Source organism: Megascapheus bottae, chromosome 25 (assembly GCF_031878675.1).
Source record: "Megascapheus bottae isolate mThoBot1 chromosome 25, mThoBot2.hap1, whole genome shotgun sequence".
Taxonomy (NCBI): Eukaryota; Metazoa; Chordata; class Mammalia; order Rodentia; family Geomyidae; genus Megascapheus; species Megascapheus bottae.
In genome coordinates this window covers 7,710,679-7,836,615 of record NC_143533.1, presented here as the reverse complement: position 1 = coordinate 7,836,615, position 125,937 = coordinate 7,710,679, and the positions used below count along the sequence as shown (strand labels likewise).

General features: G+C 47.5%; 1 protein-coding gene across 2 annotated transcripts; it reads left to right on the top strand.

Moving 5' to 3' along the window:
* Window positions 1–15,641: 15,641 nt before the first annotated feature.
* On the top strand, window positions 15,642–122,914 carry Smad3 (SMAD family member 3). 2 transcript variants are annotated; one of them, XM_090358142.1, is made up of 9 exons: window positions 15,642–16,363; window positions 99,750–99,943; window positions 100,105–100,236; window positions 101,253–101,327; window positions 104,884–104,934; window positions 114,412–114,624; window positions 116,731–116,868; window positions 118,995–119,139; window positions 121,899–122,914. In XM_090358142.1, exons 1-9 carry the CDS (start codon window positions 16,158–16,160, stop codon window positions 122,020–122,022), a joined length of 1,278 nt encoding a protein of 425 aa, XP_090214268.1. In that variant the 5' UTR covers window positions 15,642–16,157; the 3' UTR covers window positions 122,023–122,914. The 2 variants fall into 2 exon arrangements, with proteins under 2 accessions (XP_090214268.1, XP_090214267.1); XM_090358141.1 differs by lacking the exon at window positions 104,884–104,934 and having other exon boundaries at window positions 16,068–16,363.
* Window positions 122,915–125,937: the final 3,023 nt, after the last annotated feature.

Genomic DNA, 125,937 nt, shown 5'->3' with positions numbered 1-125,937 from the left:
GGAACAACACTTCCGCATCCAGCTTTTTGTTGGTTAACTGGAGATAAATAAAAGTCTCTTGGAATTCTCTGCCTGGGCTGGCTTGTAACCAATGGTCCTCAGATCTTAGCCTTCTGAGTAGGGGTTTTCTGAGCTCTTGAATATCCAATATCTCACTTCAGTAACTAGGAAATCCAGTCTGGTGTTCATCTCAAAATTTCTAGCTCCTATCTAACTTAAAAGTGTTGCCACCTGGGGCCGGGAGTTTGGCCTAGTGGTTAAAGTGCTTGCCTAGCATGCATGAAGACCCGGGTTCGATTCCTCGGTACCACATATATAGAAAAAAGCTGGAAGTGGTGCTGAGGCTCAAGTGGTAGAGCTCTAGCCTTGAGAAAGTCCAAGGACAGTGCTCAGGCCCTGAGCTCAAGGCCCGGGACTGGCAAAAAAAAAAAAAAAGTGTTCCCACCCGTTGCTCAAGCTTTCTCCAGGCTGAACTATGGCCTTGGAAACTACAGCTATGGCCTGGTCTGCTTCATTTTACTTTTCTGCCCCTGGTGGGGGCTGGAGGAGTGAGGGCAGGGGTGGTCTCTGACTATGGGCATACCTTATCCCTTCTCTGCATACAATGTCCTGAACCCTGGGTTCAATCACCCATTATTTGGGACTTGGTTTGGGAATTCTTCTCCCTACTTTCAGGGGGTCTTTGGCAATGGAACCTATTTAGGAGAGCCAGCCAGAATGGTAACGTGATATTTCCTCCCCGAGCAGCTTTGTCTCCCTCTTCTCCAGCCTCTGTACAGCTTCTCAGACATGTGTCAGACACGTATCCTTATGCCCTGCCACCACCCCCCAGCAAACTCTGAGGTCACGTGACAAGCTCTATGCGTAACCACTTCAAGTGTTCATTATGACTCACTGGATTTATTTCTCACGGCTACCTTCTTTACAGCCATTTCTTTGGGAAAATGTTCCATAGTCTCTTAGTTTGTCCATCCTTGATCTCATCCTTGCTTTATAATGGGTGTGGGGGGGAGGGGCTCTTCACATCTGTTATGTGATTCTAGGTTTTGAGGTTTCCAGCTGGATGGAAACAGCACTCACCCTATTGTGGGTACCATATATGAAGAGTCCTCTAATGTAACTTAGAAGGCTGAGATGTTAAGGATCACGGTTCAAAGCCAAACTGGACAGGAATAGTCTGTTAGACTCTTAGCCTCCAATTTACCACCACAAAGACTAAGTTGGGGCAGTGTCGGGACCCTGAGTTCAAGCCTCAATCATGGTATTTAAAAAAAAGGGTGTAGGAGAGAGCTAATATAAAGGAAGTTGAATGATTATTCCCAAGATCATCAGGCTGATGAGTGACAGAGTTAGAACTGGAACCTAGTCTTCTAGACCTAAGTCTAGTGTTTTCATCAGGCGAGCATTGGTCTTGTGACCCTGTGCTCTCACCCCTTTCTCACTGTGTTCTGAGCATGTGTGTGCCTCTCTCCACATTTCTTCTGCCCCTAGAATGACCTCTCCTCTCCCAGCCTGTGCTCCTAAGGTTCAGTTGAAAATCCACTTGCAGACAGCAGAGCCTGCAGGACCTTATTCAAGGCTGGCCAGGGTAAAATTTGGAGAGTCTTTCTAAAAAAAAAAAAAAAAAATCTAGGGCTGGAAGTTTGGCTGAGTGGTAGCGTGCTTGCCTAGCATGCATGAAAACCCAGGTTCAATTCCTCCATACCATATACATAGAAAAAAAAAATGCCAGAAGTGGCACTGTGGCTCAAGTGGTAGAGCTCTAGCCTTGAGAAAGGTCCAAGGACAGTGCTTAAGCCCTGAGTTCAAGCCCCAGGACTGGCCAAAAAAATATATCTGAAAGCAAAAAGTTACTGCTTCTCATGACTCACACCTGTATTCCTAACAACACAGGAGGCTGTGATCCAAGGAATTGCAGTTTGAAGCCAGCCTGGGCAGGAAAAATCCATGAAGCTCTTTCTAGCCAGCAAAGAGTCCTAGTGGAGCTGTGACAAGTGATAGAGCACTAGCCTTGAGTGAAAAAGCCAAGCAGGAAGGATTAGCTTTGAGTTCCAGCCCAAGTATTAGCACACCTGAGTACACACATACATACACACAAACACACACACCATCCAAGTTATAAAGATATTCTAGGATTCATTCTAGAAGCTTGATTATTTCCCATTCACATGTATTCCCTGTGTATTACCATGCGATCATGCGATACTGGGTCTTGTAGAGTGGTAGATTTTGCACAAGTGATAGAGTACATATTCGATTCCAGCTTACTTTTTGTACCTACCTAAATGGTTCAGCTTCCTGGACTTGTTGACATCTCACTGCCACAAAGCAGATGTTGCATACACTGAACCCACATGTTGCAGGGAACTCTGCCCTGGCTCCTGCTGCACATCTGGGTCACGTCCAGGATCTATCACAGCCGATGCTTCTCAGAACAGGCATGCGTGCTTCTCCTTCTAAGAGCATTATGTGTGTGTGGGGTTTTAAAGCACTGGTGTGTGACCTAAGAACATAGCCTCCACCCAGATTGTAATGAATAACCAACCCATGCTTTGTCCACTGCAGCTTACTGAGTGCTTTTCCTTACATGCCCTCTTCCAGTCTCTGTAAACGTTCTGCCTGAGCATGTTCCTGTGACCCCAGCCCAACCCCGGTCAAGGAAGTAAAGTTGGTACTCAGAGGGTCACCCTGCTCAAGAATGGCAGGACTGTACTCCATGCCCACTTCCAGCTTCCCTGGCCTTTGCCCCTTGCTCCTTTGGAGAAGTTTCCTCATGTGGTAGGACTCAGAGGTGTCTGGGGTCAGGTAGGCTGGCTTTTCCAGAAGCTTCCATGACTGCCTTCCCGGGACAGGCCCAGAAACCAGAGCTGGCTCTTCAGTGCTCAGCAGCCCCTCCCATGAGGCCAAGGTTATTTGCCTTATCTAAATAAACTGCACAAACATGGCTGCATTACTCATGGGTAAGTAATTTGTAGCAAGCACCACCCCGTGATGGGGCTATCGGTGCATCCTGAAATCATGTTTCAACTTGTAAAGAAATGAACACAGCACCGGAGGGGTTCCCCTCCCCCCACCATTTTAGGTATGTATTATTTTGTGGCGCTCAGATTCGAACTCAGGGCCTCGTGCATACGTGTTTCAGCCTAGGAAATGAAGTTTGAGACTCATACTGGTAAAGAATCAAATCAAATCAAATCAAAAGCCAAGCTGTTTAGGGACAGAGAGCTCCTTGGATGATATCACTCTTCCTGTGACACAAAGACAGGGAGAACACAACTCTGCCAGGAGCCCCAGAGCTGCCATGTAAATGAGGCGCTCACATTGGTAGTCTGGACGCCATGGTACTGCAGTAGAGGAAGACAGTGATTGAGGTAGTGGGGGGAAGAGAGGTAAGACTAAAAGCATTTGGTTTTCATGGCTCTCTTAGATTGCCTCCCTTGGACTCTGTGTAGAGCCCTTCTCCCTCCCTCTCCCTCCTCTTCCCTCCTTTTGTCTCCCCTCCACCCTCCCATCTTCTTTTCCCTTCCCTCTTCTTCTCTCCCCATCTTTCCTTTTTTCTCCCTTTCCTTCTTGTCTCTCCTCCCTCTTCCCCACCCCCTTTTTTGGTCAGTTGTGGGGCTTGAACCCTGGGCCTGGGCACTGTCCCTGAGTTCTTCAGCTCAAGGTTAGTGCTCTGCCACTTTGAGCCACAGAGCCACTTCTGGTTTTCTGGTGGCTCATTGGAGATAAGAATCTCACCAACTTTTGTGCCCAGGATAGCTTTGAACCAGGATCCTCAGCTCTCAGCCTCCTGAGTAGCTAAGATTACAGGCAGGAGCCACCGGTGCCTGGTTCTTTTCTTTTCTTCTTCTTTTTTTAACCTCATGTGGAAATAAGGAGCTAGCTCTTACAAAGGCTCTGTGATGCACCCCCAAAACCAGAAGGAGGTCAATCACCACCCATTGGAAAATGGGGTGTATTTGAAAGAACTCAAACTTCAGGCCTCAACAGAATTCCTGAAGTCCTCTTAGTCCCTGACTCCCTAGATCAGCACATTCTGACCCAAACAAAACAGTCACAGGATGTCCCACAGACTACGGATTCCCCGGGAACGTGGCGTTACACACGGTGCCTGCCCACGACTCTGAAACTAGATCAGGATATGTGCCACAGGCCCCCTTTTCCATTTCTCCCCCTCTTGACCCAGGGACTGGAGTGTGGAGAGGCCTTGCTTCCGGTATCTGTGGACTCATCTTTGGGCTCCATCAGACAGGCCATAGATAGCTCAGGAAGCCAGGCCTCTCTTACACAAAGATTACAGCAGGAACAATAGTAACCCTGAAATGCACCACCTACCCACGTGGACTGAACTCAAAATTGCTTCCTTGTAGAGATTCTGATCGCAAAGCCCAGGGTTCCTGCAAACAAAGCTCAGTTCCCCCCACCGCTTCAGCTAGGAGGTGATCAGGTGAGTGTGTGTGTGTGAGTGTGTGTGTGTGTGTGTGTGTGTGTGTGTGTGTGTGTGGAGGGGGGCTTTGCCTTTGGCCTAAATGCTCTCTCTCCTAGTTACCCAGCCTATCTGGGGGGGCCTGCACTTGATGGGTACCCAGCCCATACCTTCTAACACTCAGAAGGGAATTAGATCCAAGTAGTACTATGTTGGATTATGGGTCCAGTCTGAGTCATCGGAGCCAATATGAGCGAGAGAGAGAGAGAGCAAGAGAGGAGAATGAGAGAACACATGTGGGTTCAGCAAACTCTCTTAGTCCTAGTTTGAAATAAAAATGAAAACATGCTGTTCCCGTTCATAATTAATATATGTACTTAGACTTTCCACATCTGTCTACCCCGCCCCTCCCAGCTGCTAACCAACTTTTTATGAAAAAAAAAAAAAAAGTTCCTGCAGAAGGATCAGAAATCGACCCCAAAGCAAATAGCTGGAGTACGTTCCCTGAACCCCTAACTTCACAGAAGCAGCTCCATGAAGATGAATGTCTTCCTACCAAAATCTGTCTTAGATCTGCTTCAAAAATATACTTAAGCCAACTGCTGGTAGTAGCTCATGCCTGTAATCCTAGTTACTTAGAAGGCTTGAGAACTGAGGATCACAGTTTGAATCCAGCCCAGGGACAGGAAAGTCCATGAAATACTTCTCTTTAACTAATCACTAAAGAAGCCCCAAATAGAGTTGTGGCTTTTGTAATAGAGCACTAGCCGTGAGTAGAAGCTCAGAGATAGCACACAGGCCCTGAGTTCAAGCCCTAGCACACACACCCATTGGTGGTGGCTCCTAACTGTAATCCTAGCTACTCGGGAGGCTGAGATCTGAGGATCAAGGTTTGGAGCCAGCCCAAGAAGAAAATTCTATGAGATTCTTCTCTTCAGTGAACAGCAAAAGGCCGGAAGTGGAGATGTGGCTCAAGTGGTAAAGCATCACCCTTGAGCAAAAACACCAAGAAAAATGGGAGGCCTTGGACTCAAACCCAAATGCATATCACAAACTTATAGAAAATGGGGTCTGAGTTTGGGGTGAGGGAGAGCACATAATTGTGTGCTTTGAACATTGTTAGGGTAACAGGGCCTCACCTGGGAAAATCTGAGGCGGGGTTGGGGGAGTGGGGCACAGAGGATCCCCTATGGGAACAGAAGTTGCACGCTGTCTGGGAGCTCAATTCTACCAGCTGGCTTGAAGGGGAGGACGTGTTCCTTTGTGAGTGAGTGTACATTTGGGTTTTTTTCACTCATTCATTCAAATCTTCTGAGAGGCTGTTTTGTGCCAGGTGCTGGGTTGGACAGTGGCAGCAGAGCCATTAGTTAGATAAATGAGCTCCTGCCCTGTTTCCTGGAGTAAGTGGAAAGAGAACAGCTGGGTTCTGGTTCCTGAATGAAAGTGGTGATGCCACCGGAGGGCACGGAAGCCCTGCTGGTCGCTGATGGTATTTCTTCCACGAAGCACCCTGCGCGGATTCACAGTAGCTGCTCAGGTAATGGTCCAATGTGCGTCTCAGGATCCTTAGATTTCCTTTCCTCCTGTCATCTGGGCCTCCTGGGTGGTCTTGGTCTTTCTGGGATTCTGTTCAACTGTTGATTAAAACTGACAAGGAGTCCAGGTCTTTTTTTTTTTTTTTTCTCCCACAGTCATTTGTATCTAGTTTAGGGGATTCCCAAAGACCAGAATGGAATTAGGTCAGAGCTAGAAGAATCTGCAAGGCAAACGATTTTCAACCAGAAGCAGGGCAGCTCCAGGATAAAGGTTAAAAAAGGAATTTCAGGAGCCAGGCACAGAGGGCACGTACGGCTCACATCTGTCATTCCAGCTACTCAGGAGGCTGAGATGTGAAGCTAGCCTGGGTAGAAACTATGATCTCTAATCAGTCACCCAGAGAAGCCAAAAAGTGGAGGTGTGGCTCAAGTGGTAGAGCTCCAGCCCTGAGTGGCTAAGGGACAGTGCCCAGGCCCTGAGTTTAAGCCCCAGTTCTAGCATGTGTGCGCGCACACACACACACACACACACACACACACACACACACACACTTTATTATAGAGTTAAAAAAACCTTAAATTGTTTTGTTTTGGGTGCTGAGCCAGTGGCTTGAATTTAGGCCCTGGACATTGTTCCTGAGTTTTTGTGTAAGGCCATTGCTCTGCTACTTTGAGCTGCACATCCATTTCTGTGTTTTTCTTCCTTCCTTCCTTCTTTTTTTTTTTTTTAAAGTAGTTAATTGGAAATATGAGTCTCACAGACTTTCCTTCCCGGAGCTGGCTTTGAACCATGATCCTCAGATCCCAGTCCCTTGACTAGCTAGAACCCACCATTGCCTGCCAAATACATATATTCTTCTTCTTCTTTTTTTTTTTTTGCCAGTCCTGGGCTTGGGCTCAGGGCCTGAGCACTGTTCTTGGATTTTCTCAAGGCTAGAGCTCTATCACTTGAACCTCAGCACCACTTCTTGGCTTTTTGCTACATATGTAGTACCGAGGAATCAAACCCGGGTCTTCGTGCATGCTAGGCAAGCACTTTAACCATTAGGCCAAACTCCCGGCCCAAATACATACATTCTTAAAATGTATGTCACCTGTTCTTTTCTTCCTATAGCTAACATGGCCTGAAGAAAAACTTAAAAATCACATGTATCACTCTCATGTTTCTGTTGGACAGCATTACTGGTGATAGTTTCAAATCACTGAAAGCATTTTTTTTTAAATAAAGGAGAAATGTAAATTAGATTTGTGTTTTCAAATGCTAACTCTGGCAGTGAGCAGAGAATGGAGACAATTAAAAAATTGTTGTACTCATTGATGGTTGGGGGCCTGGATTATGTGGGGGCTGGATGTTGGGGTACATTGTATAGGGCTGTGGGGTGGAGAGGGAGCCTGCAGGCTGTTGGGGATGCCTCTGGATCAATGCTGTCTCTGAGATGACCGAGGGACCCTGGGTGGAGAAGTCTGGGGGACTGGTGAATAACTGAGATCAGAGCTTTGGCAAGAAGTTTGGGCTGAAAACACCATTTTGAGGTCAGTTTATGGGGTTAGGCAATCCTTAGGGGTGCATAAAATCACTCAGGGAAAGGAAGTCAAAGAAAAGAGATATCAGTGTCTTTGAGAGGGTGGGGAAGGGGCTGAGGAGGTCGTGACAGCCATTTGATGAAGCTTCAGAAGAGACTTGCTCTTTTCCAGTGTTGATAGCAGTGTGACACATTAAGCCACAGTCAGGCATCTGTGGCTCATGCCTGTCTCCTAGCTATTCAGAAGGCTGAGCTCTGAGGATCAGGGTTCCAAGCCAGCTCAGATGTTAGAAAAGTCCATGCAAATCTTATTTCCAATTAACTGCCAAAAAAAAGCCAGAAGTGGAGCAGAGGCTCAAGTGGTAGTGCACTAGGCCTTGAGTGAAAAAGCCAGGGAGGAGCGAGAAGACCTGAGTTCAAGCCCTAGGACCAACACACATAACAGACCAAGTACAATTCAGTTATGTTTAATGTATTTACAGAATTTGTGTGATCACCACTGCCAATTTCCATCACCTCAGGAAGAAACTCAGAAGTCACTTACCTTCCTCAAACTGCCAACCCTTGGCAACCATCCATTTATTTCGGCAAAGGTTGGCTTCTTCAGGACATTTCATAGACATGAATCCTGCAGTATGTGGTCTCCTGTTATTGGTTCATTCACTTAGCATAGTTTCCAAGGTATGTCAGTCCTGTGTGTGTGTGTTTTTTCTATTCTATTCCAGTTACCTTTTATTATATTAAAAAAAAACCCATTGAAGTTTTTGAACATTTTTCTACAATGAAGACATTTTATTTTTACAATAACATCAACCAAAAATATTCACCTTAAAGTTAATGTCTCCTTTTGGCTAGTTTGTATGCACTTTGGGAATGTCATAAGGTACAGAGATTACTAGATGTACATGTGATTCGGGGAATTCAGGGTGTCACTCTTCCCCACCCCTACCTTTGTCTGTTTTTCTTTCTTGTTCTGGTATTGGTACTTGAACTCAGGGCCCCACCCTGTGGCTTTTAAACTCAGGTTGGCTTTCTATCACTTGAGTCACAGCTCCACTTCCAGCTTTTTTTTTTTTTCAGTTAAGTGGAGAAGAGTCTTAACAGATTTTCCTGCCTAGACTAGTTTCAAACTCTGATCCTCAAATCTCAGCCTCCTGAGTAGCTAGAATTATAGGTGTGAGACACCAGAGCCCACGTACCACTTGAATCATTTAAGTGTGCAGCTCTGTGGTGCCACACACTTTCACAAGTTTTCCCTCTTCCCACCTGAAACTCTGTACCATGAAATAGTAATTCCCATTGTCCCTCATTGTAGACCTTAGTGACTGTCACCTGCCTTCTGTCACTGAAGAATGTGACTGCTCTGGGTAGCTCTGTAAGTGGAATTATACAATACCAGCCTTTCTGTGGCTGGCTTACTTTACTTGGCATTGTGTTCTTCAGGCTTAGCAATGTAATTGCGTGAGTCAAAATTTCATTTATTTTTTTTTAGGTTACATAATATTCTATATTACACTCGGTCTATCCACTTTTCTTTTGGTATACATTTGAGCGACTTCCACCTTTGGCATGAATAATGTTACTATAAACATGGCATGGCAAGTATTTGGGCCCTTGCTTTTATTTCTTTTTTTTTTTTTTGCCAGTCCTGGGCTTCGGCTCAGGGTCTGAGCACTGTCCTTGGACTTTCTCAAGGCTAGAGCTCTACCACTTGAGCCTCAGCACCACTTCCGGCTTTTTTCTATGTATGCGGTACCGAGGAATCGAACCCGGGTCTTCATGCATGCTAGGCAAGCACTTTAACCACTAGGCCAAACTCCCGGCCCCCTTTTATTTCTTTTGTGCAGATAACTCAGAGGTAGAATTGGCCAGTCCTACAGTAACAAATTCTATGTTTAATTTTTAATTTCTACAGAGGTAGAAAGCTACTGCTTTCATCTCAGCAGTTGAGGAACAATGGCTCAGTTTCTTGACATCCTTTTTTTTTTGCCAGTCTTGGGCTTGAGCTCAGGGCCTGAGCACTGTCCTTGAACTTTCTCAAGGCTAGAGCTCTACCACTTGAGCCTTAGCACCACTTCTGGCTTTTTTCTATGTATGTGGTACCGAGGAATCGAACCCGGGTCTTCGTGCATGCTAGGCAAGCACTCTACCACTAGGCCAAACTCCCAGTCCTACATCCTTTCTAACACTTATTTGTTTGTTTGTTTGTTTGTTTTTTTAAAAAACAACAATAAAATCAAGCCAGGTTTGGTGGCTCATACCTGTAATCTTAGCTATTCTGGAGGCTGAAATCTTGAGGATTGCGGCGCAAAGCCAGCCCGGGCACTAAAGACCCTAAAGACCGGGAGACTCTTATCTCCAATTAATCACTAGAAGACCATAAGTAGCCAGTGTCTCAAGGGGTACAGCTGTAGCCTTGAGCTAAATTGCTCAGACACAGCGCCTAGGCCCCTAGTCCAAGCCCCATGTCTGACAACAAATAAAATAGAATAAAAATCAACCCTTTGGATGGCTGACTATGAAATAATTCAGTGTGTGTTATTTTTTTTTGCCAGTCCTGGAACTTGAACTCAGGGCCCGAGCACTGTCCTTGAGCAGCTTTCTCAAGCCTAGCTCTCTACTACTTGAGCCATAGCACCACTTCGGGCTTTTTTCAGTGTATATAGTACTGAGGAATCAAATCCAGAGCTTGCTATATGCTAGGCAAGCACTCTATCACTAGGCCACATTCCTGGCCCCTGTATTATTTTTATTTGCATGACTTCTTTCAAAATGGATACAATTGTTTTATTCACCTATAAAGTTTTATATAGTAGCTCTTTTCACTGAAAACTTTTTCTGTGTGTGTGTGTGTTTTTTTTAATCTCTATACTAGCTGGACATAAGGTCTAGTAATTTTGCTCAGTTTTCTTGCTCATGGCTGATGCTTTACCAGTTGAGCCTTGCCTCCAATCTGACATTTTGCTGGTTAACTGGAGAAACCTTGATTCTTCATGTCTCAGCCTACTGAGTGACTGGCATTACAGTAGTTAGCCACCAGTGTCTCACTCCCTTATAACTATTTTTTTGTTTTGTTTTGTTTTGGTGCCAGTACTGGGACTTGAACTCAGGACTTTTAGCTCCCTTTAGCTATTTTGCTCAAAGCTAGAGCTCTACCACTTGAGCTACAGTTCTACTGGCAGATTTTTGCTGGTTAATTAAGGATAAGAGTTTCAGAATTTCTGCCCTGGTTGGCTTTGAAGTGGGGTTCTTAGTGGGTCATGGGGCTTGAACCCATGGCCTGTGTGTTAATGCTCTAGTGGGATGCCCTTAGCAAATGTGACATAATTTAATCTCAGCCAGCAATGCTAAGAAGCAGGCTTGTCATTTTCATTTGTTGGTTGAGAACACTGACTCATGGATTATTTTCCCAATGACTCACCTAGAAAGAATGAACTCTATGGGTAAGCCCAATCTACCTATATAGCTATGTGCAGTGCTGTGGACAGAGTTCTGGCTTTAGTGTAGATGGAGGCCATCTCCCAGCCAGTAAATAATTGCTTTCTGCAGTTACCCCATGTTGATTTTTAGCTAGTGGGAAAATAACCCTCACAGCAGTCCCCCTCTTGGCTTCCATGACAATATTCCCGAAGGCTCCTCCTTTCTTCTTGATGAGAAGGCCTACAGGGAAATAGAACGCTCTCCTCCACCCTGTCCTACCTCTCTTGAACTTTGTACTTAACCATGATGAAAAATTAACTGGGCTAGTGTTTTCCTACCAAGGACAAATCTCACCTCTCAGAACGGGTCTGGCTGGGGTCCACAAGCCCAGGTACCAACATGGAGCTGTAAGTATCTGAAAGTTACAGTCCAACCACACCACCCTCCAGCCTTTCTCAGGGCTAGAGGAGACTGGACTATGACAACCAACCCCTCCCCCCCAACACACACACACACACACACTCACCCCAGCTCTTCCAGCCCTTAACTCTTCTCGTGGAGAGGCCAGAGGAGAAATAGCACCCAGAAACAGCACTTTTAGACTTGCACTTTATTTTTACATGCCCATGTGATCCCTGTCACACTGAGCGTACTAGCATGGGAAGGGAGAAGAGGAAAATGTGGTCTAATCACTCTAACAAGATGACTGGCAAGTCATCTTGAAGGTGGGGTGCCGGGAATGGAATCCTCCATTTTCTCTGGCTAGTCCCTCTAAGGTGTAAATCGCTTTCCTTATGTCTGTGTGAAAGAAAAGCCTTGCGCTGGAGAAGGATCATAATGACTTTTCCTTCTTCCCTTCCTTCCTCTCTTTTTAAAAATTCTTTTCTTCTTCCTCTTCCATCTCTTCTTCCTTCTCCCTCCTCTTTTTTTTTTTTTTTTTTGGCTGGTTGTGGGGCTTGAACTCTCAGCCTAGGCATTGTTCCTGAGCTCTTCAGCTCAAGGCTAGCGCTCTACCTCTTGAGCCACAACACCACTTCTGGTTTTCTGGTTTAACTGGACTTTTTGTGCCCAGGCTGGCTTTGAATCAAGATCCTCAGATCTCAGCCTCCTGAGTAGCTAGGATTGTAGGTGTGAGCCATAAGAATCCAGCCTGTCCTCTTCTTTTGCTGCTGGCATTGGAGCTTGAACTCAGGGCATGGGCACTCACTTTCCTTTCATTTTTTGGTCAAGGCTAACACTCTAATACTTGAGCCATTTCTTCCTTCCTTCCTTTCTTGCTGGTCAATAGGAAATAACAGACTCTGTTTTGTGTGCCTAGACTGGCTTCAAACTTTGATCCTCAAATCTCAGCCTCCCAAGTAGCTAGAATGACAGCTATGAGCCACAGATGCTTCTAATGCTGTTTCTGGATTTGCCAATCTGAACAAAAAGAATGATTTCCTCCAGAGAGAGCAAGATAGAGGCAGAAAGAGGCAGATTCCAAACAAGGGATGGAGCCAGAGCCCTTTGCGCTTGGTCTGGCTGTCTTAAGAGTTAGATTTGCAGCCAGGCAGGTGGCTCTCACCTGCAGTCTTAACTACTCAAAAGGCCAAGTTCTGAAGATTGTAGCTTGAAGCCAACTGAAGCAGCAAAGTCTATTGGAGACTTTTATCTCCAATAAACGACTCAGGGAATGTCAGAAGCGGTGCTGTGGCTCAAGTGGTAGAACAAAAAGAAGCTCATAGACAGAGCAGAGGCCCAGAGTTCAACTTCAGGGGGGGGGGGAATAAGAGTTAATTTGCATGCTGGTTGCCAATGACTCATGCTTGTAATCCCAGCTACTGGGGAGGCCAAGATGTGAGGGTCAAAGGCAACCTGAGCAGGAAATCAAATCTGTGGAGACTCTTACTGCCCATTCACCGTCAAAATTAATGGAAGTTGAGCTGTGTCTTTGGTGGCACTCTTCCAGCCTTGAATAAAAATAAAAAACAAAAACAAAAGGACAGTGCCCAGGCCCTGAGTTCAAGCTTCAGTACAGGTATACATACACACAAAAAAGCAAGGGATGCTGCCAGAGCCTCTTGTACTTGATTTGCCTCCCACTTGAAAGATGGATTTTTTTTTTTGACTTGATATTCTGGATAAAATTCACCTTTTGTGGGCCAGGAGTTTGGCCTAGCAGTAGAGTGCTTGCCTAGCATGCATGAAGACCGGGTTTGATTCATCGGTACCATATACCTAGAAAAAAGCCCAAAGTGGTGCTGAGGTTCAAGTGGTAGAGCTCTAGCCTTGAGAAAATCCAGGGACAGTGCTCAGGCCCTGAGCTCAAGCCCAGGACTGGCAAAAAAAAAAAAAACAAAAAACCATAAATAAATAAAAAAATAAAAAATTCACCTTTTCCTGGAAGGTCATCACTGCAGGGGCTCTTTCGGTCTTTCCCTGCCCTCCTAGGCTCATTCCAACTCTTTGAATTTGGGCTCCTTGGGTTAGGGACCTTTATCTTTTTCACTTTGGAGTTCCCAGAAATGAGGAGGGCTGCATCATAGAGGTTCTGGTAGATAAGTGGGTGGAGCTAAGTGGGTGGAGCTCCTTGGCCACACCCCTCTACAGGGCCTTAGCTGGGGACCCACATATGGTTGGACTCCTGTCCAGCACTGGGCTATCTGCCAAGCTTTGTATAGTCCTCCAGCTATCCACCCTAGGAGGCTTCGAGGAAAAGCCATTTGTAGCTCCAAGTCACAAGTGAGCAAACATTTGTGCAATGTCACAACAGTACACCTGTGTAAAGAACATATACATATATATATATATATATATATATTTACAAAGAGCTCCCTCATTTAGGTCATCCTGCTTTTCAGAACTCTGTAAGGTAGCTGTGTAGAAGGTACAAGATCACCTAAATGCCCTGGTTTAAGTCCCAGCTCTACTCTTAGAATTCCTGAGACATTTTTGTGCCAGTGTAAGCCTGAAGACTAAGGACATTTACGTCTGTGATATCTACCACCGTGAAGACTGCCTCAGAGGAAGTCTGACATGATAATTAGGACGTGTTTCCCCGTCCCTCTTGTCTGTCTTGAACTCAGGGCCTAGGTGCTGTGCCTTAGCTTTTTCACTCAAGGCTAGTTAGTGTTCAACCACTTGAGCCACAGCTGTACTTCCTGCTTTTGGGCTGGTTAACTGGAGATAAGTATCGTGGCCAACCATGATCTTCTGATCTCAGCTTCCTGAGTAGCTAGGATTACAGGTCTGAGCACCAGGCATCTCTTCTTTCTCTTAAGGGTTGGGAAGCGGGCTTACCTGGAGGAGTCGCTCAGAAATTCTCCTTTCAGGGAAGGCCCTGCTCAGCTCTGCAACAAGGCCATCTAGGGCCAGCAACCCCCCCCCCTCCCACTTCACCTCCCCCGCTGCTTGGGCCTGGCTTTGTGGATTCGCAGCCACTCACAAGTCGTTAACTCTGCACCAGGCCTTGGTTTGCAGATAACTTCTTTCTCACCATGGGGTTTTTCCTGGTGTTAAAAACAAACAAAGCCTTAGCTACTGAGTTAGCTGATAGTGGAGGGGTGGGGGTGGCAGGTCAGGGAAAAGGTTCTGGGGAGAACTGCTGTAACTCCCCAAAGCCACTGAGGGGGGCCTGTGGGCAGGCACCCCGAATTCTGCTGGCGGGATGTGAGAGCCCCAAAGCGTCTCTGAGTACCAGTGTTTCCCCAACTCTCCACCCGGGCTAACTCTGAATGTTCCCAACCCTCTGCTCTCCTTCTAGCTTCCACGAAGGCACTGCTTGGAAAACAAAAGGTCTGGTTCCTTCTAGAATTCCAAAGCCCCCCATCCATTCCTACACGGACTCCACAGATGTGTTTGAGGTCTTATTTTCTGCCAAGCGCTCGAGTTCACAAGGCCCAGGAGATCCCAGGGCTCCAGCTTATTGTTTGGGGGGTGTCACTGGGTCCCCCCTCCTAATTCTTTTAAGAGCTTACTTCCCCCTCCCGCTCCCCCCTTTCCAGCTCCTCCTCCGCACGCAGTCCAAGGGCAATGGCCGGTGTGACCTCACCGAGGAGAAGTTACAAACAGTTCCCGAGTCTCTGGCTCACAGCCAAGGCCCCGACAGGGGATCAGTGCGCGCCCCGACTTCCTGGGCTTCGAACCTTCCCCTGGACCCCTCTGGTCTTGGGTCCAGAACCGTTCAGGGGGTGCCCGGCCAGTCCCCCCCCACACACTCCCACCCCTCTTCCGCCCCCAGCTCCAACCGAACTTTCCCAAACCGTGCGCTCCCTGGGGGCGTGGAGTTGGGGGACCCCCCGGCTGCCCCCCACCCCGTGGCTCCAGGCCACGCAAAGTCCCCCCCGCGCGCTGCAGCCAGGCCGGCCTCCCCGGCCCGGGTCGCCCCACGTGGGCGTGCGCGGCGCGGGGCGGGGACGGGGAGGCGGGCCGGGCGCCCGGGGAGAGCGGTGGAGGAGGGACTGGAAGGCGGCGGGGCGCAGGGGAGGAGCGGGGAGCCCCGGCGTCGAGGGGGCGGTGACAGCGATGGAAAAGAGGCTGCACGCGGATTTGCATGAAACATAGACTTCGGAGCGGGCGGGAGCGGAGCGGGAGCGCGGCGCACGCCCCGGGGCCCGGCCAGCGAGCGAGCGAGCGAGCGCAGAGGAGGAGGCGGAGGAGGAGAAGGGCCGGGGAGGGAGGCCAGGTCGCCGAGGCCGGACGAATCTGCTCCTCATGGCGATCGGGACGGGCAGAGTTTGGTGTGGTTGAAGTGTTTGTGGGGTGGGGGGGGAGGACGGGGTGTTGGACTTTTCCTTCCCGAAGGCGGCACCCCAAACTGCAGCCATCCCGTGCGGAAACCCCAAACTTTCTGTGCCACTCACTCGGAGTCTCCGCGGCCACCGCCTCCGCCCCGCGCGCGCTCGGGGCCTGGCCCGCCCCGCCACCGCCGCCCGCTCTCCGGTCCTCCCGGCCCCGCAGGCCACTCGCCCTTCTCCCGCGTTGGGGAGCCGCTGGGGCGCAGGGCCGCGCGCGCGCCGTGTCCCCGCCAGGCTTAGCAGCGCCGCGGCCCGGCCGGGCGCCTCGACAAGTTCGCCAAGAGTTGTTGAAGAAGTTGAGGGGGGGGACGACGCGTGGGGGTTCCCCCCCCCACACCTCCCACGCCGAGATCCGCTCTGCGTGCGCCTCTCTCCTCCCCGGGAGTCCAGCCGCGCGTCCAGCCTCACCCCCTCCCCTCTCTCCTTCTCCCCTCCTCCGAGGAGGGGGGGGAGGCGCGGACGCCCCGCGCGGCCAGCCATGTCGTCCATCCTGCCCTTCACCCCGCCGATCGTGAAGCGCCTGCTGGGCTGGAAGAAGGGCGAACAGAACGGCCAGGAGGAGAAATGGTGCGAGAAGGCGGTGAAGAGCTTGGTGAAGAAGCTCAAGAAGACGGGGCAGCTGGACGAGCTGGAGAAGGCCATCACCACGCAGAACGCCAACACCAAGTGCATCACCATCCCCAGGTGGCGTGGGGGCGCGTGTGCAGGGAGGGCTGGGGGCGGCCCGGAGAGCGTGGGGACGGGGTGTGTGTGCGGGGCGGGGGGTGCCCGGGAGGCGATGGAGAAACTCCACCCTCCACCCAACCTCCTCCGGGGTTGGCCAACATTGGAGAGCCTCGGCTTCCACGCGGCGGCCACTCTGGATTTTCCTAAGTCTTTGCATTCACTCCCCCCCCCCCCGACACCTCATCTCACCCCCCGGGAACAGGGGGTGCAGCTGAGATTGGTTCTCCCCCCCCCATCCTCCCCTGCACACACACACACACCTCCCCTGCTTCCTCTCCCTCTCTCTCCCCGGCTGGAAGTTGAGGCCCCGCTTTGTTCGGCTCCGAGGCGGCCCGGGCCCCTCCTCCGCCCCGCGGCCCGCGCTCGTGGAGGTGGCCGTGTGTGTCTCTCCTTTTCTTTTCTTCACTCCGGGCCCCCCACCCCCCTCTTCCCCACACTTCTCTCCTTGTCTGCAGGAATGCAGTCGGTACAGCTGGGGCTGTGGGTGAGGAGCAGCCTGGGTGATTGACAGATTCCTTCTTCTTCCTTCTTTTCTTTGCCTTTCGGGATTAGCATTTTTAATTTTCTTTTTTTTTTTTTGATCGAGTATTTTTAGACTCGTTGTGCCAGTCTCCCGCCCCCCCCATGCACGCATGCACTTAGTTGCTGCTCTCTCTCTCTCCCCCCTCCTCTTTCTCTCTTTCTGACTGCCACCAGGAGGGTCTTCTCCTTTCCACCCCCCCCACTCTTGATTGATTTTTGTCCCCCTCCTTTTTTTTTTCTTCCGTCTAAAATATTGCAGTCTGTAGAACACAGCGAGAGGCTAGCTTAGCTCCCAACGGATAACAAAACACACCCCAAACGGGCCTCCTGCATTCCTGTAGAGCCCACTTCTCCAAAGCCTTGGAACCATCTGTCCTGGCCTCCTTTATCCTTCCCATTGGGCTGGCGAAGTCGGGGCTGGGAGCTCACAGATGGCTGATGAAGGGGTCAGTGACTCCTCTCCTCTCTCAGGGCCTTCTGGTGATGTCCCGCTGGGAATTGGGGTAGGGTCACCTTGTCCCTCTAGTTTCGACTTCTCACTCCTCTTTAAAGTCTCCATTCCAAACCAAGTGAGAAGGTCCATGTGTTTCTTTGGGGAGGGGGGCGGCTCCAGGCAATAGAGGAATGAGTAGAAGGTCCCCAAGTTCTGAGCCACAGAATTGTCATATACAGTCCTAGGCCACCTGCCTGAAGCAACTGTAAGGCCACCAGCCGTGTCAACAGAAATCATCTCCCATGGCTGGCCCTCCCTGAAACAAATGCCACATTTGCTGGGAATTGCTTATTTAAAAAAGTAGTTTAAATAAAAAAAAATTGTTATCCTATAGGTGATGTCTAGAAGGGTTGCAGTTACATAAGTCAGGTAAAGAGTCACCCCTTTTCCTCACTCTCTCCCAGTTTTCCCCTCCCATCCCCACCCACAAGTTGCAGAGTTCATTATCCACACAGTGTCTAGTGAGCACCATTGCTGCATTTACTAGTTTGCTTTTTTTTTAAAAAAAAAAAAAAAGGCCATGAGTGTGGCCTAGTGGTAGAGTGCCCTGGTTCGACTCCTGGGTTCCACATACACAAAAAAATGCTGGAAGTCGTGCTGTGGCTAGTCTTGAGAAAGCCCAAAGACAGTGCCCAGGCCCTGAGTTCAAACGCCAGGCCTGGCAGAAAAAAAAAAAAAAAAGAAAAACAAAAAGCAAAACTGGGTGGATCTTAGTCAATAAGGGGAGATGGATGCCAGATGACACTGGGGATCTGAGATTCTGAGCCAAAGTAGATAGACTTCAGGGAGGGGAGGAGATGTGGAGATCTGATGGATGGTCACCTGGTTGTGTTCTTAGCTGTAGTTCTTAATTCATTTTACTTTTAGTGGCTTGGAGGAGGCAGGTGAGTGAGGGCCATTCTCTATCTCTGGAATAATTTGTCTGTAAACTGTCTTTCTAATCTGTGCAGGTGCATCAAGGAGTAATGCCTTGAAATAAACTCAGACTGGTTTCAGTTATTAACCTGAAACAAAACAAAAATCCAGGCAGCTGGAGAAAGTGCTGCACAGTTTACAAAGCATTCTCCTATGGTTTTATGAAGGTCCTTGAAGAAAGATAGAAGGAAAGCAGCCTCTGGAAAAACAGATAAGGGAGGCCTAAGAGGGCCTTGTGTTTCAGGAGGAGTACTCTTCAGAGAGGGGTGAACAGGGTGCATGGTAAACAGGAGACTCTCAAGGTTCCTTGTGCAGCTTTGGGCTGTGCTGTGCAGTCAACATTTTTTTTTTCCGTCCCCCTGGGCTTGAGCTCAGGGCCTGAGCACTGTCCTTGGACTTTCTCAAGGCTAGAGCTCTACCACCTGAGCCTCAGCACCACTTCCGGCTTCTTTCTATGTATGTGGTACTGAGGAATTGAACCCTGGTCTTCGTGCATGCTAGACAGGCACTCTACCAGTAGGCCAAACTCCCAAACCCAGTCAGCATTCTTTGTTAGTGCTAAGTACCCTGAGCCAGGGGTGAATCGTGGACCTCTGGCTTTAATCTTGTAGGCCTTTCTCGCCTTCCTCTTTCTTAGCCCTCCATCAGCCGGCTGAGGCAAGTGAACTCTGGAAATGTTTCTGAGAATTCCAGTCAGCTTGTCCAGGCAGCTTCTGCCCACCTAGAAAGGACCTAATGCCAAAGTATAGTTAATATGTGTGTGTGGGGGGGACATATTAGAACTTGAACTCAGAGGCTGGGGCTCTACTGCTTGAGCCACACCTTTACTCTGGCTTTTTGTGGTTCATTGGAGAAAATCAGGGCCTCCTCTGCCCAGGCTGGCTTTGAACCACAGTTTTCAGATCTCAGCCTCTTAAGTAGCCAGGATGATAGGAATTGAGCCACTAGCACCCAGTGAAGCAGAGGTTTTTATTTTCTCATGCTGAGGATTGAACCCAGGACCTTTTCCATGTTAGGTAAGCGCTCTACCATGCAAGCCATACTTCCATCCCTAAACAGACACACCCAGTGGTTTGCGTAGGTCAGAATAAAATAGATTTGTATCTCTGGGTCTTGTGCCCACACCTCTGGGGATACCTTGTCTCCTTTGACAACAGTTGCTGCTTGTTTGGGTTGTGGACAGAAAAGTAAAAGCCATGTATATCTTGGGGAGGTGGCTGGTGGCTTTCTGCTATTGGTGACCACATGTCTGGGTTAGCCTTGTCTATTGCTTATCACACTGCTTGCTTCTGGCTGCCTTTGAGGAGACTGGCTAGTCTATAACTTAGCCAGCTCACTGGGGGCAAGAATGCTGGGGCTCAGAATATTCTTGTGAGGCTTTGAGGAGCCTTTCGTCTGATGAGGCCTGCCAAGAGTTCTTTGGGCTCTGTGCGATCAGGAGAGCTGGACTGATAACAGGCGTTACTGATGTTGAAGACTGTTAAGGAGATGTCATCTATGTGGGAAGAGTTTGACTCAGAGTACAGAGAAGCTAGTCGTAGCCACAGGTTCCGTACCTGCACCGGAGGGAAGGTGCAAGCAGAGGAGGGGTGTTGAAATTGGGAGTGGTGGTGCATGTCTGCCATTCCAGCTACTAGGTAGGCAGAGGCACAGAGGGCAGGTGTGAGGTTGACCAACATGAAGGTAGCAGTGAGATCTTGTTACCAAAAACAGAAACCCCCAAAGTAAAACAGGGTGGAGATGTAGCCCAGCTAGTAAAGCTCTTACCTAGAATGAAGCCAGGGGTTCGATTTAGCCTACTTGTTTGGGAGCTGGGCCAGACTTAAGGCTTAAGAAAACCTTAAGTTTGGGCTTTTTATTTTTTTCATCTAACTGTGGAATCCAGAGGGAGAGAATGGGAAACCTGAACCAAGTTCTGACACCAAGATCTTTCTGTTTGTGTACCTCACTTTTTGCTATGGCCTTCTGGTATATGTGTGTGTGTGTGTGTGTGTGTGTGTGTAATTCCCCCTACCCCTGCTGGGATTTGATCTTAGGGCCTAGGCACTGTCCCTTGGCCTTGACCCTCAAGGCTGTCCTTGTCCACTTGAGACACACCTCTACTTCCAGCTTTTGGCTGATTAGTTGGAGGTGAGAATCTTACAGATTTTCCCACCTGGGTTGGCTTCCAACCTTAATGGTCAGAGCTCAGTCTCCTGAGTAGCTGAGTTACAGATGTGAGCCACTAAGGCCTTGTGAATCACTTTATTTATTTATTTATTTTTGGTGGTCATGGGATTTAAATTTAGGGTCTTATTCATCCCTGGCCTTCCTCTTGGGATTTTGTTAGACTACTCACACCTGGGAAAAGACTTTCAAAATTCACACCAAACCAGAGGGCTACAGGCTATTCTGTCCAATCCCTTATAGGCTTCTGTATCAATCGTGAGCGGTCAGTAACATCCTCTGTCCATCTCTTGTTTACCTTGGTTAGGGCGCCCACACTGGGCCCACCTGACTCGGGTGGTTGATGCAGGTATTCCCCAGGGTACTCAGAAGTTGGCTGTTGGAGCCCATATGTTGCAGATGGCTCATTCCAGCAGCTCATATGGTACAGGTATACTTTGTTGAGTCAGGAGTATTGTTGCGCCCCTCCCTTAGCTGAGTCAATGTTAGGGGACTCCAGGGAAGGATGAAAAGATACATTTGAGAAAGGATCTGCCAGTGGGGAGCTTGCTTCAGTAAGGGAAATATTCATAGGGCATTATTTGAGTGTCTGTCTACCTGTTGTTTCTTTTGTAGTCCTAGCAATCAGAAGAAATGTGCATGCTAATATGGAGGGGCTTTTAAGGGTCTAGGATGCTTGCTTGCGTATCTGCCTTCCTGCCTCCTTTTCTCCCTCCCTCTGTCTCTTCTTTCCTCCCTCCCTCCCTTCCTTCTTTCTTTCCTTCTATTTTTTTTTTCTTTTTTGTGCTGGTACTGAGGCTTGAACTCAGAACCCGAGCACTGTCTTGATCCCTTAAGCTGGTGCTCTACCACTTGAACCATAGCATCATTTCTGGCTCTTTTTTTTTTTTTTTGGTGGTTCATTGGAGATAAGAGTCTCATGGACTTTCTTGCCTGGGCTGGCTTTGAATCTTGATCCTCAGATCTCAGTCCCCTGGGTAGCTTGGATACCAAGCCTAAGCCACCAATGCTTAGGTTATGAAGATTCTTTTAAACGGAGAAGTCATTGTGGTGGCAAATGACATGACAGCTACTTGTTTTCTTGGGGCCTGCCGTTTTTTCTTACCTGGTGGGTTTGGGAATTTACTTCCTGTTTGCCTCTGTGAGCTCAGGGTGACTACCACAGGCCTGAGGAAGTGTTTTGTAAATCAGAGAGCTTGAAGGAAGTGTGTTTTGACTTCTGTCCAGATCATTCCATGATGGAATGAATCTACTGAATCACCCATGCAGACCCTTCTGTGATGAACGAGGTGGGGTACCCGTGCTTTGTTCATTCTCACCCCAGGATGAGAATGAGGGCTGTGGTAAAACTCCTTGCTGTATGGGGCACAGATAATCTGTGGGAAGAGAGAGAGAGGAGCCAAGTGAATGTGTGCTGGGTCACTAAAGACACGAGCTGTGGTCAGTGGCAGGTTGCTCGTGGCAACTTTTAAGTAGCTGAGGAGAATTGCCTGGATATCTTTGGTGGCTCATACCTGTAATCCTAGCTACTCAGGAGACTGAGATCTGAGGATTGAGGTTCAAGGTCAGCCTGGGCAAAAAAGACTCTTATCTCCAATTAACCACTCCTCCCCCAAAGTCAGAAATGTTGCTGTGGCTCAAGCAAGAGAGCATCAGCCTTGAATGAAAATGCCAAGCAGGGTGGGAGGCTGTGAGGGCTTAAGTTCAAGCCCTGTTACTGGCATGAGTGCACATACATAATTTTTACCTCTTGTGTTTTGTGAAGCTGAGTGCTGTCCTTAATATTTTTAGCTTGTCACTTAGGCGAAGGGCTGCGATGAGGTAAGGTGCAGTGTCTTGTTAGAATACCTTCTCTGTAGTAAGAAGGGTGGGTGGGGTTGGGAGAGATGAGGGAATTGTGAAAATAACGATGGTGATAAAGATATACTCATAATCTGACGTGTTGAAAGTTCTTTGTCCAACTACTTAAAAATGTAAAAAAAAAAACCCAAACAAACCATAACACGAGAAGTAAGTGAAAAATTAAAAAAAGTTAGACCTGGGAATCTGAGTTGATTATCCTAGTACTCGCTAGTTATGCTAGCTACTCAGGAAGCTGACATCAGAAAGATCACAGTTTGAAAGTCTACAAGATTCCATTTCCTGAGTAGCAGGCAAAAAACTTGGCTGGAGGTGTGGCTCAGGTGGTAAAGTACCCATCTTGCTCACAAGCAGATCAAGCAAAAAGCCCAAGGTTCAAACCCCAGTACTGTAAAAATAAATGAATATTAAAAACAAAAACAATTAGGGAACTTATAGGTGATTATATACTTTTAGCATTTGGTTTGGTACAACCTGGTATTTCATTTCTCTGGTTAGCATACTTGCTGAAAATAAATTTCATTAACCTGAGTGTCTGGAAGGACAGAAGAACTCTAGTAACAGTATTTTTAAGAAGTTTTGCAAAGACATAAAAAAAACTTAAATGTTGGGACCAGGAGCATGGCCTAGTGGTACAGTGCATGCCTAGCATACATGAAGCACTGGGTTCACTTCCTCGGTACCACATACACAGAAAAAGCTGGAAGTAGTGCTGTGGCTCAAATGGTAGAGCTCTACTCTTGAGAAAACCCAAGGACAGTGCCCAGGCCTGAGTTCAAGCCCCAGGACTGGCAAGCGAGCAAGTAAACAAAATCCCTTGAATGTCTACTATTAGAGCAAAGTCATCGACTATAATAATCATTTAGTTTTGATGAGAAAGCCAAGAAATGGATGGATCTGAATTTGGCTTAAGTGTATCACATCAGGGAGCCAATTAAAACAAGTTTTTGAAAGAGAAATATTATCACGTGAGCTTGTGATGGCTGTATTGTTAAATTGGGAATAAAATTAACACAATTGGATGGACTGAACTGTTTTTACTCATTAATTGATTAAGAGACTTTAATACTATTTGGTGTACTATCCAACCATTATTCTGGGTCAGCCACCTTATAAAATAATGGCCCCTTCCATAGGTGCCATTCGACTAAGATGGGAACTTCATGTCTTTGTGTGTATGTGTGTGTACACATACACCAGTACTAGGGCTTGAACTCAGGGCCTGGGCTCTATCCTTTAGCTTGTCATTCAAGGCCGGTGTTCCTCTTTGAGCCACATCTCTACTTCTGGCTTTTTGATGATCTATTGGAGGTTAGAGACTCATGGACTTTCTCTTCCTAAAGCTTTCAACTTGAATCCTTAGATCTCAGCCTCCTGAATAGCCAGGATTACTGGCGGGAGCCATGAATGATGACCTTTTATCCTTGGCTCCTCTCCCCCTTGTTATGTTGATTGGTTCAAAACAAAAACTCCCCACACCTTCCCAAGTCTGTGTCTGATCTGCAGTATTAGCTGGTGGTGGAGGCAGCCTGCTGAGCCGGGCCTGGGAGACTTAACAGCAGGTCCAGAATGTCGAAGCTGTGGCTGGGTTAGAGTAGACAAAGGTGTGACAGGTTCCTGGGCTGTAGCCTTGGCTTCTCTGTCTTCAAGACAGGTCATTGGAATGAATCTAGAAATGAACATGATAAGGTACAACCTGAAGAAGCACGTGTGTGTGTGTGTGTGTGTGTGTGTGTGTGTGTGTGTGTGTGTGTGTGTGTGTTGGTCCTTAGGCTTGAACTCAAGGTGTGGGTTTTGTTCTTGAACTTCATTTGCTCTATCACTTGAGCCACAGTCCACTTCTACCTACCCCTCTTTTTTTTGGTACTTCAGTGGAGATAAGAGTCTCACAGACTTTCCTGTCTGGACTGGCATCAAACCTCAATCTTCAGATCTCATCTTCCCGAGGAGCTAGGCTTATAGATATGAGCCGCTGGCATCTGGCTAAGAAGTGTAATTTTTATTCTTCCTCTAGTTGAAGTTTTAGGATGAAAATGTATAGAGATCTTGTCTAGCTCCTCTTTATCTTCCTCCTTGGGCCTGGGTGTGGACTGTTCCTTAGCTTTTTCACTCAAGGCACTCTACCACTTTACCACTTCAGCCACATTTCTGGCTTTTTGCTGGCTAATTAGAGATAAGAGTCTCAGGGACTTCCCTGCCCAGGCTGGCTTTGAACCTGGATCCTCAGATTTCAAGTCTCCTGAGTAGCTAGAATGACTGGTGTGAGCCATTACCTGCTTCCTTCTTATCTTTCCTTCAGTGACTCGTCAGGTGCTTGTTGGGAAACAAGGGTAGACTCATGACCAAGGCCCTCGGTAGCTTGGAGTCTATCCTGCTTACTAAAAACGTGGGTTCTTTGAAGTTGTAGGAATGCTTTAAGTATTCAGGCCTTTATTAGTTTGTAAATACTGTTTTCTTGGTACTAAGAAACCAAATCCTCCAAGCCATAGTTTTATTGACTCCTGACAAAGATAACTCTGTGTGTGTGTGTGTGTGTGTACATGAATTCATTGTTCTTTGTGGCATTATTCTTTGCTTTGACTTCATTAACAGTTGCAGAAATGACAGATCTGTCGCCCAGGTCCCACTGTGGGTTGTTGATTATCTGGGCTGTTGGGTTACTGTTGTAAATCGTATTGTTGCTGCACAGCTGTATAGCTGAGCTATGTTTTGACAAATTCAGTTTAAAATGAAAACATTGTAGAAGACTATTGATTAACAAGTTTAGCTAGTTTTGGATCAGGCTAAAGTTTTTCTAGCAGGTCTTCCGTCCCTATAAATGTGGTAAGATAAACAAGAAAAAGTCCGTGGCTCATGCCTGTAGTCTTAGCTACTCAGGAAGCTGAGATCTGAGGACTGAGGTTCGAAGGTAGCCTAGCTAGGAAAGTCATGAGATTATCTCTAGTTAACCACCAAAAAGCTGGAAGTGGAACAGTGGCTCAAGTATTAGAGTGTTAGTCTTAAGCAAAAAAGCTCAGGGATAGCCAAACCTTTAAGTCCCAGTCACTTCCCCCCCCAAAAAAAACCCCTCCAACAATCAAAAATCACTAATATAGTGATTTATTCTGAGGCAGGAAGCAGTAGATCTGGACAGATCTAGCTGTAGCTGTTTCTGATTAGCCTCTATGTGATTTGGGACAAGTCACTTAACTTTTCTGAATCACAGATATTCTTATTTGATGAACAGGCTAGATAAACCTAGAGGTCTTTCCTAATTCCGTTTTTCTTTAAGCATTTTAGAAGCTTCCATTTGCACACAACCAATAAATCATAAATCCCCACCCCCCCCTTCGTCCTAGGCTAGCTTCAAACCTAGATTGTCAGTCTCCTGAATAACGAACAGGAACCACCAGGGTCTCACTTTCTTTTCATTATTCATGTTCTAAGACTATACAAGCCAATTAATTTATATAAGTGGAAGCAATCAAACTCTAACCCAGCCTTTAAGTTGGATGATCTTTCTCCCTCTGCCCTCCCTACTTCTTTCTTAACCTCCCCCCCAGTCTAAATTAGTAAAATATAACTAGGTAGGAACATTAAAAAAAAAAACCATCAAAATTCTAGAATAAAGATGTGGAGAATGTGTGTGTGTCCTGAGAGGCCGGGAACAGTTTTTTCTTTCTTTGTTGCTATTTTTGGTTATTCACAGAGCAGGAAGTTGACTTAAACGAATGACCACAGAATCCGAAAATTGGTGGTCTGTTGGTGGTCCGTGAGAGGCGGGCATTCTAGATGGTACCTGAGGAAGGATATTTGATCCTCCATTGAGTGTGGACCCAGGAAGGTTCCGTATTTATTTCCAAGTATCTATATAAAGACAGACTGCACCCGGATTGCGTAAGCTTGAGCCAGCCTTTTGTTAGGCAGCCTGGTGGAAGTTACAAGTTTCAACTCCAGCTAGGAAATGAAAGGCAAATTTCCTCCAAGATATATCTTTTCTTGTTCTGCGTGTCATGTGACTCGCCTCACTCACATCTGGCAAGTTCTTCTGTGTGCTTTGCAGGGGGACTGAGGCTCACTGTATGTGGAAACCTACAGAATTCGCCATCTGATCATTTTTGTTGCTCAGCCAGGCCACCTTGTAGCTTAGAAGTAGGGGGAGGGCTCTCTCTCTCTCTCTCTCTCTCTCTCTCTCTCTCTCTCTCTCTCTTTTTGAAAATAGTAATGCATTTTGGGTGTGTGGTTTTGAAAAGTCTGCTTTTACGCTGTCACAGCTCAAAAATGCCAGAAGGCATATTTTCCTTAAAAAATCACTCTGGGCTGAGCCCAAGTATAGAGTAATGGATCCAGAAAGCACTTTTTGAGTAGCTACAAGTGCTCCAGACCAGGACTGAGGAGGGAAACGGGATTTTTCCTTTCCCTACAAATCCTACTTGCTGTAAACTCCTTCAGCCAAATGGTACTCGAACTCCACATTTCACTTCTCTGAGGGCAGGGCAGATACTAGGGCTTTCTACTGCTTCTTTTAAATCCTTACTCCTTAAAATTGGTTTGTCAAAACTGGGGAGCAGGATAAGAGTCTCGGGGATTTTCCTGCCTGAGCTGGTTTGTTACCATGATCCTCAGATCTCAGCTTCCCGAGTAGCTAGGATTACAGGCTTGAGCCACAAGCCCCAGACCAGCTGGCACCATTCACTACAACAACAAAGCATTCTGCATCTGCAGGATGTGTGCCCCCATGGGGGAGGGGGAGGGCAGGTAAGATCCTTGGGCCCCATAAGCTGCCCTGCACTGAGCGCATGCACCTGTGTGAGGTTGCGCATTGCTGGTTATTTCTTTCTGACCTACTCTGCCATTGACTCGGCTGTGAGAATGATCAGCCAATAGCATTGGGTGTGTGTATGTGGGACCTTTCTCCTTGAGCTATGCAAGATGGGGTTGTCCTCTTCATGGGGTGAGGAACGTGTAGGCCAAGGTTATCTTTGAGCTAATCTCCTTCCATATCATAAATGGCATGTTAGTCCTTTTCATTGTCCCCTGCCCCATGGATGCTTCCTAGTCCTTCTCTGATGTCTCTCCCAGTCTAAGGGCAGACTCTGCTATGGACAGTGGATACACGTGTAGGGGCCAAGATCTGGACAGGGGGCACAGACTTGGAAGAATCTGCTAGAACTTGGACTTGGGGTCTGAGGTGTCTCTTTGGTATGCATGAGGCTCCCCACATTGTAGGCTGTTGCTGGGGAAAAGGTGAGATCTAGGGCTTCTCCGGTCTCCCTAGTCTATTGTGAAAGTAAAGAGTCAAGAGATTTTTTTCACTTGGACTTCTTGATCATCAGGTGTTTGTCAAAGGAAGATGCTAGAACATTATTTCCAGCTCAGTGTCTTCTCGTGCTCTTCCTTGGAAGTTTGCCATGTGATACATATGCCTGCCTATGCTTGCTCTGAAACCTGTCTCAGGCCTTTAGTGTGTGTGTGTGTGTGCGCGCACTAGTGTTCCCTTTAGCTCTTTCGCTCAAGGCTAGTGCACTAATGCATAAGCCACAGCTCCAACTTCTGTCTTTTGGTGCTTCATTGGAGAGAAGAATCTCACAGACTTTTCAGCCTGGCTTGGCTTTGAATTATGGTCCTCAGATCTCAGCCTCCTGAGAAGCTAGGATTATAAACCTGGGCCACAGGTACCTGGCTAGAGCCCATGAAAAGCAACTCAAGAAGGTACGACCTGCCATTGTCATCTTGAGAGTAGGGTGGAAAATGTACCACATAAAGCCAAAGTTTGTTGGTTAGAACGCTGATGTTGTGCTAGGTCTTAGGGGACCCCTAGGTACAGACACCTGTCTGTGAACTTCCAGCAGCAGAAGGGGACATAAAAGCCAGCAGTTGCCAGCCATGTTTCTCCTGGGAGAGACAGCCTAGCAAAGCCCAGCCACCACTGGCTCATTCCTGTAATCCTAGCCACTCAAGAGCCTGAGGATTGAGATTTTAAGCCAGCACAGGTAAGAAAGTCTATGAGAGTCTTATCTCCAATTTAAACACCAAAAAAAAAAATCTAGAATTAGAGCTGTGGCTCAAGTGGTAGAGTGCTAGCCTTGAACATAAAAGGTATGGAACAGGCACTCAGGGGCCTGAGTTCAAGCTTCAGTATGTGTGCGTACCCTGGTGTTGGAGGGGTTTCATAAAGGGTGGTGGCAGTGTGAGGCTTTGCAGGATGAATAGGAGCCTGGGAGTGGGTATGAGGTTGCTTAGAAGACAGTCCAGATTAAGAGTGGAAAGGAAGGCCTAGTGTTTGGAACCACAGGGCAGGAACTGGAGGCCAGAACGTGGAAGAGGGAGTGGCTGAAGAGGCTTTGGGGAATGATGTTGCCAAACACTGGGGTCGGCCAAGCTTGGTGTCTGGACCTTGCTGTGTAAACCTCCAGGAGGTTTTGAAGTTGGGGAGTGGTGTCTAACACCACTGTTTCCTTGTATTTCGTTTTGTCCCCTGGCCCCCGTGGCCAGTCACAGCAGGTTTGTTCCCCATTGTCTAGGTCAGACTCATGATCCCATAGGCTATCCTGGGGACACCTTTAGGCTATGTCTGGAGCAGGTTGAAAATAGCATCTTGTTGGCTTTCAGGAGAGACGAGGAATTGTCGTTCAGCCAGGAGGCTCTGGGGCGAATCTTCAGGTGATCTGTCAGTGACTCATGTCATAGAAGCCTTGGGAAGTGAAGTAGAATGTTTCTGGATTCTGTTGGATGCCTGGCTTGCTGGGATCTGAGCTGCTCTCTGTCTCCTAGAGCCTGCCATGGAGCCTGCAGGACAACTGTCTTCCATTATTGCCTAACATTTCTTCATTGGTGATCGTCATACATCAGGCTTTCCAATTCCATCCTTACTGCTCATAGGCATACCTAAGCTCTGGCCTCTGCTACTCAAAGAAGGGTATCAGTGTGTCAAAAACGGGTTGTATTCCGAACAGTCAAATAAGCCAGCTGCGGTCATGCATGCCTGTAATCCCAGTCTTCAGAGACAGACATAGGAGGATCTGTGAGTTTGAGGTCAGCTTGGGTAACACAGTGAGATTTGGTCTGAAGAAATAAAGAATGAGACAAGTAAGGAAAAAATGTATATATTTTAAAGATCAGTATTGCTTATTGATGGCTCAATGCAAACAGAAATCACGTTGGCCATTTCGAGATTGCCAGATTGCTTTATCTGTTTAGAGGCAGTTTGTTATTGTTCCTCTAAGATCGTAGTTTTTTTTTTTTTGGTGATGGGCCAGGGGCTGGCTTGGGCACTGTCTCTGAGGTTCTTTTGCTCCAGATTAGTACTTTACTACTTGAGGCACAAGACCACTTCTGGCCTTTTCTGTTTATGTGGTACTGAGGAAACAAATTTAGGGCATCCTGCATGCTAGGCAAGCACTCTACCACTAAGCCACATTCCCAGCCCCTGTCCCTGAGCTTTTTTTTTTTTTTTTGAAAGCTAGTACTCTACCACTTGAGCTATGTATGGCTCCACTTCCAGATTTTCAAAGTTATATTAGAGATAGGAAATCTCAGCGACTTTTCTTGCCTGGGCTGGCTTTGAACCTTGATCTTCAGTTCTCAGCCTCCTGAGTAGCTAGGATTATAGGCCTGAGCCAGTGGCACCTAGTAATTGTAGGATTTTCCAAGGTAGTTTTGCATCCAGGGATTTGTCTAGTATCTGGACCACATTTGGAAATGAGGGCAGCAAGTTGTCATCATCAGATTCTTGACACCCTTTGCTTCATGGGTGAGATGGAGGAAATCAGCACTCCGGGATCCCATTTACATGGGCTGTGCATTAGCAGCAACTTGGGAGATGTCTTATCCTACTGCATTCTGGAGCATGACTCTAAAAACCTTAGCTGGGGGCCAGGAGTGTGGCCTAATGGTAGAGTGCTTGCTTAGCATACACAAAGCCCTTGGTTTGATTCCTCAGTATGATATACACAGAAAAAGCCAGAAGGGGTGCTGTGGCTCAAGTGGTAGAGCGCTAACCTTGAGCAAAAAAAAAGTATCCAAGAACAGTGTCTAGACCCTGAGTTTAAGCCCCAGGACTGGCAAAATAAATAAATAAATACAACTTTGCTGGCTGTGTTGCAGTGAGGCTAGTTTTCATGGAGCAAAATCACCAATGAGATTCAAATTCATACAGGAATCAGGGTATAGGCACGCGTGTTTCTGTCCCCTTCTCCTGGAGCTCAGCTCAGTTGAGTTTTGCCTGTAGTCTTGTCTAAGAACTCTGTGTGTGTGTGTGTGTGTGTGTGTGTGTGTGTGTGTGTGTGTGTGTGTGTGTGTGTGTGTGTACGTGTGTGTTCCTGTACTGACTAAGGTTTGAACTCAGTGCCTGGGCTCAGTGCTTTTGGGCTCAAGGCTTGTATTCTGTTACTTGAGCCACAGTTCCACTTATAGCTTTTTGGTGGTTCATTGTCTCATGGACTTTCCTGTCAAGGCTTGCTTTGAACTGCAAGCCTCAGATCAGCCTACTGAATAGCTAGGATTATGGAAATCATCAACTACTGATGTCTGGCTCATCCTTCTAAACCAGTCAGTGTCTAACGTGGTGAAGTTGGTGTTAGAATGTCACAGGCTGGAGTTGGAGTTAGGGAACATTTATTTAGCTCTGCTGGGGGTTACTCAGAGGGAGGGGAAAGAGATGGGGACAGAGATGGCTTATGGGCTGTATGGAAATGAGATACCAGCTGTCTGTGTCTTCATCAGGTCCTAGGAAGGCACCAAAGGCCTTGTGCACCCTGGGTGATGTTTTTGTTATGTTTTGTATGTGCGCTTGTGGTGCTCGTCCTGGGGCTTGAACTCAGGGCCTGGGTACTGTTCCTGAGCTTTTTGCTAGAGCTCTACAGCTTTTCCTCGCAAGCCTGGTGCTCTACTACTTGAGCCACAGCTCCACTTTCAGCTTTTTGGTGGTGAATTGGAGAGATGAGTCTTATCAACTTTCCTACCCAGGTTGGCTTTGAATTTGCTATCCTTAGATCTCAACCTCCTTTATAGCTAGGATTACAGGCATGAGCCAGTAGCACTGGCCTTGGTGATGTTTAATGGAAGGAACAGGGATTTCTGGGGCCCCAGCTCCTGTCTCACTGCTCCGTCGTAGCTGAAACTTAGATTGGCAGGGGATGATGACAGTTTGGTAAATCATTCTTCTGCCGAAGACTTGGAAGGTGACAAGGAAGGAATTAAAAGTAACAGTGAGCATTGGATGGGCTCACGCCTCTGACCCTGACTATTCAGGAGGCTGAGATCTGAGGATCATGGCTCAAAGCCAGCTTGGGCAGAAAAATCCCCATGAGATTCTTATCTCCAGTTAATCATTCAATAACCAGAAGTGGTGTGGTAGCTCAAGTGGTAGAGCCACTTGAGCATAATGAGGCTCAAAGACAGTGCCCTGAGTTCAAGCCCCACAATTGACAAAAAAAAAGAATAAAAAATCATGGAATATGGCCCCAAGTAGCCTGGAGACAGTGGAGATGTCTAGGACTCTTTGTTCCTGCTGCTATTTGTAGGCTCACCTCCCCACCCCCCAAAAAAGAAAAAAAAAAAAAAGATCTTGGTCTTCTCTTGTCTTGAATAATTGATTGCAAGTCTGGAGAGGGCCTTGATTTCTTTCATCTCTCCAAGCCAACAGTGGTTGCTTGTGGACAGTAGGTGACATAACACCTAGGGCCAAGTGTTGATGCAGATTGAACTAGAACCTTCTTGGTATTTGATATTGCAGTGCCCGCCATTTGTCTTGGCGGCCCTAGCGGCTCTCATTCATTTCTGTTTAGTTTCCCGCAGGCACAGGAAGGCATGCACGGGGGCGAGTGTGGGCACAAACAAGTCCTGGCTGTGTCCCAGCTCATTGAAGAATTGCCATGGGAACTGAACTGTGTCATGGCACAACCAGGCCATCCCGTGGGTGAGGTTGGATCCTGTTCTCAAGAGCTCCGAATTCCAGGTCTCTCCACCACGGCTGCTTTTTTGGTGACCAGTTGCCGGTCAACATCTCACAGACTTTCCTGCCTGAGCTGGCTTTGAACCTGTCTTCAGATCTCAGCCTCCTGAGACACAGGTGTGAGCCACAGTGCCACCCCCTACCCTAACCTCCCAGCCCCATCCTCTTGTTTAAGCACATGAGGACCAGTGGTCTCCCATGGTTACCCTCCCCGTGTTGAGAAGCGGGAAGTGTGGTCGTAGTCCTCTCTCTTTTGTGGGCCACGTGGCCGCCCGTTGTGGGGTTCATGTGGGAAGTGGTTACTGGGAGGGGAGGATGAAACAACACTGTTTACAAAAGGGCTGTGTGTGTGTGTGTGTGCACACATGCACACCAGTACTGGGATTTGAACTCGGCCTGGGCATGGTCTCTTAGCTTTTCCTCTCATGTCTGGTGCTCTACTACTTGAGCCACACCTCTATTTCTGGCTTTTTGGTGGTTGATTGGAGATAAGTGCTGACATGGAGTTTCCTGCCTGGGCTAGTTTCTAGACATGATCCTTAAATCTGAGCCTCCTGAGGAGCGAGGGTTATAGATGTGAGCCACTGACACCAAGCCACCAAAGGGCTTCGCATACTAGTCCCTCTGGACTGAGGCTTCCACTTTGTGAGCCACAGCTCCACTTCTGTCTCTTGGGTGGTTAACTGGAGATAACTATCTCATGGACTCTGTTGCCCGGGCTACCTTTGAACCTTGATCCTCTGATCTCGGCCTCCTGAGTAGCTAGGATTATAAGCGTGAGTCACGGACCTTTCATATTTGGTCATTACTTGTTTTATTTTTATGCTATCTGCTAACTTTTTTTTTTTTGCCAGTCCTGTGGCTTGAGCTCAGAGCCTGAGCGTTGTCCTTGGGCTTTCTCAAGGCTAGCACTCTACCGCTTGAGCCACAGCACCACTTCTGGCTTTTTCTATGTATGTGGAGTGCTGAGGAATCGAACCCTGGTCTTCGTGCATGCTAGGCAAGCACTCTTACCACTAGGCCAAACTCCCAGCCCCTATCTGCTAACTTTTAGGGATGAGAAATTGAACCAGAAAGATTTCATTCTCTCCAGCTGAGCAGTCAGTAGGGCAAGCTAGACACACGTTCTCTCTCTGTCTCTCTGATTTCACTTGTGACCCCTGTGGACATGACTTCTGGGGACTGGAGACCTCAGCTGTAGCTCCTCCCCCTTGGCATTTACTACCTGAATCATGCCTTCCCCGCCTCCCCCCACCCCCCAATGGCTGAAGTTGAACCTGAATTGTTTTATCGTTCTCCTCACAATCTGCTGTGGGGTTCATCATTATTGGAGCCCCAAATTCAGTAAGGCATGGAAATCAAGAGAATAAATACAAGCCTAGAAGGAACTGTGCTCCTACTGTCCTGCTTTTCCAGTGGGGCTCGGGTCTCCCCCTCACACCTTTCCCCAGCCATGCTCACTAGTGGAGATTTGCTTGATGATTTTGGGAAGGTCATTTTGATTTACTTGACCTCTGATCTTTCTGTTCACAGGAAGATAAACTTGTAGAGAAATCCTCAAAGCTCCGCCACTCCTGTTCTTTTTTTGTTTTGTTTTGCCAGTCCTGGGCTTGAGCTCAGGGTCTGAGCACTGTCCTTGGACTTTCTCAAGACTAGAGCTCTACCACTTGAGCCTCAGCACCACTTTTGGCTTTTTTTTCTATGCATGTGGTACTGAGGAATCGAACCCAGGTCTTTGTGCATGCTAGGCAGGCACTCTACCACTAGGCCAAACTCCTGGCCCTGCTCCTGTTCTTTTTTTGTTACCCCTCTCTGAATGTTTCCATGTTCATGTTTTCCCCAGATAGTCAATCTTCAGAGGGGGCCTACCTCGTAATCTTGTTTAATTATATCAGTCATTAAATTCTTCTTCTTATTTTTTCTTGGTGGCATTGAGGTTTGAAATCAGTACTTGTACAGGGAAGGCAGGCACTCTTACTTTGATTTTTTTTGGGGGGTGGGTGGGTATTGGTAGTGGGGCTTGAATTTAGAACCTGGGCCCTGTCTGAGTGTTTTTGCTCAAGGCCAGCCCTCTACCCCTTGACTACACCTCACTGTCAGCTTTTTGGTGGTTAATTGGCTATAAGAGTCTCACCAACTTTTCTTGCCCAAGCTGACTTTGAACTGTGATCTTCAGATTTAAGCCTTCTATATAGCTAGGATCACTGGTGTGATCTACCAATGTCTGTTTTGTTTTTTTCTTCTTGGTTATTTTTGAGATAGAGTTCTCCATTCCTTTTCAAGCACATGCCTGGGCACAATCTATGTTAGTGTGCTCAGGAGCTAGGATAATAGGTGCATAGAAATGCACCCAGCTCCTCACTGAGATGTCTTGCTAACTTTTCTGTCCTGGCCTGGCCTCCAACTGTGATCCTTCCAACCTCAGCCTTTCTAGTAGCTTGTATTACAAGCATGGCCACCAGCGTCCAATGTGCTATCATGAGAATTTTTTTCTAAGCTTCTTTTCACTGGAGCTGGTAGAGATGCTACTAGTTCCTGTGGCCTGGGAGTGGCGGAGCCATCAGTGAATTGGAAAATACTACATACTTTGGCCTTGTGGATTGCCCATGGTGAAAAGAAGCTTCACTAGAGGCTTTGGGTCAAGCCAGGGGAAAGTAGGCCAAGGGTGAAACACCTTCTCATTTAACCCTGAGAATAACTGTTTTGTGCTTTCTAGCCAGGTTGTAACTGCAAGGTGATAAAAAGACAGGAAGGAGAGTAGTGATGTTTGAAGACGGGTTAGAGATTTTGAAAGCCACAGTTGAGTTCTCACTGAGGCAGGGCCCCAGAATGCCCTTTCAAAGCGGAATTAAACTTGCTCTTCTGATGGCTTTTTCCCACCCATTTTTCCAGTTATCTTATCAGTGGGCCTCAGGAATCTTTAAAGAGAAACACTGGTTTTCCATTCAGGCATTTTAAGGCCTTGAGAGTCTGCCTTTCAGAAATAGGATAGCCTTAGTATGACCTCTGAAAAATGATGCATGAGTAAACAACCTCATTGGTCCTTTGATTCTATTTGTCTGACATCTGTCACCTGAGGGTCCCCCTGGTGATACGGAAGAGAGAGGTCTTAGCGGCCTGGCTTCAGTTTCGTGACCTTGAGTGAGTCACTTTCCCACCCCAGCTCTTGGCTTCCTCTTCTATAACCTGAAGGCGTTGGTTTCCTAGCATCTTCAGGTTTCTTTCACCTTCAAATTCAAATTCTTGCTCATGCACTCAAAGAAATAAACTCATGCTACTCATTGTGAGAGTTTCACAATCATACTATAGTCATTCAGGGGCAAGAAATTGGGGCCCCCGAATATGAGTTGGAAAGAGGTTTGGGGTTCAAAGAAAGCTGTGATTAAAAAAAAGAAAGAAAGAAAGCTGTGATGAGCAGGATTCTTTCACTTCCCCATCGATGGGTCTTGACCTCGGCTGCTTATGTAAATGTAGATGCCCAGCCTGCGTTTCAGAATTTCTGCAGGTGGAGGCTGGTCAGGGCTTGAGAATTTTCTCAAATGATTCTGGTGGTGGGTACAAGGGACTAAGCCCCAACATTGTAAATGCTTATGTAACGCTGGGAGTCATGGGCACAGGCAAACAAATGTTCTAGATGGAAGTGACAGTGGTTAGCTAGGAAAAATTTTAAAAAAGCATCAGGTGCTAATGGCTTATCGTTGCAATCCCAGCTACTCAGGAAGCTGAGATCTGAGGATCTCAGTTTGAAGGTGGCCCCCAAGTAGTGGCCTGGGACTCTTATCTCCAATGAACCAGCCTCCCCCCCCCAAAAAAAAAAGCAGAAGTTGAGCTGTGGCTCAAGTGGTAAAAGTGTCAGCCTGGAGCAGAAAAGCTAAAGGATAGTGCCTAATCCCTAAATTCAAGCCCTAGTACACGTACACACACACACACACACACACACACACACACACAGAAAGGAAAAGTTCTGAGTTCTGTACATAGATTGTCAGCAGCTGCCACAGCTGAGCAGCTGCCCTGAGGTTTGGGGTCCCAGTTCTGTGACATCTCTGGGTCAGTGGTTTCTCAATAGCTTTGAAGTAGTGGAACCAGCTGCAGTTGGTTATTTCTGCTCAGGAAATAAGAGTACTAAGTGAGGGTGGAGCCGGGGATGGAGCTGGAGTGGATTAAACCCACCATTACACACACCCACACTACCCTCCCTTCTCCCCTGCCATGGAACTAAGAAACCTTAACCAACTAGCATGTGCTAGTGCTAGATTCTTGGCATTGCCCCTCTCTGGATCTAGGGGCTGAGAAAGGGCATGGGAGTGGGTGTCAGCCCCATATTCCTTGGGGTAGGGGAGCCTGAATTCTTCATTGGTGTGACATAAGCCATCAAAGAGAACTTGCTGAGATTTTTGAAGGCGTCTCCTACCCCTGAGGAGTGACGTGGGGGGGGGGCACAGAGGCTTTGCCAACTTGGAGAGAGCTTGCAGGTGTACTCTGAAGACAGGTTAGGTTTGGTGTTCTTTAGAGGAATGAAGCATTTTCCAGTTAAAGATCTAGGAAGCTGAGCAGGGTGCATGGGGAAATGGGCAATGTGGCTCCCCCTCCCAGCCCCCGCCCCCCCCCCCGGGGCACAGTGGCTGTCCCAGGAAATGGAAGCCACTGAGAGGGAGTCGGGTAGATGCATGGAGGGATGTGGGCCTCAGCTAGCCAAAAAGACATGTTTTGGCAATGCCTTCTCCCTCCTTGAGCCATGCCAGGTGTATTCTCGTGGGCACCTTGTTGCCAGTCACTGACTTTTCAGGGTAGTTCTGTCATGAAGCCACTTCTCTCTTCTCTCCCTCCTCCCCTTTCTCTGTCTCTGTCTCTCACCTTTTCTTTTTTGGTACTGGGGAGTTAACCATGACATTGCACTTGCCCAGAGCTACATCCCAACCCTCTCTCCTTCCTTTTCTCTCTCCTTCATTTTGTAATATCCCAGCCATTTTGGGGGGGGGGAACATGACCCCCCTCCCCCAGCAATAGAGTTACTAGCACTCAGTGAACCAAGCTAGGAGTCATTTTAATAGCAGCATAGCAACCACTCTCTACCTCCAGGCTGAGAGAGAGCAGCCCCCGGCTGCACTGGGGCTGAGCTTTTAAAGGTGAATACCACGCACAGGTGATCATAACTATATTCAGGTGGTCATCACCGTATGACGTCACCTTATGATGTCTACAGTCAATAACCACAAGGCTGAAACCACACGCAGGTGGTCGAGCAGGGTAAGCATTTTTTGCCAAAACAAAACCAGAATTTGGCAGCTAAGCTTGCCAGGTGATTACACTTCCCTTCCTTTCTTTTCATTTTCACCTGTGCTGGGGCTTGGACTCAGGGCACTGCCACTGAGCTTTTTCACTCTAGGCTGGTACTTCACTTAGTCATGCTTCTTTGTTCAGCTTTTTGGTGGTGAATTACAAGTAAGAGAGTCTTAGAGACTTTTCTACCCAGGCTGGCTTTGAACGTTGATGCTCAGATCTTAGCCTCCTGAGTAGCTAGAATTACAGACCTGAGTCACTGGGGTTCAGCTCCTTTCTATTTTCCTTTCATGCAGGAGGCTGAAGCAAGTCTTTGCCAGATTCCTGCTTTGAGGATCATCATCTATCTGTACACCTTAATTGCCTGCATAGTTTTAGTTGGAAAGTGTTTTCTGTCTGCTCTCAGAAATACCAAGTACTTAATATGCTCTTGATTTTAGGAGAGCTCCCCAATACTGGGCTCGTGGTGGCTACATTTCAAGGGTGGATGAGAGTAATTCTTTGTCATTAAAAATCCAGTTTTCTCACTCCCGTAATCCTAGCTTCTCTGGAAGCTGAGATCTGAGGATTATAATTTGAAGCCAGCCTGGGTAGGAAAGCCCATGAGACACCAGTTAACTGCCCCAAAACTGGAAATGGCACTGGCTAAAAGTGGTAGAGTGCTAGCCTTGAGCAAGAAGAGCCCAGGGGCAGTGCTCAGGCCCTGAGTTCAAGTCTCCTGACTAACACAAAAAAATCCAGTTTGCCAGGTGCCAGTAGCCCATACTTGTATGTAATCCTAGCTACTCAGGAGGCTGAGATCTGAGGAACATGGTTTGTAGGCCCCACGGTGGGTAAGGCTCTCATTTCTGAGATCGATTATTCTGTTGTCCAACCACTAGCCCAGTGTTTCTTCTTATCATGGCAGATAAGAAGCCATATATAGAGCAAAGTACATATTTCTTAAGGCGGGCAGCAGAGGCGTTATATATGTGAGTGTGTGTTTAAAAAAAGCCCTATATTTTCTGGGCAGCAGAACCAAAGTTTCCAGTAAACATCTCCTCCCTTTTTTACTTTACCTTTTAATTTTGTGTGTATGGTCTCCCATGATCTGAGATTGTTTTGCTGTGATGGTAGGGCCTGCCTGAAAAAGGTGGAGCCATCTACCCTTTTGCGGGTTGTGATGTCCACAGGCTTCCCCCCCCCAATTTATTATTGTTTTGGAGGTGATATACAGCCAGGTTACATTTACATCCGTCAGGTAATAAGTACATTGCTTTGTGTAGTGTTATCTGTTCCCTTGTTCTCTCCCATTCCCTTCCTCCATGCACAAGTTGTATAATTCACTTTTACCAGTGTCCCGTGTGCTCAATTCCTGCACCTTCCTCCTCCTCCTCCTCCTCCTCCTTCTTCTTCTTCTTCTTGTTTTTTTTTTTGTTGTTGTTGTCTTGGGACTTGAACTCTGGGCCTGGGCGTTGTTCCTGAGCTCTTCAGCTCAAGGCCACTATCCTTCCTCTCCACAGTGCCACTTCCTCTCATTCTTTTCTCTCTGATTCAGTATCCTCTCCCCATACCTCCCCACAGATATGCACGTGAACACAACATATATAAGGTAAAAAAAATACAGAGTCCTTGGGGGAAAAAAACTAAGAAAAACATCCTTAGTTTTTATATCTTTGGAGTTTGTTTCAGTTCGTATAATATTTTATCCACATATGAAGAGGTGCTTGGATATTGCACCTTTGTGACTTTTCTCCTGAGTCTATCCTCTTTTGGTCTCTGTGTGTGTGAGTATCTGGAATTTTGTGTATTTTGTCATGTGCCACTGGCACAAAGGCTTTTGGAGTTGCTGGTGCCTGCAGCTTCATGGGGAGGAACAAAGATAGAAACCTGTGCTCGTGGCTCTTACCTATAATCCTAAATCTCAGGAGGCTGAGATTTGAGGGTCAAAGCCTGAAACCAGCCTAGGCAGGACAAGTCAGAGATTCTTATATCCAGGGAACTAGCATAAAAGTGGTAGAGCACTAGCCTTGAGCAAAAAAAATCTAAGGGACAGTGCCCAGGGTCTTGAGTTCAAGCCCTAGTACTGGCATAGGAAGGAAGCAAACAAGCAGGGAAGGAAGGGAGGGAGGGAAGGAAGGAAACTGGAGCTCACACATGTGTCAGATTAGCCACCATTGTTAGCTGGCTGCTAAGAGGCTCCTCGTTGTGTGGATATCCCTGATCTGTGCTTGGATTTCCTGTTTCCCATTTGTCTAGGTTGGTGCCAAGAACCCCGAGACTAGAACTGGTTGTGTTGGGAGCCTGTGGCTTGGAGAATGGGTACAAGGTTGGTCTGTGCTAAGTGACACTGCTGATAGGTGTGGTGAGGTGAGCTCACTGCTGTGTTTCCTTAGCTGCCTGGGGGGTGGATTTGAGGAGGTAGATGGGAGATAGTTGGGGCTGGCTGAAAATGCATGGCAGAAATAACCAGGGTAGGCATGGGGTGAATCCAGTTGTGTCCAGCAAATGTGGACACAGGTAGAGGAGGGAGATGGGGGATGGGGAAACCAGGAAAACTAAGGCCCAAGGCCCCAGAGGAGGGATGGCTGTGTGAAGTTACTTATAGTATAGCAAAGGCTATTTTGGGATGCCCCTTCCCAGTTAACTTCCCTGCAACTGGGAAGAGCTGAACATTCTTCTTCTCCAGAGAGCAGTAGAGGCCCAGGAAACCCCTAAATACAATGTTTGTCAAGACAGTTCACAGTGCAGAGTGTGGGGCCACAAATAGATGTTCAAGTCTAGTGCTCTACCTTTTGAGCCACAGCTCCATTTCCAGCTTTTCTGGGTAGCTAATAGAGATAAGAGATCCATGGACTTTTCCAGTTTGGGCTGGATTTGAACTGAGATTCTCAGATCTTAGCCTCCTGTGTAGGTAGGATTCTAGATCTGAGCCACTGGTACCTGGAAAAAATGGGCATTTTTGGGGATGCCTGGGGCTGTTCTACTGAACCCAGGCTAGGAGCCCCCCCACCTCTGGGGGTGAGAGGGACACCCTGAAACTCAAGTCATCCTCAGCCCAGATGCTGCCCGAGACCAATCTTGTGACTTTGTATGCTGTCCCTGAGACCAGCCTTGCGACCTTGGGTGTGTCTTTTTCGATTATCTGTCCTTTTTCGGGAGGTGGGCAGAGGTGGTGTTGACCCTAGGGCTTGAATTTAGGACCTGGTGCTGTCCATGAGCTCTTTCTGTTCAAGATTAATACACTACCACTTGAACCATAGCCCCACTGTGGCGATGGGATGGTTAATTAGAAATAAAGAGACATATTGGCTTTTCTGCCCAGGCTGGCTTGGAACTGTAGTCCTCAGATCTCGGCCTTCTGAGTAGCAGGGATTACAGGCATGAGCCACTGGCACCTGACTAAAGGCAAGATGTTGCCTGAGCTAGTAGCTAAGATTGGTCACCTGTCCTTTCCCAGCAGCTGATGCAGCAAGTAAGTCCCTCACCACAGATAACCACCCAGTGCTTTCAGGGGGAAACTGATACTGTCATTGTGGCTAGGGTCATGATTTCTCTAAAATAAGGTGTTTTGTGAAACCAGAGTAGAGAGATTGGTTTTCTTCGGTTTGTTGTCATGCATTCGAAGCCTCTCCACAAGACTCTCTTACTTTGGCTTTCCTTTAAAGTAGCATGGTTAATATCTGCTTCATGAATTAATAATAACAGCTAACATACCTTTTCATGTATCATGGGAAGCAAAACCTACATGATTTTACCACTTGAAATTCTTTTTTGTGTGTGTGTACTGATCTAGGGCTTGAACTCAGGGCCTGGGTGTTACCACTGAGATTCTTCTTTTCTAGGCTTGAGCACTCACCACTTGAACCACGGCCACCACTTCCAGCTTTTTCTGTGTAGTTTATTGGAGATAAGAATCTCAAAGACTGGACTGGCTTATGAGCCACTGGCGCCTGGCTCCACTTTTAATTCTTCATGTTGCCTTCTAGAAAACATAGTGGTGTAATCAGATTGTGTCAGTTGGAACCTGACCAGGAAAGAGAGATTCACTATTCTTCAAGATTTTACCACAGAGGGAATTTAATGCCAGGAGCTTGGTTACATTGGTGATACAGGAACTGAGAACCAAACATGGAAATAGGAGGCAATGCAGCACTCAGCAGGAGGCCACAGCCACCATTAGTGTGGAAGGACAAAAGGACAGGCAGTGTCTCAGCACCCAGGGTTACTGTGGGCTTGTGGAGAGCAGACACAGCTGTTTCTAGCAGGATCTACCACAGCAGAAAGGGAGAGAGAAGACCCACCATGGCTTCTCCCTTTCCCTCCAGCCTGGGGTCTAGAAAGTCAGGGGTCAAGCCAGGAGCTGCTGGTTCATGTCTGTAATCCTAGCAACTCTGGAGGCTGAGATCAGAGGATCATGGCTCAAAGCCAGTCCAGGCAGGAAAGTCTATGAGACTCTGATCTCCAATGAACCACCCAAAAGCCAGAAGTGGACCTGTGGCTCAAGTGCTAGAACACTAGTCATGAGCAAAAAAGCTTAAGGACAGCACCCAGGTTCTGAGTTCAACCCCAAGACCAGCACACACACACAAAAGTAAGAGATCTACTGAGACTACTGGAGCCAGGGGTCTTGCCAGAGCAACACGGTACAGCAGAGTGGACGCAGGACTGCAGCTACACACCCCTGCTTAGGCTTGCCACACCTCTCACCGTCATCAGCCAAAGATAGCAAACCATGAGTGGCTCATACCTGTAATCCTAGCTACTCAGGAAGCTGAGATCTTGGGGCAGAAAAGTGTATTAAACGTTTCATCTCCAATTCACCATCAAGAAAACCACAAACGAAGCTGTGGCTCAGGTGGTAGAGCATTCGCCTTGAATGCAAAAAGTTAAGGGAGAGTCCCTGAGTTCGAGCCCTAGTAGCAGCACTAAAACAACTAACCAAACACCATGGGAATTTTAACTCCCACAGACCTTCCTGCTTGGGGATTTATACATGACAGGCACAATGTTCAGTGTACATTGGATAGCCAGGAGCTTTGGAGACGGGAGCGTGGCAGTATCAGCTGGCCTCCCAGCCAAAGAAAGCTGTTCCTTGGCTAGTGCAGGAGGTGTGAGGTCTGCACTGGGGGTAGACACTTAGGAGGTAGCCTGCTTTGATTCGAAAGGAATACTAGACTGAGAGTTAGCTTTCAGTCATCACACCACCCCAGCCATTTGTTGTTAATGCTCCTAAACTGATCCTCTGGACCTCTCTCTCCCTCTCTCTCCCTCTCTTCCCCTTCCCTTTTTTGTTATGTCAGTCGTAGGGCTTGAACTCTGGGCCTAGGCACTGTTCCTGAGCTCTTCAGCTCAAGGCTAGTGCTCTACCACTTGAGCCACAGCACCACTTCGAATTTTCTGGTAGTTAATTGGAGATAAGAGTCTCACAGACTTCTGTGCCCAGGCTGGCTTTGAATCATGATTCTCAGATCTCAGCCTTCTGACCAGCTGGGATTACAGGCGTGAGCCACTGGCACCTGGCAGAGAGCTCTCTCTTGTTCCTGCCTGGAGGGGAAGGAAGTTAAGTCCCAGAACCTGGTTGCCTGACTTCTGGTGGGTCTTCTGAGACTCATTCCTTGACCTTCAGAGCCACGTGGCCTTATCTGTCTTGCCTGTGTGTCATCTCCTGAACCATGGGCAGGCTAGAATCTGCCTCCATCTTCCAGATACGATGGTCACCGATTTGGGTTGCAATTGGAAGTAATCAGATGGGTGGATGGTGAAGGTTAGGGGTGAGGTTGTTTTGTCTCTGGGGCCAGCGGGCATGGTGCCTGCCTTCCCCAGGGGTTCCTGTTGGGGAGAGGGATGGCATTTATCTGGCTGCCAAATAGACTCAGCACAAAACCATGTCAGTGATCATTCTCAGCTCAAAATTGCCGTCCTGAGGAGAAGCTGTGGCGGGGCGGGCCTGGCGGTGGGATATGATACCGTGAGCGCAGGGCCTGCTGCAGCAGGTCCTGACCACTCTAAATAACCCACTTGGAAGCAGGATTGAGGCCTGGAACTTAATAAATAGATATTACTTCTTACATAGCCCACAACCATCAGAGTGCCATAATTACCTGGCATCTGCTTTATAGGCGTTGGGGAAACAGGCCAGGATGTGTTCCTGAGCCTTCCACAGGGGTGGCAAGAAAATTACCCCCCCCTGAGCATTGGTAGCTCATGCCTATAAGCCTAGCTCCTGAGGAGGCTGAGAGCTAAGGCTGGAGGTTCCAAGCCAGTCCAGGCAGACAAATCCCTGAGCCGCTTATCTTCAGTTAGCCACCAAAAAGCCAAAGTAGACTTCCAACCTTGAGGGTAAAAAATAAAAGCAGCCAAGTGTGAGTGTGAAGCTTTGAGTTCAAGTCACAGTGCTGATACCCACACAGGGAGGAAGCTTAAACAGGGGGTAATCCAGATCCCGTGTTCTAACATGACCAAATTAAGTGTGCATGTGTGTTTTTCGTTGTTTTGGGGCTGGGTCAGGGTATGGGTGCTATCCCTGAGGTATTTATTTATTTATTTATTTGTGTGTGTATGTGTGTGTGTGTTTTGCTTTGTTTTTGAGTTTTGCTCAAGGCTAGCCACAGCTCTAAGAGTCTTAGGTGCTTTCATGCCTGGACTGGCTTTGAACCTTAGCCCTCAGATCTCAGCCTCGTGGGTAGCTGGGATTATAGGTGTGAGTCACTTGTGCTTATCTTTGTCTCCTCTTTAACTAGCTGCTTGTCCTTGGGTGGTTGTTTAAACCTCTGGATCCTTGATTTCCCCACATTAGAAAGGGAGGATAATGACGATTCTCTCTGAGGATGGTGGTAAGCGTTGAGTGTGGGAGGAGGAGCCATGCTGTGACTGTTCCATGGCTGAAATATGTGCATCATCATCATCATCATCATCTGTCTGTCTGTGTATTCTGTCTTAACTATATCTTGTGGTACTGGGGTTGAACCCAAGCTGTGTGTATATACTTACATACTTGTTTCTAGTTGTACTGTCAGGAAAGGAAAAGCAATTCTGCCGGTGCTCCTGTTGATCACTGTCAGACTGAAACCATTGCTGGATATTTTTATTTATTTATTATCATAGGGCTTGAACTCGGGGCCTGAGCACTGTCCCTGAGCTTCTTAATTCAAGGCTAGCGCTTTGAGCCACAGCTCCATTTCTAGTTTTCTGGTGGCTAACTGGAAATAAGAGTCTCACAGACTTTCCTGCCTAGGCTGGCTTTGAACTATGATCCTCAGATCTTAGCCTTTTGAGTAGCTAAGATTACAAGTGTGAGCCACTGGTACGCAGCAGTTACAGTCTTAGTGCATGCTAGGCAAGTACTCTACCGCTAGGCCAAATTCGTGGACCACTGTTCCAGCTTTCTAAGCAGCTCTTCAAGCTGTGCTTTCCTAGCTAGCAGGGGGGTTGTATATGGCTCAAGTGGTAGAGCGCCTCCTCAGCAAGTGCAAGGCCCTAAGTCTGAGATCTGAGGATTGAAGTTCAAACTCCACTTCTAAAAATAATGAAAGCAAGCAAGCAAGAAAAGAAAGCAAGATGAGGAAATGTTCCTGCAATGAAAGAAAAATGACAGTGCTTTGAATGTGAAGATCAGAGTCTTTGTTGTGTCCCCTCTGTCCCATTCTGCCGTGTGACCTTTGTCCCTTCCCACTTACCCTTGGTTGCTTTATCTGTAAAAAGGAAGGTGACAGGATATGCTGGCCTCATGGAATATTGGTGCCCAGGCAAAGGCTTGTACTCAGAGCCTCACCCTCCTCCTTGGCTGGTTCACTCAAAGCTGGAGCTCTACCACTAGAGCCACACCTCTTCCTCCAGCTTTATGTTAGCTCATTGGAGATGTCTCTTGGATTTGTATATTCAGGTTGCCTTGGACCCCCTAGTTTCAGATTTCAGCCTCCTGAGTAGCTGGGATTAGAGGTATAAGCCACTAGTGTCTGGTTTAGAAGAATTCTGGTATTTCTTTGACTTGCTTAGAAATAGTTACTCTGCTTGCCTTCTATTCATCTTGTGTGACATAAGCTAATGGGACTTCATGCCATCTCACTGAGCAGATAAAAGGAGAAGGAAGGAAGAAGGAGGCCCAGAGCTAATGGAATTTAGAATGGTCAACTGATTGTAGCCATATGTCAGTTTTCCAGGATTCAGGAATGCCTTTGCCTGCCTGTAAGCTAGCGTGGGGGGGGGGGGTGGAGGAGAAACCTACATTCATTTGTTATTGGTTGTGGGGCTAAAACTCAGGGCCTGGGTGCTGTCCCTGAGTCCTTTTTCTTTTGGTTAGTGCTCTGCCACTTTGATCTACAGCACTACTTCCCGTTGTTGCTGTTACTGGTTTTAGGAGATAAGAGTCTCATGGAGACTTTTTTTTTCTGCTTGCCTGGGCTGGCTTTGAACTGGGATCCTTAGATCTCAACCTCCTGAGTAGCTAGGATTACAAGTACCTGGTAGAAACCTAAATTTTAAAGTAATGGGATCTTCCTGCCCTGCCTCTCCCTGGCCCTGGCCCTGGGCCTGCCTGGGGAAAGCCTGGCAACCCAGAGGTGAACCACAGAGTACATTTGAGGCCCCAGCCGCTCATTTCCAGGGTGGGGCAGCGTTTTTCTCCTGCCACAGTGAGCTAATTAAGGAAAACAAGCATCAGGAACTGGGAGAGAACTGCGGTGCTGGCTATGAACAGTCATAGGGACCTGGGAGGTGGATGGGAATAACCAGGGCCCGAGGGTCCCCCCGGGGAGCTTAGCCGGAAGCCTGGGCAGGACTGTGGGGACTACAGGAGGAAGAGGATGGACCTGGCTTGTGAGGGAAGACACTCAAACAGTCCCTGCCTCTAGAATGCTTTACAAATGTCTGGACTCTCCACCTCCTTCCAAAACTGAAGCCTGTGTCTTGAGAGCTCAGGCAGTTCGCATCTTTGGTCCTGTCTCTCTCTCTCTCTATATCTATATATCTATATATCTATATATCTATATCTATATATCTATATATCTTTTATTTCTTTCATTTCTTTCCTTTCTTTCTTTGTTTCTTTCCCTCCCTCCCTCCCTCCCTCCCTCCCTCCCTCCCTCCCTTCTTTCTTTCTTTCTTTCTTTCTTTCTTTCTTTCTTTCTTTCTTTCTTTCTTTCTTTCTCTCTCTCTCTCTCTCTCTCTCTCTCTCTCTCTCTCTCTTTCTTTCTTTCTTTCTTTCTTTCTTTCTTTCTTTCTTTCTTTCTTTCTTATCCCAGGGTTTGAACTCAGGGCCTGAGCAGCACTGTCCTTGGGCTTTCTCAAGGCTCGTGCTCTACCACTTGAGTCACAGCACCACTTCTGCCTTTTTCTATGTATGTAGTACCACGGAATAGAACTCAGAGCCTCATGCATGCTAGCCAAGCACTCTTAACACTAGGCCATATTCCTGTCCTGGTCCTGTTCTTTTTGATTCTCTCATTAGCCTTAGAGAAAGTGTTCCCTAAAAGTAAACTGAGGCACAAAGAAAGTAAGTGACTTGTTTAAAATCATGAGGTAGAACCAGGCCCTGGTGGCTGAGATTATGCCTATAGTTTTAGGTACTCAGGAGTCTGAGATCTGAGGATTGAAGATTCAAGCTAGCCATGGCAGATAAATCCAAGAGAGTAATCTCCAACTAACTAGCAAAAAGCTGGAAGTGAGCTAGGCCCTGGAGGCTCCTGCCTATAAACCTGGCTAATCATGAGGCTGAGATCTGAGAATTGTGGTTCACAGCTAGCCGGGGCAGGATAGTTGGTGAGACTTTATCTTTAGTTAATCCCAAGAAAAAAATGAACATAAAGCTATGGCACCAACCGTGAGCAGAAAAACTTAGCAACAGGGCCGAGACCTTGACTTCAAGCCCCAGGACTGACAAAAGGAAAGAGCTAGAAGGGGAGGTATGGTTCAAGTGCTAGCTAGAGTGCCAGCCTTGAGTGTAAAAGCTAATAAGCAAGAGCATGAAGCCGTGAATTCAAGTCATAATACTGGTACCAAAGAAATGAAGTCTTAAGGTAGAAAAATGGGTGGGAACCAATCCCTGCGTTCTCCATCCAGATGGAGCATGCGCATTGGTAGAGGGAAAGCAGAACTTACATTGCACAATCCTGCAAAAGCAGAGGGCATACATACAGCCACGTGCCATGCCATGTAGCAGTTTTGTTATTGAAACAGGGCCTGGGACATCTGCTTCAAGGAAACCTATTGTGAACCATTTTAAAATCTGAAAAGTAAAGCGAGGAACCAGTGGTTGATCCCTGTGGTCCTAGCTACTCAGGAAGCCGAGATATGAAGGACAGGAAACTCTGGAAGGCTCTTATCTCCAGTGAACCAGGAAAAATTAGAAGTGAAGCTGTGGCTCAAGTGGTAGAACGCTAGCCTAAAAAGTGGAAGAGCTAAGGGACAGCAACCAGTCCTGGTATTGGTGTACACACACATATACACAAATGAAAAATGACTCCACATCTTCACCAGATTTTTATTTATAAGTTTCATGTGACATTGTGGCTCGATGGGAGATCCTGCTGTTTTGCTGGCTTATAGGTGTCACTGCATGAGTGAGTTTTCCTTCCCAGGGTACACACATCAGAGAATGGGGTACTATATGGTAGGTGATCAGGAATGTTTTGATCCATCTACTTAGAAGTTGGAAGCCAGTGAGTGACTTTTAGGAGAGTTGTGAGACTATCGCTTGAGCACGTGCTTTGAAGTTCTTTTTTGTTTGTTTGTTTTTATTTTGGAATAGTGGCTCACATTTCTTTATTTAATTAATTTTTTGCTGGTCCTGGTGCTTGAACCACCCTAACCTCCTGAGCCACAGCACCACTTCTGGCTTTTTCTGAGGAATTGAACCCAGGGCTTCATGCATATTAGTCAAGCACTCTACCACTGCGCCACATTCCCAGTCTCTAGAGTCTCACATTTATACCCCAGCTATCTTGTACCATAATTTTCCTGTTTATACTTTCTGCAGAGCTGAGATGCCAGAGGCATGCCCGCATGCTTAGCTACTTTAACTGATAGAAATGGGGTCTCAAGAACTTAGGCTCGCCTCCACCAGCAACTATCCAGTATTCACCGCCTGGGTAGATAGGATTATATATGTGAGCTACCATGACTGGCTGAGATGCTCGAGTGTGCGTGTGTGTGTGTGTGTGTGTGTGTGTGTGTGTCCTGGGGCATGGATACAAGGCCTGGGCACTATCCCTGAGCATTTTTGCTCAAGGCTAGCACTCTACCACTTGAGCCACAGCAGCTCCATTTCCAGCTTCTTAGTAGTTAATTGAAGATAAACATCTCATGGATTTCCCTGCCAAGGCTGGCTTCAAACTGCGATCCTCAGATCTTAGCCTCTTGAATAGCTAGGATTACAGGCCTGAGCTTTTGGCACCTGGCCTGAGGGTGTGTGTGTGTGTGTGTGTTTTAATGATAATGACAAAGGTAAGGCACAGATGCCAACTGTGTACTTACCACATGCCCTTATCTTACTCAACTTTAACTAGTAATAGTAAACTAATTAATTCGCATGCACATTCTATTCTACAAGGGAGTGGTTTTGAGCCAAGACAGTGGGCACACATTACATTTATGGATAAGCCCTTGGCCGCGTGCCGAATAGAAGAAGCTGTGTTCTGGAAGTGAAGATGTGACTCAAGTATAGAGTATCAGACTTGAGTCGAGAAAACTAAGTGAGGACACAAGACCCTGAGTTCAAGCCCAGTACTAGCACACAAAGAAGGAGGAGGAGGAGGAGGAGGCGAGAAGAAAACAAGCAACCTAGCTATGTTTTGTGGTTCCATGTATTTGAGCCTTTGAAGTATTCAGGATGTTATGGGTAAAAACTTGGGTGGCAGAATGGCTGCTCAATGGATATAGGATTTCTTTTAGAGATCACTGATGAAACATTTTAGAACAAGAATGAAAATTCTAAAACAAGACTATAGCCAGGAGTTTGGCCTAGTGGTAAGAGTGCTTACCTAGCATGCACAAAGACCCTGGTTCGATTCCTTGGTACCATATACATAGAAAAAAAGCTGGAAGTGGTGCTGTGACTCAAGTGGTAAAGTACTAGTCCTTGAGAAAGCCCAAGGACAGTGCTCAGGCCCTGAGTTCAAGGATTGGCAAAACAAAACAAAAACAAGACAGTAGTCGTGTAGCTCTTGTAGTATACCACGCTGTGAATGAAGTCACCCACAACTGAGTTGTGCCCAATAGTGACCCAAAGGAGCCAGGCTTAGTGGTGTACTTCTGTCATCCCAGCACTCAGGAGCAAGAGGATTGTTAATTCGAATTTGAGATCTTGGCAAAAATGGGAAAGCCAGGAATTGGTGTCTCATGCTGGCTATTCAGGAGGTTGAGATCCAGAGGATCACAGTTAGAGGCCAGTTTGAATAGAAAACTTGTGAGAGCCCATTTCCAGTATGTCCAGCCAAAGGCTGGGCTGGAGGTTTGGCTCAAGTAAGAGTGGCCTAGTAAATGTGAGTCTCAGTCCTGCCATGAAAAACAAAAGCTTAAAATGGTAGATTTTTATATTATATGTGCTTTATCATGATAACATACTCATCCTTGTGACAGATTTGGTTTCTGATGTGTTGTATGAGAGAGAGAGAAGCTGAAAGGAGTGCTTCTTTTTTTTTTTTTTTTTTGCCAGTCCTGGGCTTGGGCTCAGGGCCTGAGCACTGTCCTTGAATTTTTCTCAAGGCTAGAGCTCTACCACTTGAGCCTCAGCACCACTTCTGGCTTTTTCTAAGTATGTGGGGTGCTGAGGAATCGAACCCAGGTCTTCGTGCATGCTAGGCAAGCACTGTTACCACTCGGCCAAACTCTCACTTCTAGCTTTTTCCTGGTTAGTTGGAGATAAGAGTCTCACAGAATTTCTTGCCCTGGCTGGCTTGGAATGTTGATCCTCAGATCTCAGTCTTCTGAGTGGCTAGGATTACAGGTGTGAGCCACCAGCACTGGGCACGTTTTAGCTCTTGGGTTGCTAGGTACTTCCTGTTGCAATGGTCAGCTGAGTATTTTTTTTTTTCTCCGTTAGATACTGGGATAGTGTCTGGCTCACACTAAGGGGCCAGGCCCGGCATTAACTCTGCAGCCTCCAGGACTGTTTGGCAGAGAGTAGCAAAGTCTGGACCGTGTCTCTGTGTGTCTAGAACAATCTGTGGCATGTAAATATATACATGTGAAAGCTAATGAGAACCCTCCATCTTTCCCCATTACTTTTCTCTCCTCCTTTAAATTTTTATTATTAAAAAGTGATGTACAGAGGGGTTATAGTTACATAAGTCAGGTAAAGACTACATTTCTGTTTGGACTACCTGTCTCTCTTTTTTTTTTTCCCTCTCTCTCCTCATCCCCTCCCACAAGTGTAATTTCAACATAGTGTCCAGTGAGTGTGTTTCTCTCCGATTGTGAATAGTGGGCACTATGAGAAGGCCGCCTTCTAAGATTTAATTTGTGTTCAGTCTTCTTTCAGAGCCTCTAGCCCCTCCCTCCCCAGCACTGGGTAAATTAAACGGTAGCTCATGGTAATATTTATATGTGAGAGTCAAGGATCTGTTTCAGTGCTTGGATGTCAGAGAAAGGGTTCCAGTTTAGCACATCCGTGGGGCGTTTTCTTCTCGTTCCATCGCAGGGTGGAACGCTGTGTGCTGGTCTCTGCAGCAGCTCCAGCACCCTGTTCTAGAGGGCGCTTTCTACCTTCCTCACCTTGACATACCTAAATGCTCCAGGACATGGAGCCACTACGGTGTCAAAGATAATGTATAGTACAGGTGTGGTGGATCAAGAGGCTGAGATCTGAGAATCAAGGGCTGGGAAGCCAGCCCAGGCAGGAGAAGTCTGTGAAACCCTTAATCTCCAGTGAACCAGCAAAAAGCTGGACTTGGGGAATGACACAGGTGGTAGAGCTCCAGCCTTGAGCAAAAATGCCAAGTGAGGGCATAAGATCCAGGGATGAAGGGTGACAAGTCTCTGATTTTATAAGCCCTGTCACTTTAAGAAGGTGGCCTCTGGTTTCCAAGCTGGCTTCTTCACATGGGAGTGTGAATGGTGTGCTCAGCTCATCCATCCTAAGAGCTGGCATGAGATGATGAACATTATTTATTAGCTGCCAGGATCTCTTCCCTGTGTCAGTACCGGGGTTTGAACTCATGGCCTGAGTGTTGTCCCTTAGCTTTTTCCACTCAAGGTTAGTACTCTCCCTCTGAAGCCACATTTTCACATCTAGTTTTTCTTTTGCCGGTTAAGTAGAGCTAATGAGTCTCTCAGATTTATCTTCTCTAGCTGTCTTTGAGCCGGGGATCTTCAGATCTCATCCTCTTAAGAGGCTAGGATTAGAGGCATGAGCTCCCAGGGCCCTGCTTGCTGGGACTATTGTGGAGCCAAAGGAAAGGTGAGAGGGTCCAGAATAACGAAGACCACTCACTTGCTCTCCCTGTGTGTGTGGAAGCTACGCTTGGTAGAGTAGCATTTTGCCTATTTATCCAGGAACTTGGGAAGTCACAATGGGTCATATTTATCCTGCCATCAGAGCAGCCGGACTATGAAGGCACCTGCTCCATTTCAGGTACTGGAGAAGAAATCTGGCTCGTGCCTTCCAGGAGTCATGATGGAAGGCTCACTGGAAGGTGGTCATCTCATCTCTCTGATATGGAAATTGATGTGCTGGATCTTGCAGTCCTTCTGGGTTCAGCTGCTCAGTCCCAGGGGACCCTGCACAGGCGCGCGCGCGTGTGTGTGTGTGTGTGTGTGTGTGTCTGTGTGTGTGTGTCTGTGTGTGTGTGTGTGTGTGTGTGTGTAGAAAAGCCACCAGAGTTGGGTGAGTCAGATTTAACCACTGTTTTTTTTTTTTTTTCCCCCTTTTGAAACTTGTTATGTTCACACAGGCAGCAGATAGGTGCTGGCTCAGAAATGTGCGAAAACCACTTAAAATGTGCAAAATGCCTCCTTTTTCAAAGGTGATAATACCACTTTCTCTGCAGCAGTAGCTGCCGTGTCAACAGGTGAATTCTGAAGCTCTCTGGGGTCCCACTAGGTTAGGGACTGGAAGGCCTGGTGTGGACTGGTATTGGGGCTTGAACTGGGGTTTGGGTTCTGTCCTTTAGATTTTCTACTCAGGACCAGTATTCTACCACGTAAATCCCAGCTTCATTTCTGCATGTTTGCTGGTTAATGGAAATACGAGTCTCATGGGTTTTCCTGCTCAGGCTAGTTTCAACTTGGGATCTTCAGATCTCAGCCATCTGAGTGGCTAGGATTACAGGCGTGTGCCACCAGCTCCTGGCAGGCTTTCTTTCATTATAGTTCAATTGTTCCTTCCTCAGCATACCAATTGGCTCCATTTCTAATGCTTTCTACACACCTGCCACCACACCAAGGTTTCCCCTGCCGCTTGTGAACCACTCTGCCTTTTTCACAGAATGGTCTCATGTCCTTTGTCCTGGCTCCTTGTTCCCTTTGGCTCATTTCTTCTTTCTCTGCCTGGCGCTGAGTCACTTCCTGGCTCCGGCACACAATGCAGAAAATGATTTTGAAGGTGTTTCGTTGGCCATTATCCATGAAGGTAACGTTATGGGCATGGTTCGCTCATCCGCTCAGCTCACAAATGTGGAGGAGGTGTGTTGTGTTTTGTGTGTGTGTGTGTGTGTGTGTGTGTGTGTGTGTGTGTGTATGCAGGTACAGAGGCTTGAGCCAAGGGCCTTGTGCTCTCACTTAGCTTTTTTGATTGAGGTTGGTATTTTACCACTTGAGCCACACCACCCTCACATCCTTTCTGCGACACCAGATCAGGACAGAGAGACCCACCTGCTTGTATTCAGGTTTCGGTAATGAGGGGAGACTCTGGGATGGGTTGGTTTTGGAGACCAGCAGAATGCCTTGCACACCTGAGTTACGAATATTTGTGTACATTGACCCGGTAGTGGTTTCAGCTGTGACTCAGGGCATCCAGTTAGGTAAAGAGCTGGGTGTGCTATTGTTTTGGGGACCCCTGAGTTCCACACACCCTCCTGAGGCTCTCCAGCTCCAATCTAGTGGGTCTGGGATTGTCTGTGGATGGAGCAAGTATGGATACATGGTGTTTCTGGGTGCCTAGTTTATCAGAGAGCTGGCACGGAAATGAACCAATGAGGAGGGCTTCTTGCTTCCGTTACTACTTCCGGGGCAGCGGGGTCACCTTGTTATGGGTGGATCTGTTCATGAGTGCTGCACTTCCATAAATACTTAGATTGATAGGCAAGCGGAATGTACCGTATGGGGGTCGCAATAAATAGACTCATCTCAGAGAGGGCTGATGTTTGGGGGTTTCTAGAGGTGATTGTACAGCAGGGAGACAGGAAACCTGGAGGAAGAAGGCAAAGAACCCAAGGTTGACAAGTGGGTAAGAGGCCTTATTTTTCAAAGTACCCAGCCTGCTGGGTTTGTTGTGGCAGTGTTCAAAGGCAGGAAGACAGATAAGATCAGACTTCAGGATTTTCACCCCTCCCCTCCCCCCCTTTTGACAGCCCAGAGCCTTATCCAGGGCAGCAGGCAGACCGTGGATAACTTTGCAACTTCTGTCGACTCTGTGTTTGGAAGGATGCTTTAGTAGTTTCTCATGCTGGAGTGTGGTGAGTGACTACAAGAGCTGAAGCAGCAGGCATGGAATAAAGGCATGCTATTCCACACGACTGATCCAGAAGAATGGGGTGACGGAGTACCATGGTTCACGCCTATATTCCTGGTCTACAATCCTGTGATCTGAGGCTCATAGTTCAAAGCTATGAGATTAACCACAAAGAAGCCGGAAGTGAAGGTATGGCTTAGGTGATAGAGTGCCAGTCTGATGCAAAAGCCCCATGAGCCAGGCGCCAGTAGCAGCAGCCTAAGATTTGAGGATCACAGTTCAAAGCCAGCTGGGGCACAGTAGTCTGTGAAACTCTTATCTCCAGTGAACCACCAGAAAATGGGAGGTGGTGCTGTGGCTTGAAGTGGTAGAGCGCTAGCCTTGAGCTGAATAGCTTAGAGACAGCGCCTGGGGCCCTGAGTTCAAGCCCCATCCATGACTGACAGAAAAAAAAACAAAAAGGCTCAGTGAAAACTAAAGGCCTCAGTGCCAGTCCCGCCAAAAAGCAACAAGGATGCTAGAAAGAAAAGCCTGCCCTCCAGGAATGTCAGGACGGGTGAGGTACGTCGATGTTAGAGAGGCGCCCCTCCTCGCTGACCCCAGGAGGACACAGCTACACTTGGCAGTGCCCTTCCTCCAGCTGATTTCTCAGGGCTCATGCCTGCTATGGCAGGTGGCTGAGGACAGATGACTTTGGCAAGGGCCTTGGCCCACGTGGCCAAGTTTATACTGGATGGCTGCAGGCCTGCTATCTTGTTATCTTGTTTCCTCGATGGTCGCCTCAGAAGAAAGTATTTCCTCTGTGGCCTTCCCACCTCTTCTGTCTTCTCAGAGACCTTGGCGTAGATGACTGCACAGCCTGTGTCACGTGAGCTAATGTACTTCTCTTAGGAGCTGAGGTTTGCTGTATATCTCCCTGGGGAGCTTGTGGGGTCCTCCCAAGGGTCTTTTGGCTTTGTCCCGGGGCCTGGTTTGTTTTTTGGTTTTTTTGGTGACAGCCTTACGGCTTGAGCTAATGACCTGGGTACTGTCCCCTCCCTGATCATTTTTACTCAGGGCTAATGGTCTACCACTTAGGCCATAACAGTACTTTCAGCTTTTTTTTTAAGTGGGGGAGGCTAGTTGATTAGAGATAAAAGTCTCATGGACTATATTACTACTCAGACTGGCTGTGAATCATGAACCTCAGATCTCAGCTTCCTGAGTAACTGGGATTATAGGAGTGAGTTCCTGGTCCCTGGTTGGGGTCTAGTTCTTTTCCTATTTCCAGTTTGGGGGCCCTGCTTGGGGCTTACGTGGACATGTAACAGATTCTTCTGAAGATTTGATCTTGAGAGCACCTCGGGCACGACTTTCCTCGGTGTTTCCAAACAACTGTGTCTCAGTCTCAGAACTGTTGAAGCGAGAAGCATAGCTGTCGGGATATCTCGTCGTGATGGGCTCTTTAGCTAGAGCGGCACAGGGCCCTGGCTTGCAGTTTGGGTTTCAGCTGTGCTTGTGTGACTTTGGGCAAGACAATTGATTTTGGGGGGGGTGGGGCTGGGTTTGTGCAAAGGATTGGACTAGGTGTTCTCTGAAGTGGCTGCTGTCCATTGTGCAAGGAAGGGTTCACGAAGGATCTAGCTCTGTTCTGTGTGTGTGTGTGTGTGTGTGTGTGTGTGTGTGTGTGTAGGGGGCGGGGAGGGAGAGATGATTTACAGGTGTCCACAGAAGTTGCTGGGTGTGGATAAGCAGAGAGAGGGGCGTGTTCTTCAGCCTTATGGAATGTCAGGGAATGGCTGACTTGTGCAGTGGAGGGGGCTTATAGGTGTCCCTGTGAGGTGAGCTTGTGGTGTGGGAGTGACAGTTGTGGTAACTCTTAGTCATGGTGGCATCAAAAGAAGCTTCCTATGCTGACTTTGTCTATCTGTCCACCTGTGTCTCTTTCTGTGTCAGTGCTGGGGCTTGAACTCAGGGCTTTATGCTTTTGCTTTAACTTTATTTTTTCTGCTCAAGGTTAGAACTCTACCACATGGTTAAGTAGAGATAAGATTCTCTTGGATTTGTCTGCCAGGGCTGGTTTTGAACTGCAATCCTGGGATCTCAGCCTCCCGAGGAACTTTTTTTCCATTCAAGGCTGACCCTCTATCCCTTGAACCACAGATGTACTTTCAGCTTTTTGCAGGCTAATTGGAGATGTGAGCCTCAGGGACTTTCCTGCCCAGTCTGACTTTGGACCATGACCCTTAGATCTCAGCCTCCTGAGTAGCTAGGATTACAGGCGTGAGCTACCAGCACCCAGCTACTCTCTACCTTTTGCATCTCTTCTGTACTCTACTGTGCCCTGGGCCCAGGACCAAGGAGTGCACTAAATAGTTGAGGCGTGAATCATATATGTAGGTGCTGAGATAACTCTGGGTCCAAGTTCCTTCTGGGTCTGGCCCCTCCTCCCCAGACTCCATTGGGTAGCCACTAAGCACTGGCCTCTTCTTGGCTCAACTTTTCTGGCATTAAGACTTAATCAGTACCACATCTCCATATTTGCAAGGTGACACTCTATGTGATTACCTAATTCACACTAAGGTGTTAATGGTGCTAATGACATAGTGTTTATTACCTCCGGGGATGCAGAATGATGGTATCAGAACTATCATTCTGAGGTGGATGAAAACTTCCTCTCAGTGGTGCAAGTGGAGGAGTTCCCGCTCCTGGCTTCTCACTGATGCCTTAATCAGCTCCTCCCTCCCTGCCCAGCATGGATGTTTACTCTGTGGCTTTGAGAAAGGAAGATCACAGAGAGTGACTCATGTGCTAGCAAAGATCTTCAGGGTAGTCTTTGGGCCTTGGGTTGCCAGAGACATGAAGAAGGGTAGAAACTGCACGACCAGAAGCCATACTAGTCTGGGAGAGCTCGGGTGGAAGTTCTGTCCATTCTACCCCATGTGTATCCATCCATCTGCCATGGATGAGGCCTGTCATGTCTGAGTTCAAACCTAGATATTTGTGTGTGTGTGTGTGTGTGTGTGTGTGTGTGTGTGTGTGTGTGTGTGTGTGTGTGTGTGTGTGTGTGTGTCCTGGGGCTTGAACTCAGGGCATAAGTGCTGTCCCTGAGCTTTTGTACTCAAGGCTAGTGCTCTATCACTTGAGCCACAGCTCTATTTCTGCCTTTTCGGTAGTTCATTGGAGATCATAGTCACTTTCCTGCCTGGGCTGGCTTTGAACTGTGATTGTCAGATCTCAGCCTCCTGAGTAGCTAGGATGACAGGTGTGACATCCCCCCACCCCCCTGCAGCACTGTGTGGGATAGGCAGACTAGCAAGGGGCTTTGAGGGACAACGTAGCTGCGTAGCTGCCCGTGGCATTTCTGGTTGCCCGGCTCTGGCCTCCACTTCTCTCAGCCCATGCCTCTTCACTGTTGATTTAAGAAAAAGACCATTTGGGGCCAGGAGTGTGGCTCAATGGTAGAGTGCTTGCCTAGCATGCACAAAGTCCTGGGTTTGATTCCTGAGTGCCACAAGCACAGAAAAAGCTGCAAGTGGTGCTGAGGCTCAAGTGGTAGAGCTCTAATCTTGAGAAAACTCTAGGACAGTGCCCAGGCCCTGAGGTCAAACCCCAGGATTGGGGGGGGAAAAAGACCTTTTAGCTTAGTTTGAGAAAACTCTATCTGACTTGTGCGGCATTGTGTGCAGATAGCAGTGGCTTGTGGAAAACCAGTGGGTGTTTTTGGCCTGGTGTAGGTGTTTGGAAGGGTGTGAGGCCACTGTAGCAGCCAGCTTAGGTGTAGAAGGTGACATTCCCCCACCTGGCAGCCCTGCCTTCTCTCTACGCCTGCTGTCTCCTAGACCTTGTCCCTTTTCAGATATCTGTTTTTGTAAATATTGGTGTCTTTGTGGTTTTGTTTTTTTCACTTGATGTCCCCTAAAGCACTTGTTTTTTGGAGACCGAATTTTACTGTGCAGCCCAGATTAGCCTCATAAATGCTGGAACTGCAGACATCTACTACCATGCTAGCTCAAAGCAAGTGCTCTCTGACTTAAGCTCTACCTCCATTTGCCACCGTTTGGCTGATTAATTAGAGGTAAGAGTCTCACAGACTTTCTTGCCCAGGCTGGCTTGTATTTGGCCATTTTTATTGCTTGGAGATCTGGCTTATTAATTTGTAAAACGTGATTTCCATTGTAAATTCTTTGTGTGCATGGGAGTTCTTTTTGTGTGACATCTTTGCCTGAAGTAAGTAAATACATAAATAAATATTGTGGGCCAGGAGTGTGGCTTAGTGGTTGCCTAGCATGCATGAAGCTATGGGTTCGATTCCTTAGTACCACATACACAGAAAAGGTCAGAAGTGGCACTGTGGTTCAAGTGGGCATTAGTCTTGAATGAACAAAGCTCAGGGATGGTGTCCAGACCCTGAGTTAAAGCTCCGGGACTGGGAAAAGAATGCCTTGTAATAGCAAGTTTTGACATCTAGTGTGTGTGTGTGTGTGTGTGTGTGTGTGTGTGTGTGTGTGTGTGTGTGCGCGTGTGCACTTACCTGTGAGTATGCAGGTACTCTGACTTGTATTCAGGGTCTGGGTTCTTCCAGTTGCTCTTTCTGTTCAGTACTGGTGTTCTACCACTTGAACTATACCTCTGTCATCTGGCTTTTTGTTGGTTACTTGGAGATAAGTCTCAGATTTTCCTCCCCACGCTGGCTTTGAATGGAGATCCTCACACCTCAGCCTTCTGAGGAGCGGTGATTACCGGTGTGAGCCACGGATGATTGTTACTGTTTTGTTGTGATGGAAGCTAGCTGACCATATGCAAGTCTCTGGGATCCATGAGCAGAGTAATAGTGGTGGTGGGGGGGGAGGCAGATGAGCGTTGGTGGCTCTGGAGAGCCTTGGGCTGTCTCCCTGTGTGTAATCCACGCATCTTCTGGTGACTAAGACACTACCCTCTCCCCTGGGAACTGGCACGAAGTGGGGATCTCCGAGGCCCGGAGAGGGGCCTCCCCTGGTGGCTTGCAGTGAGTGGCATGCTTGCTTTCTCAGTTGTCCTGAGAGATGTAAAAGTAGAGTTAGCAAAGCAAACCAACAGCCATGCAGTGATGAATAGACACGCAAGCACAGAGGAGGGAAAAAACAAGGAGACGGAGGGGGGGCGGGGGGGGGGGGGAGAGCGCCATGCTTCATAGACAGGCCATGAGCAAAATCCATCAGGCTGAGAAAAGCTCAGAAGTGAACTTCACATGACCCCTGGTGCTGCTGGCTGTTGCGACACCACCCCCCGTGTCCTTGTGAGCCATGCCAGCAGCTCAGTGATGTCAGTGAGCTTGGGCCTCACAGGAAGCACGCATGCCATCAGCCTGGCCCTGCCACCCAGGCTCCAGGCTGTGCAAAGTCTCTGCAGTGCCTAGATGGAGAAGAACCAGCCCGGCGTCTAGGCCAATAAATCCCCAATCCCCGGCTGATTGGTTAGCCATGTTCACGTAGGCAAGAGTCTACCAAGAGGAACGGAGTGCTGCCTTTCAGGATTCTTTGTAACAGCCAGTAGCTTCCCTCCCTCCCTCCCTCTGTCCCTCTCTTTCTTATTATTTCACTCCCTCTCTTCTCTTCCTTTCCTTCCCTCCCTCTCCTTCCATCCCTTCCACCTTTCGTTTCTTTCTTTCTTACTAGAACTTGAACTCCAAGGCCTGGGTGTGTTGTCTCTTAGCTTTTTCTGTCAAAGCTGGTGCTGTACCATTTGAGTCATCCCTTCACTTTCAGCTTTTGGCTGGTTAATTAGAGATCTGAATCTCACAAACTTTTCTGCCCTGGCTAGTTTTGAACTTGGATTCTGAGGTCTCAATCTCCTGAGTAGCTGGGATTACAGCTGGATGACAAACATGCATGCACGTACACATACTCGTGCAATGTACTTGTTTAAGGTCTGAGATTCCAGGGGTGTGTTTGTTGTGTAACCTTAGTTCGAATGATCCAATTTTATCATCCTATTCATTATCTGTTTTTAGAACATTTTTTCCATCCCCAAAAGAAATTCAAGTGTCCATTCATATCTTTGGTCCACTTTCTGTGGCTTTGCCGCTTTGAGATGATTCATTGAACTGGAGGCAAACAACATATGTCCTTTTGTGGCCAGCTTTCTTTGGTGTATAGTTTTGGAGATATATTCATGGCATGGGTCAGTATTCCATTCTTTTTTCAACAGATAAATAATATTCCATGATATGGCTTTTGCTCTTTTTATTTGGCTATTCTTCAGGATATGGACATTGGGGATTTGCGTGTGTGTGTGTGTGTGTGTGTGTGTGTGTGTGTGTGCGCTAGTACTGGGGCTTGAGTTGAGGGTTTAGTGCTCTTTTGCTTGTGTTTTTCCTCTCATGGCTGGCATTCTTATTACTTGAGCCACAATTCTACTTCTAAGTGGACATTTTGGTTTTTTTTTTTCTTTATGGGTTTTTTTCCTTTTTTGGTGAATATATTGCCATGAACATTTGTATTCTACTTTATTGTGTGGATATGTTTGCATTTATCTTGGGCATATACCTAAGAGCAGAATTATTGGGTCATTTGGTAATTTGCATTTACTTTTTTGAGGAATTGGTCAAATTTTTTTCCCAAGTGGCTATGACACTGCATGTTCTTGTTGGGAATTGGGTGGGGGGAGAGGCTCCGTTTCTCTTCAGACTTGCTAGGACACTTTTTATTGTCTGCCTTTTGATGTTATTCAACCTAGTAGGTGTGAAGTGTAGTCTCAGGTGATTTTGACTTTCCTAATGGCTAATGAAATTGAGCATTGCTTTGTATTTGCTTTAGAGAGATGTCTGCAAATCCTTTCCTTTGGTTTGTCTCTCTATTGTTGAGTTGTGAGTGCTTAGACACAAGGTCCCTTTTCAGATATCTGCTTTTTTTTTTTTTTTTTTTGCCAGTCCTGGGCTTGAGCTCAGGGCCTGAGCACTGTCCTTGGACTTTCTCAAGGCTAGAGCTCTACCACTTGAGCCTCAGCACCACTTCCGGCTTTTTTCTATGTATGTGGTACCAAGGAATCGAACCCGGGTTTTCATGCATGCTAGGCAAGCACTTTAACCCCTAGGCCAAACTCCCGGCCCTGAGATATCTGCTTTTGTCAATATTTGCTTCCATTCTGTACATTTGTTTTTCTGTTTCTTCTTGGTGTGCCTAAAGCACTTTCTTTTCTTTCTTTTTTTATTTTTTATTTATTTATTTATTTTTTGAGACACATTCTTGTTGTGTAGCCCAGATTAGCCTTATAAATTCTGGAATGCATAGAAGTATACACTACCATGCTGGAAGCAAAGCACTTTTTAAAAACTTGGATAAAACATACTATTTTCACTTTTGCTATCATATCTAAGAAAAGCCACTGCCTAGTCCAAAGTTTCAGTGACCTTCCCCTCCCCCGCCAAGAGTTTTATAATTTGAGCCCTTACATTAGTTGTTTGGATTTGGTTTTTTCTTGAATTTTTGTAGAATATAAAGGTAGAAGCCTAAGGTCATTCTTTCACCCATAGTAAGCATTCTTGCCATCTTGGTTGAAAATTAGCCTTAACCTAAGAGTGCATTTTCTGGACTCTCCATTCTATTTCATTGAATAATCTGTCCACACTTGTGCCAGTCTTGATTAATGTAACTGTGTGTATTTGTGTTCCAGGCCTGGGGCTTGACCTCAGGGGCTGGATGCTGTCTTGAGCTTTTATTTTTCTCAAGGCTAGCAGTTTACCACTTGAGCCACAGCTCTACTTCCAGCTTTTTGCTGGTTACTTGGAGACTCTCCCAGACTTTCCTACCCAGGCTGGCTTTGAACCAGGACTCTCGGATCTCAGCCTCTTGAATCGCTAGGATTACAGATAGGAGCCACTGTGGTTGTTGATGCCGCTGTGAGGATTGCATGAATATAGTTTCTAGTAGGTCTGTGATGTGTGCTACGGAAACATAGAGGAGAGGCGCATGCATACATGTATACATGCACCCACATATGCGCAGAGGAGGGAAAAAAAGCACACAAAAATAAACTTAATAGACAGGCTTCTGAGGGTGCCTTGAGCAGAGGGGTACCTATAGGCAGAGAGAAGAGAGTGCTAGAGCATCAGGAACTGAGCATCAGGAAGCAAAGATGCCCTAACTGATGGCATCTGGTCTATGAATTCGGGATGCATGGAGTAGATGGCTTCCTAGCCCTCAGAAGCTGGCCAGCCAGCCCTGACTTTCATGGTTATGGTTGTAGGGGGAAAAAATATTGCAACAGGAAATGATGGCATATCAGTTTTGGAAGTCTCAGGTCAGGAGGTGAGAAACGAAGGGTTTGTACTGATAAAACTTGGAAACTGCTTGGAAAACCCCAGGTTTACTTCCTCCAGGAAGCCACGTTATACTACTCCACCCAATTCTCTTACTGTTCCAAGTTTCGACCTTCCTAGCCTTGAAGCCCAGCTTGAAAAATGGCCTCCTCCATCTCCTTGTATCTCTGCTATGCTTTAGGAGGTGGATCCCTGGTACCTGGATCATGGCTGGACTGATTCGTGGAGTGCTTGGGGGAGAATAAAAATAAAAATCATTTCAAACACAGCATTGAGGGGTGCCGGTGGCTCAAGCCTGGCAACTCAGGAGGCTGAGATCTGAGGGTTGCAGTTTGAAGCCAATCCTGGGCAGAAAATTCTGTGAGATTTTTATCTCCCAGTTGCGAACTAACTAACTAAATGCCAGAAGGGGAGCTGTGGCTCAAGTGGTAGAACACTAGCCTTGAGCAACAAGGCTCACTCCCCGAGTTCAAGCCCCAGGTCTGGCATATCAAACAACACAGCCCCTCCCTCCCCCGCCCCGAAAAAGTTTAAAAGTGGAGATGTGGCTCAAGTGGTAGAGCACCAGCTTCCAACAAAAGCAAAGCTCAAGAACAGTGTCCAGGTCCTGAGTTCAAGCCTCAATTACCACCCCCGCCACCCCAGCATTTATAGAGGACTCAGGAAACAACACAATGAACAAGGCATGTGTAGGCCTTCTGCACTCAGACCAGCTGTTTCCCCACCACACTGGCCTCATTTGGGTGATGGTGGCCCCAGAGTTGGCTGGCCCAGCCATGGTTCCAGCTGCGAACTATGAAGGCAGAAAGACCAGCAGGAACTCCAGACCTCGAAAAGTCCATTTTGCACCGAGAAGAAACCACAAAGGCACAGGGAACAGCCCCTCCTCTGCTCAGAGCAGCCATATCATTTGCTCATTAGGATCCCATGTGGGGGCCAACCTGAGACCTTGTGAGTGTAAAGAATGTCCTTTCCTTCCAGAACCTTCCAAGCCAGTGGGAGAGAGAGAGAGCCATGCTGGCTTGTTCATCTCTTCAAGCTTCCTTTAACTTCTTTGGTGTTAAAAGGCTTGGATGCATGATCCAACAACTTCTGTTTGCTTCTGTGATAATAACAACAACAATAAACAAACAAACAAACAGCAAATAGCTGGGTGTCAGTGGCTCTTGCCATAATCCCAGCCACTCAAGAGGCTGATATCTGAGGATCCCAGTTTGACACAACTTGGGCAGGAAAGTCCATGAGACGCTTATCTCCAACTCATTGGCAAAAAACTGGAAGTGGCTCAAGTAATAGAATGCTACCCTTGAGCAGAAAACCCGAAGGAAGAGCATGTAACTCGAGAGTTCAAGCTTTCAGATCAGAACCCACACATCCACACATGCCACAGAATTAATTACAGTACCACATGGAGATGATATTTATAGTTAGGACTCCCAAGTAACTGTCTTGAATCTATTGTCTAAGTAGCTTGTGCTGCGTTCTGACCACATGCCTGGCATAGCCACATGGGTGGCAGGGGTAGCACCAGCTAACTAACACATGGGCTGGAGAGATAATGGACTGTCTACCCAGGGAGCAGATGGGACGAGAGCCCCATTCGGGGAGAAGGCTGAGGGGCCTAAATGGGGCATTCCCTACAGGGCGAGGTAGAGTGTGTCAAATGCCCCTTCTGCTAGTGAGAGACCATTCACTTTCCATTTGATTTCTGATTTGATTTTACTTAAAGCACTGAAAGGAGAATATTAACAAATGACCTTGTGTGTCTAGGCAGATGGCTCACATCTGTAATCCTAGAATCCTAGCTACTGAGGAAGCTGTGATCCAGGGTGTGTGTGTGTGTGTGTGTGTGTGTGTGTGTGTGTGTGTGTGTTTGCCAGTACTAGAGCTTGAACTCAGGGCCTGGGCACTGTCTCTTAAGCTTCTTTGCTCAAGGCTAGTGTTGTACCACATGAGTCACAGCTCCACTTGTGGCTTTTTGCTGGTTAATTGGAGATAAAAGGTCTTATGGACTTTTTTTTTTTTTTTTGCCCAGGCTGGCTTTGAACTGCGAACCTCAGATCTCAGCTTCCTGAGTAGTTAGAATTATAGGTGTGAGCCACAGGCACTGGGTTTCAGGTTGATATTCGGCAAATGAAATGGCCTTGGTCAGATCTTTCTATAATTTCAAAGCATAAATAAAGACCTTGCGTTTAATAGCCTCTAGGTCTCACTGGAAATGAATTTTGAGGACCCCTCCCCATGAGTTGCTTATTGTTTCCCTGGAGTGGGGAGAAAGATCACTTGGGAACTCTTTAAGGTGACAGAGGAGAGTGTCACCTTCGTGGCAGGTTGGCCCATCCTTGTAGATTTAGGGAGGGTGTTCAGGAAAAGATTCTCGTAGCCTGCTGAGTGATATGTCTAGACGAATCTGTGAAGGACGTTGAGGAAGTCTTTGGAGGTGAGGGTGTGACCTCAGCCCTGAGGACCATGTCTGAGAGGAGGCCTGGCCCATCGTCTCTGTTCGTGGGCAGAGAATCAAAGGAGCCACATTGGTCCAGAACTGAAATTGACTTGGCCAAAAGGTGGGGAATGTCTAGTACTGGGGGGAGAGGAAAGGAGGGGGAAGAATCCCATTCTGGGTATGGACGCCATGTTGGAGGGTAGGTGATGAGGGGGCCTGGGCAGAGTTTGAGCATTTCTCCAGCTACAACCTCAGGACACAAAGCCCAGACCTTTCTTTGAAAGGTGGTCTTCCTGTTGCAAAAAGATGTCAGGTTTCTTTTCATCTGTGGCACTCACTCTATCCTTGTTTGGGGGCAGGATGGACTGACGTCTTTGGCCCAGTGAACCTGAGCCCCTGCCTCTTTGGGTCTCTATTGCGTATGGCCTGTTTCCTGTGCTGTCCTTATCAGTAGTGGGCTACAGCAGCTTGCTGGCCCTGGCCAGCTGAGCTCTGACTCACAGCTCGGCCTGCAGCCCAGTGGGGATTTCCATGTGGCCCAATGCTGTCTTCTCCTGTTTCCTGCTGGCCTGTGATGCAGGCCAGCTGCCAGCCAGTGGCCCAAGCCCCTTCTAGCTTGCCTTTGAATCTCAGGGGGCACTTTGGTGTCTACCCTCCATATATACCCTGACAGGGAGTGTGTGTGTGTAGCCAGCTAAGGCAGTCAGCTCTTAGGGTAGACTGCAGATGTCTGGGTAGAGCCTGAGTGGATTGGGGGATTGGGGGGAGGAGGAGAGTTAGCTCAGGGACAGTACTGGGCCTGTAGAGTTAGACAAACCCAGATTGACCTCAAGCTGTGTCTTATCTGCTGATAAAAACATCTGTGAAGAAAAACACAGCAGCTTTCGGCCATTCCATTCCCATACTTCAGCATATCAATAGTGTACTTGATTTCTGTATATCAGATCTAGCCACAAACTCCCAGATGCCAAATAAACAGACAGGGTGCAGGGCTGAGATTGATTGCATGGTAGCCATGAGAAGACAGCACTTCAGTCTATCTTCAGGGGTCCAGGCATTGGTTTTAGGTGAAATAGGGAGAGTGAAGGGCTGGGATGGGAAGGGTATGTAGAGTTCAAACAGTACCAAATCACAGGTGAGGCCTGCTGGACCAGTACAGTGAAATCATTATTTTATTCCTGGCATAGAGCAGGAACAAGATGGTCTCCTGGCTGTTTTCCTCTTTAAGATGAGATGAAAGCAGTGCTTGTGTGAGGGGCAATTTGCTTTTCACATAAAATAGTTATCACTGAACCTTCTTTTTCCTTTTGGAAACCAGGTAATAATAAAGGGACTCTGCAGGAGACAACAGCTTAGATCAAAGGGCACAAAGAAAAAGTTGAACACTTTTAGTTAATTTACAGGACCCAGCAAAAGCATCTTTTTTAAGTTGCCTCAGCCTGAAGTGCCTCCATTTTTCAACAAGAGAACATTCTGTTTAAAAGGAGTGGGGCCTAGTGGTAGAGCGCTTGCCTAACGTGCACATTCTTGTATTTGATTCCTTGGTAGCACATACACAGAAAAACCCAGAAATGGTATTTCGGCTCAAGTGGTAGAGTGCTAGCTTGAGAAAGCTCAAGGACAGTGCCCAGGCCCCGAGTTCAAGCCCCAGGACTGGCCAAGAAAGGAAGGAAGAAAGAAAAAAAGAAGTCTCTCCCAGCTGGGAACTGGTGGCTCTCACCCATAATCCTCCTTCCTTAGGAACGTGTGATCTCAGGATTGCAGATGGAAGCCAGGTCAGCCAGGAAGGTCTACCAGATTCTTCTTCTCTTTTTTCCTTTAGTTGTAGGGCTTAAACTCAGGGCTTGGATGCTGTCCCTGAGCTTTTTTGCTCAAGGCTAGAGTCTACCCATTTGAGCCATGGCTCCACTTCTGGTTTTTGAGTAGTTAATTGGAGGTGAGAGTTTCGTGGGGATTTTCCTGCCCCATTTGGCTTTGAACTGTGGTCCTTGGTTCTCAGTCTCTTGAGTAGTGACCCGTGAGACTCTTATCTTCAGTTAACCACCAAAGTGCCAGAAGTGGAGCTGTGGCTCAAGTTGAGCAAAAATGCTCAGGCCCCCCTCCCATGCCCCCTGCAACATTCTCATACCCCCACCTAGGACCTCTGCCTATTTTTGCAGCTTTCTTCTAGAACTTTCCATATCCTAGTGCTATGCCAGGCAGTCCACAAGTATTAACCTTATTTAGCCATTACCACTATATTTCTAGGTTGTACTATTCAGTATCAAATCATGACTCCCTCTGCCCCTAGTCTGGCTGTGTACATTTTAAATAGGTAAATAAGATGGTAGTTCAATAAGCTTCTTGATTATATCAGCCAGATTGCAGGTGCACAGGGCAGAGGGGCACATTGTCAGGAAGTTGGCCAGTGCTGGTTTAAGGTCTAGACATATGTCTCTATTTTATAGATGAGGAAACTGAGTCCACAGAGGTTCTGTTGGTTTGACCACATCTAGGAAGGATCCATTGAAATATATTCATGTTATTAATGAGGAAACTAAAGTTATACTTTTTTTTGATAGAAAAGAGATGTCGATCTGTAGGTACCAGGAACTCTTGGTTAACTTGGGGTGTTATGGGTCACCTCTTTTGTTGTCCTCCCAGCCCACAGATAATGGCAAGCTTTTTTTGTGAATTTTTTTCTTGTTTCTTCCTGATTTGGGGAGCAGGTGAGTTAGGAATCCATTTTTTGTAGGAATTCCTTGGCCTCTTTTGGTTGTGAAGATGTATATGGCTTTCAGTAATCCCTCCCCCCCATCTCTCTTTATCTCTATCTCTATCTCTGTGTCAGTCTGTAGGTCTGTTGGTCTGTTTGAGTTTCACCTTTGATTAGAGCTAGTTTGGGAGCAAAAAATATCAAGGTCCAGAGGGACCTTGGTGAGGGAGTTTGAGATTTATGAAGTTAATGAGGGACTGAGCTGGCTCTTCCACATTGGTTTTGGGGCTGGAGTTCATCTGACAATCTTAGGGAGAGAGCAGGACTCTGGGCTTCTGCTCTAAAACAGGGATAGCACTGCCCAAATTGCTTTGAAAGATTAAATTGCAAATGTTTCAGAGAGATGTTGCACACATGCTCCTTAAAGGTAGCACTCAATAATTATTGTGCTGTTCTTTCTCCGGGTCTAGTTACTCAGTGCAGCTTGTGGGACCTGGCGGGTTTGCAGACAGAGTGCCCCGATGTGTGGAAACAGGAGCAAAATGGCTCTCCTTTGGAACACATTGCTAGCAATACTTTGCTTTTACTGCAGAAGCTTTGGCCTTCTTTCTCAGGTGAAAGACTCTAAATTTAAAGCAATGGCTCACCTGAAATTATTACATTCCAGAGTCTCCAAAAATTGAGAGAACAGAAGAAAAAAGAATCATGCACCGTGGTTTCCAATTTATAGATACACTCTAGAATAAAATTGAAACAAATCACTGAAAGTAGGTTATTGTTGATTTTCCTGTCTGTCTGTCTAGTGCTGGTAGTGGGGCTTGAACATAAGGCCTGGCTGCTGTCACTTAGCTTTTCCACTCAAGGTTAGCACACTGTCTCTTGAGTCACAGCTTCCCTTAATGGCTTTTAGCTGGTTAATTTGAGATGAATCTCACTTTTCTGCTTGATCATCAGATCTCAGCATCCTAAGTAGCTAGGCTTATAGCTGGCATTGTTGATTTTATTAGAAGACGTGTGTTTCTTTGAAAGGAGCTAGCATTATTCACTTTATTCCTAGGGCAAGAGGACTGTCAGTCTTCAGGAAAAGAGAACATAAACTTACTGAGGTGAGAGACTGGACAGGTAATTTGTAGAAGTATTTTCAAAGAGAATAGAAAAAAAGATGAATGTTTTTTTCCCCCCTATTCATGGGGCTTGAACTCAGGGCCTGAGCACTGTCCTTGGGCTTTCTCAAGGCTAGAGCTCTACCACTTGAGCCACAACACCACTTCCAGTTTTTTCTATGTGTGTGGTACCGAGGAATCAAACCTGGGTCTTTGTGCAGGCTAGGCAAGCACTCTACCCCTAGGCCAAACTCCCAGCCCATGAAAGGGTTTTTTGCTAGGCCTGGTGTCAGTGGTTCATTCTTGTAATCTTAGCCCTTCAGGAGGTTGTGAGATCTGAGGATTGTGGTTTGAAGCCAGGTAGGAAAGTCTGTAAGACTTTTATCTCCAGTTAGCCACCAAAAAGTAGAAAGTGGAGCAGTGGTTCAAGTGGTAGAGAATCAGCCTTGAGCAAAAGAGCTAAGGGAGAGCGCCCAGGCCTTGAGTTCAAGCCCTAGTATTGGCATGCAGCCAAAAATGGATGAGTCATGAGTGAGAAACTTCATCTCAAAGACTGCCATACTCGGGCATTGGTGGCTTGCACCTATAATCCTAGCTACTCAGGATATTAAGATCTGAGGATCACGGTTTGAAGCCCACCTAGACAGCAAAGTCCAGAGACTCTCATCTCTAGTAAACTACCAAAAAGCCAGAAGTGGAGCTGTAGCTCAAGGGGTGAATTGCTAGCCTTGAACTACAAAAGCTCAGGGACAAGTGCTCAGGCCCTGAGTTCAAACCTCAGTACACTGAAAAAAGAATGTCTCACTCCCCTATAATAGCACTGTTGGCTTCCCTGTGACAGAATCAAAGTTGAACAGAACTACAGGTGAAGTGCCAAAGTGAGAAAGGGGTATTTGGAGAGCTTGGAAGCAAAGAGTCTGGTGGCTCGTGGATGACTTTGACCTTGGTGAATATTTCTGGGAAAACTTGTGTGCTTGGAAAGACAGGGTTGCTGGCCCCTACTAGCAAGTAAGAAACTAAAGCACAAAATCAAGCCATTGAACAGATGTGATCATTGTGAGGTCACGGTCATATGCCACACATGACGTCTCAGTCAACAGCAGGCCACACGCACCACAATAGCCTTGTAAGGTTATAATGGAGCTGAAAAATTCCTATGGTCTCGTGATGTCATAGGCCACTTAAGGCTCGTTCCTACAGCCTAGTGATGTCATAGCCCAATTAGGGCAAGTTACTTCGGACTAGTGATGTGATAGCTCACGTGTTTAGGATGACAGCAGTGTAAACAAACCTACTTTGTTGCCAATGATATAAAAGCATAGTGTGTATAATTAACTATAGAATATAATAATTATGGTAATAAGTGACTGTTCACTTTTTTTTTTTTTGCCAGTTCTGCAGCTTGAACTCAGAGCCTGGACACTTTCCTTAGACACTTTTTGCTCAAGGCTAGTACTCTGTCACTTGAGCCACAGCACCACTTCAGGCTTTTTCTGAGTATATGGTACCAAGGAATCGAACCCAGGGTTTTATTAAGCCGAGCATTCTACCACTAGATCACATTCCTGGCCCTGTGTACTGGTTTATATATTTATTGCACGCTATGCTTTTTAATTGTGATGTTAGAGTAATCTCTGTAATAATTCAGACACTTGGTACCAGTGGCTCACCGCTATCCAGGAGGCTGAGATCTGAGAATCACAGTACAAAGCCAGCCTAGACAGACTCGTATCTGCAGTTAATTACCAAAAAAAAATAGCTAGAAATGGAGGTATGGCTCAAGTGGTAGAGAGCCCAAGCCTGAGTTCAAACTCCAGTACTGGCACTCAAAAGAAAACAATAATCAATCTCATGAAACCTCATTTTGTGAGGCTCAGGAGGATTTGCTGGCTCTGGTGTAGGCAGCAGAAGCTGAAGTTTTAATCAGGACACTCACATTGGTTGAGAAGTACCAGAAGTAAGAAGCTTGCTGTAAATCTGCAGCTTCATACTTCTGTGCTTACCCACACATATTGTCCTGTGTGTGTGTGTGTGTGTGTGTGTGTGTGTGTGTGTTTGAGTCTACCATCTAGGGGTGCATAAGTGCTATTAACACAATGAAATCACAGAACGTATTCCCACGTGCCACATTTCTTTTTTGTTGTTGTTAGTCCTGGGGCTGGGGAACTGTGGGCCTGGGCACTGTCCCTGAGCTCTTCAGCTCACGGCTAGTGTTCTACCACTTTGAGCCTGTTTTCTGGTGGTTAATTGGATAGAAGAGTCTCACAAACTTTGGTGCCCAGGCTGGCTTTGAACCGAGATGCTCAGACCTCAGCCTCTTGAATAGCTAGGATTACCGGGGTGAGCCACCAGTGCCTGGCTATGTGTCACATTTCTGTATAATTGGGAAGCTGTGTCATGTAGGACACTCCTGAGAGTCAAAAGTGCAGTAAGTAGTGGAGCACATGCAGAGAATGGCCATGGCCTGATGCTCTCTAACCTGTGCTGAGCCCTGTCCCTGAGCTTTACCTTTCCACTTGGTGGCCCGGTTGGAACCAGCCACTCTGTAACTGCATGTGCTGCAGCCTCGAAGCTCCCACTGCCTGCTATCTAGATCTTCCTGTAGAGGTTGGTTTCTGCTTGGTGCGTGTACACAGAGCATGCGTGAGATGATATTGAATGTCTCTGCCTAGATTCACCATGTCTTTTGTGGGGAGATGACTCCAAAGGGAGCTTGTTTTCCACTTCTCCGGTCCTGGTAAACGCAGACACCGTGTTCTTGGTTCTCTGGGCTGTGCCAGGCATCAGCCTGCGATCTGGCCTCAGGCCTGTTCTCCTCATCACACTGCAAGATGACAGCTTGTAACTTAAACCATCCCCCCCCCCTTAGCCTCCTTGGGCTTAAAAAAAATTTTTTTTTTCACTTTCATAGTTCAACAGAGACATCTGTGATGGCTTGCATCCAGAGTGTGTGGTATTTATTTTTGATTTGAAATATGAAAAGCATTTTTTTTCCCCTGCCCAAAGACAACTGACTCTTCTGAGTCATGCCCACAGAGGGACAAGCGACCTGAAATGTGAGCCTGGGCAGGCAGGCTTAGGTCACCCCTGGGCTCAAGTGCGCTGACCAGAAGAGCAACATGTGGGCAGGAGCCGCAGCTGGAAAAGGGGGGGGGGTTAATTTATTGCAGCCACTCTCCTAACCAGGAACCCCACACGGTGGGTTCCCACAGAATGTGACAGCAGCATGGAAACCCACACATGAGCTGTGTTGAGTAATGAGCTTGAGTAAGAGTTATCTTACTTGGCAGGGTGGGGATGTGGGGGTGTTCGCTGCTGAGAAAGTATCTTTGATGGACAGCCCGAGTCCCTGGGGGACTGTTCTTTTCTTCCTCCTCCTCCTCTTCCTCCTCCTCCTCCTTCTTGTTTTCTCTTGCTAGGTCTGCCCTTGCCACCCGTCTGGTGTCAGATTATACCCAACTCACATTAGCTCTTACAGTTCACTCTCATCTCTACCTTTGAGTTGCTACCCTGTCTTACCAGGTGGGCCAGGCCAGGTGGGGAGACTGAGGCATGAGTCACAACTTTCCTTTAATGCTTCCTGAGTGGTAGGATGAAGTCCAGGTACTATGCGAAGATTTCCAGGGCTTTGTGAATCTCTAAACTCCTAGCCCACTACTAGGGTCCCTTCCTTCCTTCCTTCCTTCCTTCCTTCCTTCCTTCCTTCCTTCCTTCCTTCCTTCCTTCCTTCCTGGTGCTAGGCCCCAGACTCTTTGTTATTGTTGTTGTTTTTACTCAAGGCTGGTGCTGTACCTCTTGAGTTACACCCTCACTTTTGGCTTTTGTTGACAAATGGAGATAAGAGTCTTTGGTATTTGGTGTCCTGGGCTGGATTCAAACCATGATCCTTATAGCTCAGCTTCCCTGGTAGCTGGGATTGCAGCACCTGGTAGCCATGTCGTCTTATCTCATCCAGTGTATTAGCTCTATAAATAATTGCTTTAGCCTGGAGAGGTGTTCCCGTTTAAGCAGTCGCATTAGCAAAATAAGGAAAAAAAAAAAAGGAAAGAAAAGATGTGTCAATGGGAATCAAGGAAAAATAATAGGAATAATAATAATGATAATAACTGATATTCCCAGTCACCCATTTAACACAACAACAATGAGGATTTGAACTTAGGACACTGCATTCTCACTTGGGCTTGTTTTGCGCAAGTCTGGTGCTCTTCCACTTAGGCTGCACCTTCACCTCCCAGGTGTGTGTGTGTGATTGTATTTGCACGTGTACGTCTGTGCTCAGGGCCTGGGTGCTGGTGCTGATTTTTTTTTTTTTTTTTTTTGCTCAAGGCTAATGCTCTACCACTTGAGCCACAGCTTCACTGATCCTTTTGCTGGTTAACTGGAGCTAAGAGTCTCACAGACTTTGCTGCCTGGACTGGCTTTGAACTCAGATCCTCAGATCTCAGCCTCCTGAAGAACTGGAATTTCAGGCCCCTGTGGAGGGACATCTTTTTCTTACTCCTCTCTAGACTTCTGGTGGGATTCTTGGTGTGCAGCCTCGGGATGTGTGCTTTGGTGTGGTTTCTCCAATCCTCATGCTAGAGTGGTCCAGAGGCTTCCCTGTTGAGAGCTTAACATCAGATATCAAAAGTGTCACCATCAAAAGGGTTCAAAGGTGGTACTGTGGGACCAAGGCCGGTTGTTTCCCAGTACTGCCCGTTCCTCTTGTCTGTGACTTGGACAGTGTCTGGCCTGCAGTAGGTCCTCAATCAACGAAGCGAATCTTTTCCTCAGTCCATGGATGATAGTGTAAAGGGCTTTGCCGTCGGGTGTCTGTGTGTCTTGGTGTGTTGCACGGCCTTACCGAGGCTCCTCTGTGGCATAGGGGTGATGGAGGGAGTTTCCTCCAACATCGTGAAGAAGGCAAGACTGAGCACTGCCCACATATACATGCTCTTGGATGTCCATTCCAGGTGGGCACTCAGAGGGCTGCCCTGACTGCCATTCCCCCGAGTCTGGGTGTGCCCTGCAGGGTTACTGTGAAAGTCAGTTTTTCCATCGAGTGGACTTCATTTAGCTCTCAGACAGACAGTAAGGAGAACTGGACTCGGTGCCATGGGCTCTACACCGGCCTCAAAATCAAGACCAGACGCCAGCAGAAACCCAGGTGGCCAAGCCAAGGACACTCCCAGAGCCAGGCTCACGAATGGATGAGTAAATATTTACCCTGTCTGAGGCTGAATGGCAATCGTCTACCAGGGCTTTGTTTTTCTGTCCCTTCCTTCTCTCCTTGTTGCCCCATTTTCCCTTTGAAAATGAAAACCAAAGCATGGGCACGGTGCCTCAAACCCTATTATCCTAGCTACTCAAGAGGCTGCGATCCGAGCATTCAGGGTTTGAAGCCAGCTGGGGAGAAAAGTCTGTGAGACTCTTGGATGAACTCCAGTAAACTATGAAAAAGCCAGAAACGGAACTGTGGTGTAAGTGGTAGAGGGTAAAAGCTAAGAGACAGTATTCAGGTCCTGAGTTCAAGCCCCTACACTGCACAAAAATAAATAAGTCAACAAATAAACAAATGGAAACCAAGAGGTTGGCAAGGGAAAATGACTAGCTTCCCACCCAACTGCCACCCTGTCTTTGAACTTGTCCAGGTGACCGGTCACTCTGAGCCATGAAGTCCTCTGCCTCACCTGTCTGATAGTGGTCATTCCACGCAATCCTTGCCCATGTTTTGTCATGTGAATGTCCTTTATGCCTGTTTGGGGAAATCCTAAACGGAAGTATCTTCTGCACCTTTCAATGACTCCTGTAAATCTGGCTGCTGGTCTTATGCCTGGAATCCTAGCTCTACTCAGAACACTGAGATCTGAGGATTGAGGTTCAAAGTCAGCCTAAGCAGGAAAAGTCCAAGTTACCAGCAAAAAGAAGCCAGAAGTAGAGCTGTGGCTCAAGTGATAGAGCACCAACCTTGAGCAAAAAGCTAAGGGACAGCTTCCAGGCCCCAGTCCTGGCACATAGACCGCCCCCTTCACACACACAAATTAAAAGTGGGTCCTTGGTTGGTTGGTTTAACATGTTAGCCCCTCCCTTAATCGCTTGTATGTCTATCCTACAGGCTGTAGACATTTCTCCATAGACTACTGAAGAAATTTATATCTATGGTCAGAATGCACAGCTAGAGTCCAGAGGACAGCAGAAATGGAAGTGACAGGGATACTTAATTTGTTGTGCCAGTCCTGTGGCTTGAACTCAGGGCCTGAGTGCTATTCCTGAATTATTTTGCTCAAGACTGGCACTCTGCTACTTGAGCCCCACTTCTACTTTCACTTTTTGCTGATTAATTGGAGATATTAAAGTCTCATAGACTTTCTTGCCCTGCTTGGCTTTGAACCTCTATCCCCAGATCTTAGTCTCCTGAATAAATAGGATTATAGGCATGAGCCACTGGTACCTAGCCTAGAGATATTATTATTATTTTTTTTGCCAGCCCTGGGGCTTGAACTCATGGCCTGAGCACTGTTCCTGAGCTTCTTTTGCTCAAGGCTAGCACTCTACTGCTTGAGCCACAGCATCCCTTCCGGCTTTTCTGTTTATGTGGTACTGAGGAATTGAACCCTGGGCTTCATGCATGCTAGCCAAGCACTCTACTACTAAGCCACATTCTCAGCCCAGTCGGCTATTTTTAACAGAGTCAGATGAACTGACCTTCTGGTAATAGCCTTGCTCGTGAATTTCTTCTGGAAAAGCATCTTTATCAGGCTCTTTGCTGTTCACTGGCGTCTATTTCCAGGTTCCTGGCCAAGAAGTTCAAAGGCAACAAAATAGAAGCCACCTCCTCTATCACTCACTCCTTTGGAAAGGTGACTAAGTCTGAGTTAGCTGGGGCTTGCTCAGGCGTGGCATGGCTATGGTTCTGTATGAACTCTGTTCTGTGGTTTGTCATTCCTGACCTGCTGGGAAATCCTTTGGCTGAGTGGGTAGGGCTAGGGCTAGGAGCCTCCCAAGGCCTGGCTTTTCGTGTGTGTGTGTGTGTGTGTGTGTGAAGATGAACCTGGTCTTAGAGTTGCAACTGGATTTGGATGTCGGGGTTTGCATCTTACTCTTTTGGAGACTGGGCCAGGTCACTCAGTCTTTACAAGATTGATTCACTTTCCTACCCTCTCCCCTTTTCTTTTTTTCCTTTTGTACTGTCTTGAGGCTTGAACTCCTTGGTACTGTCCTTGAACTTTTTGGCTCAACGTCTAGAGCTTTGCCACTTGAGGCACTATTCCGCTTCCAGCTTTTGGGTGGTTAATTGGAGATAAAAATCGCATGGATTTGTTCCTGTCCAGGCTGGTTTCGAACCATGATCCTCAGATCGCAGCCTCCTGAGTAGCTGGATTACAGGTTTGAGCCACCGGCACCTGGCAAGACTCAATTTTATGAAAAGCACACAGAATCTAATTTTCCTTTTGGAGGAGCTCAAGTTTATAAAGCCCTAGACATAGTTGCTAATGCATTGTGACTGTTTATAACTTTTCAAATCTTCGCTTTCTTTTCTCTCCCTGAGCTGTTGGGCAATGGTGGCTCATGCCTGTGATCTAGTTATTCAGTAAGCTGGGATCTGAGGGTTGAGGGTTGAAGATGGAGGTGTGAAGCCAACCTGGGCAGGAAAATCTGAGACTTATCTCCCACTAAGTCAGTCAAAAGCTATAGCTCAATTGGCAGAGAGCCTTGAGGGGAGAGAGAGAGAGAGAGAGAGAGAGAGAGAGAGAGAGAGAGAGAGAGAGAGAGAGAGAGAGAGAGAGAGAGAGAGGGCACACATGCATCCCTGAGTTCTCAGTTTGTCCATGAGCACTTGAAGCACTGCACGCTGACTGCTATGGAGAAAAATAAAGTAGGAACAGTCAGAGGGTAGTTTTCTGGATGAGAGAATAATGCTTAAGCAGTAACACGTCACTTCCCACTCTCAGCATTCTAGACCTATGTTGTCTAACATGTAACTACAATGTGAGCTATCGTTGTCATTCACAATCGTCCGCTGGCAGTGTTAAAACGGGAAAAGAAAATTGATGTTGAATGCTATGTTTTAGTTGATACACCGGATCTCAAACGAGTGTCATTGGAGTCAATATAAAAGTGATGAATGAGCGATTGTAAATTCTAAGTCTTTCCATGTTTGCAGTGCTGCCAAGTGTGTGTTCCTGCAGCGTGTGGCTTGCCCAGCAGACACACGCGATAGGAAGCACTGTGACCACCAGCACAATGTCAGCGTGTCCTGGTCAGAGCAGCTGACATTGCCTGCCTGTGGAGAGGACTCCTGTGCCTCCCAGAGCCAGTGGCTTGTTTGTAGTGAGGGGCAGAGGGGCCCAGAACTTGGCTTTCTTTATACTAAGGAAGAAGGAAACTTGCATTTACTGAGTGTCTACTGTATTCTCGGTGTCTCTGTGTGTGGTGGGGGGGGGGGGTGGCACATGCACCAGTACTACGACTTGAAACTCAGGGCCTGTGTATTGTCCTTTAGCCTTTTCTACTGTTGTTGTTTTGGGTTTTTTTTGCCAGTCCTGGGGCTTGAACTTAGGGTCTGGGCTCTATCTTCAAGGCTAGCACTCTACCACTTGAGCCACAGCACCACTTCAGGCTTTTTCTGTGTATGTGGTACTGAGGAATTGAGCCCCAGGGCTTCATGCATGCTAGACAAGCACTCTATCACTAAGCCACATTCCCAGCCCCAGGCTTTTCTACCACATGAGCCACAACCTCCTCTGCTGCTTTTTGTTTTTGCCAGTCCTGGGGCTTGAACTCAGGGCCAGAGCTTGCTCTACCACTTGAGCCACAGTACCACTTCTGGCTTTTTCCGTGGTACCAAGAAATCGAATCCAGGGCTTCGTGCATGCTAGGCCAGCACTCTACCACTAGGCCAAACTCCCAGCCCTCACTTCTGGCTTTTTGATGGTTAATTGAAAGTTAGAGTCTCACAGACTTTTCTGTCCAGGCAGGCTTGGAACTGTGATTCTTAGATCTCAGCCTCTTGAGGAGCTAGGATGACAGACATGAGTCACCGTACCCTTCTGTACAGAGAGAGACAAAGCGGGCAGAGTCCCAGAGCAGTCCAGAAACATCACCAGAGGGATGGTGGTTGTTTCCATTCACGTGTTCTTTTTTGTGTAGAGAATGAAAGAGACAGAGAAGGAGAGGGAGACACAGAGAGAAAGAGGGAGAGAGAGAGGAGGTGGAGAAGGAGAAGGGCAGAATTTATACTTAAGCCACTCAGTATTCAGGGAAAGTTCCAGGGCGCGTAGATAAAGTAGGCGCCTTCTAATCAGCTATGGGTCAGGGAGCAGTCACTTCAGGGCCTGCACCTGCTTTGGTTGGGGTGGAGTGAAACCTGTACCAAAGTGTTTGATGTTGTTAGCGTGAGGCAGTTACAAACCAGATCATTGGGCTGTGCTTTCTGTGATACCCAGGAATTCTGGGCACATACAGAGGGTTCCTCACAGCTGCAACTTTCTGCTCGGAGACCCCTCAAGAATGTGGGGAAGCTGAGACTGCGCCAGCGCGTGAATGCATGTGTACATTCCTGCAGTCACTCTGCAAGTATTTATTGACTACGTGCGTGCATTGTCCATCACTCAGGGGAGGAAGCTGAGACTCAGCGTGGCGGTCACTGCAGGGGCAGAGGGGTGCTGTGCCTGGAAGAGGTGGGGCGTCAGGGTTAGGAGTCTGACTCATTTGGCCATCTCTTTGCCAGGCATTGAACTCCAGTTTCAAGATTTCCTGGGTTTTGTTGTCAGTGTTTGTTTTGTTTTACTTCCTCCTGGCAGGGGTGGAGGTGGGAGGGGGGAAGACTCAACCTGACCATTGTCCCTTAGTGTTTTCCACTCAAGGCTGGCACTCCACTACTTGAGCCACAGTTCTACCTCTGGCTTTGGGGTGGTTAATGACAGATAAGAGTCTGCCAGACCTTCCTGCCTGGCTTCTATCCTTAGATCTCAGCCTTCTGAGGAGCTAGGATTACAGGCATGGGCCATTAGCACCTGCTTTGTTTTATTTATTTTATAATAATAATAATTATTATTTTTCCACTCCTGGGGCTTAAACTCAGGGCCTATGCATTGTCCTTGGACTTTCTCAGAGCTAACACTCTACCCCTTTAGCCACAGCTCCACTTCCAGCTTTTTCTGTGTATGTGGTACTGAGGAATCGAACCCAGGGCTTCGTGCATGCTAGGCAAGCATTCTACCACTAGGCCACACTCCCAGCCCCTTTATTTTACTTGTTATTATATGTCAGCAAACTTCTGGACTGAATAATGCAGACCTTGTGTGGATGTTTTCTCCCATCCTAATAAATCTCTCTGGATTGAGCAGAAATCAGCCTCTTTATAACTTTGCTACCCTCCCCCCACCTTAGTACCACAGTCACAGAAAAAGCCAGAAGTGGCACTGTGGCTCAAGTGGTAGAGGGCTAGCCTTGAGCAAAAGAAGCTCAGTGACAGTGTCCAGGCTCTGAGTCCAAGCCCCAAGACTGACAAAACAGCCCCACAATAAATCATCCCTAAGCCTCTCTTCCTTTGGGACATTCTGTCCAGTCCATCCGGGCTTCTCTGTGCAATGCATCACCGTCCTCCCTGCTGCTCCACTGATCGTGTTGTCACCTCCTCACCCTCCCGGTCACTCCCTGTGACTGCCTGTCCAGGTTGTTTACGATATGGGCACAGTTACACCCAGGCGGCATGCCAAAGCCACACCAAAGATCAGAGCCTCTGGGCTGTATCACGTAGTCTAGGCGTTTCCTTCTGGAAGGTGGATATGACAATGTGATATCACTGAAGACCAAACTCAGTGATATTAAGCACTGGTGGCCCAAGCTTATATCCTAGCTACGTAGGAGGCTGAAATAGGAGGATCGTGGTTCAAAGCCAGCCTGGGCAGGAACATCTGTCCTTGAGACTTATCTCTCTAATAAAAATGACTCAGATAAAGCTGGAAGTGGTGCTGTGGTCCTAGTGGCAGAGCACTAACTTTGAGCACAGAGAGGCTCAGGAACAGCTCCCAGTCCATGAGTTCAAACTCCACAACCACCGCTCCCAACAACAAAAACCCAAAACGCAACTCAGTGACATTTGCTGAACTCCTGGAAATGAGAAAAGCCCTTCTAGACCACTTCTTTCTTTTCTTGCCAGGGGAAAAGGCATGTCCCATTTGGTCCATTTGGGTCCCTTCCAGTTTATAGCCGTAATCTTCTTCCCTGTAACGTAAGGTTACCCCAGATACCAATATTACATTGCTGGGTCCCCCTTTCCCCCCTGAAAAACTTAATTGGAATTTTAATGCATTTTTTAGGGGAGTGTGTTGGGACTGAGCCTTCCATTTGCCTCCAAACACAATGAGAAGGAAAACAAAGCGGAGCCTTATTGCCAAGAAACTATGGAGTCAAATCTGAAATTAATTTACGAAGTCATTAGATTTTCCATTTGTGAGCCCAAAATGAATGTGTAAGTGCAGCTCCTTGTAATTAATTACAAATTAGAAAGATCAGGACCCACACACCAAACTGGAGCAGAAGCAGATGGGGGTGAGGGGAGGAGGGGCAAGAGTTATTTTGCTTGTTCCTCAAGTCTTTGACAGAATCCGCTCTATTCCCTAGAAAATAGAAATGTTTGGAATCTGGCGGGGATCTCAAAAATAATCCCTTCTAACTCTTCCCTTTCTGTGTGAAGTAACTAAGCTTTAGAGAGGGCCGCAGCTTAGCCAGGGTCACACAGCATACTTTTCTTGAGCCCATAGGCAGAGGCCCTAGCTAGCTGTCACACGCTGCCGCCTGTCACCTGAGATCAGCCCAGCAGATTCCGAAGGCCCAATCTAAAGTGGAGGCTGAAATCTGAGGATTGTGGTTGGAAGCCAGCCCAGGCAGAAAAGTCTGTAAGACTCTTTATCTCCAGTTAACTAGCAAAAAACAGAATGGGGGGGGAGAGTGGAGCTGTGGCTCAAGTGGTAGAGTGCCCACCTTGAGTTGCAGAAGCTATGCAAGAGGCCCAGAGTTCAAGCCCAATATTGGCACAACATGAATAAATGCATGAATGAAGGATGCTCCCTTCAGGGGCAGAGGTTCCCTGAAGAGCAGCAGTCTTCCCTTCCTGCAAGTAGCCTGGTTTTGTTTTATTGTTTTCCTCTACTATACCTTACTTACCTCCTCCCAAGCCAGCCCCTCCCACTGTGCTGGGGAATCTGCTGTTGTGTGAATGAAATGGGCCTGGGACTAGGAAAGGAGAACACGTCCATGTTTGGAAGTTTTTGGTCCTTGTCATTCTCTCTGGTCTCAGATGGTCTGGGCCTTAGATGTCACTGAAACCATCACAGGACATAGGAACAGCCTTTGGAGAGCCATCTCCTGGCTCATTTTGGGACAAAGCCCTCCTGTTATTTCTCCCAGTAGTATATGTGTGAGACAGAGCCAGGGGTAGGAATTCCCAGGGCTCGATGTGAGGATTCCCCCCTCCCCTAACTCTATCTTAAAGGACTGGGTGAACTTGCCTGTAAGTTCTCCAACTCCCTTGCTGAACTTAACTGTAGTCTAGTTTCTATGACTCTTCTTTTCTTTTTCCCATCTCTCATTTCCTCCCTCCCTCCCTCTCTCCCTCCTCTTTTCCTTTCTCATTTTGTTTTTCTTTCCCTCCCTTCATTTTGTGCTGATACTGGGGCTTGAACTTAGGGCTTCACCCTCTTGTTTGGTTTTGACTCAAGTGCTAGAGCCACTTTATAGTTTTTAATTATATATTTTTGGTCCTAGAGCTTGAACTAAGTTCAAGGCCCGAGGCACTGAGCTTTTGTGCTCAAGACCTAGTATTCTACCACTTGAGCCACAGTTTCATTTCTGGCTTTTGTGTGTGTGTGTGTGTGTGTGTGCGCGCTTAATTGGAGATAAGAATCCCATAGCCTTTGCTGCCTGGGCTGGCTTTGAACCTCAATCTCAGCCTCCTGAGTAAGCAGGATTATAGGCATGTGCCACCAGCTCCTGGCTAGGGCCACTTTTTGAGTGGAAAAAGCTAAGCTAGAGTTAAGCTACAGTTCAAGAGACAGTACCGAAAAAGGAAATGGCAGGGAACGGTGTGTATGGGAAAGCTGTACCAAGGGTTTAGCAGTCTAGATTTGGGTACCATGAAGACTAAAAGAGGGCTTATAAGGGAGAGGTAATGGCCCCCATAAAAGGAGAGAGATTGGCTTCCTGCCTGAACTAGGAGTCTATCTGCCTGTCCAGGAGATCCCCTGTTTGGCTGTGTGATCTTGGCCACTGGCTTTGCTCTTGCAAGCTCAGCTGCTAAGAGGGCAGGGGAGAGATGAAGAGGAGAAGAGGGGAGAGGGGAGCGTTTTTAACTCATCTCCCTGACACCAGAAACTTCTTACAAAGCCTCTTGTGTCATTTAACCCCCTCGAAGTAATTCTTTCACTTTCCATTCTACTTATTTATTTTTTTTTGAAAAATAACCTTTTCCCTTTATAATAACAACAACAAAAAAAAACCTTAGGAAGACAGAGACAAGTTAATACATTGCTGTATAGATAGTCAACAAGCCAGGAATTTCATGAGTGTTTACATAGCAAAGTACTTTGAACTCTGGTTTTCTCAGCTGCTTCTGTTGCTAGTTCCAATACTCAGTCCAGCATGACTGTTGGTGTGCGTGTGCATGAGTGTGCGTGAACACACTTGTTTTCATTGTGGCTGAAAGCTGAAATAAGCAAGTGAGTCTTGTACCTAGTTCTACCAGACTTTTACAGATTTTTGTGGAGGCCTCCTGTTTGTTTACCCTTGAGATTTTTCTCCTTTCTGACAGGTTTTTACTCCTTTGAAATTCGTGTGTTTTCCCAGCCATGCTCTCCCAGCCTACTATTTGTAAAGTCAAATAACTGTGGAATGTGTTTGAACCAGCAGGCCAAATGGTGAGGATGGAGATTAATGGCCTAAGTATTTTAAGAGCCGGGGCGGGGGCATCCCCCAACTTCTAGAAAAGAATTCTGTAGTTATAAAGTTATTTGACTTAAAACTTCACATCCTTCCTCCAACTTAATTGCAAATAAGTTTGAGATTGGCCACCTTTAGTTCCCAGGGTCCCATGGATCTTTCATGGGTGTAGATACATTCCAGAGTTCGTGTGTGTGTGTTCCCATATTGGGGCTTGAACGCAAGGCCTGGGCAGTGTCCCTTAGCTTTTCGTCTCAAGGCTGGCATTCTATCAATTGAACCATAGTTTCACTTCCTGCTTTTGGGAGGTTAATTGGTGATAGGAGGCTCAAGAACTTTCCCGACCGGGCTGGCATCAAACTGTGATCCTTAGATCTCAGCCTCCTGAGTAGCTAAGATTACAGGTATGAGCCACTGGGACCTAGAAAGTGCCTAACTCTTACTGAAAGACTTTCAGTTTTTTCCTTGAACTCTTTTTTTCCCCCCCTCTTTGACCACAGCTGCAATATAGGTTTATTGTAGAAACAGAATAAACAGAAGTAAAGGTTAGAATTGCTCATGGCCCTTGGAGGCCCAGTTCCTCCAGATTTGGGGGTGGGGAGTCACTGTGGTCTTTGAGTTTTCTAGCAGGCAGGCCCTAAGCTAGAGGAGAGGGGGGCCGCCATTCATGTGTATCTCCCAGGTGGTTGGAGGTGGGGTGGGATTAGAATGCCATCTCTTAGGGGTTTGCACAGGAGGCTAGTTGGTCAGGTGTGGTGGCCCCACTCCCCCTGGGCCTGGTCTGAAAGTATATCACAAAGGTTTCTAGCTCCTTCTGAGAAGCTGGGGACGGCAGTATAGACCAGCTGTACAGTCTTGTGGGTTTGCCTGGGTTGTCCTTTCACCCTCTTTTTGAAAAAGTATACGATAAGCTGGGTGCTGGTGGTTCATGCCTGTAATCTTAGCTACTCTTGGAGACAGAGCTCAGGATCCTGGTTCAAACCTCACCAGAGCAGACAAATCTGTGAAGCTTTTATGTCCAGTTAACCAGCAGAAGTGGAGCTGAGGCACAATTGGTAGAGAGCCAGCCTTTAATGAAAAAGATGAGGAGATAATACCCTCACCATGAGTTCAAACCCCAGTACTACTACGAGGGATGGGACAGGGAGAAGTGTAGAATATTTTCCTATTGTATTATTTTTATGCAGTAGCTGTTCTTTTTTCTTTTTTGCCTCTCCATTCCCTTCTCTTGCCCTCCCCTCTTCATCTTTCTTGATATCATTATGTAGCCTAGGTTGACTCCGAACTCAGTATAGCTCAGGCTGGTCTTGAACTTGAGATCCTCCTGCTTCAGCCTCCTGAGTGCCAGCACACCTGTCTTCAGTAAATATCTCTATTAGGTTCACAGTAGTGGCACTTTAACCAAAAGATGTGGGCCCTGTAAGTCCATTTAATAGATAAGTCATGTTTTGTTCTGGAGTTTGTCTTATACCCACCCCACCCCCCATTTTATTAGGGTCATTTTTCCCCCCATATACATTTTACCACAACATTAATTCTGATATTATTTGTAATATCCCATCCAAGGGGACCCGAATCCCCCAGCAATAGAGTCACCAGCACTTGGTGAACCGACTTTTTGTGTGATTTTTTTTTTTTGGCCAGTCCTGGGGCTTGAACTCAGGGCCTGAGCACTGTCCCTGGGCTTTCTTTTTTTTTTTTTTTGCCAGTCCTGGGCTTGAGCTCAGGGCCTGAGCACTGTCCTTGGACTTTCTCAAGGCTAGAGCTCTACCACTTGAGCCTCAGCGCCACTTCCGGCTTTTTTTTTTTTTTTCTATGTATGTGGTACCGAGGAATCAAACCTGGGTCTTCGTGCATGCTAGGCAAGCACTTTAACCACTAGGCCAAACTCCCGGCCCCTCCCTGGGCTTTCTTAAGGCCTAGTGTTCTACCACGTTAGCCACAGCACCCTTCCAGCTTTTTCTATATATGTGGTGCCAAGGAATCAAACCCGGGTCTTCATGCATGTTAGGCAAGCACTCTACCACTAGGCCAAACTCCCGGCCCACAGGAATCATTTCAATAGCAGCATAATAACCACTCTCCACTCTCCACCTCCGGGCTGACAGCGAGCAGCCCCCAGCTTCAATGGGGCTGAGCTTTTAAAGGTAAACGCCATGCACAGGTGATCATAACTATATTCAGGTGGTCATCACCGTATGACATCACCTTATGATGTCTACAGTCAATAACCACAAGGATGAAACCACACGCAGGTGGTCGAGCAGGGTGAGTGTTTTTACCAAAACAAAACAGAATTTGGCAGCTAAGCTTGCCAGGTAATTTATTTATTCATATATATATATATGTATATATTTATACTCTACCATTACAGTGTGTGTGTGTGTGTGTGTGTGTGTGTGTGTGTGTGTGTGTGTGTGTGTGTATTTTCCCCTCTAGTTCTGAGGATCATTCTAGGCACATTCTATACCATTGAACCATATCCCTAGCTGTGGTTCTGGCTTGTTTGCTTGCTTGCTTGTTCAGAACTGATTTTCTACCCCTGTAGAATTTTTCTCTCATGCCATTACTTGTTCTTTTTTCTTGGGTAAAAATCTATGTACCAGTGATTGTATTCTCTCATTGATTTTTTTTAGTCAGTGACTCTGGTTCATGTAGCTTTAGCTACTTTTTGTGTTCAGTTTTTTGGTTTTTTGGTTTTTGGTTTTTTTTTCTGTAAGGCTTATACCTCCTCCCGCCCCATCCCCACCCCGCACCAGGTCAAATGTTAGTTTGTGAATGTTGCCAAGAAATGTGCTACTTCAGTCTGTTTTTTATTTTCACCAAATGTTTTAAGAAGTGTAATTTTAGCCCATGGCCAGTTGTGTCGGAGGCTGTTGGTTTGTCTCCAGTCTGATTTCTCCTGGTGATCTGCTCAGGGCACCTGAGGGGTCAGATGGGGTCAGGATGGGGTTAGCATGTCTTGCTTTCTTCTTTGAGTTAAGGGTGAGCTTTCAAAGGATGGTGATTCTTTCAGGGCTTCTCATTTCTCTGTTTCAGGACTTCTTAGCAGCAGAGAAAGTGAGGGCTACTAGGAGCTGGCACAATCCTAGGAAAGGCTGTACCCAATCTGTCATTGCATTTCCTTCTGCCCTGTGCCCTCCACATCCACAGACACCCAGTCCCTGTCCCCCGAGGAATCATAGTAGATGGTGACTTCAGAGCCCTGGGCACTGTGACAGTCTCCTCTCATTTGTCCTCAGGTTGCTGGCCAGAGGCAGCTGAGGTTCTTCCGGCTTTATCTTCCCCTGGGTGGGGTGGTGTGTGGGTTCCACAGGAAGCCCTGTTCCTGGGGAAATCCCCTCCGTGAATGAGCAGATGCATGGCTCATGGCCCTGGGCTCAGCTGTGAATGCTGGGAGTCCCCCTTTCCTGTAGGACACCAGGACTATGCACTGGGTGTGTGGGGGTCCAGGCAGAGTGGGAGGGGCACCCTGCATTTCTTTCTAGTCACTGCCTCCTGGGGGGTCTGAGGTTGTCACGCTCTGGAGACTTGGGTGTGTGTTTGTGTGTAAGACAAAGAGGTAAGGAGGAAGGGGTGGGGGATGAGAATAAGCCGTCTACTCAACCTCACTGAGCAGATTTTGTGGGGCTGGGTGTTTGATTTCTCCTCCCTGTGATGTCATTGTTTTTGTTCTAGTACTGGGGCTTCAACTTAGGCCTTCATGCTCTTCCTTAAAATTTTCACTCAAGGCACATGCTCTTACCACTTCAGCCACACCTCCACATTTGACTTTTTGTTGGTTACTTGGGGATAAGAGTCTGCTTAGACTGGCTTCGAACTGTGATCCTCAAATCTCAGTCTCCTGAGTTGCTAAGATTACAGGCGTGAGCCATGAGCAGCTGGCTAGATTGTCAGGCATTCTGATGAAGAGCTGATGTCTGGCTGATCTGGTTCATCTCAGAGCCAGAGCAGAAGGGTTCGCAGGCCCAGTGACTGTGAGGCTGTGGCTTTGTAGGATGTATAAGCCCCTGTGTACTAGGTGACGCTGGGACTAGTTTAACCACCACAATCAAAGGAGAAAAGAACGTACAAAGTAAGCTTGTGATATCGTCCTGAAGGTTTGTGGGACCTCAGGTGGTCCCCCACGCCGTCCTGGAACACATGAGCCTCAGTACCCACATACTTGTCTAGCTCACGCCTAGATTTTGAACATCCTCTTCTCTGATGTCACTTTGCTGGATGCATTGTGCCCAGGCAGTCCACATGTCGCAGCTGGACAGGCTTCTCCCATGGGGTCATGGGCAAGTTTGCCATTTGGTAGACTATCTCCACTGAGGGGAGTGTGTGTGTGTGTGTGTGTATCCTGGGGCTTGAACCCAGTGCCTAGGTGTTTACCTAAGCTGTTTTGCTCAGCGCTAGCATTCTACCATTTCAGCCATAGCTCCACTTCTGGCTTTTGGGTGGTTTAATTGGAAATAAGTCTCATAGACTTTGCTGCTCAGGTTGGCTTCAAACTGTGATCCTCAGATTTCATCCTCCTGAGTTGCTAAGATTAGAGGCATGCACTACCAGCACCTGGGTAAACCATAACTCCTCTTTTAGGAAAATTCCATGTCTATACTTATCACACATTTTTAAATGTATGACCTACTGTAAGACCACTGGTGTTCTGACAGCTTTTCCGATTTTTTTTTTCTGCAGTGAACAGGGAACACCTGTAATCTCTTGATTGTTTTGTTGCATTTAAAAGTTAAGTTTCCAATTGGCTTTCCTTTCAGAGTTTTGGATTTTTTTTTAAAAAATAAACATTCTGTATACATCCAATCATATGAAATAGTATGTATCAAAATGAAATCAAGGAAGTGGATACAGGTTTTTTCCTTTTTGCTGTTTTTGCTTTCCTTTTATATTGTTTGTTCATTTATCTGTCTGGGGGGGCAAAGGGAGGCACAGAAATGGAGGGGTAAAGGATACACAAATGCAGGAGTGGTATTCACTAGACACTATGTTGAAAATAAATTATGCAAGTTGTGGGTGGAGATGGGCAGGGGGAAAATAAGAGAGAGAGTGAGGGAAGGGGTGAATTGTCCAAAAAGAAGTATACTCTTTGCTTATGAAACTGTAATACCTGTGCACATGACACTTATAATAACAATTGAATTTTTTTTTTTTTGGCCAGTCCTGGGGCTTGAATTCAGGGCTTAGCCACTGTCCTCATTGGACTTTCTCAAGGTTAGCACTCTACCACTTGAGCCCCAGCACCACTCCCGGCTTTTTTCTATGTATGTGGTACTGAGGAATCGAACCCGAGTCTTCATGCATGCTAGGCAAGCACTTTAACCACTAGGCCAAACTCCCAGCCCCCATCAACACTTGAATTTTTTATAGAAGCACTTACATTTAACTTATAATTAACATATAGTTAACTGTACCCATTTATTGGGTGTGGGTGTGGGTGCATACCCACCCTCACACGAGTGCTCTCTCCCTTGGCTTGTTTATCCATGGCTGGTACTCTACCACTTGAGCCATGCTTCTGTGTGGCATTTTGCTGGTTAGTTGAAGATAGAGTTTTGTGGACTTTTCTGCCTGGGCTGGCCTTGAAACTTGATCCTCCATGTCTCAGTTGCCGGAGTAACTAGAATTACAGGCATGAGCCACCAGTGCTTGGTCCCTGGACCCATTTAAAGACTGTGATTTAATGAGCTTGGCTTCTTGACCTCCCTGTACACTCCCAGAGCCATTCTGGCACGCCACGGGTGTGAGCATAGCCATCACCCTCAAGTTTCCCTCTGTCTTTTTGTGTCCCTTTAACATTTGTTTGCTGTCTCCCAGGTGGACACCTATCTTTCACCGGACATTAGCTGACAGAAGTATGGACAGGGGGAAGATTCTAATAGTGTAATGCCTTTCAGCAACTAACTTACAGTTGAACAAACAAATACTAGCTAGCCAGGCACAGTGGCTCATGCCTGTAATTCTAGCTACGCAGGAGGCTGAGGTCTGAGGATTGCGGTTCAAAGCCAGCCTGGGCACTTAAAAAGTCTAAGAGACTCTAATCTCCAATTAATCACCAGAAAACTGGAAGTGGTGCTATGGCTCAAGAGGTAGGGCAGTAGCCTTGAGCTGAAGAGCTAAGGGACAATGCCCAGGCCCAGAGTTCAAGTCCCATGACCGACAAAAAAAAAAAAAGGAATACCAGCTAGCTGGAGCATGCATTGTCAGGAAGAGGCGGAGGTCAGGGGCAGGGAGGGCGGAATGGAGGGAGGGAGGGAGGATGAATGTGAATGCAGGTCATAATATCCAATAGACATATGTGAAAATTAAAACCAGGGGACTTGAAGGGATGGGTCCAAGAGTTATTTGAGTCTTTTTCTCTGCCTTAAAAAAATTAAAATAAAAGCCGGAGAGCATTTAAGCTTAGAAGGTTAGAATAAATTTATTAGAAGGGAAACCCATGAAACAAAGTAGGAAGAATTATCAATGGTTTCCCATATTTGTAATGATTAGTACACATCTCGGACTGTCCTAGCAGAGGATTACAATAGCTCAAAATTGATGTACACAAGGTCATGTAGGATGAGACTAAATGAAATGAACTCTAGGATATGGAAACAAGAGCTTTACCTTGTGTGATTGTTTTCTTAATGTACTGTGTTATTTCTCTTCTCTCTTTTTTTTTTCCTTGATGGTTAATCTCACATTGTTACTGTATCTGACTTTGTGACCTGGTATATTGTTTATACGTTTATTTGTTTATTTGAAATAGGAAAGGGAAGGTAGGGGGAAATAAGATGATTGGGAGGGTGGGGGGGGAGGGAAATAGGGACAATAACATGAGAAGAATGTGCAAGAAGTAATGCACCTGCTACCTGATGAATGTAACTGAAACCCCTCTAAACATTATCCCAACAATAACATTTTTTTTTTTAAGGAAGAATTAGCAGACTCCCCTGTCACCCCGTGAGGGAAAATCCAGATGATTGTCTCTTCTCACTAGATAATTGGTCCTTAGTCTCTTCCATGTTAAGGGATGGATCTTTGCTTTGATTTGGTAAGCAGCGATTCCTTACTGTCGGGGGCGATTTTGATTGGATTGTAGGTGTCGTGTTAGACCCCGACCTTCCTGGACAGAGGTAGGAGGGCTTACCTTCTGTTTTTGCTTCAAGTCTATAAGCCCTTTGCTGTGCCAAGACCTGGAACCCTGGGCAGAAACAAGGTGATTTATGCCCTTTCTTTGTTTTCCCCAGCCACATGGCTCTTTGTCTTAGTTGCCTTCAGTCCTTAACTGCCTAACCAGGGTCAAATACCTAATCTTGAAGTGGGGGTTGAAGAGAATGACAGAAGGGTGACAATGATCAAGGTGGTTTGTGCTCACACACTGACACCTTGAATGGAAACTTTCGCCCTTTGTACAACTACTTAAAAGATAATGAATAAAACAAAAATCAGGGCTGGCTGGTGGGCGGTGTCACTAGACAGTATTGAGAACAAGGTGACGGTGACAGGCTTGTCAGCCAGCATAGCATTTCTCAGTGGTGAAAGGGCTTCATGTGCACAGATCATCACGGGAAGCCCTTGGTCCTTCTAAGTAGCCCCTTTTTGCTCATGAAGGCAGAACATCCCTGGAGGTAGGAGGTGCCAAATACCTCGCCTGTGGTCACCCAGGGTAAGAAGAGATTAAGAACCCAATCCCAACACCCAGGTTAGCTGGGAAAGCCGTGGGGCCTGTAGGCTTGCCACCTGACCCAGTAAGCAGTGTGCAGAGGTTCAGTCTGCTGTCTCCTTGCTGTGTAACCTTGGGAAGACAGTTGGCCTCTCTGAGCTTTTATTGTCTTCTCTTAGAAAATCCAGGCATCTGGCTGTCTTAAAAGACAGTCCAAGCCAAGTAGTGGTGGCTCATGCTCATAATTCTAGCTAACCTTGGGTGGAAAAGCCCTGAGTTTGAGCCCTCAGTACTGGCAGTTACTTTAACATCTGCATTTCCTGTTTGAGTCCTTCAGTGCTCCTCAAGTAGAAAGAAAGCACACTGCTGCTCTCAGAAGGATTCTTGGGGAAATGTTGTTCTTCGTGGTCTCTAGCTTTTCTCATGAAAGGGGGCTGAAGGTATGGCGTGTCTGGTGGATTGCAGTCTCCCTCGGGCTGGTTTGTGTGTCCAGGTTGGATCTGACAAAGGCAACATAGCTGTCAGCACATCTGCAACACATCTTCTCATTTCCTGGCCTTAGACTTGACACTTATCTCTGAGCAGTCTCCCTTACCCTTCCACTAAGAAGCAGGCTCCTCTCTAGGGGACATTTGGACTCTCTCTGCCAGTTGTGGGTCTTGAACTAGGGGCCTGGGCACTGTCCTTGGGCTTTCTCAAGGCTAGCACTCTACTCCTTGAGCCACAGCACCACTTCTGGCTTTTTCTGTGTATGTGGTACCCAGGAATCAAACCCAGGGCTTTGTGCATGCTGGGCAAGCACTCTACCATGAGGCCACACTCCCAGCCCCTGTGCTGCTCTCTTGATATTTTCCCTAAGTCTTTGGCAATTTTCAAGATGTTTGTTTGGGTAAAATAAGGCAGTCCGTTACCATCGCTGCCACCACGTTCTTCCTCTTGCCCTGCTCTGAAAGTCTGTGAGAATCATCTCCAGAAAAAAAAGGAAGAAAAAAAAAAAAAAGAAAACTCCTCCCCCAAGTGTACAGCCTGCCCACCGGAAGTGATTCATGGGGCCCCAGATTCATGCAGACCTGAGGGCAGGAGGTGGGAGCCTGGGAGCGGGGCTGAGAAAAAAGGGCTGGGAGAGGAGACTCAGTGCTTAATGGTTGGTGCTTTATAGAAGAAAGTGAAAAACAATGACTAAGACTATAATGACTATTATAGGAATTATTTTTGTTATGAAGTGAGCTAATAATGTTGTAGGCCCTCTGGCAGATAAGATTTGAAGAGTTACTCTTGTCAGGCAGGGAAGTGATGTTTTTTGGTGTTTGGCTCTTATTGGTAAGAAAACAAAGAGCCTTCTTTGTCTTAAGACTCTCCCTCCCTCCCTCCCTCCCTTCTTTCCTTCTTTCTTCCCTTCTCTCTCTCTCTTCTTCTTCTCTCTCCTGCTAGTATGGAGGCTTGAACTCAGGATCTTGCACTCTCAAGGTCAGAGCTCTCCCCCATGAGCCACAGCTCCTCTTGTGGCTTTTTGCTGATTAATTAGTGGTAAGAATCTCACTGACTTTCTTGCCTAGGCTGGCTTTGAACTGTGGTCCTCAGATCTCAGTCTCCTGTATAGCTAGGATTATAGGCATGAGACACACCATTGCTTGGCCATAGTTACAATTTGCAGTCTGATACATTGCTTTTCCTCAAACACTCTAATTGGTGCTGGTGGCCCACACCTGTAATCCTAGCTACTCAGGAGGCTGAGATCTGAGGACTGTGGTTTGAAGCCAAGCCCAGGCAGGAAAGTTTGTGAGACTCTTTATCTCCAATAAACTACCCCTCTCCCCCCCAAAAGTGCCAGAAGTGTTGCTGTGACTTTAATAGTAGAGAGTTATCCTTGAGCACTAAAGCTCAGGAACAGTACCTAGGCCCTGATTTCAAACCCTAGGATTGGCATAAGGAAAACAAAACAAAGAAAAAAAAAACCAACACTCATTGTATTTCCCTTAAAGGAGCATCATGTACTCATAGAAAGAAGGAATGGAACGCTTTTATTCCATGGTCTTCATCTTCTTTTGATCTCCTTCAAGTGGTACTTGTACTCCTTCAAGGACAAATCAGGCATCTCTCAAAGGCCGTTTAAAAGCAGAGTCTCTCTGGGCACTGCCGGCTCACACCTATAATCCTAGCTACTCAGGAGGCTGAGATCTGAGGTTCATGAGGTTCAAAGCCAGCCCAGGTATGATCTCCAGTTAACCACCAGAAAACTGAAAGTGGTGCTGTAGCTCAACGTGGGAGAATTGCTAGCCTTGAGCTGAAGAGTTCGGGGACAGTGCCCAGACCCAGAGTTCAAACCCCACAACCAACTTAAAAAAAAAAAAATATATATATATCTCCACACCCACACACTCTCATGTGTGTGTGTGTGTGTGTGTGTGTGTGTGTGTGTGTGTGTGTGTGTGTGGAGTCTGTAAGTACTGACGTGTGCAAATCATACTGCCAGGAAGGAGGGGCTGAATCATGAAGGGTGAGAAGAGCTATCTGAATTCAGTGATCTGGTGACTCTGTTTCTGATTCCTGTACTGTATGAGTCGCTTGGGGCCTGGGGATAGTATTAAAAGCCAGGGGAAGCTGGGTACCCGGAGGCTAAAGATCATAGTCTAAAGTCAGCTGCGGCAAGGAAGTCCATGAGACTTTGATATCCAAATTAATCGTGAAAAAGCTAGAAGTAGGTGTATAGCTAAGTGGTAGAGTGCTAGCCCAGAGCAAAAAAGCTAAGGGACAACGCCCAGGCTCTGGGATCTGGCCCCAGTACCAGAAAGAAAGAAGGGAGGGAAAGAAAGAAAGTCAAAAGCTTTGAAAATGACTGGTGTAGTATACATTCAGTGTTAAGTCTGGATTCCTTCCCTAAATCCCTCTCTGTATTCTGACAAAGGAACCTGTGACCTTGCTTGTCAAGTATTCAGCCGCTAAATTATAGCCTCAGCCTCCATTGCTTTTATTTTTGTGCCAGTAAGGGGGCTTGAACTTAGGACCTCATATTCTTTCTTACTAGCTTTTCTGGGGGGTGCTTTATATCCTAATATTATATAAATAGCCATTTTCAGGCTGGGAGGATGGTCTATTGGTAGAATGCTTACCTAGCATGCATGAAGCTCAGGGTTCGATTCCTCAGTACCACACAAATGAGAAAAAGCCAGAAGTGATGCTGTGGCTCAAGTGGTAGAGCACTAGCCTTGAGAATTCTCAAAGACAGTGCCCAGGCTGAGTTCAAGCCCCAGGACTAGCCAGAAACACATAGCAATTATCAGTAAAGAGTTACATTCTATATCCTTTATCCAGAGTTGCCAATTGCTCAGTTCCTTAAAAAAAAACAACCAACCCCCCCAAACTTTTGTTCTGTTGAAGAGTAAGACCTATAGACAACTTACGATTCAGCAGGACAAAAAATATTGCGCTGCTCTAGTTAGGAGGCAGGAATGTGAACACACATACATTTCATCAGTGTCATCGGCACAGAATTCTGCATTGCCAGTCTGGTGGCATGGTGACAGGCTGGCTCCAAACCACAGCCCTCAGATCGCAACCTCCTGTGGAGTTAGCATTAAAGGCATGAGACCTCAGCACTTGGCCATAGTTACACTTTTGAGGTTAATACATTCTTTCCCACAGGCACTCAGTGTAGTCTCCTTGGCTACAATAAATTGCTGAGCGACCTTGAACAAGGTATTGGCTTAATGCTGCCATCTGTGTCTAGCACAAACAAGCTGGGGCTAGAGCTGTTAAAAGCTTCCCACATTCTCCATAATGGGTTTTCTAGCTGCCCCAATTCTCCATGGTAGATTTTTAGGTGGATACAGAGTCGATTGGAGTGTTAGTTACATCACAAGGATGTATGTACGTGTGTGTGTGTGTGTGTGTGTGTGTGTGTGTGTGTGTGTGTGTGTGTGTGTGTGTGTGTGTTCTTTCTAGTATTAGTGCTTGAACTCAGGGCTTGAGCTCTGTCCCTTAGTCTTTTTACTTAAGGGGAACACTCTACCTCTTGAACCACACCTCTGCTTCTGGCTTTTTGCTGCTTCATTAGAAATAAAAATCTCATAGACTTCCCTCCCTACCCAGGCTAGCTTCAAACCAGGATCCTCAGATCTCAGCTTCCTGAGTACCAGCACATGCCATCTGAACACTGGGTCTCTGATTTGTTACCTACAGTTCAGAATTAGCCCATCATCACTCTCTGCCCAGATCAAAGGGTACTTTGACATGACTGTGTTCCAAAGGGATTGGATCCTGGTCCACATGTGTTCCCTTCAGGATTGACCACTTGGTCCCCAAATCAAGCACCTCTTCTTGGTGGGCAGTATTTTCAGTGCTTTCATCTTTGTGCCTGCCCTTGTGCCAGGGCTGGCCAAAGCATGGGAAAGAGAGCTACCCCCTGCTCTTGGCACATGAATGAACTACAAGAATGGAGCACCCGGGCCTCAGAAGCCTCATGGACCAGGGAAGTAGGCCTTTTCATGGTCCATCTTTCTAGAAGGTCTGAGGGCTTAAATTCTGGACCTGGGTACTGTCCCTTAGATTTCTTTTGCTCAAGGCTGGCACTCTGCCACTTGAGCCAGACCTCCACATTTGGCTTTTTGGTAACTAATTGGAGCTAAGAATCTCACAGGACTTTCCTGCCTTGGCCGATCTCAAAACCTCCTGAGTATCTTGGATCCCGGGCATGAGCCACCAGTGCCCAGATCACCATTGGCTTTGGACATGAGCCGTTATTAGCTGTGGCTCCGCCACCATTTTGGGGACATTTTGGAGCCAATGGGAGGAAACTTAATTTCCTGCCACAGGAAATTGTTTGGCTAGTGAGGACTCTATTTAAAGATGAAAACCTTCTGTCAGTGATTGGAGAGAGTTACTGGAGGAGGAGGTTTGAGGGGTCTCTCATGAGGGAAGCCCCTGGGAAGTGAGAGGGATGAGTGTCTAGAGGGAGGGGTGCCTCTGGGCGCTGTAGCCGCAGGCCTGGCTAGGACCAAAGGCCTTCTCAGCAGCTGGACATGTTTCTGGTAACATCAGGTCAGAATTAGGATTTAATTATTGGATTTACTTAATGGGCTCGGTGCCCTACCAGACTTGGGGAGGGTATGTTCTGGACACAGAACACATTCTGTAGTCCATCCAGGCGCTGAAACTCCGGTTCACCCTTCTTATTTTGGGTAACATTGCTGTGTATTTTAGGGGAACTCAGGGAGGAGCAAGGAACATGACCAAGGTTCTGGGCAGTCCAGATTTCAAACCAGAACCAGAAGATTAGCAAATGAGCTGCCTGCCCTGTCTTCTTTATTTTTATCCTCCCCCCCCCCCACACACACACATTAGGGCTTGAGCTCAAGGTCTGGTTGATATTCCTTAGCATTTTTGCTTAAGGCTGATGTTCTACTACCACTTGAGAGCTACACTTCTAGGTTTTGTTTTGGTGGTTTACTGGAGATAAGATTCTCTCCGATTTTCCTGCTTGGGCTGGCTCTGAACTGCAGTTCTGTTTTTGTGTTTGTTAGGTAGGTGTTCTACCACTTGAATCATACTCTAGCCCATTTTTGCTTAAGCTACCCAAGTTGGTGAATTTCAACATGCATATTCTTTTTTTTAAAATTTGAATCTTGATTTATTAGAGTGCTTATCAGTTGTATGGTCTCAGGCAAGTAACCCAAATTCTGTCTAGTTTATAGACATACAGAATACACAAACTTAAATTATAGATTTACAAATGAATAATAAATAATAATAATGTGTAGCTTATATAATATGCAAAATAAATAAGCTGATACAAGTTTAAAATGTCTTATCTATAGCAATAGTACATAAAGACTTTTTTCAGTTATCATTAGTCTAACATTATGTTATGTTTAATGGGAAGAAGATAGAAGACTAAGGGTGAATAGAAGATACCAGTATTCTTAGAGGCTGTACGGAGATTCAGAATGCTTTTCATAGAAGCATATTCAGACAGACCATGTAGAACAAATAGATCTGGTCAGGTAAAGTAAAGCCAAGCAGAACCTTCTATAGGCAAAGGCTCAGAATTGGACAGCAGCAGTTGTACATGAGCACGAGGAGACCAGGCAAGGAAAGAAAAGTGATCACAGGAGCCAGAGCTGCAGGCTTTGAAGGCTTGCTCAGAAGTTTGAACTTGGTCCTGCATACATGGAACCATCACGGGCATTCATATACTTCAACATGCATATTCTTATAAAAGCACCATAGCAAAGAAATACACAGAAACTTTGTTTCTCAAGAGTTTCTCTGTACTTCTTGGTAATCCTGTCTCCTTGGCTTCGCCAGGGAATTACTGACCTGCTTTCTGTTCCTAAGCAATAGTTTGTATTTCTACTTTAAATTACTCTATACTTTCCATTTCTGCTTTAAATTCCTCCATAAAGATTTTTTTCTGGCTTCTTTCATTCACAATAATTATGTTAAACTCCATTCACAGTGTTTGGAGTATCAATAGTCCTTTGTTTTTTTTTTTCTAGTGGTTGAATAGTATTTGTATCGATATATATCACAGCGTTGATCTATTCATGTACAAGTCTTTCAATATTTGCTTACATTACTCTTGGGTAAATGCATCTTAAAAGTGCCATGACTGAAGCAAAATGCCAGTGGCTGTATTCCTAACTGCTCAGGAGGCTGAGATCTGAGGATTGGAGTTCAAAGCCAAAAGGAAAGTCTATAAGATTCCTATCTCCAATTAACTCCAAAAACTGCAAGTGGACCTGTGGTTCAGGTGAAAAGGCTAAGGGACAGGGCCCAGGTCCTGAATTTAAGCTCCAGAACTAGAATATGCACAAAAAAACCTATTGAGCTTTTAGAGTTGTTTGTTCTAGAAGCAAGTCCTTATCAGATAATGTGCTTTTCAAATCATTTCTTCCTGTATATTGTCTACCTTTTTTTGTTGTTCTCTTAATACTATCGTCTTTTTCAACTAGCAAAAGCTGAAGTTTTGGTGAAGTCAAATAATTAACTTTTTTCATGGGTTGTGCTTTTGATGCATTATCTGGGAAATCTTTGTCCCAGGAAGGTCATGGTGGTTTTCTTGTAAGTTTTAAGCTTCCCACTTAATTTGTACAGAGGTAGAAGCTATGCTTGCAGTTATTTTTTTCTTACTGTAGTTATCAAGTTGATGTAACATCATATCTTGAAAGACTATTGTTTTTCCACTGTTGAAAATCAGTTGTTCATGTGTCTTTGGCTTTTGTTGATTCTACTGGTCTATTAGTGTTAGTCTTGGCACCATTATCACACTGCCTTCATGACAGTAGTTTTCTCTTTTAAAATAAAAAAATAAAATTATCTTTAGTTATGCAAAAGGATTTCAACAAAGTAGTTTATGAACACATTGTAATATATATCATGCAATGTGAAGTGCTGAGTGCCTAACGTTTCATATCTGTTACCCTAAACTATTCAGGAAGCTGAGCCCAGAGGTTGAAAGCTAGCCTGCACACAGGAAGTCAGTGAGATTCTTATTTCAAATTATCCAGCAAAAAAAAAAAAAAATCCAAAGTGGAAGTATTGCTCAAGTGGTATATAGCACCAGCCTTAGGTGAAAAAATTAGGGACAGTTCCCAGGCCCTGAGTTCAAGCCCCAGTACCAGGGCAATAATTAGATAGACAAATACATGAATAATAAATCAACTGTTGATAGTTGAAATAATTTCTATATCGTTATTCCTATAGCCAAAGGGCCATTGCCTCAAAAAAAAGCACACTCCTAGCCTCCTCGATCTACCTGTCTCTCTCTCTGTCTCTTTCTGTTTCTCTCTCTCTCTCTCTCTCTGTCTTTCTCTCCTTTTCTGTCTCTCTCTTTCTCTCCCCCCCCTTTCCTTCCCTCCCCCCCTTCCCTCGATCTCACTTTCCCTCACTCGCTCCTCTGTGGCCTGAGGTCTTTCCCTAGGGCCTTCCCCAGCAGAAGCCTCAGGCCAGCCTTTGTTGGGACTTTTGTCAAACTCTGACCCGTGGCCACTTCCCTAATCTCTGGGTGTTCAGTGGCTTTGCCAGAAAGCGAGAAGAGCTGAGTAACTCTCTCCCCCACACCGCTACCCACTCTCCCTTTCTCCCTCCATCAACCCAGCCTCCGTCCCTGTGGGCCAGAGCGGGGTTAGAGAGGATGGTGCCCATTGCCTGGGGCTTGCCAGTGCCTCTTCAGATGGTACCGAGCCCCAGGCAGTCTGGAGTTGAGGAAACTGAGGATCTCAGAGACCTCATGCCTTGCCAGGATTTCCTTGACCATAGGACTCCACATCTGGCAGTCCCCCTCCCCCCCCCCCCCCCCCCCGTGCCTTTTAGATGAGTCCTAAGCTATCCTCTTTGTTCTACTTGGTAATTACTGTGTTTCAGCTATCAGGGTCCTTGGTCCTGGGCTCCTGGGACAGATGTTAATTACATCCTTCCAGATGTTCTTAGCAGCTCCCCATCAGCCTTTATGACCAAGTCCAATACTGCCCTTCCCCCTTCCCTCCCCTATTCTCAGACCAGGGCTTGGAGGTCAGCTGGACTTGTTTTGCTGTCATTGATGTATCTGGATGCATCTGATCAGCCTCTCCTTCACAGAGAGGGGGTCAGTGTTGTTTAGCCACACCCATCTTGGGGGGCCTTGGTCATTGTGTCTCTGCCAGCCCTGCCCAGTGGTTAGAAATACTGTGCCACTAAGTATGGGGGACCTAGGATGGACTTTGCTTGTGAAAAAGGCAGTGTCACCTCTTTTGTGTGGGAATGGGGCTTAAACGCAGGGCCCTGCACTCTTGGCCTTTTCGTTCAAGACCTGTACTCTACCATCTGAACCACACGTCCACTTCCAGCTTTTTGATGGCTAATTGGAGATAAGAGTCTCATGGACTAGCGCATTTCCTGTCTCAACCTCTTGAGTATCTTGGATTACAGGCATGAGTTGCCAACACTTAACCAATGTCATCTTTGATGGGGTTCTCTCTATACTCCCCTTTCCCATGCGTCTTGCTCCCCTTAACTTGTTGATCATGGGGCCTATTTCACACACGCACACACACACACACTCACTCACACACACATACAGAGGTGTTCTTGTGCATGTGTGTGTGCCTAGCCCACTTACTGATTATAGCAAAAGGGCAGACTTTTTTTTTTTTATCATAGCCTTCCAAGCCATCCAGCCTCCATTCTTCCTGCCACCCCAGCTGTGTCTTGTACCTGCTCTCTTATCTGTTCCTGTGGTCACCCCTCCTGAGCATGGCCACACAATTGGTACCATGTCCTTTGGTGGGATACAAGCCAAGTGCCTGTCCTTCTGTGGCTGGATGCTAGGCCCTCTTTACCTCTGTCTTCTTTCTTGTGGGTCTGTTTGCATCTGAGGTCCATTTAGCAGGAACGGTTTTGCTCTCCTGAGCCTCTTCACCTGAGCAGGCATGAAGGAGCAGCTCATACGTCTTCAGGGCTGGACTTAGGAGAAGGCAGCTCCACTGATTCCTTAATTTTTTTTTGTCCCTTCCTTCCCCCTCAGGTCCCTGGATGGCCGGCTGCAGGTGTCTCACCGGAAAGGACTTCCTCACGTCATCTACTGCCGTCTGTGGCGATGGCCCGACCTGCACAGCCACCACGAGCTACGGGCCATGGAGCTGTGTGAGTTTGCCTTCAATATGAAGAAAGACGAGGTGTGCGTGAACCCTTACCACTACCAGAGAGTGGAGACACCAGGTACTCTGCCACCATTACTGCCTAGGGTTTAAAGGCCTTTCCCCCACCTCCTTCTCCTTGCTGGGAGGGTTTGCGGGACTCTGGGGGTGGGGCGGGGGTGAAGGGGTGGCTTTGCAGCCAGCCTGGCCTGGTTACTGAGCATCTCTGTGTTCCCTGGGCAGTTCTACCTCCTGTGTTAGTGCCACGACACACAGAGATTCCGGCCGAGTTTCCTCCCCTAGATGACTACAGCCATTCCATTCCTGAGAATACCAACTTCCCTGCTGGCATCGAGCCCCAGAGCAATATTCCAGGTAGGCTGAGGAGGAAGCCAGGAGCCACTGATGGTGTGTCCCCCCCCCTTGGTGTGTCCCCCGTTGTCGCGTCCTCTCCTCCTCACACAGCCCTGGACCCCTCCTGACTCAGAACTGCTTCCCTATTGGGAGATCACTGTGGCCTTAGCTCCCCACTCATAATGATGCTTTTCTTGGCAAGAGGAAGCAGCGTGACCCTTCCGCCCAGCTGCAGCCCAGTCATTTATTTTGGAAGCGGAAATAGCAGTACTGTGTTTCTCTTGCCACCCTTTGCTCCCCCCCCACCTCCCTCACTACCAGTAGTACTGGGGTTCACGCAGGATTCCCATGATTGCTTAGAGGAGGGGAGGTTGGGTATTAGAGTCCAGGGTGAACCAGCCCAGGGCCCATTAAATGCCAGGACTATAAGTTGTCAGGATGATAATACAAATACTGTGTGAATCACCCAACTGTGCTTTGGGCATCCAGGGGATTTGGGCTCAGCCACACCAGGGCCAGGCAGGGCAGCGCTTGCTTGCTTGCTGGGGCAGTCACCCAGATGGCTTCCTTTTAGAGTGTTCTAATTTGGACGTGGCTTTGGCTCTCTCTGGGTTGGCTAGTGGGCTGAGGTTAGCTGTGGCCCGTGTGTCTCGCGTCCAGAGCACAGGGAAAGACTTGTTCTTTAGCCTTTTCGGATCTTTGCAGGTAACTCTGACCTGGGAGGTTTGCCTTCTTTGTCAGAAAGCAGACTGTGGGGTGGTGGGGGTGGCTGGGGGCTTCCAGAAACATCCCATAGTCTGCTGTCACTGAATGGCTCGCTTGCTAGAAGCTAAGCCATGTATGTCTCCACAGAGAGCAATTGAATCTGCTCAGGAGGAGACATGGGGGGTGGGGAAGCTGGAGCTGGAGCTGGACAGGCCCTGAGCATGAGAATCCAGAAGCTGGTATCCCTCACTGCAGCACCCTCTTAGTACCTCACACTGGAGAGGGCCAAGCCATGGTTGCCTTTTAATGGACCCTTGCCTTCTGGTTCCCAGAGACCCCACCTCCCGGCTACCTGAGTGAAGATGGAGAAACCAGTGACCACCAGATGAACCACAGTATGGATGCAGGTCAGCTGGGTACCCCAAGTCCAAACTGAGCCTGTCCCTCCCCACTTTCCTTCCCCTCCCTACTTTTTTTCTGTCTCATGGGTGTAAGACACTTAGTTCAGGTGCTGGCTTCACAGGGTTCCCGCTGTGGCTGTGACAGGGCCCAAGGGAGACCACATAGAGCCATATAAACTTTTATTTTATTTTGCTAGGCCTGGGGCTTGAACTCAGAGCCTTCATGCTGTCCCTGAGCCTCTTTTTGCTCAAGGCTAGCACTCTACCCCTTGAGCCACAGTACCAATTTTGGCTACTGAGTAGTTTTTGGAGATAAGAGTCTCCGGGACTTTTCTTCCCTGGCTGGCTTCAGTAACACACACACACACACACACACACACACACACACACACACACACACACACACACACACACACACACACACTGTTCAGAAGCATGAATGGAGAAATAGTTGCTTTTTTTTTTTTTTTTTTTCTGATAGCCAGCAGAGACCTTAGGGATAACTACTTTTCTCGGGTGGCCAAATGTGACCAGCATGCTCAGATCAGGAGAGATCTGGCCTAATGTTCTCTTTCCACATCTCCAGATGTTTCCCACATCATTTATTATGGGACCAAACTGGCTCCAAACCAGCAGCGGCCTTGAACAGAAACCCAGCTGCGATAGGGAGCTGCGTTGTGTGTGATTGGGTGAGGGGAGGGGTGGGGGAAGAGGGAGCCGAGCAGATGTCCCATCTCGATGGTGGCAGGCACGCTTGTGTACACACACACACACACACACACACACACACACACAACCTGCAGGCATAGGTGATAGGCTCTGGGACCATTGCAGGGTTGTATGGGAAGCAGGCTAGCCACACAATGAATGTTCCTCCAGCTCTCCTGGGCTCTTCCTTGCCTTCCTTTCTTGTTTTCCTCCTCATTGCTGTCTGTCTCTGTCATTTACCATTATGAACAAACAAGAACCAGAGGGCATGCGCTCTGTGTACGGGCGGGGAATCACCATCTAGCCACCTCTCCACCTCTTCTCCCTTCCAGCCCTTCTTCTTCCTCTTTCCTCCTGTCTCATTTTTATCTTTCCTGTCCTTTCTTCTGATTGCAGCACTCTGTTGTAATCATGATTTCTCTAAGAGAGGGGCAGGCTGGGTTTGGGGAGTCTAGCCAGCTTAAACATGGATGGGTAAAAGTCTCTATTTTCTGTTCTTCCTCAGAGCTGACCATCTGGATCCCCAGCCCTTTGCTTGCAGGGCTTGGTTTCCTTGTCAAGGTGTTTTTGTCACCTTGGTCACCTTTGGATCTCCCCCTAGCACCAAACATGTCCTAGGAGACTAGGGAGAAAGTTCTAGAGTTTTCAGTCTTTGTGAATCCAGCCAACACAAAGTAAACATATTTACTGACTGATTAGTGTGTACCAGTCATGATGATAGCGTGTGTGTGTGTGTGTGTGTGTGTGTGTGTGTGTGTGACAGAGAGAGAGAGAGAGAGAGAGAGAGAGAGAGAGATGTGTCTGTCACTAGGGATTGAACTCAGGTCTCTAGCACTTAAGTCATGCCCCAGCTCATTTTTGTGCTAGTTAATTTTCAGCTGGTTTTCAAACCACAGTCCTACTCACACTTCCCAAGTATGTGCCACCATGCCTGGCTGCGTTAGCAACTTTATAGAACAGTCTTCCTTAAGTTATGCAAGTCAAAGAACAGACCACATTATCCCCATTTTCTGCCACAGGGGAAAATTGAGGCTCAAAAAGCTTAGGAGATATTTGATCACCACCGACTCTGGTTCCTGTCCTCTTGGATTCTGTGTTATGAGGGAGAAGAAACTGTGGTCTACCTCTGTTGCCATGGAGATTCTAGCTGTGAGACAAAAGAACACCCAGTTGCTGGGCCAGGTGGCTCATGCCTATAATCCTAGCCACTGAGGAGGCTGAGATCTGAGGCTTGTGGTTCAAAGCCAGCCTAGGAAGGAAGGTCTGTGAGACTCTTATCTCCAGTTAGCCACCAGAAAACTGGAAGTGGTATTGTGGCTCTACATGGTCGAGCAATAACCTTGAGCTGAAGAACTCAGGGACAGCGCCCAGGCTCAGAGTTCAAACCCCACAGCTGACTAAAATGAAAAGAATCCATAGGAAAGTACAAGATGGTATGTGCTTGAGACCCAGAGCAGGCCCAGCCTTAAGGACTGTGGTGTCTTTGTCTTTCTGTAAGTCACCAGGCAGCAGGAACCACATGGGAACAGATGGGGTGGGGGGTGGGGGGAGACAGGGGTCCATAGCAGGAGGCTGCTGTGTGGAAAGGCAGCTACAGGATTTCTTTGATGGCTGACACTGTGCGCATTTCCTTTCTTCTGGGGTTGAGGGGAAGAGACAAGGTTACAGAGTGTGAATTAGGTAGAGTTGGACATGTTCCCATGTGAGCCATCTTGCTTTGCACTAAATCTCTGTCTGATTGCTGAGTTACAGGAATTCCCAAGACCGGTTTATGAATTTCCTAAAGTTGATATTTTGAGGTACTGGAGCTGCTGTATCTGGGTGGGGGGTGGGCATGGCAGAATTCAGTGGGAAACACCAGGGTGCCTATAACGGTATCACCTGTCAGAGCTGTTTGGGGTGTGTGTGTGTGTCCTAGGGCTTGAACTCAGGGCCTGGGAACTGAGTTGGAGCTTTTGTGGCTCAAGGCTAGCATTCTTCCACTTGAGCCACAATTCCAGTTCCAACTTTTTGATGGTTAACTGGAGATAAGAGTCTCACAGTCCAGGCTGGCTTCAAACCACAATCCTCAGATCTCAGCCAGGATTTATAGTAACCAGGATTATAGGGTGAGCCAACAGCGTGTAGCTGCAGATGTCTGTTTTGTCCTGGTCTTTTTGGCGTTTGTTTATTCAGCATAGATGTCTGAGCTTTGCCTTTGTATGTTTTTACTTTCACTTCAAAGAATGGAATATGTTGTGCTATTGTGTAAACATGTTTCCAAATAGGCTTTTGAGTGTCTGTGTGTTTCCAGACCTTGCCTGACAATATTAGAGATGCTTAAAGTTTCTGTAAAATGAGCCAATTATAGTTGGGTGCCAGTGGCTCATAACTGTCATCCTAGCTACTCAAGAGGATGAGATCTCAGGATTATGGTTTGAAACCAGCTGGGTTTCTAATTAAACAACAAAAAGCCAGAAGTGGTACTGTGGCTCAAGTGGCTCAAGAGCAGTAATCTAGAGAGAAAAAACTAAGGCCTTAACATCCAAGACCTGAGTTCAAGCTGAGAACGGCAGGAGGACTCTTATCTTCTCCTTTTCCTGGGCACAGTTTACTTTTCCTAAGGGCAAGGCTGTGAGCAGAACACAGCCCTGGGCTGAGGCCTTGTGTATGATCTCAGGCGACTCTGAGGCCCTCAATTCCATCCATCCAGAGGAAAGGAGGCCAGACCAGGCTTCTCCAGGCGTGGTCTAGGATTTTCGGCCGTGGTGATGATTAGCTACGCGTCTTGATGAAGTGTCAAGTAATTCAGCTCCTTCTCCCCCGCCTCCCTGCGATCATCTATGAAGTCTCACAACTATGTCTCACCTCGCAGGTTCTCCAAACCTATCCCCGAATCCGATGTCCCCAGCACACAATAACTTGGGTGAGTATGTCCGGGAACCCTTCTGGATGCAGGCCACTGGTGGCTCTTGTGGGTGGGGGGCCTTGAAGGTGAGGCTGCTATACCAGCCCAGGCCACGCCCACTGGGTTCTGGTTATAGCCATGTTGGGTCACCGCAGAACAGGGAAACTTGAGAGCCGTGGCGGCAGCAAAGGCACCTAGGTCGGGATTGTGTTTCCCCTGGGTGGCATTCAGACGTGAGTGAATGAAAATCCCCCAGACCTTAGACCTCAGAGATGGGGCTGTGGTCAGCCAAGCACATGGTGTGGTTTGGGGCAGGGCCATAGGCAGCTGTGCACACTCAGCTGTCAGCTTCCATTGACTTCACGCAAACGCAGTTATTTGTCTTGAAACCATTTTGTTTTGTTTTTTTTTTGGTCAGTCGTGGGGCTTGAACTCTGGGTCTGGATGCTGTCCCTGAGCTCTTCAGCTCAAAGCTACCACCCTAACCCTTGAGCCACAGTGCCACTTCTAGTTTTCTGATAGTTAATTGGAGATAAGAGTTTCACTGACTTTCTTGCCCAGGCTGGCTTTGAACAGAGATCCTCAGATACCAGCCTCCTGAATAGGTAGGATTACAGGTGTGAGCCACAGGCACTTGGCCCTGGTTATTGATTCAGTTTTTATTTTTATTTTTTTCTGGTCCTGAGGCTTGAACTCAGAGCCCACTTACTGTCCGTGAACAATTTTGCTCAAGGCTAGCACTCTGCCCTGTGAGCCACAGCTCCACTTCCAGCTGTGTGTGTGTGTGTGTGTGTGTGTGTCTGTCTGTCTGTCTGTGTGTCTGTGTGTGTCTGTGTGTGTCTGTGTGTGTAATTAGCGATAAGAGTCTCATGGACTTTCCTGTCCAGGCTGGCATCTAACCATGATCCTCCAGAGCTTAGCCTCCTGGATAGCTAGGACCAGAGATGTGGGCCTGGTTCATTTGTAACAATTTGTTAGGAAAGCAGCAACATTTGAAGGACCTGGCAGGGAATGCCACTGTACCCATAATGATGCCACCTGCCACAGCTGTGCTTTCTCCTGTGTTTTCTTTTGTTGTTCTTTTTCTGGTATTTGTGCCTCCTGCATAGATGTCTGGGATTTGCCTGTAGGGGCACCGTGTGTATTATTTGTGTTATTTTGTAAATGTGTTGGCATATCTGGATGCCTTGGGTTCTGGCTTGCTTTATCTCCTGAGGTTTTTAGAGCATCACGCCATTGTTCACAAACAGTTCCCTCTGTTGGACTGCCAGGCCAGAGCTCCCTAGCATTGTGGGGCCAGCCAGCCAGTGTCCTTGAGCTCTTAGACAGCTGTGTGGAGGCTGTGGCTGGAGCACCATGAAATGTCTGGGCTGTTTTGTTTTTGTTTGTGCCAACACTGAGCCTTGAACTCAGAACCTTGCCATCTTTCTTAGCTTTTGTGATCGAGGTTGGCACTCTGCCACTTGAGCCACATCTCCACTTCTGGCCTTTTGCTGGTTAATTGGATATAAGGGTCTCATGGACTTTCCTGCCCCAACTGGCTTTGAACTATGAGCTTCAGATCTTACCCTCCTCCTGGGTAGCTTGGATTACAGGTGTGAGCTACCAGTGCCTGGCATGTCTTGTTTTTATTGAGGGAACTTCTGATACTCTGGCCTGGTAGTTCTGGTTATCTTGAGGCTTTGCAAGCTTGACCCTCACGAAATGGTTCGAGAACAATGATTAATATCAAGCATGGGTGTCAGAGTGGGTTGACTCTCATGCTAATGTGTTTCTAGACCTTGACTGACAATGTCAGATAAACCATCATTCGGAAAATTAGAGCTACCTGAAGGCATTTTTGCTGGTCCTGAGGCTTGAACTCAGGGCCTGGATGTTTTGCTCAAGGCTAGCACTCTACCACTTAAATCATAGCTCCACTTCTGGCTTTTTTCTTTTCTTTTTCTCTGGTTTAATGAGAGCAAAGAATCTCACAGACTTTTCTGCCCAGGCTGGCTTTGAACTCTGACCCTAGATCTCTACCTTCTGAGTAGCTTAGGATGACAGGGGAGAGTCACTGGCCCCCAGCTCAGGGATGTGTTTTACTGTCTTTGTAGCATAATATCAGCTGTGAGTGCTGAGCTTTGCCAAGACCATGCCAATGTGGATAGGGAAAGACCTTTCTGGGGGTTCTCCATGGTCTTGTTTGTTGGGTTCCTCAAAACAATAACTAGTTATAGAACAAGAGGCTGGAGAGCTGGCAGCTGGTGGCCCATGTCTGTAATCCTAACTACTCAGGAGGCCGAGATCCAAGAATCCTGGTTGGAAGACACCGGGTCAAGGAAGTCATTAGACTCATCTCTAATTAACTAGCAAAAAAAAACCTCTGGAAGTGGAGCTGTGGTTCAAGTGGTAGAGCATTAGCTTTGAGTAAAAAAGCTAAGGAACAATGCCCAGGCTTTCAGTTCAAGTCCCAGTACTGGCACGTGTATATATATGTACACACACACACACACACACACACACACACACACACACACTTGATAGTGTTGTAAGCTATGTTCTGATGGCTCAGACCTGTAATCCTAGCTACTTAGGAGGCTGAGATCTGAGGATGGTGGTTCAAAGCCAGCCTGGGCAGGAAAGCCTGTGGGACTCTTATCTCCAACTACCAAAAGTCCAGCAGTGACCCAAGTGGTAGAGCACTAGTCCTGTGCACAAAACATAAGGAAGGACAGGGCTCAGGCCCTGAGTTCAAGCCCCATGACCAACAACAACAAAAAAAGAAAGAAGGACATTATTTTGGAAGTTATTATACGGAAAGAAAAATGTGAGACATCTAGCTTCCTCTTTCATGTCCCCCCCACATTCCAGTGTGGGCCCCCAGGTCTAGGAAAAGTTGAGTATCTTGCTACACAGCAAAACCACACCCCAAAAACATGATCAAGGCCCAGCGAGGGCATATTGCACCTGGGAGCCCCAGGACATTGGCTTTGCAGTGGGCCATGAGCAGGTGATGTGTTGTTACACACAGTGCTGGGTGAGTCACCTGGAATTTCCCAAGCGTGTCACTCAGAAGGGTAGGAACAAGGGAAGGGAAAGGAGGTGGCGGGAGAAGAGTGGAGAAAGGTAATGTGCCAGCTCCTGCCAGGTGAGTAAGCTGTTCCCTGCTTTCCTGTGTGGGGACCCAGAGGCGGGGGGCAGGAGCACCCCAGGGGCAGCTGCTGAGCTGGAGTTGCCACTGGTCCTGGAGAGAAGGCAGAAGCCAGGTCATAAGCCTGATCAGGAGCCACGTGTGCTCATGCTGCCACATAGCGCGCTTTCTTCCTTCCTCCCTCTCTCCTCCCTCCCTTTCCTTTTCCTGTTTTCTTGTTTTTCCAGTCCTAGGGCTTGAACTCAGGGCCCGAGCACTGCCCTTGAGTTTTTGTGCTCAAGGCTACTGCTCTCCCACTTGAGTGACAACTCCATTTCCAGCCTTTTTTGGGGGGGTCCTTAATTGGTGAAAGCTTGGGGATGGCTTTGAACTGTGATCTTCAGATCGCGGTCTTCTGATAGGTAGGACTGCACATGTGAGCCGCTGACGCCAGGTACGAGGTACTTTCTCAGGCTGTCTCTAGCTTCAGTCTCACGTAGATTTAAATTCACAGGCCAGACGTCATGATGAGAGACAGGAATTGCTCCTGTTCTGTGTCCTCCCCTTCCTGGGACCTGTAGACTTTGTTGTTGTTCTTGGTTGCAATGAGCTGTTAAGAGGCAAAAAGATCACAAGCTTCTTGTGTGTGTGTGTGTGTGTGTGTGTGTGTGTGTGTGTGTGTGTGTGTGTGTCCGTCCATCCGTCCGTCCGTCCGTCCATCTGTCCATCCGTCCGTCTGTCCATCCGTCCGTCCGTCCATCCGTCCGTCCGTCCCATCTATCCTAGGGCTTGGAGTCAGGGCCTAGGCACTATCTGTCAGGAATTATTGTTTTGCTCAAGGCCAGTGCACTTCCCCTTGAACCACAGCCCCATTTCAGGCTTCTTGATGGTTAATTGCACTTTCACGCCCTGGTTGGTTTGAACCGTGATCTTCACATCTCAGCCTCCTGAGTAGCTAGCACGACAGGCGGGAGCCATCGAGCTCCTGGCCCCCACAAGGTTGCATTTATGCATATTTCACCTACTTGCTTTTAGTCTCAGAGCGCTAGGCTGCAATGAGAGACTGAAGTTGGGGACACAGCCGGCCTGAGCCTATAGAGTGCTAATGCCTCAGGGTGGGGCGCTCAGTACCAGGGGGCGTGAAGGAGTCAGGGAATGCCTTCCAGTCGTGCAGTGGGCCTTACAGGTCAGAAGCTGCAGGGTAAGGGGCAAGAACAGCCAAGGGAGCACATGGATGGGAAAGGGAATGTAGGGGCAGTGTGTGGAGTGTCCCTGGAGATGGAGGCAGAGCTGACTGGAGCTGGAGGGATGGAAAGTCCAGGTAAGGCAGGCAAGTGCGTTAAGCCTGAGCACTGGAGAATATTCCTGTCTAGGCCTTTGTCCACTCCCTGTTGCCTTTTCCTTCCTTCCTTTCTTCCTTCCTTCCTTCCTTCCTTCCTTCCTTCCTTCCTTCCTTCCTTCCTTCCTTCTTTCCTCCCTCCCTCCCTTCTTCCCTCCCTCCCTCCCTCCCTTCTTTCCTACCCTTCCTCCCCCTCTCTCTTTTTCTTTCTCATCCAAGTCCAGGAGCTTGAACTCATGATCTTACTTAGCTTTTTTCACCCAAGTCTGGCATTCTACCATTGGAGTCACAGCTCCAGTTTCTGCTTCTTGTGGTTCACTGGAGACTGCCCTGGCTGACCTGGAACCGTCGTCCTCAGATTCCTAGTCTCCCGAGGAGCTAGGATTACAGGCGTGAGCTCCAGCAATTGCCTGCTTTCCGTTAGAGCAGAAAGTGAATTTTCCCCCTTCAAGCTCGCCTTTGCCAGGTTCAGATCTTTTGCACATGTTATTAAGAGGCATCTCTGAACCCAGGCATTGCCTTCTGGATTTTATTCTGTTTTCTTTTCCTTAAACAAAACAGAAAGTCTATGCCAGCTTGGAACAGGCCTCAAAACTAAAGCTGGCCAATGTGTTTGGCTGGCAGGGGGCCAGCCAAGAACTAAGCACCCCACACCATTTAAGAGAGTCTGGCCAACACTACGTGTAGAGGAGGGGCCACGGCCACTGCACTGGAGGATGCTGTACGTCCACCACCACTGCTCTAGAAAAAGATTAGCATGGCCCAGCAGTCTGGTAGGACCAGGGCTGCGGCCTTGGCATGTGCCATTGTCTACCAGCCCAGGTATTCAGAGTCTCTGTTTTCTTTTGTCTGTCATGGGGCTTGAACTCTGGGCCTGGGCACTGTCATTGAGCTCTTCAGCCTAAGGTTACCACCCTATCCCTGGAGCCACCATGTCACTTCTGGTCTTCTAGTGGTTAATTGGAGGTAAGAGACTCATGGACTTTAGTACCTGGGCTGGCTTTGAACTGTGATCCTCAGATCTCAGCCTTCTGAGTGGCTAGATTACAGGTGTGAGCCACCATGCGTGGTGAGTCTCTGGGTTTTTTAAACCAGTGCCTGCTCACTGTGTTGTTTGCTGGAGGGGAAGAGGGGTTGCCATTTCCCCCTAAAGAGGGTTAAGGTTTAGTTCGAGGACTGGCTTTGTTTCCCTCGTGGATCTGGTGAGCTCTGGTATCTACCCATCCCATTTGCATGAGATTCTGGTTTTGCTTTGTCTTCTCAGAAGCTCAGAGCCAAGTGGAATCCACTTTCAGTAAACACACATGGACAGAATTGTGTTTTCTTGTGCAGAGTTGTGACTTATTTCTTTTGCGCCGATCGATGGTGCTGTGGATAAGACCTTTAGTGGGAAAGAAATGAGGGCATATGAACAGTTTGGCACATACTGCATACCTATAATCCCAGCCCTGTGCATCTGGACTCCTTGGGAGCCACAGGTAGGATGATAGAGGGTTGAAGCTTGGACAAAGGGAACAATAGACCCTTTCTCATAAACAAAAACAAATCACCAAACGAAACGCATTGAGAGTGCATAGCTGAAGTGGTGGAATGCTTGCCTAGCATGTGCAAGGCCCTGAGTTCAAACCCCAGTAGTACCACAAGTGAGCCACTGGAGGAGACCAGTGTGTGTGGTTTGCGGCTCATCTTGCAGAAATCCCAGGAGGAAGCAGCGGGGGCCTCTGGGAGGGAGTGGGGAGGGAAGGAGAGAAGTAGGGTCGCTTTACTGGTTTTTGCAGTGATTAGAAAAGTCTGCGATGTTACCCAGGCCCATCCTGCTGGTGAGCCAGCATAGCTGGTCCACACAGGGCCGTGACACAGCCAGCAGCCTGCAGACTTCACGCTGGCACGGTCACCACGCTCCTCCAACCAGCACCTTGCTAATGATGTGTCAGGCTCCATGTCCAGCGTTTCCATAACATTGTGTCTGCAGGTTTTGGGGTGTTTGGAGAAGGGCTCAGATCTGCTTGTCAGGGTCTCTCAGTCTAGGGCCCCTGGAATCCTGGGACATTCTTTGTGGGGAGGCGGCCAGCTTTGCTTTTGTTTGGAGGGGTGGTGCATCAGTGTTCCCGGGGCACTTTGCTGACTTTTGCCTGGATTAGGCTTTGGAGGTGAGGATTTTGTGCAGTGCTGAGTAAACCAGGGCTGGCCCAGATCGGCACAGGCTGCCTCTATTTCAGACTGGCTGACCTGTGCCAGATGGAGTGGTCTGGAAGGTTCTCTGGAGATGTCTTCCAGTGCTCTAGTTACTGTAGCAGATGAAGCAAGCTCTGAGCCGAAAGGGAGAGTATACCCGCCAAGGTCATACACAAGGTCAGCAGACCTGCACCTGGGCATCAAAAGCCAGCGGTTTAATAGGTTGCCTGGCTATGTTGAATGTTTGGGATGTACTTAGGTTAGTATTTTTTTGTTTGTTTGTTTTAAATCTTCCAGTGTGTGTGTGTGTGTGTGTGTGTGTGTGTGTGTGTGTGTGTGTGTGTGTGTGCGCCAGTACTGGGACTTAAACTGTCCCTTAGTTTGTTTTCACTCAAAACTAGCTGGGTGCAGTGGCTCACACCTGTAATCCTAGCTACTCAGGAGGCTGAGATCTGAGGATTGTGGTTCAAAGCCAGCCCAGGCACTAAAGTCTGTGAGATTCTTATCTCCAATTAACCATCAGAAACCCAGAAGTGGTGCTGTGGCTCAAGGGATAGGGCGGTAGTCTTGATCTGAAGAGCTCAGGGACAGCACCCAGGCCCAGAGTTCAAGTCCCATGACTGACAAAACAAAAATGAAAACAAACAAAAAACCCCACTAGCGCTCTACCACCTTGAGCCTTGGCTCCACTTGTAGTTTTTTTTTTGTTAGTTAATTAACAATAAGAGTCTCACAGATTTTCCCAACGGTGCTGGCTTCAAACCAGGTTTCTCAGATCTCAACCTTCTGAGTAGCTAGGATTACAGGCGTGAGCCACCACCCCTCAAATCCCTTTTTAAAAAATAAATAAAAAAAAGAACTTCCGGAAGCACCCTGGCCCACATTTTAGTGACCACATTATTTAGAATACAGCTTATCTCATTGGAATGTTGAAGCACAGAGCAAAGGCAACAGTGGCTGACGGTGGCTCTCTGCCCAAGCTGGAGAGCCAGAGTACTTGTCACAGCTTTGTGTCCCTCGCTGGCAGCAGTGGAGATTCCTGCCAGCAGCCTCCACTACCTTTGCTCTGCCCTGGATGACCAAGTAGGGACCAAACTGCTTTGACTCTTGAGGTAGCCCATCCTAGGGCTTAGTGCTGTCCCTGAGCTTTTTTTTTTTTTTTTTGCTCAAAGCTAACACTACCACTTGAGCCATAGCTCCACTTCCTCCTTTTTAGTAGTCAATTGGAGATAAGACCCTCACAGAAATGTTCTGCTCAATCCGGCTTTGAACCATGATCCTTAGATCTGAGTCTACTCCATAGCTAGAATTACAGGCAGGAGCCACCCGTGGTGCTTAGTGATATTTCTTTGTTTAATTGTCACCACTTGCGTTGGGTGCTGGTGGCCCTGTAATCCTAGCTATTCAGGAGGTTGAGATAGGAGGATTACGGTTCAAAGCAAGTGCAGGCAGGACAGATCATGAGACTGTAACCACCAGAAAACTGGAAGAAGTGGAGCTGTGGCTCAAAGTGGTAGAGCAGTAGCCTTGAACTGAAGAGCTCAGGGACAGCACCCAGGCCCCAGAGTTCAAGCCTCATGACCCCCCCTCCAAATAATAATAAATAAGATAAAATAAAATACCGAAAGGGGGGGCAGGGAGCGGGAGAGGTGGATGTGTGCAACATCGAGTGGGTACTGAGATGCTACTGAAAGCATTTTGCAATGCGTGGAATCCTTTCCTCCCGAGCTCCAACATGTCAGGAGTGCTCAGGCTGGAAACCCAGCAGGCACCTGTCGTGTGTGTGTGTGTGAGTGGTGTGAAGGGCTGTCTGTGCCCCCTGTCCCTTAACCCAGTGACCTCAGCTCTCTCCTGTGGGCAGTCCAGCTTCTGGTCTCTTGGATTTGGGTTCTTCCAGTGTTGATAAGCTCAGGTCCCCCACCGACCCTTGTTCCTGGAACTTACCTGACTTTCCCTCTCGGCAAGGCCATGCTGCCAGTGGAAGCAGCGGGAGAGAGAGGGGCTTTGCGCCCATCTGGTCACAATGGACAGACAGAACCCCTGTGAATGGATATCTCTGCTCCTACACAGATGCACCTGCAGAACCAGGCGCATGAAGCCCTGGATTTGATCCCTTGGTTACCACATGCACAGAAAAGGCCAGAAGTGGCCCTGTGGCTCAAGTGTTAGCCTTGAATAAAAAGAAGCTCAGGGACAGTGCCCAGGCCCTGTGTTCAAGCCCCAAGACTGACAAACAAGCAAACAAAAAGCAGTGAATCAGAGGCCGGGTGTCAGTGGCTTACACCGGTAATCCTAGCTACTCTGGGATATTGAGAACTGAGGACGTGGTTCGAAGGCAGCTCAGACAGAAAAGTCCATGAGACTCCTATCTCAGATTAGTTACCAAAGAGCCACAAGTGGAATCATGACTTAAGTGGTAGAGCAAAAACCTTGAGCAAAAAAGCTAGGGGACAGCAGCCAGGCCCTGGGTTCAAGCCCCAGTACTGGTACCTCTTTCCCCCTCAAAAATATGTATGCAGGCCAGGTGTCGGAGGCTCACGCCTGTAATTCTAGCTACTCAGGAGGCTGAGATCTAAGGATCGTGGTTCAAAGCTAGCCCGGGCATGAAAGTCCCTGAGACTTATGGCTAATTAACTATCAGCAAACCAAAAGTGCTGTGGCTCCAGTGGTAGAGCACTAGCCTTGAGCTGAAGAGCTCAGGGACAGTGTCCAGGCCCAGAGGCCAAGCCCCATGACCGACCCCTCCCCCCCAAAAAAGTATGCACTGAGAGCCACACAGGGAGAAGGCCATTGGCACCACAGAGAAGTGGGAAACCATCTTCTAGAGCTTTCCTGGAGGTCTCTGATCGCATGGACCTTATCTCCACAGACTTGCAGCCAGTCACCTACTGCGAGCCAGCCTTCTGGTGCTCCATCTCCTATTATGAGCTGAACCAGCGTGTCGGGGAGACATTCCACGCGTCACAGCCATCGATGACAGTGGACGGCTTCACCGACCCCTCCAACTCAGAGCGCTTCTGCCTGGGTCTGCTGTCCAACGTCAACAGGAACGCAGCGGTGGAACTCACGCGAAGGCACATTGGTAACAGGCGGCCATTTTCCTCACCTCTGCCCTACAGCCCAGCCAGAGCAGCCTCGGCCCAGTGCTCCACCAGCTGTGCTCAACTCCCTCCTCCCCTCCCAAATTCTCTATTTGTCCCATTTACTTCCAGACGAGGCAGAGTTGAGAAAGATGAAGATAATGGCTGAAAAATCTAGATGCTTACAGAGGGGGACACATCTCATTTAAGGGGACAAGGAAGGGGAGTCTCTGGGGAAAAACAACCTGCCAAATTCTTTAAACAAAAGTACGCACAAAGGTCTGGGGTGATGTCGAATGTCTGTAGTCCCAGCTACTCAGGAATCAAAAGCAAGGATTATGATCTGAAGTCAGCCCTGAGCAAAAGTATGAGACCCTACTTCCCAAACAAACTAAAGCAAAAAGGAACTGAAGGGCATGACTCCAGAAGTCGAGCACTTGAGACTCTCGAGTCCAAACCCTAAAACTACCCCCCAAAAAAACCAATACCCCTGACATACTGATAGGTTAATCATGGCTAATGGTGTGATCTAGTGTTGATTACACATGATTATTATATAGGTAATTGAAGAAGGTGGATTTACAACCAGAATACCACTGCTAGTACCATGCTACATTACTAGACCCAGATCATAAGTTTAAAACATGGCTTTGGTGGTTTAGAGGAGACGAAGCCATGTCACTTAGCTTGCATATAAAGTTATTATGCTAAGGACAGCCATGATTTTGGGATTCACAATGACAGACATTTGGAATTTAGAAGATCTAGAGAGAGGATACAATAATATGTGTTCAAATGCCATCTTGGAGCTCTGGGATTGGCTGATGGGCTTTGGGGGAAGGGGCGGGACAAACTCACGATCAGAGCATGGTCTTAACGTGCTTTGTTCTTGCTGGTTTGCTGTCTGATCTAGTTCAGCTAAAACAGAGCCATGTACCAGTGTCTCACGCCTGTCACCCTAGCTACTCAGAAGGCTGAGATCTGAGGATCATAGTTCAGAGCTAGCCTGGCCAGGAAAACTCATGAGATTCTTATCTCCAATTAACTCCCAGAAAACTGGAAATGGAGCTGTGGCTCAAAGTGGTAGAGCATTAGCCTTGAGCTGAAGAGCTCATGGACAGCGCCAAGGAACAGAGTTCAAGCCCCACAACTGACTTAAAACAAACAAACCAAAACGATTCTATGGTTCTTGGAAAACAAATTCGGGTTTTATGAGGCCAGACAGTGTGCTGTGTGAGTCTGAGTCTCTCCATTACCACCTCTGACTTCCATGCTTCCCCTTCATATAGACTCCCAGCACTAAGTCCTATGGCAGTTCCAGAAGAAGGAATAGGAGTCGGGGAAGGGCAGAAGAGAAGGACATCAAGCCACTCAGAGGTCATAGGTCAGGCACCCCATGGCACTGGAAAGGCTCTGTTTCCCTGGCTTTACCCTGGTAATGGATCAGCCATGGTTCTGAGCTAAGGAAAGGACATGCCCAGCTCAGCCCAGCTCATGGAGTATTTACATAACCGCTGGAACTGCTGAGTCCTTTTAAAATGAATTTCTGTCCATCTGGACTGGATTTAAGAGACGAAGGAAAAGTAAATCTGCAAATGTATGGAGTGAATTAAAAGGCCCGTCGGGCAGCTCTGGGCTAGCCCTGCAGGAACAATGTCCTGCGGGCTGCTGGCCTTTCGGAATTCCAAGGTTGTTGTGGAAAATTGCCCAGAAACAGCAGCATGGCCAGTGGCAGCCACCATGTCACAGCAGCGGTACTGTGGCCCTCTTCTCCCAGAGAGAAGTTTAGGGAACTGGGGACTTGGTTCAAGTGATAGGGCTCTGGCCTTGAGCAAAAATCACTGAGCAAGAGCTTGAAGCCCTTGGTTCAAGTCCCAATCCTAGTATCTTCTCCCCCCCCCCTCCCCCGGACCAAAAACAAATACAGAAAAGAGAAAGGAGCTCAGCACACAGGATGGTTGTGGTGAGAAAGGACATCACTGAACTGTTCTAGGCTGTTTCTTCTTTGTCATCTGCTTCCCCTGCTCTGGAAACCCACAAATTCCAAATTCAGGTTGGGCTCTGAGTCCTCAGATATGCCCTGATCCCCTGTACCCAAACCCCTCCAGGGAGAGGCGTACGGCTCTACTACATTGGAGGGGAGGTGTTTGCTGAGTGCCTCAGCGACAGCGCCATCTTCGTCCAGTCTCCCAACTGTAACCAGCGCTATGGCTGGCATCCGGCCACCGTCTGCAAGATCCCACCAGGTGAGCTCCTCCCGCAGGGGGTCCTCACCCCTGAGGGTACCCTGTGCCTGGGGTACTGAGACAGCCCCTTTCTCTGCCTTTTCTACTCGCCTGTGTTGACATTGTTAGTTGGGTTTTCAATGTGCCCATCTTCCTGAACCTTCAGGGAGAAAGGGCAGTGCGTTTAGCCTGAGTACCTGCCTGCTGTGCTAGGTGTATAGACTCAGGCTGCCTCCTTCCTTCTTCCCTCCCTTTCCCCCTCTTCCCTCTCTCTCTCCCTCCCTCCTTCCTTCCTCTCTCCTTCCTTCTTTCTTCTTTCCCTCAGCACTTCCCACAGACATATATGGCACATGGGTCTGTGCCATGCCCAGAGAGGCTTGGAGGGGTAGCGGGGGCCATGTTTCCATCCACACAGACAATACAGACCTGAGGGAGGGTAAACAAAAAGACAAGCTTGTGACTCATGCCTATCATCCTAAGAACGCAAGAGACCTCTGAGCATCACAGTTCCAAGCCTAATACAGGCAGGAAAGTCTGTGAGACTCTTATCTCCTGTTAACTAGCAAAAAGCTGGAAGTGAAACTGTGGCTCAAATGGTAGAGCACTAGCCTTGAGTGGAAAAGTTAAGGGACAGTGCTGAAGCTCCAGTGTACACACACACACACACACACACGCACACGCACGCACACATGACAATAAAGAGTTTGTCTCAGGAGCTGAGCTGAGAGGACATTCTCTCTGGGGGATAGCCTAGGAAGGCTTCCCGGAGGAAGAAGAGGAGGTGAGGCACAGAAAGTCAGTGAAGTTGTTATACAGAGACGCAGTGTGGCAAAGGTGTGAAGCAGGTAGGAACCAGGTAAAAGACAGGAGGACCTGGGGAAAAGTTCTGGTTTTATCTCAGTGAAAAATTATGGGTTTTCTGAGGGAGGCTAACTATGAACCCACCCAGACCCCAAGAACAGATGTCAAGAGTTTACACATGCCTGGGCCTAAATAGCACAAAGAAGCAGCAGGCTCAGCCAGCCAAGGCCCATTCTCCTGTGGCATGCAATCCCAGAGTGTTGTCTATAGCTGGCTGACAGGTGGCACGGCTGGGCCAGGCCATTACCCATGCCACGCATGCGACACCTCTTCTCCTGCTCACTGAGTGGCAGGTGATTGAGCAGGGTAAACTTTAGAACACAGACCATCGAAATGACAGCAGTGTTCCAGGCTTCCTGAGTGTTTTGGGTTTTGTGTATTTACAAAGCGACATTTGTAGCTCTGATTTCATGTACTTCTCTCCAGCCACACTGGTTCTGAAGTAAAGCCAAGAAGGAAACAGATCCTGAGAGGTTAAACTATTTACCCAAGGACACACCGCTAGGGGACCTGACAAAGTTAAGACCTAGATCCACCTCACTTCCAGGGGAAGGCAGAGAGGTGGAAGTGGACTTGTAATCATGGCCCTCTGCTGCGGTGTGGCGAGGGCAGGGTGGACCCTGGTGGCACTGTCAGATCAGAGTCACAGAACTTGAGATGGCCAGTCCATCTCAGAGAGGACACGCAGTCCCAAAGGTGACCAGCAAAATCACAGCAGAGGTGGGGCCTGCACCGGCCCCATCGGAAGCTTCACCTTGGCCTGCCTTTGGTTTCACCCTCATGTACTTGTGTTCCTGGCACTTGGGCTAAAGAACTTCAGACGAGAGGTTTATTTTAAACTTTACTTGTGCCTGTCTCCTACCTTCAATATGTGACAACCCTGCCCCCGCCCCCGCGCTCTCCCTCCTGGTACAGCATGAGTCAATGAGTCAGCTGGGCATATGGTGCCGCCATCCATCTGGGCTCTTCCTGTTGCCCAATTAGGCACTCCAACCACCGTCATATCGCAGAGGCCAAACACCAGGCCTGGGTCCCCCATTCTCTGATCCCACGGCCCCCCCCTCAGTTTTCCATCTTAGTCTTCCAGAGCTGGAGTGGGGGATGGGAGAGACAGACCAGTCTTTGACCCCTTCCCCACTGAGAGTTGTGTTTCCCAGGGGAGGACAGGGACTGAGCAGGCTCGTCTTGTGGGCTGTGTGAAGAAGCATGGGGCTCATGTCTGGCGTGATCCAGGGCCTGCCTTGCCAGCTTCTGCCTCTCCCCAGCACCCTGTGTGTTTTCTACAGGATGCAACCTGAAGATCTTTAATAATCAAGAGTTTGCCGCCCTGCTGGCTCAGTCGGTCAACCAGGGCTTTGAGGCCGTGTACCAGCTGACACGAATGTGTACCATCCGCATGAGCTTCGTCAAAGGCTGGGGAGCGGAGTACAGGTCAGTGATGGGCTGCCTACAGCTGTCAGGACAAGGCCAGGGGGTTGGTGGAGTGGGTCTGGGAAGTGGGATATAAGGGGCAGGGATAAGCAACCTTGGGTGGCCAGGAACAGAACAGTGTTTGCCTTGGTGCTGAGCAGTTTCTTACGACTATCAACACATGTCCCATGCCCTGTGGAGACCAGTGGCCTCATCCTGTCCTATGGAGGAGAAAACTTAGGAGGGAAAGAGACTTGCCTGAAATCACTTGGTTAGTAGAATGACTGAGCCTAGAACTGTGCTGTCTAGCTGCTGCCTCCTCTGTCTTTCTGGCAGTCCCATTCTCTCTCCCCCATGCATCTCCCTGGGACTCCATTTCCAACCTTGGTAAGACATGGAACCTGGTAAGGATAGCGATACAACAGGTCCAGTGGCTCATATCTGTAATCCTAGCCTATCGGGAGGCTGAGATCTGAGGATGGAGATTGGAAGACAACCTGGGCAGGAAAGTCTGGGAGACACAACTCCAATAAGCCACCAAAGATTCGAAAGTGGAGCCAGCGGTGGCTCAACTGGCAGAGCACTAGCTTTGAGTGAAAAAAGTTCAAGCCCCCAGTAACAGCACCCCCCCCCCAAAAAAAAGAAGAGGAGAGGAGGAGGAGATGGATTGGAGTGGTTATAATACGATCGTTTACTTGTACACATTAGGGGAAAAAAAAAATCTACCTGGTCCTGTGTGCCTGTTGGAATCTGGCCTAGATTGAACAAATCCAGTTCCTTTTCTTGCCTGAGAGGCAGAGAGCTTGTTTGTCCTTCCTTCACGCCTCCTCCTCAGCCCCAGTGCAGACAGACAGACAGACAGGCGCAGCGGTGCCCTACACGTCGCTTAGAGCCAGCTCCTTCCAAGTTCCCTTTCCTTTCTCTTCATTTTCCCAGATGTTTGGAATCTATTTTGTTTTGCAGTCATTCTTCACCCCAGCCAAACCCATTTCAGTATTGGCCCTGGGCCATGGCTTATAATAAAAGCCTGATGAATATGGCTTACAGAAAGTTGGGTTTCCCATCACAGGATGTTGGTCTGTAAATTCTCCTCCTCCATTTACCACTTTTCAAACTGCTTTTCTTACCATCAGCCAGCATACAGAGTGCCAGCATACATTGGTACCTTGAGCCCTGAAGTCTTTTCTGAAGCCCAGGAAGGAGTGACCCAGTAAATCAAGTGGTCAAATCTTAGGAAAACTAACAGTCCTCTTGCGATGGGCTGAAGACATTAGCCTAGGCCCACAGGTCAAACTGGGGAAATGTCTTAGCTAGCCTTTTCACCCTGGCTCAGATCACTTAGGGAATACGTGTGAAAGGTTAAAAAATGAATACTGGTTTGAAGTGTGGAAAGGGAAATACTTCAAAATGGTCCCCAGTGGAAAGGAGCCGGTCTAAACTTACTTGCTTCTTATAATTCAGGCTGGAACTGGAGAGGGACCATATTGTGATACCCTCTTCATCAGGCGGACACCTAGGGCTTTTTTCCAACTCCTCTCCCTCCTGCATCTCCTCCTCCTCCTCCTCTTCCTTCTCCTCCTCTTCTTCCTCCTCCTGCCTACCAGGACAGTGACTCTGGACCTAGCATGTTACCAACGTGCTGGGAAGAGGTTCCTGGGGGTGTCAGAATCCCGTTTCTGGGGGTCCACCCTGCCAGCACACCCCGTCCTCTGCGGCTCACTGCGTCACTGACGCCTGGCAGAGAGGCAGGACAGCCCAACCCGCGGGTGCGGCCCTTCCCAGAACAGTCCTGCCTTGGTCTTGCCTCTTGGGCCAAGCAGAGTAAGATTTCAGCCCGGCACTCAGCTCTGGGAGGAGGCCAGAAATGGTGAGGCCCAGGGCTCTTTACCTCCAGCTGGCACGGGGGCCTCCAGCCACGGCAGATAGCCTCTGCTCAGCTGAGGCCTTTGGGAGTTGGCCTGAGAGCTGCGTCACCAGTGGGTTGAGATGCACACCAAGTGCTTTGGGGGGGAAAAAAAGAAAAGAAATGTGTGGTGCGCCGTCGTGTTTTTCCAGTAATTGTTCCACGGCTAGCTGTATTCCTCGTAAGAGTTTCCAAAATAAGGGAATTCTATCAGCACACTGGGAACCGGAGGCATGTGGATTTGGCGTTTTGTGCAAACACCCCCCCCATTGGACAGACATGTTTTAGCTCTGCCTGAAGGACCACCCCACACCCCCACACCCCCTGAGCTGGTGGAGTGGCTGCAGTTGCCCGTTGGCCCAGATAAGAACCAGGAAAACCAGCTGTGCCTTATGGAAGCAAAGGCGTCTCTCTTAACTCGTGTTTAGCCCTTTTCGTGTGCTGGTATTAAGGTTTGAACTCAGGGTCCGGGGACTGTCCTTTAGCTTTTCCACTCAAGGCTGGCACTGTACTACTTGAGCCACTCCTGTACTTCTGGCTTATTAGTGGCTAGTTGGAAATAAGAGTCTCACAAGAGTTTTCTGTCCCCTGCTGGCTTTGAACTGTGATCTCAGCCTCTTGAAGAACTAGGATTATTATTATTATTATTATTATTATTATTATTATTATTATTAGGCCCTCCTTCCTCCTCCTAGAAGCCCTTAATTTACTCAAGTCTCCTCTGGCCTTGGTAATTTTAGGAAGTCAAATCTTATCTCCTTTGGGGCAGTGTCTAACAAGGTGAGATACTCTTTTGGCTTTGGTAAGGCAGGAACCGGTATGCTGAAATCCCACGTCTTCCTGTCTTGTTTTGTGTTTTTTCTTTCCTCCCCACCAGGAGACAGACGGTGACCAGCACTCCCTGCTGGATTGAGCTGCATCTGAATGGCCCTCTTCAGTGGCTCGACAAGGTCCTCACCCAGATGGGGTCCCCCAGCATCCGCTGCTCCAGTGTGTCTTAGAGACCCTGGGTGTGAAGGGGAGGGGGGTAAGCTTGGGGAACACCTGGAGGAGATGGAGTCACCCCAGCAAACCTGCTCAATCTGTTCTCACCAAGGAAGAAAATTCTCTCAACTGAGGTGGCACAGACCTGTTCTCTAAAACACAGACGCAGAAACCCTCCAGAGATGGGTTTTAATGAACAGCTACATGTGCTGAATACATTTGCGCTCAAGCCTAGTTTGAAGGGCAAGCAATGGCTTCTGCTCCCTTGAGCCAACAGGTAGCGAGCGGTTCTACCACTGCCCCTCTGCCAACCCTCTCTTTCAGCGACAGCAGTGTGGGACGCCACCAGCTACTGAGAAAGCCCTGTCCTGGATTGCAAGTAGAATTCACCTGGGAGGGTTGTTTGAACTTTTTGGCACTTCGGACAAATACCTTTTCAACTAAGCATGCACGGGGCAGCCCTGCCCGGCCCTGGCAGCGTTGTGGGTGCATCTGGTAAACACGGTGGTTTAGGCAAAGGTGTGTGTGGGGGTCTGGCTCTCTCCCCTCAAAACAACATAGCCACAGTGTGTTCATAGCAGTGTGCAATGGTGGTAAAAGTTGGTGATAGCCACCTCTTCTTTTTGAAAGCACTCTTGTCCTTTCTCGGTTGGACACATTGGGAGGACCTGGCAAGTCACCATGTTTGGGCAGTGTCGGGGGGAGGGGTGCTAGGTTCACATCTATCTCAAGAGTTGGAGGTTTTGGCAGTGGTTCGCATGAAGTATGTGGGGGAGCAAGGGGGGCAAGAAGGGAGGTGGCTGGACCAGGGGTGTCTCTGACCATCTCTAAGATGGCACCATATTCTCTTGTATCTGGCTCTCATGGGTCTCTGTAGCCAGTGACATTCATTAAATCATCTGTATTATATGCTGTTTTAAGTGTTTATATTATAAACAACAGGCACCTGTCAGCACCCCGATTGGGAAAATAGAGCCAGATCCGTAACTCTTTGTCTCCCCCAAAGTAAGGCCTGCCCAGGTTCTGAACAAGAGACACTCAGCAGCACTTTTGGAAGCTGAAATTTATTATTTTTGTTTATTATTTTTGTGCTAGTATTGGGGCTGGGCACTGTCCTTTTTAGCTTTCTTTTTTCTTTTCTTTTCTCAAGCCTGGCATTCATTTTGGTCGTTAATTGGAGACAAGAATCTTAACAGACTTGCCTGCTTAGGTTGGCTTGGAACCATGATCCTCAGATCTCAGCCTCCTGAGTAGTTAGGATGACAGGAGTGAGCCATGGGCACCCCAGAATGGGACTAGCAGCACTTTGCTCCCCAAATGAAGACCTTTCCAGGGAGGGATACCTACCTGCAATTTTGGAAACTGAAATTTACAGAAGTAAACTCATCAGAAGGGAGAGCTCTCAGGCCAACAAAAACAGGTGAATGAAAAGTGCTATTTAAAACAATTTTTTTTCACCTTTGAAAACTTCAGGCGTGGTACAGAGGGACCTGTCATCTTCACCCTGGGATATAGTTATGTGGCTCCTGGGAAGAGAATCACCAGTGACAACACTGTTATAAGCACTGCTCCCAGCGGTAATTAGGGGAGAAAACTAGTATAAATGGTTTTAACTGGAAAAAAAAATAAAAAGGAAGTCTTTCTTTCCTTTTCCTGGTACACAGGATTACTCTTTTAGTTGCTTTCTTCTTTGTTGTTGTTTTTGTGAATAAATGACTTATCCCACATTGATTTTTTTTTTTATTTTGGTGGTGGCGGGGAGACATGGATTTATACCAGGAAAAATAAAGGGATTTCTTGTGGAAGTCCTGTCCTATTCTAGAAGAAAAGGAAGGGTATATTTTTCAACAGATTTGGGAACCTCATGTGTGATGACATTTCTGATATTCTAGGAAAATGTTGGGGGTGGTATTAACTGGGGTCCTGTCCCCCTAAATTCTAGCTGGGTGATTTCTGGCTAGCAGAGCTGTTTCCTGCCCCTCTGGAGGAGTGAGGAAGAGATGGAAGGAATTCCCTGGCTCCTGCAGGCTGCTGGTTCACACCTGGCTTGGGATGGTCTGGGAACTGTTTGTAGATGTAGGAGCCTCCCTGGATTGTCACACTCCCTGTCAGCTCTGAGATCAGAAGGAGAATTCCAACTGTCCTAAAAGCCAAGGACAATGGTTTCTGAGTGTCTCATTTCTACACCTGTTACAGGGTCTCTCCCATAAGGCTTCCTGTGGTTCGGTTGGAAGCTGGTCTCAGCTGTAGCCTATTAATTGGCCCAGTCTGGTGGAATTTGATGGTGTCTTCCCATTTTCAGTGCTCAGCTATGATTCCTGCTTCTGGGAGGCAAGAAGTTGTGGATGTGTCAACTAGCCCCAAGGCTAATTTCTTCATCTTGCTTCTTGGCAAATTATCTGAGGAAAATGTAAAGAAATGGTAGACAGGTTTCCCCCTTTGACAACCCTGAAATTAAATTGGGGCAAGAAGTTAGAAGGTGGTGGACCACAACATTGGTCTTTTAGGATCAGGTAATATCATTTGCCTTAAGTCATAAAATCAGTTTAGGGTTTTTTTTTTTTGTTTTTTTTTTTTTTTTAGTTTTAAATCCTGTATGAGTGACATTTATTCATTGAAAACAAAAGGACAATTGAAACTGAAGAGAGGAAACCAGTGCAGTCCCAAACAGCAGTCAGCAATTTTGTTATGTGCTGGTACTGGGAAGTTTTGCTCAAGACTGGAACTCTACCACTTGAGCCATAACTCTGTTTTTATTTTTGGTGATTAATTGGGAGGTTGGAGTCTTAGACTTTTCAGCCTGGGCTGGCTTTGAACCTTGATCCTCAGCTCTCAGCTTCTTGAATAGCTAAGATGACAGGTACAAGTCACTAGCACCTGACTGAGCAGTTTTCAGCATGGTTTACTCTGGCAGTTTGACCCTGAGTGCTGTCTCCTCCCCTGCCCAGTATCTTCACCTTGTAGCTTATGCTGGCACTAAGCCACATCCCTAGCATTGGACAGAGTCTTGTCCTCAGCACCTCTCCAAGAGCCAGTTCTGTCTTTTTCCTGTTCCACTGCCCCTTCCATCCCAAGTTGGTAACTTAAATCCTTCCAGTGTGTACGCAGGTAGCAGTCCCAGCTAGTGTGGATTGCAGGTCTGTGCTGGCAACCCTCCTGGTAGTGCTGCAGACAGCCTGGCATTTCAAAACAAGCCTGAAGTCAGAAGCAAGGACAGCGACTTTTATGAAGAGTCTATGAGGACAAGGCTGCTGGCAGGTTCTCTATTGACCTGCTGGTGTTTCAAGTTGGAACTTTTTACAGGCTATGGTGATTCTTTTCTGAAACTGTTAATGGGCTGAAATGAGCTATAGGCCCTTTTGTGTACTTTTTTTCTGTTTGTCTTCTTTCCTCTTGGCTTCTTCATTTGGACTCATTCCAGATTTTTTTTTTCTCAAACCACAGGTTTTCTATAAATGGTGTGTGCAGCACACATATGTGAGCTGTCTGCTTTCACACTGAGTACCTGGGCTGCCATTACCGAGGCTCCGGGATAATCCTTCAAAAGAGAGGCTAGGGAAAAAAGGACTGCAGGTTCCTATGGGCTTAAACCAAGGGGGCTCAGAGATGGCACAGGCCTGGCTCTGGCCTGTTTCTGTCTACAACTGGGTTTCTTCACCTCTGTGTGCGTCTCTATGTAGGAGAAAACTAACCGCCAAATGGGCGCTGTTTCAGCAGTGTCTCCTCATTGGATCCCTTGGTGTCAGTATCTTCACAATGGACATGAGTCTCTTAGGGGGCGCCAGGCACTTCCCACATGGACAAAAGGCAAATGTCTGCTAGAGGAGGAGAAATACCTGTGATGGGAGGTCAGTGTGGCCATCGGAGGAGATGGCACAGCACACAGGCACCTCCATACAAGCCACCACGTGAGTCTCACCTCGCATGTAAAC

What these genes read in the sequence shown, in the direction of transcription:
- Smad3 (XM_090358142.1), top strand. Translation starts at nt 16,158, where the DNA reads ATGTCGTCCATCCTGCCCTTCACCCCGCCGATCGTGAAGCGCCTGCTG. An exon ending in AAGTGCATCACCATCCCCAG is followed by an intron (nt 16,364 to 99,749) that starts GTGGCGTGGGGG and finishes CTTCCCCCTCAG; the next exon opens with GTCCCTGGATGGCCGGCTGC. An exon ending in GGCTGGGGAGCGGAGTACAG is followed by an intron (nt 119,140 to 121,898) that starts GTCAGTGATGGG and finishes CCTCCCCACCAG; the next exon opens with GAGACAGACGGTGACCAGCA.